Genomic DNA, 144,179 nt, shown 5'->3' with positions numbered 1-144,179 from the left:
TGTTTTCAAATTCAATATAAAAAAAAATATTGCCAAAAATGCCTTCATGAAGCCATTTTTGATTAAATAATAATAATAATTATAATAATAATAATAAAAATAATAATAATAATAATAAATTATTATTATTAATATTATTATTATTATTATTATTATTATTATTATTATTGTAGCACTTTTCTCCGTTAGGTCTCAAGGTGCTTTTAACCATATAGGTAATGCTGCTTCTACTGCTGAAGAACTTTTTAGACAAAGCTACAGTAGTAAAATGTATGCATATACAGTATAAGAATCGAACTTTTTTTTTTTTACATTGCTACCAATACAATGGGGTTGGGTTCGTGTTACCATCGGTCACCATGCCGACGCCGGGATCCTGGTTGTTAGATGGCCAGCAGGGTGGACGAGAGCAATGAAGCCCCTTGCGGGCACAGTGGCTCGCTGCGCTCACCACAGGTTCTATGCCCACTCTATGAGTGTTGTGGATTTGAGTGGGAATGGTCCCTGTTGGTCGGCATATCAACCAGCGGGCTATTCAGGGTTCACCTATCAGTGGAGATCATTTATGAAAATCGCAGTAATATAGGCCTAGAGATTACGTTTTACCCATTTGTTCACCTATTTTTTAGCTTGTTTCTCTGGGAAACTCACAACAAATGAAATGCTAAAAAAGGAGGCATCTGCTATACGTTTGTATTCCAGAAAGATTTTTTTGAATGAGCGTGAAGGGGTGGAGAAAGCCAGAAATATATCTAAATAAATAAACATATGAACCTCAAGATTTGTTTAGCAATTACGAAAAATATAAACGAATGATGCTGTTGGTGCTAACTAAATTGTAGGCTGGATTTACCCTTCTATTATTTCCATTTAGGCCTTCAGTTCCCCTCAAGTAGCCATAGACTTGTCTTCCAGGGGCTGTTGCAATAAAGTGAATGTGGGTCGAAGACCAAGGTCTAAACAAAGTGACAGATAGTTTCTTTTGTACGTATAGATTGTATATAAAGTGATCAAGCATATAGAGCAGAGTTTCCTAAACTCCACCATTACAGTCTGTTTTTAGAATATCCATGGTGAGCACAAGTGGTTTATACCCTTTTTTCACCAAAAACCCGGGTCCAACCTGAGTAATTGAACATGGTTTTAATCTGTTTTACAGCACTGTTTTACAGTAAAGGGTAGTGGATAAGTGGAATAGCCTCTCTTCAGAGGTGGTAGAGGCTAAGACAGTGGAGCAATTTAAACATGCATGGGATAGACATAAGGATAGCCTTACAAAAAAAAAAAGGATCAAACAAGGTTAGAGAAAAAAAATAATGTAAAAAAAATGGGCGGCGACTATCTGATCGCAGCAGTGCAAAAATCGCTGGCTAGCTAAGAGATCTGAATGACCCCCCATGTGCACTGCAGGGGAGGCAGATATAACATGTGGAGAGAGAGTTAGATTTGGGTGGGGTAAGTTCAAACTGAAATCTAAATTGCAGTGTAAAAATAAAGCAGCCAGTATTTACCCTGTACAGAAACAATATAACCCACCCAAATCTAACTCTCTCTGCACATGTTATATCTGCCCCCCGCTGCAGTGCACATGGTTTTGCTTATTAGCTAACATATTTGCTGCTGCGATCAGATCTGAATTATCCCCCTTGTTCACACTGCAGGCTGGACCTGGGTTAGTGGTGAATCTTCCCTCTGCTAGCGCTTGGAGATGACACCAAGTGCCGGTGAGCTGGCTCTCCACATGCTTACCCCACACCGTTACCTGGGTCCTACCAAGGTCAGATTCCCTGCTAACTGGACCCAGGTTACTTTTCAGAGACCCTTTTACACCAAACGTTGACACTGGTGGCCCCCCAGCAATAACCCAGGCTATTTGTTTAGTGGAAGAGGGATATTAATCAATACCTCAGTAAATTTGATTTAACCATCTGGATTCAAGCATGGATATTCTTAAAGCCTGGACTGTAATTTTGGAGTTTGGGAAACTGTGGAATAGCGTATTTTCATTATTATGTATTATTTTCTTTTTCAGCATACCCAGCACGATTACCCCCATTCTAAGAGCGATTATTATCTATGGGGCTCAATACAACTGTATCATTTTCTGTTTTCAGTCTTCACTGGGATTATAGCTACATTTGCCCTTAGCGTTTATACCGCATCAATTACTTATTCATCATTAAAGATTCATCCATCTTTTCGATTTGCTAGGTCAATGACCTAAAACAATTAATCAATGCTTCTTTAACGCAGTCATATTTTTCTGCTGATCTTTAACACAATGCCTGTACAATCAATGTATACTCAGTAACACAATTAATCTATACCCATTTCGGCACACAGAAAGTCAAGAGGTTTGTCACCTTTTTCTCTTATGCATGTATATAACAACTGTACATAGTCCATTTTTAATACTGCCCTGAGTGTTAAAATTGTATTTATCATCCTAATCTGTTGAAAACTTTTTTGACAAGCAATTAAGCTGCATTCACAGCACCACAGACAGATATTACTCAGATCATCCATATTACTGCATGCTGTCCAGTGCCCTTTCCTACAGCCAGCAGTTATCTGTCAGCTGACTTCATTTCTACGCCCTCAGGATTGGAAACTGCTACAATAATCTCTTTTCAGTTGGGAAGTCAGATGCTGTTTATTTTTATAATGAGAAAAACCAAAGGAAAGAGAGGGCCCTGCTTGTGATAGCTTACAACATAAGAAGAGGGCAACACTGAGACAGTCACGGGGGGAGCTGGGCAGTCTATAGTGAAGGTGTGGATTTTGAGAGAGAGCTAAAAAGGTTGAAGGTTGGGGGCTAGATGCATCATCGCTTTGAAAGTGATAAAATGGAGAGTGAAAAAGTGCCAGCCAATCAGCTCCTAACTGCCATATCACAGGCTGTGTTTGAAAAATGGTAGTTAGGAGCTGATTGGCTGTCACTTTTTCACTCTCCATTTTATCACTTTCCAAGCGATGATGCATCTAGCCCTGGGAGACAACTGGCCAGTCAAAGGATTTCTATAAGTGTGGCGCATCTGATAAGTCTTTAAGGTGGGAGTGAGATGTAGTTACTAGGAGAGGCATGGGTCAGAGACGAGGGATGGTAGTTTATCTCATGAAACTTGGGTCATGGGTGATGCCCACAGCAACCAGTTCAATTGTAAGTGTCATTTCTCAAGTTAAATGTAGGGAATTGAAGCAAATGTATTTCTGGTTGCTATGGACAACACCTCTCAGTTATTCATCACATATCAGCATATCACAGATACAATACTGATAAAGTTCCTTGAAAAATCATCCAAAGCCTTTTAGTGTTAACTACGTATTGGATATTTGCAGGTATTAACAATAAATTCACAGCTAAAGTTAGGGTCTCAGCTCATGTGAATGCCAGCCAAGTGTGAAATTACACATATTTATAGACTCTAGAGCCTGTAGGTTTAATCTCCATTGCATACTACAATAAAATGCATTAACATCTGTTATCAAAACCTAATATTTGCTATTAGACCAGAACATACTTTAGATGCAGAGCAGAAGAAAGGCCAAGCGGATATCTCTGCATGTTCTTTGCAAGCTAACTGATTTATTTAACAAGAAAAATAACAAAATGGTATACACAAGGGGGAGATAACCTTGGCAAGTATTTAGACAACTTGCAGGGAATAGAGCCAAGAGCTTAAAAAGAGAACGGGTCAACGTTGCCTTCTGTTCACATTTTCCTTTTATCTTCCGATTTTTGTTCAGGTGAAGGACAATGCTGATTATGTTTCAATTGTATACAGAACTAGATTTACACAAGTTCAGCACAGTAAGAATGTAATGTATGAGAGCAGTACTTACAGTGTCATTTAATATGTAGGAGAACATAAATGTCTGCTAAAAGGAGAAAAACCTACATGGAAAGGGTAGGAGGTGGGGCCCGAAAAACTACAGATGTGTCTTCATACACTGTAGTCTAGTCATGACAAATAGCACCTTTACGCGTGACTAGTCCCAGGTGACTTGGCCGCGCCTGGAATATTTTTTTTTAAAATGTGCTTCTTAATCACATAAATACAGGAGCGCCTACAGCTCTGTCAGACCCCGGTACTGGGAGAGGGCGTGTCTAATGCAGGGATGTGTGACCAGACCCCCTAAAACAGACAGATAATTGTATTAACCTGGAGAAGGCTTAAGGAAGTGATAAACCAGTGATACATGCTAGGTGATAGCGCACCAGCCAATCAGCTCCAATATGTAAATTGACAGGAGCTGAATGTTGGTGCGTTTATCACCTTGCACTTATCACTAGTTTATTACTCCCTTATGCAGTCTCCAGGCTTAATACATCTACCCCTATGTGTGGCCACGCAGGTGGGTTCTGGTGTCAGATCTGGTGTTCAGCAGCAGAGAACAGCAATGGCAGGTGCGATCATTCCCCGTAGCCTCCCCCCACCCATCACGTTGGGAGAGAGATCTCACTGCTTCTGCAGCTGCCTCTTTCCCCAGTCCAGCACACAGCAGCGTGTGCCCAGAGGTTGGTCCATTCTCTCCCTATCCGAAACAGGGAAGGGGGGCATTGAGACCCAGGCCCCTGCCAGGCCCCTTCAACAGGCAGGGGCCAGGGGAAAGAGTATATGCCCCCCCCCCCCCCCCTCAGTGCCGCTGCATAAATAAAACAACTGGGAGCAATAAAACTACATTGCTAGATTGCACTGATCAATGTGATGTGCAACATTTTTACATCTGTTTGTGCCCGGGTCTGAATCTGTATACAAATTGCTATGATGTAGGCCATTGCTTTTTCTCACGCCAATTCTGTGCTTCACCTGAAACTTTGTACATGATGAAAACTAAGGGGTCTATTTACTAAGCCTTGGATGGAGATAAAGTCGATGGAGATAATGTACCAGCCAATCAGGTCCTAACTGCCATGTCACAGGCTGTGTTTGAAAGAGGACAGTTAGGAGCTGATTGGCTGGTACTTTAACTCCAGCAACTTTATCTCCATCCAAGGCTTAGTAAATAGACCCCTAAATTCTGTGCTGTTAAAGTCACAGTCCAGTATCTATTATATACTGAGTGGTGTTTTGCTATGTCTGTGTTGCAATAAGATGTAAAATTTAAAAAACAAGATACAGTAGGATGCTGCACCTCCCGAGCGTCTTGTGCCATAGCGCATATGAATGCTAAGTGTATGAGGACATATCTGTAAAATGTGCCTAAAACTTGCCAGATATTTTGTATCTGTATACTCATTGATTACACTTTTATGCACATGCACACGGCATCATAGGCATGCGCAGAACATTTTATTAGGGGGTGCACCGTCGGAGGGGTGTGTTTAGCACCATCTACTGGGCGTGTCTAGCATCGCCTATTGTGTGTGTTTAGCACTGCCTATTGGAACTCAAAGCAATATAAAACACATACCGCAAGGGGCGTGGCCACTGCAAATGTGAGCGTGTCAACATGGCACACCACCTGTTTCTCATCACTCTGGGAGCATTCATTTCCATTCCATATGCACCTTACTTACAGTATATGGTGGTTTCTTACAACGGGAACCTCTGAAGAAATGTCCTCCCTGGACAGACAGCATCTTCTATCAGTAATCACTATTCATGCAGGAAATTACATGGTCCAGAAGATGCTGTTTTGTGTAGGAATATAACCAAGGTCATCATAATGTCACAGAGGTTCAACCAGACTCATGTCACCTCTCAACCACACCATCATCTCCTCCCTGTGTCTCTCAGCCACACCATATCCTTCCCTCCCTGCGTTGTCTTTCACCCTCACCATCATACCCTCCCAGCATTGTCTCTCATCCACATTCATCTCCCACCTGCGTCTCCCTGTCACGCATCTCTTCCAATCTGCCTTACTTTGTGTCACTCAGTCTCCCCCCTTCACTCTGTGCCTCTCAGCATCCCACCCTGCACTCTGCCTCTCAGCCTGCCCACTGTGTCTATTAGCCTTCACCTCCCTTCATTTTGTGTCTAGTGCCCTTACACATATGCCTCCAGTAATGCTAGATATACAAATGCCCCCAGCAGTGCCAGATACACATATGCCCACAGCTGTGCCAGATACACATATGCCCCCAGCGTTACCAGATACACATATGCCCCCAGTGGTGCCAGATACACATATGCCCCCAGTGGTGCCAGATATACAAATGCCCCCAGCGGTGCCAGATACACATATGCCCCTAGCGGTGCCAGATACACATATGCCCCCAGCATTGCCAGATACATTAATGCCGCCAGAGGTGCCAGATACACAAAAGCCCCCAGAGATGCCAGATACACAAATGCCCCCAGAGGTGGCAGATACATAAATGCCCCCAGAGGTGCCAGATACACAAATGCCTCCAGCAGTGCCAGATACATAAATGCCCCCTGCAGTGCCAGATACATATGCTCCCAGTGGTGCCAGATACATATATGCCTCCAGTGCTGCCAGATACACAAATACACCCAGTGCTGCAAGATACACAAATGCCCCCAACAGTGCTCACCCTCCTCTGCTGCTGCCAATTCCCGTCTCTGATGTTGAGCGGAGGAGAGCGCAATGCGCGTCTCTCCTGTGCCTCACCTCACTCACTGTGTCCGTGGCTGTCAGCAAATCAAAGCTCACGGGCTGGTAACCAATCAAGAGCCGGTCTGCGAGCTCTAAATGGCTGACAGCCGAGAGACATTTTTAATGACTGCCAGAGACGGGGACACAGTGAGGGGTAGGAGAGACGCGCGCTGCGCTCTCCTTCCTTCAGCGTCAGAGAAGGGAATTGGCGGTGGCAGCAGCAGTAGAAGGTGTGTGTGCGGGCGTGCCAGACATTAGGGGGTGCCTGTGTGCACCAGGCACCCCCCTGTGCGCACGCCTATGCATGGCATCTAACAGTGCAGGGAAGTGAGCCAGGGGCTGCCCAGCTGCTCAGATAGTGCTGGCAGTGGGCATGCCCCTAAAATGACAAAAACGGGGGTTGTGTTTGGAGACCCCGCCCCCTCCTCCCAAGGCCCCATGCCTCTGTCGCACCAAGTTCCACTTTTTAAGTCTTAAGAAGTTGAGAGGTATGCATAAACATGTACATTTACAAAAACATACTGTAGAGTACGTACGTACATATATACAGAAGAAGGAAGAGAGGCATGCCTGGACAGGCAGTCAGGGAACTGTCAGCGCTAGTGGGCAGGGAGAAGCCGCACGCACTGCAGTACATAAGGGCACACTGGGCAGCAGATTAACTGCTTTTTACCAAAGGTATCCGAAGAGAAAGGGGCGGGTTTAGGCTAGCTGGCACTGCTGTCCCCGGTGATTGAAGTATTAATCCATTGAAGTAATGAGAACTCATCCAAGAAGCCACTGACTGGAGCTCGGGTGGTGCTGTGAGAAGAAGCAAGCCAGCTTCACAGGCAGGGCTTCAGTCATGGGCCATGAGAGTTGCTGGGAAAGCGGGTGACTTAAAAAAAAGAGTTAGAAAGCAGAAGTAGAGGGTTATGCTTAGGCTGCGGGAGGGGGAGGTTAGGGCTAGGCTATGCGAGAGGGAGGTAGGGTTAGGCACCGTGAGGGGACGGTTAGGGTTAGGCTGCAGGGAGGGGACGATTAGGGTTAGGCTGCAGGGAGGGGACGATTAGGGTTAGGTTGCGGGGGAGGGGCATTAGTTTGCGAGGAGGGGACTGTTAGGGTTAGGCTGTAGGAGGAAGGGTAAAGTGAGGGAAAAGGTCCTTTAGCCCACTTGAATTTAGACTCCATAATTTTATTCATAGTGAAAGTATTAATACTTTATTAATAATGTTGTTCCGTCAACAGATTAGAAACTGCCACATATCAATGTGCACAAAACCATATCACTCACCAACTCCTTCTGTAGCCTCTCTGCTCACTGGCAGCAGTCTGCTCATTATTAGAGGGTTCATGTGCAACCATCCCTCATACCGTTCATATGTGCTGCACAGCTCCCCCCTTGCACACTTTGGTCGGCGCTACCGCAGCCACCGCTGAAGCTATGTAAATCATATGTGTCCTGGTTAAAGGGATATTATTGTAAGCCTACTCAAGGCAAGCAATCTTTTAGTTTGTCATGTGAATGCATTTGCCTCTCCAATACATGCTGATGTTTAACCATATGTTCAATGCTGCCCCATATGGGAATTTCCAGTGTAGTACTGTTTGCCACCATGCCTGTTTCTGTTATGTGATTTGTTTGAATCCCCCCCAAAAAAAGTTTGCATTAAAAGTAAATTACTCACAAATAGCTGACACATGCTGTATAACTGCAGTACAATTAGTTTAGTAGCATGCCACATGCCCTTAGCGATTAATATGTATGTTTCACAAGCTAAATAATCAATCACCTTAAATTATAGGTTAGTTTTAAATTTAGTTAAAAATGCTTTAAGGTTACAACAATGCAGTCTTATATAAGGAATACCTGCTCAACCTGCTTTTAATCTTTGCAGCCAAAATATGAGTTTAAGATTATGATGCATAAGGAGAAGCCAAAGCAATTTTAAAATGAAAGAAATATCTTAAAACTAAGTTTTAATAAGAATCATATGTTTCATATGACCTCATTCCTATACCTAGAACCACTTTCTTTGTAATGCAGTGCTGCCTTCTATTTCCCACACAAAGCTCTGCGGTGCTGCACAGACATCAGCTGATAAATTGAAGCTTGTGTTAGGCTGGGCTACAATAGTCTCTTTTCCTTTATATGAATCATTCATGAGCAGTGGCCATTTCATGTATTTTGATTAACAGGCCCACAAGAAGAAGAGCACAAACCCAGGACAGAGAACAAAACTTGTTATACTGTATCTTCTATAAAAAAAAAAAAAAATACTTTTCACACTCTTTAAAAAGAAGAAACATATGAAGTGCTAGGTAACCCTTTTCTGTTCTACAACCATTAAAATACTACTTTAAAGAACAGTGAAAAAAAGAAATAAAAGAAAAATGAATATTTAAAAACTTCACTGCAAGAAAATAGTGAAATATATTCCTTCTGAAATTTTCAAAAAATATATTAGTGCTTATTTTGTACTAAATATGTAAATCTGCGCTGTCTGGCCTCTAGATATGGTTATTGGCAACATACTGCTGAACAGTGATATTGTAATAAATAGTCAAAATGGGCAGCAGTACACTTGGGCATTCCTCAAATTTAAAAGGGCATTGCTTTTAATAGCAAAACAAGCTGGGAAATAAATAAACCCCTCAATGTTATTTATTGTCATGAGTATCCAATGTACTATAGCGTAATAAATTATTAGTCATTTACAGGGTTCTAATACCGCATCAGTAGGAACCTTTCTGCTCTGCACTGTTTCCATCTGAACCTTTGAGCAGAGTACACACCGACCTACATGGACCTTGTGATACCAGCTGTAGCATTGTAAGTATTTTTTATTAAATTGATTATGTCAAAATGGACTCTTTGATTTGTAGCTACTGTTCAAAAACCTTTTATGAATTGCGCATACTGCGAATGGTGTTTCACACATTCATATCTCCCGAGTCCCAACATATGTGAGTTTGCAGTCAGGATTGCCCAGAAAATAGGTACGGCTTCACGGGAAAGGGGGGTGGGCTGTTTCCATCACTCTGGGGATGTGCTCAGTGCTCCCAAAGCTTCTGGGCTGCCCCTTGGCTTACCCCATTGCACTGTTCAGATGACCCCTACCCAACCCGTGGGATGCTGAGATTTGGGGCCCGTAGGTGAGACAGCAGGACAGTGCCTTAAAAGCAAGAGTGTTCTGCCAAAAGCTGGATGGTTGGGGGGTATGCACATTAACTACAGGTTCTGAATTATTGGCATACAGATTTATCACATGGTCATCTCAGCGCATTCCACTAAGGTAGTAGAAACCTCCTGGGCAGTGCAACACAGGGCTTTGGCGAAACAGTGCTGTCACGAAGCTACCTGGTCCAAAATTTGCCAGTTTTCATGTTCTTGCCTTCGGCAACGCTCACTTTTGGTATACCGTTCTCCAATCAAGCAACTTGAGTGTTCCCTCCCCATGTGGGCGGCTGTTAAACGTCCCATGGTCCAGTGTCCCTCAGCCTTGTTACCAGAGAAAAGAGGATTTTTGGTAACTTAGTTGAATCCTTTTCTCTTAAGTAAGCAGGGTCTGGGGGACACTATGTTCCCTCCCTCATGCTCAGTCATGCTGGGTTTTGGTTCTTGACTGTCATAACATCTGAATTTGTGTTTTGTTATTCTGCAGTAGCCAGGCCTCATCTCCCGAACACAGTTTGGCAGTTTATTTGCCATAATTTCAGGCCCTGACTGCTCCCCCAATTATTGTAACTTGGGGTGTTAAGATACTCGTATACTATGTCCAAATATTAACTGCCAAAGTGTACATTTTACCTTGTTTTTCCTGATTGCCAGGCTGGTGTAATTGGGAAAATAAAGTACATTAAAACTTATTTCTAGGTGCCATATCTTATGTCTGCCTTAGGTAGTGGAGTAAGTTGTCCATAAACAGAACTTACTAAAATTATAATAATGGTGCACATACCTTTTTTTTTTAAGATTGAGATTATGCTGTACCATCTTTTAATTATTTCATAAATATTTGGAATTAAGGAAGTTTAGGTGATAAAATAATAAAGTGTTTATATAATATATACATTTTAGGCACATTTTTCCCTTCCGTGATGTATTTTTGAGATCAGTATTGAAGAAGGGATGATTGGAATCAACTTTTCAAGGTATTACTGTTCATAGCACTAGGCCATCCAGTCGCCAAATAGAATAATATGGGCCAATCTATTATCTAATGGTAATAAGGTGAGAGATGCTGGAGGGCATAGTGCTGTAATTGCGTTATCTTGGCCCTAACCCAGCATTGCAGAATGGGGGCTGCCCCACAATGCCGCAATTCTGCGTAAGTTGCATCACCATGCCGTCTGCAAGTAAGCAGCACTGGATGACCATGGGTCTCCCAGATCTATCAGAAGAGTAGACAAGTACGAGCTGAGCAGTATAATTTCACAATGCAAAGAGGGAAAGTAGGAAGCCACAGCAGAGTCTTTTCAGCATCACAGCGTAGTGATGTGAGGCCCCTATTATGATGACATACGAAGATTGTGGTGTCAAATGTATGTCTATATGAAATGCACTGGGTAGGAAATGCCAGCGCCAGCGGTTGGTTTGGCAGCGGTCAGAATCTTATAATCTTGACATGGGCAAGGTAAGTATACTTAACTTACTTACCTTACTCCAATGCCACCCTAACCCTTCTCCCTTGCATCTTAAACCTAACCATTACCCACCTCCCCCCCACACAGCCTAACTCTAACTCTCCCCTTTGGTGCCTAAACCTAACCCCCTGTCCTCTTCCGGCAGCCTAAACCTAACCCTCCTCGGGGGGTGGCTAAACCTAACCCTCCCTTTCCTAAAGCCTAACCCTCTCTCCGCAGCTTAAACCTAAATCTCCCCCACCCCCACTCCCTTGCGGCTTACCTGCCTGACGGCACGGTCCACGCTCACTCAGGATTACGGCAACAGGATTGTAATCCTTATCGGGATGGCGGTGCTGGAAATCCAATCAGTGTCGGGATTCTGCCATCGCCATTTCAATTGGCGGGATACCAACCACTTGGATTCTCACCGAGGGGCAGATGTATTAACCTGGAGAAGGCATAAGGAAGTGATAAACCAGTGATATGTGCAAGGTGATAAAGGAAACAGCCAATCAGCTCCAATATGTAAATTGACAGTTAGGATCTGATTGGCTGGTGCCTTTATCACCTTGCACATATCACTGGTTTATCACTTCCTTATGCCTTCTCCAGGTTAATACATCTGCCCCCGAATCCCATATGAAACAACACTCATACATCCTATAGGAATTTAGAGATTACAGCACTATTTCAGACTAAATGTGGTTCTAGGGCTGGAATTTTATGGTTAGGATTTAGGCCCTATGTATGAAACAAGGTTCATACAGTACTGTTCATCCAACTTTCTTTTGTGCGTCAATAGTTTCTTCAATTTTTTTTAATGTTTTTATTTTTTTAAGAAAGCTGGTAGACTGGAGGGGAAATATATTATTGAAATGAAATGTTAAGTAGATGCTTATTTGTGTATGAGCCTTTCAAAACAATTTCCTGTGGTATTTATAGTGTGCCTTGTGTAAAGCAATTGCAGATTGCTAAATAAATCCCAGTTGTACTGAGTTCATGTTTAATATAATGCCCTTATATCTCATTTGTAATAATTTGATTACCAGATTATTCTACAAATGTATCCTATGTATTCTGGCCACAAGTGGGTTAAAATGGTTATAATATCTGCACCCAAGTCTACCATAATAATTTTAGATTCTCATACTGACACCAAAATCGATTGTAATCCTATTATACATGCGGACAGGAACCCTATAGCAATATGTGCTGCAGAGTTGGTCAGGAAATGAAAGGATTCTTGCTGTGCTTTGCTCATAATGAAAAGTGATTCTGCAGCTGCCTTTTTCTGTGTAAAGAACATTACTGTTTAATATCAGTGTTGGACCCTAGGATTTGTGATGTACAACATTTTTTACTTACAGAGAGAAAGCACAATGTGCCGATAATGAACTCTTACTCTTAACAATCTCTGCGCTATTTTCAATAATGGAATCTACTTATATTTGTAATTTGCAGTGCCGTTATTGTAAGCTGTCTACACATCACAGCAGTTACCACTGCATGCGTCATTATTCACATACTGGCCATTTGGACATGCTGTAATTTGCAGGTATTTTGGTCAAAGTAGGAATATTCCATCAATAATACCTCCCAGCAACGTGGCTCTCAGCTCTGAATGCTTTTAGCTGCCTATGTAGGCTGAAATGTTCTCACCCTTTCACTGTCTTTTTGGGAGTGCACAATAGTTTGAATAAAAGCATATACGCTCTCCAGATTCAGGCAGCCATACTGTATTATGTGCATTTTCACAGCAGTGTGAGTGCTGAAAAATGTTTACACAATATGAGTACATTTATGTTTTACTTATTGCTCCCCAACTAATTGTCCTTTTCAGCAAATGGTATGCTAACTTTTGCAAACATATCTTATGTGCCATTGGATATCACACCCTGTCCAGCACTTCTATCCTATTACTCAGGAAGATGCAGGAAGGGTAGGGCCGGGTGGGATGTCATGTTGTGAATTGTGTCATCGCAGTGCAGTCTTCACTTTAAAAGGCCACAATTCGAGCACCAGGACCTTCCAATTCTGTGGAGACTTGTCTACTCTCTCAGGAGTCAGGGAGAGCTCCCCATAAATCGGGAGACTTCCAGGCATTCCGGGACACTAGGCAAATATATTCCTATAAAATACCCCAGTGTCATCTATGTATTAAATGAGATACTATGGGGAAGATGTACTAAGCAGTGATAAAAATGGAGAAGTGAGCCAGTGGAGAAGTTGCACATGGCAACCAATCAGCTGCTCTGTATACTTTTATAGTATGCAAATTAAAAATGTTACGTCAGTGCTGATTGGGTGCCATGGGAAACTTCTTAACTATTTCACTTCTAGACTTTTATCACTGCAGATTAAATTTAACATACTGTAGGTATTCTGCAGGTAGGAAATAGGAAAACTACATAATTAGAATTTTAATAAGCCTTCCCTAAGGGGATGAAAAGAGGCTTGACATAATGACATCATTACCAATACGTGGCTTGCGTTGCGTGAACGATAATGCCCAAATGGATAATTGGATCTATTGCACCTCCAGTGTGTAGAATTTAATAAACTACAAAAATGGTTCAGTCATGTTTTACTGTATCTGCTACAGGTGCTCCTTGGGTAACGCCAAGAACCATGGATTCATATTTACTTACATTAAGATGTCTCAAATTTGCAGCTCTATAGATTTACCAAATTTTTAACACTCATTTATATTTACAACTGTGAGAATCAGAAATTCTTGTGTGAAGAACGGGTAGAACAGCTAGTAAATAAACAAAGCAGTCAGCTGTCTGTAAGCAGAGCAAACCTGTGTCCCAATTCCATCAGCCCTATAGTGACCCTAACTCTTCAACAAAAGCTACTACAAAACTTTACTACCATAACTCTGTACTTAGCCATCTTTTCCAAAGTGTCGTGTTACAGTATAGTATATCACTTTTACAACAGCCACATACATTAAATTGGCAGTTAGTAGTTTTTCAAGTGACCATATACAGTATATTAGTCAGCCCTCTGTTTTTACATGCTAAACTTTGTCATTAAATAGTGTGCATTATTAGCATTTAACTCACTGCCTGATCTTACAGATCATCCTGCAGGCAGCTGCCCCAGGGGTTTTGGCAAAGTGCCTGGCAGCCTCATGAATAGGGATGGCCATCGCCCATCGATGATTCAAAATCATTAATGGTCTATGGCCGATGTAGAATAGTTTTTCCATTGATGGGGGAGAATCAGTTGGTTCTCCGCCATCGATAATACACAGCCACTGATTTTTTTTCTCTCAAGGTGCCGGGACACAGACATTAGCTCTGCCCCCTTACACTCCTGTGAAGGTCTACGCACGGGCTCTTTTGCCCACAGCCTAAGGCAGTTTAGGGCATGGGAGACCATCGACGGATGAAACCATAGAAGGTTCCACACCATCAATTTTACCCATCAATGGTACCATCGATGGTGACCATTGAAGGGTAACCCACCGATGGCCATCCCTACTCATGAGCAGCTTAGCACTTAATATGGCACTTATGTTTCTGTGAGGAGGTCTGGAAAGCATGATCTGTTTGTACCTGAATGCTAGGTTTAAAAAGAGTGCAATATGTACAGCACGGTGACTGTGACTACAAACACACCTACCAATATAGCTGCTGTATTTTCACTGACTGCTCTAGGAAACCTAGAGGGAGGAGGACATAATTTGCATAACATGGGATGGGGAAAAGTATGAAAAACTGGGAGAAAGGTTTCTTTAGAGCAAAAGAATACAAAGTGAAAATAATAATATTATTGGTTTAAATAAACAAGATCACTGTTTTAATTAGGGGTGTGCACCGGCCACTTTTCGTGTTTTGTGTTTTAGTTTTGGATCAGTATTTTTTTGGAAAAAAAAAAGCATAAAAACAGCTAAAATCACAGAATTTTTTTTCCGTTCCTATACTATTGTTAACCTCAATAACATTAACTTCCACTCATTTTCAGTCTATTCTGAACACCTCACACCTTACAATATTGTTTTTTGGCCAAAAGGTTGCACCGAGGTAGCTGGATGACTATGCTAAGCGACACAAGTTGGCGGCACAAACACGTGGCCCATCTAGGAGTTGCATTGCAGTGGCAGACAGGATGGCAGTTTGAAAAACTAGGCCACAAAGAGTACATAATGCAAAGAAAAAAAAAAGGTGCAAGCTGGAATTGTCCTTGGGTCCTCTCACCCACCCTGATGTTTTATAAGCAGGACACTCACACTTTAACAAACTAATCATTTCAGCGCCAGGGTCTGCCACATGACTGTTGCTGAAATGATTGGTTCATTTGGCCCCCTACAAAACAAGCTGGCAATTAATCTGTCCCTGCACAAACTGGATCTACAGAGGCAAGATGTCATCCTCATCGACCGATTCCTCACCCCCTTCAGTGTGGTGTACATCCTCACAGAGTATTAATTTGTCCTCCCTGGAATCCACCACCACAGGTCCCTCTGTACTTTCTGGAGGCTGGTATTCCCGGAAGAATTGATAATTAATTTTGATGAACATCATCTTCTCCACATCGTGTGGAAGTAACCTCCTATGCTTATCGCTGACAAGGTTACCGGCTGCACTAAAAACTCTTTCGGAGTACACACTGGAGGTAAAATACTTAGGTAAAATAGAGCCAGTTTGTACAAGGGACTCCAAATTGCCTCTTTTTCCTGCCAGTACAGGTACGGACTGTCTAACATGTCTACTTCGATGCTGTCACCGATGTAATCCTCAACCATTCTTTCAATGGTGACAGCATCATTATGCAGTGACAGTAGACAAGTCAGAAATTGTTGGCAGGTCCTTCAGTCCGGACCAGATGTCCAAAGTTGGTCCTGCCTGCCCTGCATCATCGCCAGTGGGTTGGTTAGGAATAGGATATCTAAATTGTTTCCTGGCAGCCCACGTTCCGCTTCAGCTGACAGTGTTTTCACCAGCAGGTCTTTGCAACTCTGCAGGCTTGTATCAGCTGGAAAGAGAGACACCACGTAGGCTTTAAACCTAGGATCGAGCATGGCAGCAAAAATGTAGTGCTCTGATTTCAACAGATTGACCACCCTCAGATCCTGGCAAAGCAAATGAACGGCTTCATCCACAAGTTCCACATACCAAGCGGAAATGATCCATCTTAGCTCCTCCTTCACTTTCCCCAGCTATTTCTGTAAAAGCCTGATGAGGGGAATAACCTGACTCAAGCTGGCAGTGTCTGAACTGACTTCACATGTGGAAAGTTCGAAGGGTTGGAAATCAATCTCCACTGCACTTGTGTCAGGTGCATACCCTCTCCTTTGCCTATGTCATAGGTGGATGTATAGGCTTGAATGGCCTTTTGCTGCTCCTCTATCCTCTGAAGCATATAGAGTGTTGAGTTCCACCATGTTACCACCTCTCGCTTCAAGTGATGGCAGGGCAGGTTCAAGAGTGTTTGCTGGCGCTCCAGTCTTTGGCACGCAGTTGCTGAATGGCGTAAGTGTCCCAAAATTTTTAGGGCCACAGAAAGCGTCTCCTGCACAGCCCTGTCATTTCTCAAAAAATGCTGTACCACCAAATTTATTGTGTGAGCAAAACATGGGACATGCTGGAATTTGCCCTAATTTAATGCCCGCGCAATATTGGTAGCATTGTCTGATTTCACAAATTCCCAGGAGAGTCTAAGTGGGGTAAGCCATCGGGCGGTGATTTCCCTCAGTTTCTCTAAGAGGTGGTCGGCGGTGTGCCTCTTACTGAAACCGGTGATACACAGCATAGCCTGCCTTGGAACAAGCTGGCGTTTCTGAGATGCTGCTACTGGTGGTGCTGCTGCTGTTGTTGCTGCGCAAGGCGATACATCTACCCAGTGGGCTGTCACAGTCATATAGTACTTAGTCTGCCCTGTTCCACTTGTCCACATGTCCGTGGTTAAGTGAACATTGGGTACAACCGCATTTTTAGGACACTGAGGACACTTTTTCAGATGTCTCTATACATTCTCGGTATCACCTGCATAGTGAAGTGGAATCTAGATGGGATTTGGTACCGGGGACACACTACCTCCATCAATTGTCTAAATCCCACTGCACTAATGACGGATACCGGATGCACATCTAACACCAACATAGCTGTCAAGGCCTCAGTTATCTGCTTTGCAACAGGATGACTGCTGTCGTACTTCATCCTCCTCGCAAAGGACTGTTGGACGGTCAGTTGCTTAATGAAAGAAGTAGTGGTGTTCCAACTTCCTCTCCGGGATGATGAACGATTCCCAGCAACAACGGCAGCAGTAGGCATAGCAATGCAGGATCCTCCGGAGGAATCCCGGATAGGAGAGGAGTCAGTCATGCCAGTGACATGGCCTGCAGGACTACTGACATTCCTGATTGAGGAAATTGTGCTTGGATGCAACAGAAAAGACAATAAATAGACGATTACTTGTGGATGCTTGTTACTTATAGCACATCAAATAAATATAAATATATATATGGTCCTCAGAAATTAATACGTATTAAGAATTAATATTAGGAAGGCCTGTATTTATATATCACATGTATTGTGCAATCACAATTAGAAATATGCATTAAAAAACATACACCAATAAACAATAAAATTATAAAATTCCAATTAGAGTGATAATATAAATTATTTGTTATCTCCTTCATATGCATACTGTACATTAAAACAAGTAATTTGATTCCTATGATAGTATAAAATACTTTGGAAATAGTAACTATTGGCAAGCTCGAGACTTTATTTGTATCCAGCTTGGATACAACAGGACAAAGGGATTTAGGTGTCCCTGGACAGCTTATGGTCTTAGCCACAGTTTCTGAACTTGACAGTGACATTTTATGCACTGCAGGTGACGTATAAGGGAGTATGTTCCTAAGTGGTTAACGTCCTTACCGCTACTGATTACACCTTTACATAAGGTACATATGGCAAGACTGTAGTTGTTCGGATTTGGATAGAAATAATTTCAGACCGAAGAGGTGGATTTTTTTGATATTCTGCTCAGGCATGATGATGGGCTTATTCATCCCACGGACAACAACTGTCTCCTCCTCGTCAACTTCCTCCTCAGTGCCAGCTACACCCATATCCTCATCCTGGTGCACTTTAACAATGGCATCTTCATTTTGAATATTAGAAACTGGACTGTGGGTGCTCCTTCCAGCACCTGCAGGTGGAAGGAGCCACCTCTTCCCGTCCAGTGTTGGGAAGGTCAGGTATCGTAACCGCCGACACTTGGACTCTCCTTGGTGATTTGTGATACAATCTTAGAACGCACAGTCCTTTGCTGTGCTTTTGCCAGCTTAACTCTTTTCATTTTTCTAGTGGGAGGATGAGGGCTTCCATCGTCATGTGAAGCTGAACCACTAGTCATGAACACAGGCCACGGCCTTAACCGTTCCTTGTCACTCCGTGTCATAAATGGCATATTGGCAAGTTTACGTTTCTCCTCAGACAATTTAAATTTATTCTTTTGGGTCATTTTACTGAACTTTGGCTTTTTTGATTTTACATGCTCTCTATTATGACATTGGGCATCGGCCTTGGCAGACGACATTGATGGCATTTCAACATCTATGTCATGAATAGTGGCAGCAGCTTCAGCACTAGGAGGAAGTGTTTCTTGATCTTTCACTATTTTATCCTCAAAATTTTTGTTCTCTAATATTTTTCTGGAGTTATATAACAATATGCGGCACAGGAGAGCATACATCTAAACCACACACACATGGCAAAGCCTGTAAAGATTATTTGGATAATAACCCTTTTGTTTGGAGTTATTATAATAATATGCAGCACAGGAGAGCATGCCCCTACACCACACAGGGCAAACCCTGTAAAAAGTAGTGATGACCGGGTTCGGTTCCTCGGAATCCGAACCCGCCCGAACTTCACCCTTTTTTGCACGGGTCCGAGCAGACTCGGATCCTCCCGCCTTGCTCGGTTAACCCGAGCGCGCCCGAACGTCATCATCCCGCTGTCGGATTCTCGCGAGACTCGGATTCTATATAAGGAGCCGCGCGTCGCCGCCATTTTCACACGTGCATTGAGATTGATAGGGAGAGGACGTGGCTGGTGTCCTCTCCGTTATAGTAGAACTTAGTTAGTTATAAATTGTGGGGAGAATTGGGGACGGAGAGCAGCTGTTAGGGAGTACAGTGCAGGGTTTTGAGTTTAATCCGTTGTTTCTCTGCCTGAAAAAAAACGCTCCACCAATCCATATCTGTGCTCACTCAGTGTGCTGCACTGCTGCATGATATATCTGTGCTGAGTGCACTGCTCACACTGCCTAATTGTGGGGACTGGGGAGCAGTTATAGCAGGAGTACAGTCAGTGCACACTGCACAGTTTTGCTGACAGTGATCACCAGTCCAGTATACGTTTGTCTGCCTGAAAAACACTGTGGTGTTTTTTTTTTCTTTCTTCATACTAGTTTACCAGTCTGCTGACACTGTCCACCAGGTCCGTTATACAGTATATTATATTTATATATAAGCACTAAGCAGCAGTACGGTAGGCCACGGCTGTACCTACCTCTGTGTCGACTCGTCACTCGTCGTCCATAAGTATAAGTAATACTATCCATCCATCTACATTGTATACTAGTGGTGTTTTTTTTTCTTTCTTCATACTAGTTTAGCAGTCTGCTGCTGACACTGTCCACCAGGTCCGTTATACAGTATATTATATTTATATATAAGCCCTTAAGCAGCAGTACGGTAGGCCACGGCTGTACCTACCTCTGTGTCGACTCGTCACTCGTCGTCAATAAGTATAAGTAATACTATCCATCCATCTACATTGTATACCTGTGGTGTTTTTTTTTTCTTTCTTCATACTAGTTTAGCAGTCTGCTGCTGACACTGTCCACCAGGTCCGTTATACAGTATATTATATTTATATATAAGCACTAAGCAGCAGTACGGTAGGCCACGGCTGTACCTACCTCTGTGTCGACTCGTCACTCGTCGTCCATAAGTATAAGTAATACTATCCATCCATCTACATTGTATACCTGTTGTGTTTTTTTTTCTTTCTTCATACTAGTTTAGCAGTCTGCTGCTGACACTGTCCACCAGGTCCGTTATACAGTATATTATATTTATATATAAGCACTAAGCAGCAGTACGGTAGGCCACGGCTGTACCTACCTCTGTGTCGACTCGTCACTCGTCGTCCATAAGTATAAGTAATACTATCCATCCATCTACATTGTATACCTGTGGTGTTTTTTTTTTCTTTCTTCATACTAGTTTAGCAGTCTGCTGCTGACACTGTCCACCAGGTCCGTTATACAGTATATTATATTTATATATAAGCACTAAGCAGCAGTACGGTAGGCCACGGCTGTACCTACCTCTGTGTCGACTCGTCACTCGTCGTCCATAAGTATAAGTAATACTATCCATCCATCTACATTGTATACCTGTGGTGTTTTTTTTTTCTTTCTTCATACTAGTTTAGCAGTCTGCTGCTGACACTGTCCACCAGGTCCGTTATACAGTATATTATATTTATATATAAGCACTAAGCAGCAGTACGGTAGGCCACGGCTGTACCTACCTCTGTTCAGTGCACTCGTCGTCCATAAGTATAAGTAATACTATACTATCCATCCATCTACATTGTATACCTGTGGTGGCTTTTAGTTGTGCGCAAAATATGGAGAACAAAAATGTGGAGGTTAAAAAAAATAGGGAAAGATCAAGATCCACTTCCACCTCGTGCTGAAGCTGCTGCCACTAGTCATGGCCGAGACGATGAAATGCTATCAACGTCGTCTGCCAAGGCCGATGCCCAATGTCATAGTACAGAGCATGTAAAATCCAAAACACAAAAGATCAGTAAAAAAATGACCCAAAAATCAAAATTAAAAGCGTCTGAGGAGAAGCGTAAACTTGCCAATATGCCATTTACGACACGGAGTGGCAAGGAACGGCTGAGGCCCTGGCCTATGTTCATGGCTAGTGGTTCAGCTTCACATGAGGATGGAAGCACTCATCCTCTCGCTAGAAAAAAGAAAAGACTTGCGGCAAAAGCACAGCAAAGAACTGTGCGTTCTTCGAAATCCCAAATCCCAAAGGAGAGTCCAATTGTGTCGGTTGCGATGCCTGACCTTCCCAACACTGGACGGGAAGATCTTGCGCCTTCCACCATTTGCACGCCCCCTGCAAGTGTTGAAAGGAGCACCCGCAGTCCAGTTCCTGATAGAGAAATTGAAGATGTCAGTGTTGAAGTACACCAGGATGAGGATATGGGTGTTGCTTGGGCTGGGGAGGAAATTGACAAGGAGGATTCTGATGGTGAGGTGGTTTGTTTAAGTCAGGCACCCGGGGAGACACCTGTTGTCCGTGGGAGGAATATGGCCATTGACATGCCTGGTGAAAATACCAAAAAAATCAGCTCTTCAGTGTGGAAGTATTTCAACAGAAATGCGGACAACAGGTGTCAAGCCGTGTGTTGCCTTTGTCAAGCTGTAATAAGTAGGGGTAAGGACGTTAACCACCTCGGAACATCCTCCCTTATACGTCACCTGCAGCGCATTCATAATAAGTCAGTGACAAGTTCAAAAACTTTGGGCGACAGCGGAAGCAGTCCACTGACCAGTAAATCCCTTCCTCTTGTAACCAAGCTCGCGCAAACCACACCACCAACTCCCTCAGTGTCAATTTCCTCCTTACCCAGGAAAGCCAATAGTCCTGCAGGACATGTCACTGGCAAGTCTGACGAGTCCTCTCCTGCCTGGGATTCCTCCGATGCATCCTTGAGTGTAACGCCTACTGCTGCTGGCGCTGCTGTTGTTGCTGCTGGGAGTCGATCATCATCCCAGAGGGGAAGTCGGAAGACCACTTGTACTACTTCCAGTAAGCAATTGACTGTCCAACAGTCCTTTGCGAGGAAGATGAAATATCACAGCAGTCATCCTGCTGCAAAACGGATAACTGAGGCCTTGACAACTATGTTGGTGTTAGACGTGCGTCCGGTATCCGCCGTTAGTTCACAGGGAACTAGACAATTTATTGAGGCAGTGTGCCCCCGTTACCAAATACCATCTAGGTTCCACTTCTCTAGGCAGGCGATACCGAGAATGTACACGGACGTCAGAAAAAGACTCACCAGTGTCCTAAAAAATGCAGTTGTACCCAATGTCCACTTAACCACGGACATGTGGACAAGTGGAGCCGGGCAGACTCAGGACTACATGACTGTGACAGCCCACTGGGTAGATGTATTGCCTCCCGCTGCAAGAACAGCAGCGGTGGCACCAGTAGCAGGATCTCGCAAACGCCAACTCGTTCCTAGGCAGGCTACGCTTTGTATCACCGCTTTCCAGAATACGCACACAGCTGAAAACCTCTTACGGCAACTGAGGAAGATCATCGCAGAATGGCTTACCCCAATTGGACTCTCCAGGGGATTTGTGGCATCGGACAACGCCAGCAATATTGTGCGCGCATTAAATCTGGGCAAATTCCAGCACGTCCCATGTTTTGCACATACCTTGAATTTGGTGGTGCAGAATTATTTAAAAAACGAAAGGGTCGTGCAAGAGATGCTGTCGGTGGCCAGAAGAATTGCGGGCCACTTTCGGCGTGCAGGCACCGCGTACAGAAGACTGGAGCACCACCAAAAAAACCTGAATCTGCCCTGCCATCATCTGAAGCAAGAGGTGGTAACGAGGTGGAATTCAACCCTCTATATGCTTCAGAGGATGGAGGAGCAGCAAAAGGCCATTCAAGCCTATACATCTGCCCACGATATAGGCAAAGGAGGGGGAATGCACCTGACTCAAGCGCAGTGGAGAATGATTTCAACGTTGTGCAAGGTTCTGCTGCCCTTTGAACTTGCCACACGTGAAGTCAGTTCAGACACTGCCAGCCTGAGTCAGGTCATTCCCCTCATCAGGCTTTTGCAGAAGAAGCTGGAGGCATTGAAGGAGGAGCTAAAACAGAGCGATTACGCTAGGCATGTGGGACTTGTGGATGGAGCCCTTCATTCGCTTAACCAGGATTCACGTGTGGTCAATCTGTTGAAATCAGAGCACTACATTTTGGCCACCGTGCTCGATCCTAGATTTAAAACCTACGTTGGATCTCTCTTTCCGGCAGACACAAGTCTGCAGGGGTTCAAAGAACTGCTGGTGAGAAAATTGTCAAGTCAAGCGGAACGCGACCTGTCAACATCTCCTCCTTCACATTCTCCCGCAACTGGGGGTGCGAGGAAAAGGCTACGAATTCCGAGCCCACCCGCTGGCGGTGATGCAGGGCAGTCTGGAGCGACTGCTGATGCTGACATCTGGTCCGGACTGAAGGACCTGCCAATGATTACTGACATGTCGTCTACTGTCACTGCATATGATTCTCTCACCATTGAAAGAATGGTGGAGGATTATATGAGTGACCGCATCCAAGTAGGCATGTCAGACAGTCCGTACGTATACTGGCAGGGAAAAGAGGCAATTTGGAGGCCCTTGCACAAACTGGCTTTATTCTACCTAAGTTGCCCTCCCTCCAGTGTGTACTCCGAAAGAGTGTTTAGTGCCGCCGCTCACCTTGTCAGCAATCGGCGTACGAGGTTACTTCCAGAAAATGTGGAGAAGATGATGTTCATTAAAATGAATTATAATCAATTACTCCATGGAGACATTCACCAGCAGCAATTGCCTCCAGAAAGTACACGGGGATCTGAGATGGTGGATTCCAGTGGGGACGAATTAATAATCTGTGAGGAGGGGGATGTACACAGTGAAAGGGGTGATGAATCGGACGATGATGATGAGGTGGACATCTTGCCTCTGTAGAGCCAGTTTGTGCAAGGAGAGATTGCTTCTTTTTTGGTGGGGGCCCAAAACAACCAGTCATTTCAGTCACAGTCGTGTGGCAGACCCTGTCGCTGAAATGATGGGTTGGTTAAAGTGTGCATGTCCTGTTTATACAACATAAGGGTGGGTGGGAGGGCCCAAGGACAATTCCATCTTGCACCTCTTTTTTCTTTTTTTCTTCTTTGCGTCATGTGCTGTTTGGGAAGTATTTTTTGGAAGGGCCATCCTGCCTGACACTGCAGTGCCACTCCTAGATGGGCCAGGTGTTTGTGTCGGCCACTAGGGTCGCTTAGCTTACTCACACAGCTACCTCATTGCGCCTCTTTTTTTCTTTGCGTCATGTGCTGTTTGGGGAGTATTTTTTGGAAGGGCCATCCTGCCTGACACTGCAGTGCCACTCCTAGATGGGCCAGGTGTTTGTGTCGGCCACTAGGGTCGCTTAGCTTACTCACACAGCTACCTCATTGCACCTCTTTTTTTCTTTGCGTCATGTGCTGTTTGGGGAGTATTTTTTGGAAGGGCCATCCTGCCTGACACTGCAGTGCCACTCCTAGATGGGCCAGGTGTTTGTGTCGGCCACTTGGGTCGCTTAGCTTAGCCATACAGCGACCTCGGTGCAAATTTTAGGACTAAAAATAATATTGTGAGGTGTTCAGAATAGACTGAAAATGAATGGAAATTATGGTTATTGAGGTTAATAATACTATGGGATCAAAATGACCCCCAAATTCTATGATTTAAGCTGTTTTTTAGGGTTTTTTGAAAAAAACACCCGAATCCAAAACACACCCGAATCAGACAAAAAAAATTCGGTGAGGTTTTGCCAAAATGCGTTCGAACCCAAAACACGGCCACGGAACTGAACCCAAAACCCGAAAAATTTCAAGTGCACATCCCTAGTAAAAAGTATTTGGATTACATATTAATAACCCCTTTATTTGGAGTAAATAATATACAGCACAGGAGACCACCACTGGACTTATACAGCAGTACCACTGGACTTATACGACTGAACCGCTGGATTACATGGCTGTACCACTGGATTTATACGGTTGTACCGCTGGATTTATACGGCAGTACCACTGGACTTATACGGCAGTACCACAGGACTTATACGGCAGTACCACAGGACTTATACGGCAGTACCACAGGACTGGACTTATACGGCAGCACCACTTGCCTGGACTTATACGGCAGCGCCACTGGACTGGACGTATACAGCAGCACCAATGGACATATGGCAGCACAGGACACCACCAATGGACTGACGCAGCACAAGACACCACCACTGGACTGATGCAGCACAAGACACCACCACTGGACTGGACTTACACAGCAGCACCACTGGACTTATGGCAGCACAGAACACCACCACTGAGACTGTGCTGATGCAGAACAAGACACCACCACTGGACTGAGGCAGCACAAGACAGCACCACTGGAATGATACAAAAGAGCAGGTCCCACCCCACGCGCCATGCCACTTTCCTGCACAGACACTGAGGAGACAAGTCCTCTCGCTACACTCTCCTGGACTAAAGTGAAGATAGTCTGGATCTCACGAGAATCCGACACCAGGATGATGATGTTTTGCCTCGTGCTGGGAACAGAGTCTGCCGGAAAAACCCAAGCCGGACTAGTTTCCTGACTCAGATTAGGGGTGTTCGGTGGGGTTCGGATTTCCAAAATCCGAACCCGCTCATTCCTAGGTTTAATTAATAGTATGTTCTTTAAAGGGTTAGCGACACAGCTCACTGAGAGCTAACAGAGTAGGACCCTCTCTCTCAGGGGCCTATTTATTAAAAAATATTTGAAGGCTATTACCTGAAAATAGCCATATTTGCGGTATACCCACAAATATTAAGTATCACTAAGATGTTCTATGGAGGTACAACAGCAGATATCGCCATATCTGCCATAGTCTCTCCATTTCTGACAGCAGCCACAGCCTCCTTAGGTTTCTATGATGGCTGTGAAGCTGTCAGAATGGCCAAACTCCAGAATGTCAAGCATACTGTACCTGAGTTTGGCCCTGGCAGTTGGTCCGTTGTAGCATTTGTGCTACATTTTGCAAAGATTACAGGGAGAAGGTTCATCTGAAACCCTCCCCAGTGCTTTTATGGGAGAAAAGTAAAAAAAAAACTTCCACTGCCCATGCTATGGGCTCACAAACACAATATAGCTCCTAGCACCTAACAATGGGTAAGAGAGATGAGATAGGGTCCCAGTGGAGAGTCTCCCAATTTATTTAAATGGGTGCAAAAGTAGAGTACAGTACAGGCGATTGCAATAAGCTTAAGCTAGACTGTGGCAGATATATATCTGTCACAACTGAGGGCTAGTGACTGTGACTGGAAGCCTCAGTTGCAGGGGCTGATGGGTACCGGAATGTAGGAGGTGCGAGAGGACTTCTGGACATACGTAGAAGCTGTTTACCAAATGCCCGAAGGCGTGACCATGACAACAGGAATATCTTTAAGTGCTTTTATTAAATGAAAAGTCAGATAATGTGCAACCAAACAAAACAGTAACAAGTGAGTCTCTGAAATATTACTGGTTGTGACCAGTAATCTGAAGTATAAGTGGTATGCACTATTGTACTTAAAAGCACAGGTGAAGCATAAAGTGATGCTGGGGATCGTTGGCAAGCTTTGAGTGAAGCTGGGGTTCACAGATAGAAATGTACTATTGTACTTAGAAGCACAGGTGAAGCATGAAGTGATGCTGGGGATCGCTGGAGAGCTGTAGAAGAAGCTGGAGAATGGCTGGTGGAAAGCCAGAGTTCAGACACAGGTGAATCAGGGTAGACTGTAGAGGGTTAATCACTGGAGAGTCGGGTTACACTGCAGAGTGTAATCACCAGGGAGTCAGGCTGTACTGCAGAGACAGTCCATGGGAGAACTGCACACTGGAATCACTGAAGACAATTGAAGCACTGACAACTTTCCAGCCCAGGAACAGGATATTTATACCAGCTGGGAAACACGGATTGGCTGGCTGATTAAGCAGAGTCTAGAGTGCAGCTGCTGGACAATTAGGCAGAAACCAGAGTGCAGCTGATAGGCTGAAAAGTAACATGTGATGAAAACAAACATGGCTGCGCCCATGTTTGAACTTGGAGAGAAAGACTGTTTGTAACTTGCATGTGAGTTTTAACCATGAAGCTGCCAGAATCACAGTAAAGAGATTTGAGACAATGAGATGCAGCGTGCAGCACACAGACAGTGCAGATGGAAGGTAAATACTGATAAGGAATTACCTGGAACGTGACAATATCTAAGTAAAATGCAGGAATACAGAAATCTAGCGCAACCAGGCAGGCTGTCTATGGTACATATACATGGGTAACCTTAAACCTAAAGAGAGAGGCTAAAAGAGATAGTGTACGGGGGGGCGTGGCTTGGCTGCTGAAGGAGCAAGACACGCAGTTTGGGAGCTCCTGCACATAGCCCCAACAAAATCATATTTTCCTCACTTGTGACCACCCATTTAATCTGGGACATCTCTCCCACTGCTCTCCAGCCGATTGGGACTGCCCTGGGGAGACGCCGCGGAATCGGGGAGTGCTTCTAAGCGCTCCCGCGGGCTGCGGCCTTCTCCCCGGACTGAAGCCGGGGCCTGGAGTAGCTGCGGGTCCCGACCTGTGCCCCTGGAGCCGAGCCGACGGCTGGTGGATCCCCCTCGGCGATCGAGGAACCCTGTGTGGAGCCTGCTGGTTCCCCCCTCCATATACCTACCCCCGTGGATGCTCGGTGACGTCGCCCTCTGGAGATCCGGGCGCCGAGACGGGTGCGGCCGCCATCTTGCTGGGACTCTGCCGGGGGCCTGCAACGGGAGACGCGGCTTGCAGTGACTGACCCGGCACACGCTCTATCGGCGCCGCAGCTTCTGGCGACTGAGGTGCCCGAGGCGGATCCGTTGCTGAGGCCAGTAGCCAGAGGGTAAGAGGTGCTCTCCCTGCTCTCCCTGATTTGCTAGGGGTCCGGCCGGTGCCGCCGTGATTAACCCTCCCTCGCCCTTCCCAGGGCCCCCCCTTGTATGCACGCTCTGCCTCCTCTATCCCAACGCTTGGGCATTGCCGCAGCCTCCAGAAACGGGGCATTTGAGACCCCCGGACGGGGTTACTCCACACAGAAGAGCCCTGCCGTGGATGGTTCCCCCTCAGCATACTGCCGCCCTGTTTGGACCCTCCGGACGGAGAACCGTGCCCCGCTAGGGAGCCTGGGGGTGAGTCTGCTCCGTGATCGGAGCTTCCCTGCGGGCCGCGGCGCCCGCTGTCCCCCGGAGCTGCGGAGGCCGCCGTGCCGTCAGACGCGACCTCCCTCCCCCACCTCTTCCACCCGCCTGGTAGCCTGGGACGCTGTGAGCGGCACGGCCGGCCGCCGGAGCCCGCTATCCTCCCGCTCCCCTCTGCAGCGGGGACGAGAAGCCTACTGACGGCTTTACTCCCGGGCCGACGCACAGTTCCGGAGCGGCGGGGAGAAAGCACACATCTCCCCCCTGCCCCCTGGGGCTCTCCATCGGTCCGTTATTCACGAGACCACACCTGGTCCTGAAGCACTGTATTTCTGCCAGTGTGTGCCCGGTTGTGCGACCCCGAGCGACGACGACCAGCAGCAAGCTGCTGCGGCGGTGAGGCCTACGCAGTTCACTGAAGCGGGGGCCTAGAGTCTCAGGACGACCCGGCGGGAGGCTCCGGACCGGTGCACGACAGTGGCGGGACCGGACGGCGCCCTGCGGACACCCCTAGAGCCCTCCTGTCAACCTGAAGTCCTCCCTGGTCAGGTACTCTAATATAACGGGGAAACCCCTCTAAAGCCCGCAGGCTCCACACATATACCCACATACCTCAGCCCAGCACAGCAGCGGCGGCCATCTTGAATGCCAAAGTCACATTACACAAGCTGCACAGATACAGGAGCTCAGCCTGAGACCCCCCTGACATTAAACGGCGGGTCAGCTCACTGCTGGGTGGCTGAGGGAATACCTCACTCTGCCCTCACCTCTACCCCCTGAACACCCACCCGTGTTCCATAGGAGCTCTTACGAGCTAGTACTACTAGACCAGACAGCACCTTGGAACACCATTACCACTACACCGGTACTATCTAAACACTCTGCGGAGCTGTCGGCCCCCCCCTGGCAACCACACACACTACGCCGGCAGGGCCTTGGACATCTCTAAAAGAAACCCCGGTCCCCGGTGGACCCCAAACCAGCTGGAACCTGAGAGCGTACATTCACTGCACTGAGGCTCGACCACTACCCACAGGACATGGCACGCCCAACTGGGCCCGTCTGACCATTCTCTCCAAAGCGCCTAGCATGTGATCTCGATATGTGCTACACTTGGTCTCGTGTGTGATCCTAATGATATAGGAGCTTCCCTCATCCTTCCCAGGTGTTGACAAATAACCTACCTCACCTCCGCCACTATGCCTAAAGGGGGGAAAAAGACGAACGCCCATAACCTGGTGGGCTACTTCAAAAATCCTGCTCCATCCTCCACCCGGAGAGCAACCTCACCCCCACCTACTCCAGCAATATCTGACAAAGACTCAGACGATGACTCTTCCTCCACTCCCGCCACAAAGGCTGATGTCGCCCTCCTCCTATCCGAGATGCGCAATATTAAAAAATCAATACGTGCAGAAGTACAAGAGGCTATCTCGGGTCTAAAATCGGACGTGGATAGCCTGGGCACCAGAGTAGATGCCATCGAAAGAAAACAGGAAGAGCTTATCGCCTTTCAACAAGAATCAGAACAGGAGATATCTCAAATACGCACGGATGTTATGCTCCTAGCGGACAAACAAGAAGATTTGGACAACAGGGGGCGCCGGAACAATCTTAGAATTCGTAACGTCCCCGAGACGATAGAACAAAACCACCTCACGGACTATCTGCTCCGCCTCTTCCGTTCTCTTGCTCCCTCCGTTCCAGACGATATGCTTCTTCTGGACAGGGCTCACAGGGCTCTACGTCCTAGATCCCAAGAGGCTAAAACTCCAAGAGACGTAATACTCCGCTTTCATTATTTCACGGTCAAAGACCAAGTCTACGCCAAAACTAGGAGGATGACGACGATCCCGTTCGAAGGCTCCGATCTCTTGATCTTCCAAGACCTGTCACCGGTCACGCTGAACAGACGGAGGGAATTAAAAGACATAACCAAAGCCCTAAGAGATCATAATATCCGATACAGATGGGGCTTCCCCTTTGCACTACAAGTCAGAGCAGATGGCAAATTCCTCTCCGCTAGATCTCCAGATGAGGCCCTTCAGCTACTACACCAACTGAACATCTCCGGCCCTCCGGCCACCCCTCATCACTCTCACCCAGTCAACACCTCCCCGTCTCTCACAGCTCCAGCCTCAGAATGGACCACCGTAGGATCTGCATCACACACCTCCCCAGATACATGAACTACCATGTATAGATGCCCAGGATAGGACTTGTGACCACACGAGCCCACAACGGACTACAGGGGGTCTTTCCGCAATATGCCAAGATCCCCATACGGTGTAGAGCCTTGGGTTAAGATGATGTTTACCATTTAAGGCCTTGTTGATCCTGTTGTGAGGGGACCTGTCCGGGCCCTCGGGGCCGGGGTTCTTCGTGGCTGGCCGCGTGGGCTTCGGTCCCGGGAGGCCCGTATGGGGTGAGTTTTGTTTCTTTTCTTGTTCTCCTTTTCTACCTCACACAGGTCTTAATATTATTGCTCTTAGTATGCGTTCAGCAGGCCATGTTTACCCCCAATTCTACTAATGCTGTTACCCTCCCCCCCCCACTTCCCCCCTCCCCTTTAAGCTCCCCTAGCTTATAGTTCGCATTGCGTACATTTAAATATAACATGATCACTCACGGGACCCGGTCTCCTCTCGGAGCAGCTGGGTTCACCCACCCCCCACTCGACCTTTAGGGTCGACGTCGGACGACCTAGACCTGCGGGTCTGTCTCTCCCTTGGGTCCGACTGACGAGAACGGACTCCCTCCGCTCTTTAACCACTGATGCTAATATATGCTTGTTCTTCATCTGTTCTCCTACCCTCTTTCTTCCCTTCTTCCTGATCCTCTTTCCTTTTCCTCCCCCCCTGTCTTTCGGAACTCCGCTGGCGCGCTCCCACATGAAAAGTGCTCTGTTCTCAAACCATGGTCCTTAGGATACTCACATTGAACACGAAAGGTCTAAATAGCCCACGCAAACGCTCCCTTTTATTTCAATCCCTTAAGCAACTTAAAGGCGATATTGTTTTCCTACAGGAGACCCACTTCTCAGGTAAATCACACCCAGCACTTAAGTCCAAACACTTCCCGCACACTTTCCATGCTTGCGATCCCATACACAAGAAGAAAGGGGTCTCTATACTCTTTGCTAATCACTTAGATTTCATCCCCTCTGAAATACTGAGCGACCCTGAAGGCAGATACTTGTTATTAGTAGGGTTGTTAAACGGGACCCCCTATACATTCCTAAATGTTTATGCTCCAAATCAGACCCAGGCTCCCTTTTTCCACTCCTTAAATAGCCTCTTAGCCCTACACAGACGCGGCAATGTGGTACTAGGGGGGGATTTTAATGTGACTCTAGACAGCGCTCTGGACAGATCTAAACCTCTGCCCAGATCCATGCGCCCCTCACACACGCGCAATGCAACTGCTTTGAACCTCCTGCTGTCACGGCACCTTCTTTTCGATGCATGGAGAGTAAAAGAGCCGACTGCCAAAGACTACACTTACTATTCCCCCATATACGATGTTTACACGAGATTAGACATGATTTTCCTGAGTTCGGAGCCTGCACAAAATATCATTGACACCTCCATTCACCCCAACACGTGGTCAGATCACGGTCCGGTCACCATAGATGTCGCAGGCCCACACCCACCCGCTCGCCACCCTGTATGGAGATTGAACGATAGACTCCTTCTTAATCCCCAAACGAAAGCTCACATAGCCGCCGAAATCTCCCACTACTTTGAGACAAACACATCCCCGTCTGTCCCCCCTATGTTACTCTGGGACGCTCACAAAGCAGTCATACGCGGATGCATGATCAGTGCCTCCTCGTATAACAAGAAGGCCAGATCCAAACGCATCCGGGAACTCACGGACATGCTTGGCTCCCTCTCACTGAAGCACAAAAAAACAGGGTCCGAAACGGACCTCTCCGCTTTATCTGCGGTCAGAGGCGAGTTAAACATGCTCCTGACGACGAAGGTGGAGACCAGCTTGAAGTGGCTCAACCAATCCTTTTACGAAAAAGGGGATAAAGCTGATCGGTTGCTAGCCTCCAGGCTCCGGGCTAAACTCACAAGGAATAACGTTATGTCTATCCAGCATCCCTCTGGTGTGAAGACTAGGGACCCCAAACGCATCACTGAAACTTTCTCTCACTTCTACGAGAAACTATACAACGCCCATAAGACCACTCAGACGAAACCAGACTTTATTGGGGCTATTCGTACCTTCCTATCCCAATGCCATCTCCCTCGATTAAGCCCTTCGGTCTCAGCCGAATTGAATTCGGAGATATCCGAAGAGGAAATTGCCACTGTTGTCAAATCCCTAAAGCTTAGCAAAGCTCCTGGCCCAGACGGCTTTACGGCCGCATATTACAAGACCTTTCTCCCCCAACTTACACCTCACCTCTCAGCCCTTTTCAATGCTGTCTTGCAGGGAGCTTCTTTCTCCAAAACGGCACTGGAGGCCAAGATAATAGTCATCCCTAAGGAGGGTAAGGACACATCTAGTTGCGCTAACTATAGGCCAATATCATTACTTAACTCAGATATCAAGATTTATGCCAAAATATTGGCTCTCCGTCTAAATAGAGTCTTACCCCACCTTATCCATAACGACCAGGTAGGATTTATCCCCGGCCGTCAAGCTCGAGACAACACGAGACGAACTATTAGCCTGACTCACTATATCAACCTTACACGCACCCCTGCTCTCTTGCTTTCTCTGGACGCGGAGAAAGCATTTGACAGAATAGGGTGGCCCTTTATGTTTGAAACCTTGGCACATCTGGGCTTTCAGGGGGAATTTCTTACAGGGATACAAGCCTTATATTCGACCCCTTCCGCTAGGGTATCTATAAACGGAGTACAATCTGACCCTTTGGACATCTCCAACGGTACCAGACAGGGCTGCCCACTCTCACCCCTGATTTTTGCCTTAGTGATAGAACCATTAGCAGCCCGAATCCGAGCCTCGCCCGACATCGGAGGGCTAGGAGTAGGGGACTCCGTTTACAAGATTTCCTTGTTCGCAGACGACGTCCTCCTGTCACTTTCCTCACCTCACACCTCTCTGCCGAACCTTTTTACTCTCCTGTCTGAATACGGACAGTTATCGGGCTACAAAGTTAACTGGTCCAAGACGGAAGCCCTCCCCTTCCACATCTCCCCTCCCCAAATAGCCAACATGCAAAACAACTTTAAATTCACCTGGTGCACTTCTAAAATCCGATACCTGGGGGTCTATATTACGAGCCGCTATGGAGACTTGTTTAAGGAAAATTTCTCGCCTTTGCTTAAAAATCTTAAGGCCGATCTCCATAAATGGCAATCATTAATCATATCTTGGTTAGGCCGTATCATAGCTCTGAAAATGAATATTATCCCCCGCCTCCTCTATCTATTCCAAACGCTACCAGTGAAAGTGCCGGACTCGGTACTGGCACAAATTCATACGTGGTTGCTACGCTTTGTGTGGAGAAGTAAAACTCCTAGGATAGGGTTCTCTACCCTCCGCAGATCAGTACAAGAAGGGGGGAGAGGATTCCCAGATATACGCCTTTACTATCTGGCCACCCATCTCAGCCAAGCGGTTGCATGGTTCGCCCCTACGCAGTCCATACGTTGGCTCCAGTTAGAGAGGACACTTAGCCGCACACCTCTATCATCTCTACTCCTATCCCCTCCTAAATCTAGATCTCCCCATTTGCAACTACACCCGGTTCTGGAATTCACCTGTCAGATCTGGGACTATTGTACACGCCATTTCCACATGCTATCAGCCCCTTCGGCGCTTACTCCATTGTGGGACAACCCTTCGTTCGTCCCAGGCCATTCCGTGACCCGCTCGCACTCATGGTCGACACATAACATCCGCTTCGTACTAGATGTATTGTCCGAAGGGGCCTGTACACCCTTACCGGAAATTGCGTCAAAATATGACTTCCCGGATGCGAACCCTTTTACCTATCTACAGGTGAGACATTTTGTCTCGTCCTTAACAAGCACATCCCCATTCCAACCTCTCTCCACCCTGGAGTCCTATTGCTATTACAAACCGCTCGCTCGTGGAATCATCTCACAAATGTATTACCTTCTCCAGGTAGAGGATAGGAAAACGACCCCGGCCTTTATACTCAAGTGGGAACAGGACCTTGGCCCGATACCAGATGACTATGATTGGTCAGACGTCTTTGCGGCTGCCGCAAAATCCTCGATTTCAACCCTAGTTAAGGAAAACGCATATAAAATCTTATATAGGTGGTATCTAGTCCCCTCTAGACTTCACAAAATGTTCCCCTCCTCCCAGCCACTGTGCTGGAGAGGATGTGGCGGACACGGCTCTTTCCTCCATATATGGTGGACATGCCCTAAAATCGAGCTATTCTGGGATTCAGTCGCCCACTTGTTGAGTACAGTGCTCCAGACCCGGATATACAAAGATACTTGGTCCTTTCTACTAGGCCTCCCCACTGCCAATGCACCTCCGAACTCCAGTAAATTACTGACACAGATCTTGAACGCGGCTAGATGCGCAATTGCCCTAAACTGGAAAAAGAGGGAGTCCCCCCCTATACAACAGGTCATCAACAAAATATGGTACTTCGCAAGCATGGAAAAAATCACTGCATACCTCCATAACAGATCTTTTCAGTTCCTTCAAGTATGGGAACTCTGGTTTAACTCACAGGCCCCCGCACACGGAGCCCGACCCCCCGGGAGCTCGACGGCCATACTATTATGACCCCTGTACTCTACTAGCCCGACAACTAGCTCAGAGGATATCCCCAACTTATCCTTTTCGTGTTCCCCGAGTAGCACTTTCCATTTAGTACTAGCGCCATGCGCGTACCAACGCAAAACGGGGGCGTACCAGCGGCGTATCCCTAACCCTGCCACCTCTCCTCCTACTCTATTCCCTCCCCATCCCCCCTGTCTCTTTTTCTCGCCTCTCAGGTTCTATCTCTTTAGTCTCTACCCTCCTACAGTTATAATTACGAACCTGTATGTCAGTTCCCACCCATCTGAATAGTCTCTGTTTACCCTGAGACATAACTCTTTGCTGTTTCTCTGCATTGTGGGAACCACATGTTCCTTATTTTAAGGTTATGTATCTGTTATCGGTAATGTTATGTTAGACAGAACAGCCCATCCCATGTAAGGGGGAAGGCTGCAGTAATGTTTGTAACCTGTAAAGTTTATACCCTGAAAATTAAAATAAACAATTTAAAAAAAAAAAAAAAAGAGATAGTGTACAATAACGGATGGCACCAAACCGTGAAATTAATAAATAGAATAAAAACAAATTAGTAAACAGAATATAGTGCGATACTGTCACAGATAATAACATTTATTAAATACATTTGATTTAATTTAATACAATGTATTATATGTGACAATATCACCCTATAATCTGTTTTATCACTTCCCCCATATGCACAAATAACTAATTTATTGCAACCCAGTGCTACAAGAGAGAAGTTATTGCACAATATCTTTCTTTAGATATATTTCTAAGATTACTTTGTTCAGCATCCTGCAAACATGGTTGCAATAAATACATCTCAAGATTTTAGTTATTTTGCACTAAAGAACAATGATGATGGTTACGAACATTTCCAAATTATGCCTCCAAAGCATAATACACAAATTAATAAACTCTAAATCTTGCTGTTTTAAGGATTCATAATTGTCAGTTGTTTACACCAGTGTTACAAAGAAGATAAGTATCAGCCCAGTGAATGCTGCATTATCTTAACTATAAACAACCGTTTAAACTATATTCGTCACCATGATCAGGGCCGCAACTAGGGAGCGGGAGGGGCTAAAATCACAGAATTTGGGGGTAATTTTTAATCCTACGGTATTATTAACCTCAATAACATTCATTTCCACTCATTTCCAGTCTATTCTGAACACCTCACACCTCACAATATTGTTTTTAGGCCAAAAGGTTGCACCAAGGTGGCTGTATGACTAAGCTAAGCGACACAAGTGTGCGGCACAAACACCTGGCCCATCTAGGAGTGGCACTGCAGTGGCAGACAGGATGGCAGATTTAAAAACTAGGCACCAAACAGCACATCATGCAAAGAAGTAAAAGAGGTGCAATGAGGTAGATGTATTACTAAGCAAAGCGACACAAGTGTGCGCCACAAACACCTGGCCCATCTAGGAGTGGCACGTAGTTACAGATAGGATATGCGGGATACAGTCAATTTACCTACAATCAAAATCCCGACGGTCAAAATACCGACAACCATTGACCAACGGTCAAAATCCCGACATGGCCAAAATACCGACATTTAAAATACCGACAAGGTCATAATAGCGACATTTAAAATGTTGACAGGTGAAAAAGTCAACATGAGTTTTTCATGATTTTTTCATTGAAACCGAGGAGGAGGAATATATTAGTGTGCCGAATGCTGCGAGGCACCATGCCCGAAGCATGGTGAGCCATGCAAGGGGACGCGGTACACTTATACTTTTTCCATGTCAACCTACGTCAACATACACACAAAAAAACAATGAACAACTCTTTCGTCTTTTTGAATAAGAAAGTGTAAACTGGCGCTTATGTGTTTCTCCAATATTAATAATGACTGTGGATCAATTTCAATAAAAATAACATAAAATTTATTACCTATACATCACAAACTAAAAAACTAAAAACATCCTGAACATATATATCCGATATAAAATTGAGGCATATATGGAGCTGAGAAATGTTTAAAGGTGGCTGCTTTCAGTGTCCACAAAAGGATCCCGGACTAAGTGCCTTGTGCAAAGTTCTCTGGTGAGAGGAAATATGTACAGCTGGTATTACCCGTGTTGATGGAGGCTTCCAGAGGTGTGGAGATTTTTCAGCAAGCAAGCTGTGGCAATGGAACAACCTGGGTCTCTCCCATCAATGCTGTACAGATGAAATTCCTCAGAGTTCAAAAAAGGCAGGTTTGAAAGTCCATATCTGGATCCGTCTTTAAAGTGGAACACTTGTGATGGTCGTCGCAGCTTCAACACTTAACGCGTTTCCCTAGGTTAGGTCACCTAGCTTCATCAGAAGTATGGCTCCATCTGATTTTTGGGATCTATTTATACCCCATTTAATGACCTGATGCCCCACAGGTGTGATGTAAAAATAGTCAATCATCCACAGTCATGCTAAAAATACAGAAATTCTATAAATAGTATACTCATAATATACATAGAAAAGATTGGGAGGCAAACCCACATGAAAAAGAACTTTAAGAAACAGCAAATCAATGAAATAAATCTCTATGATCAAGAGGGTCAGAGGTCAATGTAGTCACATGACTCACCCCCTGTTTATTATGGACAACCGCTTTTAATCAGATGCATTAATTCCAGAAACTTCCCTCCCCCAATTACTGGGATGGTAGTGTCCCCATAATGAATATAAAACTTACATGAATATCCCCAAGCTGATATATGGAGATGGGGAGGTTTTTCTCCGGGGCTCCGTATAGCGCTGTGCATTCCTTCCGGGTCACGTGACAGGCGGCGTCACGTGCAAAAAGCTTTACTAGGGCGCCCTGGTTGCTGAGCAACTCATGCGTGTATCCGCGTGGTGTGCAAAGCGTGACGCCGCTGTCACGTGATCGAAACTCCGGAGAAAGCATATTTGTGAGGCTGGTTGCTAAGTAACCTGAACGTGCACCAGCGTGGTGTACGTAACTATCAACCCGCTGTCATGCAAGGGAGTACAGACACAACAGGTGGGAATCTCCACCAAAGAGACAGAGAGCAGACTTCAGAAACAAAAGAGTCAGAAATCCAAGTGCAGAGGCACGAGAGGAGGACGATTGAGACATAAACATCCACTTAAGAATAAACAAGCTTACACATCAGATCTAGAGAGGGACTCCAAGAAAGTAATTAATTTATCTTCTAAGCAACTCACCCAATCAGAATTAACACTGCTTGGGAAGGGACTCAAGTTTGCCCCCACAAGCGGTCCTAATCTGTTTGATTTATATGTTGATCTAAACAAATTTGTTCGCACACTTTGTCGTAAACGTTACTTTGCGAACAAACGATTAAAAACCTTACAGGACACTTCCATTCCTATAGTATTAGATAGTACAGATACCTTTCTACTAAATACCTTGGAGAGCCTGTGGCAGGAGGGTAATGTAGATTTAGAAGATTCCCCCAATACTGAAATCAAAATCTATGATATTAAAAATGCAAATAGATTTAAGAAGAGATCGGAGTTCTTCCCAATCAGTGCAAAAAGCAGTTCTATCGAAACCTTTTATCGCATCACCTTGGATGATTTCAAGGACATGTGCCAAAAATATTATGACAAAAAACAATCATCCAACTTAAATAGGAAAGAAAAGGAAGCGCTCAAATCATTGGTGGATGATTCAACTATTATAATAAAAGAAGCAGATAAGGGGGGGGGGGTTAGTAATTCTGAATCGTGCCGATTATATAACAGAATCACTTAGACAACTTAATAATTCAGAACACTATCACATTTTAAAGGGCGACCCTACATTAAAATTCCAGTCAGACCTAAAAACTTTATTAGAAGGAGCCTTAGACTCAGGCACCATCACTAGAGATATATATCATTTTCTTTTTTCTACCCACCCTCACATTCCAGTTTTTTATTATTTACCCAAAATTCACAAATCCCTCACTACACCTCCTGGGAGACCTATCATTTCAAGTATCGATTCTTTAACTTCAAATCTTTCTTTCTATGTAGATTCTTTTCTTCAATCTAGAGTGTCCTCACTGAGGTCTCACATTAAAGATACCACACATTTTCTAAATTTATTAAATACCATCTCGTGGAAAGAATCCTATTCTTTTCTCACCTTGGATGTATCTGCACTTTACACAAATATCCCTCATCAATTGGGGTGTGAAGTAATTAAAAGGAGATTAGATATGGATGATGACCTCAGTGAGGAACAGAAATCTTTTCTTATTTCTTCCATATCTTTTATTCTATCACATAATTATTTTTTATTTCTGGGTGATTTTTATCTTCAGGTAATGGGCACGGCCATGGGGACCAGGTTCGCACCCAGCTATGCCAACCTCTACATGGGGGAGGTTGAACAAACCCATGTGTGGGGGGGCGGCTGGGAGGCGAACCTGGTCCTCTATGGCCGTTACATAGATGATCTCTTTATCATTATGGATGGGGATTCACACTCTGCCTCACAGTTCATTCAGTCACTATCACGCAATAAGTATAACCTCACTTTCACTTCCATGTTTCACACCACCAAAATTAATTTTTTAGATATTGATTTAGAGATTATCAATAATAAAATAGTTACGTCCACATTTAATAAAAAGACCAATACCAACTCCTTTTTGCACTTTAGCAGTGCACATCATAAACCCTGGAAGCAAAATATTCCTAAGGGACAACTTATCCGCCTTAGAAGAAATTGCTCCAATTTTACCACTTTCACTGAACAAGCGGATACCCTACTAACTTCCTTTAGAGAGTGTGGGAATCCAGATAACATTTTACAAAAAGCCCTCACGGAGGTTACTGATTTGGATAGAAATAGCCTTTTACAACATCATTCTAAAAGAGAAGAAGACCCAACCAAAAAAGATAGGAGTTCTGCATTTATATGTAAATTCAACAGTTGTGCAGGACAGATACGCAGTATAATAAATAGAAACTATAAAATTTTGAAACAGGACCGTATCTTGGTGGAGACACTTCCTCAAGCTCCACTCATTATCTATCGAAAAAATAGGTCTCTAAAAACTCTTTTAGCTCCAAGCTTTTTGAAAAAAGTAGAGAATAAAGACTGTACTGGAAAACAAGAATCAGGCTCTGAATGGTTGACAAAAAAACCTTCGGGTTTTTTTCATTGTGGTAAAAATAAATGCCAAGTCTGTCTCCATACACTAAGGAAAACTGTGTCAATCGAACTACCAAATAAAATAGATACTCATTTCATTAAATCATTTATAAATTGTGACTCCTCCTATGTAGTCTACCTCCTTTGGTGCAGTTGCAACCTATACTATGTGGGCCGCACCACTAGGAAACTGCGTACCAGGTTCATGGAGCATAAAAGAAATATTGCAAAAGGTTTTTTCAAACATAGTGTGTCTCGACATTTTTATTCCACACATCAGAAAGATCCTAGCTGTCTCTCGATTTTAGCATTGGAACATATAGCCCCTACGGGGAGAGGGGGTGATAGATTTTCGTTATTATGCAAGAGAGAAATCTACTGGATGCTTCAGTTCAATTCAGTGCACCCTACAGGTCTAAATGAGACAATGGAACTAAATGTAGTGGTTTAGAATTTATTAATTATATTTGACCACCTTCTCATGTTGATCCCATGTCACCAACCTCTCTCGAGACCAATAGGTACAGGTGACAAATCTGTGTCACCTGTGTGTGGTCTGTATGGCCTTGGAGACTCCCACGTAACCCTGGACGGGACAGTGTTTATACCTGTCAGCACGTTTAGGATTAGCGGTCACTCAAAACTTCCTTTTGAGTGTTCAGGAACTCCTGTCAACTGGAGTCACTCCAGGGCTGTACAGCCACCCTATGTTTCTCGACAGGGTTGTGATGACTTGGGTCTAACATGTCCTATGAATACTCTCAGCATTAAATGTACCTATAATTGCCTCCTAGACTCAATGTGAGTCAGTTTTCTTTATTTACCATACATAAGTAGACACCTATGAATGGGATAAGCTTCCCTATAACCATAATGCATGTCATTATTATATTAACTATAATCATGTTACTTCTTTCAGTGTTCTTGAGGGCTAAAATATATATAAAAAATAAAAATAAAAAACATATATAAAAAACAAATAACAAAAAATAATACAATATAACTTAGTTGTTTCCCATTCTAAGTGATATGAGCGCTATAATATTTGTGACTATTTATTATGTAATGCTTGGTGTGTACAATGAGATTCCAATATATGATTACATCTGGTCATGTGGGCTGTATAATAGTATGTTGCTGAGGGACATAGTAATTATTAAAAACGAGTTAGTAACCTATGTGGGTACAATGACCTCATCATATTAAATGTATATATTCATTTATAATTGGTTTCTGATTAGCCCACCAGTGGGAATATATGTCTGTAGCTGCATAATTGGAAGCCTTTGGTTGCATGACAGCGGGTTGATAGTTACGTACACCACGCTTGTGCACGTTCAGGTTACTTAGCAACCAGCCTCACAAATATGCTTTCTCCGGAGTTTCGATCACGTGACAGCGGCGTCACGCTTTGCACACCACGCGGATACACGCATGAGTTGCTCAGCAACCAGGGCGCCCTAGTAAAGCTTTTTGCACGTGACGCCGCCTGTCACGTGACCCGGAAGGAATGCACAGCGCTATACGGAGCCCCGGAGAAAAACCTCCCCATCTCCATATATCAGCTTGGGGATATTCATGTAAGTTTTATATTCATTATGGGGACACTACCATCCCAGTAATTGGGGGAGGGAAGTTTCTGGAATTAATGCATCTGATTAAAAGCGGTTGTCCATAATAAACAGGGGGTGAGTCATGTGACTACATTGACCTCTGACCCTCTTGATCATAGAGATTTATTTCATTGATTTGCTGTTTCTTAAAGTTCTTTTTCATGTGGGTTTGCCTCCCAATCTTTTCTATGTATATTATGAGTATACTATTTATAGAATTTCTGTATTTTTAGCATGACTGTGGATGATTGACTATTTTTACATCACACCTGTGGGGCATCAGGTCATTAAATGGGGTATAAAATAGATCCCAAAAATCAGATGGAGCCATACTTCTGATGAAGCTAGGTGACCTAACCTAGGGAAACGCGTTAAGTGTTGAAGCTGCGACGACCATCACAAGTGTTCCACTTTAAAGACGGATCCAGATATGGACTTTCAAACCTGCCTTTTTTGAACTCTGAGGAATTTCATCTGTACAGCATTGATGGGAGAGACCCAGGTTGTTCCATTGCCACAGCTTGCTTGCTGAAAAATCTCCACACCTCTGGAAGCCTCCATCAACACGGGTAATACCAGCTGTACATATTTCCTCTCACCAGAGAACTTTGCACAAGGCACTTAGTCCGGGATCCTTTTGTGGACACTGAAAGCAGCCACCTTTAAACATTTCTCAGCTCCATATATGCCTCAATTTTATATCGGATATATATGTTCAGGATGTTTTTAGTTTTTTAGTTTGTGATGTATAGGTAATAAATTTTATGTTATTTTTATTGAAATTGATCCACAGTCATTATTAATATTGGAGAAACACATAAGCGCCAGTTTACACTTTCTTATTCTGAAATATTTTCAGGGACCGACAATCCCTTCTGGCAGCTGTGACAGCGCGTCTGGGCCATTTTCTTTTCTCTGGTTTTTTCCTAGTCTTTACCCAGACGCAGCAGCCATGAGTTGTTTCTCCAATTTTAAAGAGAGGAGTGATAGGAGGCAAACCTACATGACAGATTGGGGGGATTCATTGTTAGATAAACCAGGTTCTGAATTGCATGATATGAATAAGGATTTTTATGCTTTAGAAGATCTTCTCAAAAGTGAATCAAGAAACTGGTTAGACAGTACTAACTTACAGAATTATCTGGACAAGGGGATGGTACCAAGGGGACTCAGGTTATTCAAGAACTCAATCTTTTCTGACTACCCTGAGTTCCAAAAAGAATGGGACAATTTGTTAGATAATTGCTCGTTAGCCCTCATGAAAACCATTATAAAATTTAGATCATATAAGGTTCAACAAATAGAAAAAGAAATTGATGTTTTGAAAAAATCAATGGATAAATATATGTCATTAACAGAATTTAAGGAGAAAGACAGACGTATTAATGAGAGAGTTATAAACTTTGAAAAGAACTTGATGGATAATAAATATAGAAAGTTTAAGAGAGACTCATTTGATTATAAGAATGACCAAATCAGAAGTTACAGGAATAATTCTAAACAAATTCGAAGGCCAGGTACCCCTAGAAATAACTCTGGGAGGGAGAGGGAATATTCACGCCACCAACAGGATAGACGGGAAAATTTTGAACATACTAACAGATTTGAAGCCCTTAGCCATTCAGTTGATCCAAAGAGGTCACCAAAACAACTAGGAGCCAGGAAAAAGGAATTTAATAATAAAAATAATCCAGGCTATTATCAAGACAAACCGGAACCAACAAATACAGACTCCTACAGAGGTAGAATTCGAAATAGAGAGGATCATTTTTTAGACAGGGAGTACAGACACAACAGGTGGGAATCTCCACCAAAGAGACAGAGAGCAGACTTCAGAAACAAAAGAGTCAGAAATCCAAGTGCAGAGGCACGAGAGGAGGACGATTGAGACATAAACATCCACTTAAGAATAAACAAGCTTACACATCAGATCTAGAGAGGGACTCCAAGAAAGTAATTAATTTATCTTCTAAGCAACTCACCCAATCAGAATTAACACTGCTTGGGAAGGGACTCAAGTTTGCCCCCACAAGCGGTCCTAATCTGTTTGATTTATATGTTGATCTAAACAAATTTGTTCGCACACTTTGTCGTAAACGTTACTTTGCGAACAAACGATTAAAAACCTTACAGGACACTTCCATTCCTATAGTATTAGATAGTACAGATACCTTTCTACTAAATACCTTGGAGAGCCTGTGGCAGGAGGGTAATGTAGATTTAGAAGATTCCCCCAATACTGAAATCAAAATCTATGATATTAAAAATACAAATAGATTTAAGAAGAGATCGGAGTTCTTCCCAATCAGTGCAAAAAGCAGTTCTATCGAAACCTTTTATCGCATCACCTTGGATGATTTCAAGGACATGTGCCAAAAATATTATGACAAAAAACAATCATCCAACTTAAATAGGAAAGAAAAGGAAGCGCTCAAATCATTGGTGGATGATTCAACTATTATAATAAAAGAAGCAGATAAGGGGGGGGGGGTTAGTAATTCTGAATCGTGCCGATTATATAACAGAATCACTTAGACAACTTAATAATTCAGAACACTATCACATTTTAAAGGGCGACCCTACATTAAAATTCCAGTCAGACCTAAAAACTTTATTTGAAGGAGCCTTAGACTCAGGCACCATCACTAGAGATATATATCATTTTCTTTTTTCTACCCACCCTCACATTCCAGTTTTTTATTATTTACCCAAAATTCACAAATCCCTCACTACACCTCCTGGGAGACCTATCATTTCAAGTATCGATTCTTTAACTTCAAATCTTTCTTTCTATGTAGATTCTTTTCTTCAATCTAGAGTGTCCTCACTGAGGTCTCACATTAAAGATACCACACATTTTCTAAATTTATTAAATACCATCTCGTGGAAAGAATCCTATTCTTTTCTCACCTTGGATGTATCTGCACTTTACACAAATATCCCTCATCAATTGGGGTGTGAAGTAATTAAAAGGAGATTAGATATGGATGATGACCTCAGTGAGGAACAGAAATCTTTTCTTATTTCTTCCATATCTTTTATTCTATCACATAATTATTTTTTATTTCTGGGTGATTTTTATCTTCAGGTAATGGGCACGGCCATGGGGACCAGGTTCGCACCCAGCTATGCCAACCTCTACATGGGGGAGGTTGAACAAACCCATGTGTGGGGGGGCGGCTGGGAGGCGAACCTGGTCCTCTATGGCCGTTACATAGATGATCTCTTTATCATTTGGGATGGGGATTCACACTCTGCCTCACAGTTCATTCAGTCACTATCACGCAATAAGTATAACCTCACTTTCACTTCCATGTTTCACACCACCAAAATTAATTTTTTAGATATTGATTTAGAGATTATCAATAATAAAATAGTTACGTCCACATTTAATAAAAAGACCAATACCAACTCCTTTTTGCACTTTAGCAGTGCACATCATAAACCCTGGAAGCAAAATATTCCTAAGGGACAACTTATCCGCCTTAGAAGAAATTGCTCCAATTTTACCACTTTCACTGAACAAGCGGATACCCTACTAACTTCCTTTAGAGAGTGTGGGTATCCAGATAACATTTTACAAAAAGCCCTCACGGAGGTTTCTGATTTGGATAGAAATAGCCTTTTACAACATCATTCTAAAAGAGAAGAAGACCCAACCAAAAAAGATAGGAGTTCTGCATTTATATGTAAATTCAACAGTTGTGCAGGACAGATACGCAGTATAATAAATAGAAACTATAAAATTTTGAAACAGGACCGTATCTTGGTGGAGACACTTCCTCAAGCTCCACTCATTATCTATCGAAAAAATAGGTCTCTAAAAACTCTTTTAGCTCCAAGCTTTTTGAAAAAAGTAGAGAATAAAGACTGTACTGGAAAACAAGAATCAGGCTCTGAATGGTTGACAAAAAAACCTTCGGGTTTTTTTCATTGTGGTAAAAATAAATGCCAAGTCTGTCTCCATACACTAAGGAAAACTGTGTCAATCGAACTACCAAATAAAATAGATACTCATTTCATTAAATCATTTATAAATTGTGACTCCTCCTATGTAGTCTACCTCCTTTGGTGCAGTTGCAACCTATACTATGTGGGCCGCACCACTAGGAAACTGCGTACCAGGTTCATGGAGCATAAAAGAAATATTGCAAAAGGTTTTTTCAAACATAGTGTGTCTCGACATTTTTATTCCACACATCAGAAAGATCCTAGCTGTCTCTCGATTTTAGCATTGGAACATATAGCCCCTACGGGGAGAGGGGGTGATAGATTTTCGTTATTATGCAAGAGAGAAATCTACTGGATGCTTCAGTTCAATTCAGTGCACCCTACAGGTCTAAATGAGACAATGGAACTAAATGTAGTGGTTTAGAATTTATTAATTATATTTGACCACCTTCTCATGTTGATCCCATGTCACCAACCTCTCTCGAGACCAATAGGTACAGGTGACAAATCTGTGTCACCTGTGTGTGGTCTGTATGGCCTTGGAGACTCCCACGTAACCCTGGACGGGACAGTGTTTATACCTGTCAGCACGTTTAGGATTAGCGGTCACTCAAAACTTCCTTTTGAGTGTTCAGGAACTCCTGTCAACTGGAGTCACTCCAGGGCTGTACAGCCACCCTATGTTTCTCGACAGGGTTGTGATGACTTGGGTCTAACATGTCCTATGAATACTCTCAGCATTAAATGTACCTATAATTGCCTCCTAGACTCAATGTGAGTCAGTTTTCTTTATTTACCATACATAAGTAGACACCTATGAATGGGATAAGCTTCCCTATAACCATAATGCATGTCATTATTATATTAACTATAATCATGTTACTTCTTTCAGTGTTCTTGAGGGCTAAAATATATATAAAAAATAAAAATAAAAAACATATATAAAAAACAAATAACAAAAAATAATACAATATAACTTAGTTGTTTCCCATTCTAAGTGATATGAGCGCTATAATATTTGTGACTATTTATTATGTAATGCTTGGTGTGTACAAATACAATGAGATTCCAATATATGATTACATCTGGTCATGTGGGCTGTATAATAGTATGTTGCTGAGGGACATAGTAATTATTAAAAACGAGTTACTAACCTATGTGGGTACAATGACCTCATCATATTAAATGTATATATTCATTTATAATTGGTTTCTGATTAGCCCACCAGTGGGAATATATGTCTGTAGCTGCATAATTGGAAGCCTTTGGTTGCATGACAGCGGGTTGATAGTTACGTACACCACGCTTGTGCACGTTCAGGTTACTTAGCAACCAGCCTCACAAATATGCTTTCTCCGGAGTTTCGATCACGTGACAGCGGCGTCACGCTTTGCACACCACGCGGATACACGCATGAGTTGCTCAGCAACCAGGGCGCCCTAGTAAAGCTTTTTGCACGTGACGCCGCCTGTCACGTGACCCGGAAGGAATGCACAGCGCTATACGGAGCCCCGGAGAAAAACCTCCCCATCTCCATATATCAGCTTGGGGATATTCATGTAAGTTTTATATTCATTATGGGGACACTACCATCCCAGTAATTGGGGGAGGGAAGTTTCTGGAATTAATGCATCTGATTAAAAGCGGTTGTCCATAATAAACAGGGGGTGAGTCATGTGACTACATTGACCTCTGACCCTCTTGATCATAGAGATTTATTTCATTGATTTGCTGTTTCTTAAAGTTCTTTTTCATGTGGGTTTGCCTCCCAATCTTTTCTATGTATATTATGAGTATACTATTTATAGAATTTCTGTATTTTTAGCATGACTGTGGATGATTGACTATTTTTACATCACACCTGTGGGGCATCAGGTCATTAAATGGGGTATAAAATAGATCCCAAAAATCAGATGGAGCCATACTTCTGATGAAGCTAGGTGACCTAACCTAGGGAAACGCGTTAAGTGTTGAAGCTGCGACGACCATCACAAGTGTTCCACTTTAAAGACGGATCCAGATATGGACTTTCAAACCTGCCTTTTTTGAACTCTGAGGAATTTCATCTGTACAGCATTGATGGGAGAGACCCAGGCTGTTCCATTGCCACAGCTTGCTTGCTGAAAAATCTCCACACCTCTGGAAGCCTCCATCAACACGGGTAATACCAGCTGTACATATTTCCTCTCACCAGAGAACTTTGCACAAGGCACTAAGGGGTACATTTACTAAGCAGTGATAAGAGTAGAGAAGTGAGCCAGTGGAGAAGTTGCCCATGGCAACCAATCAGCACTGAAGTAACATCTATAATTTGCATACTATAAAATGATACAGAGCTGCTGATTGGTTGATGGGGAAATATCTCCACTGGCTCACTTCTCCGCTCTTATCACTGCTTAGTAAATGTACCCTTTAGTCCGGGATCCTTTTGTGGACACTGAAAGCAGCCACCTTTAAACATTTCTCAGCTCCATATATGCCTCAATTTTATATCGGATATATATGTTCAGGATGTTTTTAGTTTTTTAGTTTGTGATGTATAGGTAATAAATTTTATGTTATTTTTATTGAAATTGATCCACAGTCATTATTAATATTGGAGAAACACATAAGCGCCAGTTTACACTTTCTTATTCTGAAATATTTTCAGGGACCGACAATCCCTTCTGGCAGCTGTGACAGCGCGTCTGGGCCATTTTCCTTTCGTCTTTTTGACCTGTTGACATTTTAAATGCCAGTATTTTGACCTTGCGGGGTTTTGACCTTGTTAGGATTTTGACCGTCGGGATTTTGATTGTAGGTATTTCATACTGATCTCGGATATGCTGTAGGCACAGTAAAGACTGCAGGGGGAGCATCTCTCTTTCTACATCAAGTTCTAATTTATCAGAAAGAATGAGATATAGTAAAAGCTACTTGTAAGTACAGCTGCACAAATTGACATACAAGCCAAACGTCAGCCTGTCATTGATATATCTGCCCACAGGACCCCTTAGACTGATGTCTATAGAAATACAACTCATCCACTATTGCTAAAACCCAGGACAACAGAAATCATGGTGCCCAGTACACCCATTTTTAGCTCCCCAACCCTAAGTCCCCACAGCGTTCCTCCAGACATCCCCCACAGCATCTTTCCAGGTTCCTTCTGCCTCTTCAGCCCTAAAACCCGCAGTGTCCCTTTAGCCAGCTGCACAGTGTCCCTCTAGCCCTGAAACATACCTTCTTCTATGTATCTGCTGCCCAACACTGCTCCTCTGCTGTCCACCTCAGTGCGGCGCTGAGTGCACCGGACCACCCATTAGAATCATAGCTGCAGATTAAAAGAAAAATCAAATCTATTAAAAGATGCAACATTGCCGAGGCTCCATGAAGCCCCACCCCCTGCAGTGCACTCTGGCTGCTTGGTATGCCCAGCTTTTTGCTTGTTCCCAGCTGGCTGTGTACCATGGTTGAGGGGAAGAGGGTGCAGATGGCATGCAGTGGGGGGAGAGGTGTGTTTGCCAGCCTGTTGCTTTATACACCCGGAGTGGGGAAAGGAAGGGTGGGTACTGGGGGGGTTGGGGAGGGGAGAGGAGGATATATGTGTCTGCCAGCTGTACGTAGTGGCCAGAGCAAGCTACAGCAAGCTTCCTGTACCTGCCTACCTGCACTCTGCTGAACTTTCAGCAGCGCAGGCAGCAATGAGAGACTTGGTGAAAAAACAATGGGACCTGGTAGAGCTGTGCCCTTAGACCCCCCTGTCACCAGGGCCTGCTAAAACCACATTAAATGCATCAAAGACGTTAGTAAAAACTCTATTAGTTGGTATGTGAAATGTATTACAACTAATGTACAAGGGAGAAAGATTCCTTATAAAACCAGGATGCCACTACTTATTGTTTGATGAGGATAATCCTATGGTGTGTGCACCGACAAGCATGGCCATGCGCATAGATTACTAAAGGGACAGTGAAGGGGTTAAATACCTTATGAAAACACTTTAAAGCTTTAAAGTTGGGCTAATAGTTGAGGAATTGTTAGCATGGAGTGCACTGCTTTTTATAAGGACATATTTTACAGGATATAGTTGCATACCTCCCAACTTCTTTGGTATCCAAGGAGGGGCAATAACGCGCACCAAAGGGGGTGTGGCCTTGTGGTACAGGTGTGGCCTTGCAGCAAGGGGGCGTGGTGTCACAGGAAGCACCGTGATTGCAAACCACACCCCCGTTTTTGTCACTATGGGGGCATGGACAGCGCTCAATGAGCTGCTGACTGTCCAGCCAAAATCGAGACAGTTGGGAGGTACTGTATGTTGTAGTTCCGTATGTTACATATATACATTGTTTATAAAACTAAGGGGTAACATAACACAGGCTGCTGCTGCAGAGATATAGGGGCTGAGAGTCCGAGACACAGGCTTCTGCAATGGGGTGGGAGGATGGGGTGTCTGCAGCAGAATGCCCCGGTTGACAAAAATCCTTATTTCAGCCCTGCCATGATGCACTATTGTATGTGGAGTAACTTGATATAATGGGTGTGGATATCTGGAGGGTTGAGACACAACATGATACTGCAAGAGCCGGACCTTCTTTCCTCATGTGCCTTTCCTTTTCTTACTTACACTATCTTATACTCCATACTCTCTTTGATGGCACCTAACCCCTGGTTTTCCATACCTGTCCTATATTGTCTTGAACTGCAAGTGCTGTTTCTTGTTTGCTCATTTGATTATGTACTGTGTAATGGGTGCTGCAGATCCCTTATGGCGCCATATAAATAAAGGATAATAATAGTAGTAATAATAATAATAATAATAATAATAGGGTCTGTAGAGTGGTATTGAGCATTGGAAAAAGGAATTCATCCTGAAACGTGTGAAGAAAGATGGCATTAATGAAATTAGAAATAAAAAAATTAAAACATAGTAAAAGAGGATGAGTAGAGGAGAAAAAGGAAAGAGGATTTGGGGGTTTGGGTTTGTAAAATAAAGAGATGTGAAGGTAAGATAATAATCTATATATATATATATATATATATATATATATATAAAAGGCAAAAAAGGAGATTGACTCACTGATTGACTCAACACGAAATATTTTAAACCACAAGGCCTACAATCTTGAAACTTGGCAGGTAGCTTCTCCTTAGGTCCCAGGTTTTTGCTAAGAACCGGTTTTACAAATGTCACTGTCCAGCCACAGAAATCACCAAAAATGGATGCGTGATGGTATGTATGTATTGGCTAAGTGAAGGGTGGGAGCAGGGCTACCGTTGCCAACAACAGCAATTCTAACCCTTTTCCCTCAATTGAATTCCCCCCTTAAAATCTGGAGGTTCCTTGAAGAACTAGTTTGGGAACCTCTGTGTTAGATCATTTATGTTAATTTAAAATGTAAAGCTTTTATGCAAAATACCCAAACATTCACTTTAAAACAAGAACAGATTTGTGGGTAATGCCTTATTTAGGTACATGTCGAGTTCTAAATCGCAGTGATGGGGCATTGCCATGCTATCTTATATTTTTGGAGTTACATATTTGTATATAGAGGTGCACCTTAGACATGTCCCTAACTCTTTCCAGTTTTCTATGTTTCTATTGGTACAAATTAGCAGAATACGTTACAGCTACATCAATAGCCTTGATAAAGATCCCAGAAGGGATTGAAATGTGTTGGCGGGACAAGGGACATAGAGGCTGTAGAGGGGTTATTCCCGGAAGGAGCTACAGACCAGGAGGCTGACCCCGGACACCACCTGGTGATTTTGATCTCTCATGCTCTTATGGAACTGCCTAAACACCTGTTCCTGTATCTCCAGCAATTAGCCCATCTATAGGGGTCATTCCGAGTTGATTGTAGCTGTGCTAAGTTTAGCACAGCTACGATCGTAAACTCAGACATGCGGGGTGACGCCCAGCACAGGGCTAGTCCGCCCCGCATGTCAGTGCCGGCCCATCCCCCCCACCCCGCACAAATACAAAAGCGCCTTTGTATTTGAGGAGTAACTCCCGGCCAGTGCAGCTCCCGGCCGTTAAGCCCCCTCCCGCCCAGCGACCGCTTCTGTCTCAGAGGCGATCGCTTGGCACCGACGACTGCCATGCGCCGGCGCACTGCGGCGCTGGCGCATGCGCAGTTCCAACCCGATCGCTGCGCTGCGACAAACTGCAGCGAGCGATCGGGTCGGAATGACCCCCTATATCCCCTGCTACTCTGACCACAAATTGAGTGTTGTTTGCACTACACATGTGTTTTTTTTAAAAGTGTGATTTTGTTCTATGTTATTAATAAACGTATCGTGCTATGGTCCTTTCTCTTGCTTTTATTGCTTGTGCTGGAGGAAACCTCATGAGTGGACAGACGTTAACCTTAACACACGCACAGTTGTAAAGAGAATGGACTTTGGAACTTTTTTTTTTTGGTGTGGATTTTATATGATACAAGAAAACGTTTTCTCAATAAGGAAAGTGACATTTATATATTGTGAGCATCAGTGAAAGGACTACATACTGTATTCTCTTGTTTAATGTTACATCTGCCGCCTGGCTCCTTTGAGTATACACCATGGGCGTACATGAAACCTTCTAACTTACTAACTTTACTCACACTTCAGTTGTTTGAGATGTATTAAACTGTAAAGAGTTGCGGGCAGATGGAAACTAATATTAGCTATTAGAGATGAAAAATAATGAGAGTTGTAGTTTAACAACAGCTGAAGAGACACTATTTGATCCACACTCTGATTAAAAAGCACCTGTACTTGTCTTCAAACTGTCTCTTTATATTCATATGGTTTTCAGTGACTTAATGAAGCTTTATATTTTGGGAACCTATTCAACTCACTGTGAAAAGCTGAGCTTTTCGTTGTTGTAAAAAGTAAAGCCCAGTATACATAAGAGAGATGTGTGCTGAGCAATCTGTCACAGACTGCTCAGCACACATCCATCCATCCCTCCCTCCCCCCGCTCAGCCCAGCGCTGCACGATGTATGCTGACCGAGGAGGGGGGTGCGCTCATTTCACCCAGCGGGCGATAGCGATGTGCAGGGACACGCATCGCTATCGCTGGGAGGCATACACACAAGAGATCAAGGTCGGACTGGCCCACCGGGGTACCAGGGAAACCACCGGTAGGCCCCACTGCCTGAGGGCCCACTCCTTCCTCTAGGGATCAGGTTCCAGACTGTGCACTTCTATTATACATGGTAGATATGTTGCATTACAATGCACTAAATTATTGTGTATTTCAAGACTCTGTGGAGGCTGACCACACCCCCTTTGTAGGCTGGCCACACCCCTAAGTATGGGCCCCTATCACTGCATTCCCCCGGTGGGCCCTTCATGGCCCAGTCAGACACTGCAAGAGATCCATGCTTAAAATGGCCTACATCACAAAACTTACCCGGAAAGGCTAAAAGATCTTAACATGTATAGTATGGAGGAGAGAAGGGAAAGGGGAGACATGATAGAAACTTTCAAATATACCAAAGGTTTTAGCAAAGTTCAGGAGGGAAATATTTTTCAAAGGAAGAGAAGTATTAGAACTAGGGATGTGCACTTGAAATTTTTCGGGTTTTGTGTTTTGGTTTTGGGTTCGGTTCCGCGGCCGTGTTTTGGGTTCGACCGCGTTTTGGCAAAACCTCACCGAATTTTTTTTGTCGGATTCGGGTGTGTTTTGGATTCGGGTGTTTTTTTCAAAAAACCCTAAAAAACAGCTTAAATCATAGAATTTGGGGGTCATTTTGATCCCAAAGTATTATTAACCTCAAAAACCATAATTTCCACTCATTTTCAGTCTATTCTGAATACCTCACACCTCACAATATTATTTTTAGTCCTAAAATTTGCACCGAGGTCGCTGGATGACTAAGCTAAGCGACCCTAGTGGCCGACACAAACACCTGGCCCATCTAGGAGTGGCACTGCAGTGTCACGCAGGATGGCCCTTCCAAAAAACACTCCCCAAACAGCACATGACGCAAAGAAGAAAAAAAGAGGCGCAATGAGGTAGCTGTGTGAGTAAGCTAAGCGACCCTAGTGGCCGACACAAACACCTGGCCCATCTAGGAGTGGCACTGCAGTGTCACGCAGGATGGCCCTTCCAAAAAACACTCCCCAAACAGCACATGACGCAAAGAAGAAAAAAAGAGGCGCAATGAGGTAGCTGTGTGAGTAAGCTAAGCGACCCTAGTGGCCGACACAAACACCTGGCCCATCTAGGAGTGGCACTGCAGTGTCACGCAGGATGGCCCTTCCAAAAAACACTCCCCAAACAGCACATGACGCAAAGAAGAAAAAAAGAGGCGCAATGAGGTAGCTGTGTGAGTAAGCTAAGCGACCCTAGTGGCCGACACAAACACCTGGCCCATCTAGGAGTGGCACTGCAGTGTCACGCAGGATGGCCCTTCCAAAAAACATTCCCCAAACAGCACATAACGCAAAGAAGAAAAAAAGAGGCGCAATGAGGTAGCTGTGTGAGTAAGCTAAGCGACCCTAGTGGCCGACACAAACACCTGGCCCATCTAGGAGTGGCACTGCAGTGTCACGCAGGATGGCCCTTCCAAAAAACACTCCCCAAACAGCACATGACGCAAAGAAGAAAAAAAGAGGCGCAATGAGGTAGCTGTGTGAGTAAGCTAAGCGACCCTAGTGGCCGACACAAAACACCTGGCCCATCTAGGAGTGGCACTGCAGTGTCACGCAGGATGGCCCTTCCAAAAAACACTCCCCAAACAGCACATGACGCAAAGAAGAAAAAAAGAGGCGCAATGAGGTAGCTGTGTGAGTAAGCTAAGCGACCCTAGTGGCCGACACAAACACCTGGCCCATCTAGGAGTGGCACTGCAGTGTCACGCAGGATGGCCCTTCCAAAAAACACTCCCCAAACAGCACATGACGCAAATAAAAATGAAAGAAAAAAGAGGTGCAAGATGGAATTGTCCTTGGGCCCTCCCACCCACCCTTATGTTGTATAAACAGGACATGCACACTTTAACCAACCCATCATTTCAGTGACAGGGTCTGCCACACGACTGTGACTGAAATGACGGGTTGGTTTGGACCCCCACCGAAAAAGAAGCAATTAATCTCTCCTTGCACAAACTGGCTCTACAGAGGCAAGATGTCCACCTCATCATCATCCTCCGATATATCACCGTGTACATCCCGCTCCTCACAGATTATCAATTTGTCCCCACTGGAATCCACCATCTCAGCTCCCTGTGTACTTTGTGGAGGCAATTGCTGCTGGTCAATGTCTCCACGGAGGAATTGATTATAATTCATTTTAATGAACATCATCTTCTCCACATTTTCTGGAAGTAACCTCGTACGCAGATTGCTGACAAGGTGAGCGGCGGCACTAAACACTCTTTCGGAGTACACACTTGTGGGAGGGCAACTTAGGTAGAATAAAGCCAGTTTGTGCAAGGGCCTCCAAATTGCCTCTTTTTCCTGCCAGTATAAGTACGGACTGTCTGACGTGCCTACTTGGATGCGGTCACTCATATAATCCTCCACCATTCTTTCAATGGTGAGAGAATCATATGCAGTGACAGTAGACGACATGTCCGTAATCGTTGTCAGGTCCTTCAGTCCGGACCAGATGTCAGCATCAGCAGTCGCTCCAGACTGCCCTGCATCACTGCCAGCGGGTGGGCTCGGAATTCTGAGCCTTTTCCTCGCACCCCCAGTTGCGGGAGAATGTGAAGGAGGAGATGTTGACAGGTCGCGTTCCGCTTGACTTGACAATTTTGTCACCAGCAGGTCTTTGAACCCCAGCAGACTTGTGTCTGCCGGAAAGAGAGATCCAAGGTAGGTTTTAAATCTAGGATCGAGCACGGTGGCCAAAATGTAGTGCTCTGATTTCAACAGATTGACCACCCGTGAATCCTTGTTAAGCGAATTAAGGGCTCCATCCACAAGTCCCACATGCCTAGCGGAATCGCTCCCTTTTAGCTCCTCCTTCAATGCCTCCAGCTTCTTATGCAAAAGCCTGATGAGGGGAATGACCTGACTCAGGCTGGCAGTGTCTGAACTGACTTCACGTGTGGCAAGTTCAAAAGGTTGCAGAACCTTGCACAACGTTGAAATCATTCTCCACTGCGCTTGAGACAGGTACATTCCACCTCCTATATCGTGCTCAATTGTATAGGCTTGAATGGCCTTTTGCTGCTCCTCCAACCTCTGAAGCATATAGAGGGTTGAATTCCACCTCGTTACCACTTCTTGCTTCAGATGATGGCAGGGCAGGTTCAGGCGTTTTTGGTGGTGCTCCAGTCTTCTGTACGTGGTGCCTGTACGCCGATAGTGTCCCGCAATTCTTCTGGCCACCGACAGCATCTCTTGGGGTAAGCCATTCCGCGATGATCTTCCTCAGTTGCCGTAAGAGGTTTTCAGCTGTGTGCGTATTCTGGAAAGCGGTGATACAAAGCGTAGCCTGCCTAGGAAAGAGTTGGCGTTTGCGAGATGCTGCTACTGGTGCCGCCGCTGCTGTTCTTGCGGCGGGGGTCCATACATCTACCCAGTGGGCTGTCACAGTCATATAGTCCTGACCCTGCCCTGCTCCACTTGTCCACATGTCCGTGGTTAAGTGGACATTGGGTACAACTGCATTTTTTAGGACACTGGTGAGTCTTTTTCTGACGTCCGTGTACATTCTCGGTATCGCCTGCCTAGAGAAGTGGAACCTAGATGGTATTTGGTAACGGGGGCACACTGCCTCAAGAAATTCCCTGTGAACTAACGGCGGATACCGGACGCACGTCTAACACCAACATAGTTGTCAAGGCCTCAGTTATCCGCTTTGCAACAGGATGACTGCTGTGATATTTCATCTTCCTCGCAAAGGACTGTTGGACAGTCAATTGCTTGGTGGAAGTAGTAAAAGTGGGCTTACGACTTCCCCTCTGGGATGACCATCGACTCCCAGCAGCAACAACAGCAGCGCCAGCAGCAGTAGGCGTTACACACAAGGATGCATCGGAGGAATCCCAGGCAGGAGAGGACTCGTCAGAATTGCCAGTGACATGGCATGCAGGACTATTGGCATTCCTGGGGAAGGAGGAAATTGACACTGAGGGAGTTGGTGTGGTGGTTTGCGTGAGCTTGGTTACAAGAGGAAGGGATTTACTGGTCAGTGGACTGCTTCCGCTGTCGCCCAAAGTTTTTGAACTTGTCACTGACTTATTATGAATGCGCTGCAGGTGACGTATAAGGGAGGATGTTCCGAGGTGGTTAACGTCCTTACCCCTACTTATTACAGCTTGACAAAGGCAACACACGGCTTGACAAATGTTGTCCGCATTTCTGGTGAAATACTTCCACACCGAAGAGCTGATTTTTTTGGTATTTTCACCAGGCATGTCAACGGCCCTATTCCTCCCACGGACAACAGGTGTCTCCCCGGGTGCCTGACTTAAACAAACCACCTCACCATCAGAATCCTCCTTGTCAATTTCCTCCCCAGCGCCAGCAACACCCATATCCTCCTCATCCTGGTGTACTTCAACACTGACATCTTCAATCTGACTATCAGGAACTGGACTGCGGGTGCTCCTTCCAGCACTTGCAGGGGGCGTGCAAATGGTGGAAGGCGCATGCTCTTCACGTCCAGTGTTGGGAAGGTCAGGCATCGCAACCGACACAATTGGACTCTCCTTGTGGATTTGGGATTTCGAAGAACGCACAGTTCTTTGCGGTGCTTTTGCCAGCTTGAGTCTTTTCAGTTTTCTAGCAAGAGGCTGAGTGCTTCCATCCTCATGTGAAGCTGAACCACTAGCCATGAACATAGGCCAGGGCCTCAGCCGTTCCTTGCCACTCCGTGTGGTAAATGGCATATTGGCAAGTTTACGCTTCTCCTCCGACAATTTTATTTTAGATTTTGGAGTCCTTTTTTTACTGATATTTGGTGTTTTGGATTTTACATGCTCTGTACTATGACATTGGGCATCGGCCTTGGCAGACGACGTTGCTGGCATTTCATCGTCTCGGCCATGACTAGTGGCAGCAGCTTCAGCACGAGGTGGAAGTGGATCTTGATCTTTCCCTAATTTTGGAACCTCAACATTTTTGTTCTCCATATTTTAATAGGCACAACTAAAAGGCACCTCAGGTAAACAATGGAGATGGATGGATACTAGTATACTTATAGATGGACGAGCGACTGCCGACACAGAGGTAGCTACAGCCGTGGACTACCATACTGTGTCTGCTGCTAATATAGACTGGATGATAAGGAGATGAAATTAATATATATATATATATATATATAATATCACTAGTACTGCAGCCGGACAGGTATATATATTTATTATGTAATGACTGATGACGGACCTGCTGGACACTGTCAGCTCAGCAGCACCGCAGACTGCTACAGTAAGCTACTATAGTAGTATGTATAAAGAAGAAAGAAAAAAAAAACCACGGGTAGGTGGTATACAATTATGGATGGACGAGCGACTGCCGACACAGAGGTAGCTACAGCCGTGGACTACCGTACTGTGTCTGCTGCTAATATAGACTAGATGATAAGGAGATGAAATTAATATATATATATATATATATATATATAATATCACTAGTACTGCAGCCGGACAGGTATATATATTTATTATGTAATGACTGATGACGGACCTGCTGGACACTGTCAGCTCAGCAGCACCGCAGACTGCTACAGTAAGCTACTATAGTAGTATGTATAAAGAAGAAAGAAAAAAAAAAACACGGGTAGGTGGTATACAATTATGGATGGACGAGCGACTGCCGACACAGAGGTAGCTACAGCCGTGGACTACCGTACTGTGTCTGCTGCTAATATAGACTGGATGATAATGAGATGAAATCAATATATATATATATAATATCACTAGTACTGCAGCCGGACAGGTATATATATTTATTATGTAATGACTGATGACGGACCTGCTGGACACAGTCAGCTCAGCAGCACCGCAGACTGCTACAGTAAGCTACTATAGTAGTATGTATAAAGAAGAAAGAAAAAAAAAAACACGGGTAGGTGGTATACAATTATGGATGGACGAGCGACTGCCGACACAGAGGTAGCTACAGCCGTGGACTACCGTACTGTGTCTGCTGCTAATATAGACTGGATGATAATGAGATGAAATCAATATATATATATATAATATCACTAGTACTGCAGCCGGACAGGTATATATATTTATTATGTAATGACTGATGACGGACCTGCTGGACACTGTCAGCTCAGCAGCACCGCAGACTGCTACAGTAAGCTACTATAGTAGTATGTATAAAGAAGAAAGAGAAAGAAAAAAAACCACGGGTAGGTGGCTGGCTTGGTGAGCTATTTTTTTACATACTACTATAGAAAAAAAAACCACGGATGGACGAGCGACTGCCGACACAGAGGTAGCTACAGCCGTGGACTACCGTACTGTGTCTGCTGCTAATATAGACTGGATGATAATGAGATGAAATCAATATATATATATATAATATCACTAGTACTGCAGCCGGACAGGTATATATATATATTTATTATGTAATGACTGATGACGGACCTGCTGGACACAGTCAGCTCAGCAGCACCGCAGACTGCTACAGTAAGCTACTATAGTAGTATGTATAAAGAAGAAAGAAAAAAAAAAACCACGGGTAGGTGGTATACAATTATGGATGGACGAGCGACTGCCGACACAGAGGTAGCTACAGCCGTGGACTACCGTACTGTGTCTGCTGCTAATATAGACTGGATGATAATGAGATGAAATCAATATATATATATATATATATATATATATATATATATATATAACTCTGGATACGACCGGCACTCCTGCAGCAAAGGATAGTTACCAGGGTGCCTTCCCGTGGTACCACAAGGCCTAGTGATATTATATATATATATATATTGATTTCATCTCATTATCATCCAGTCTATATTAGCAGCAGACACAGTACGGTAGTCCACGGCTGTAGCTACCTCTGTGTCGGCAGTCGCTCGTCCATCCATAATTGTATACCACCTACCCGTGGTTTTTTTTCTTTTCTTTCTTATATATATATATATATATATATATATATATATATATATATATATATATAAAAGAGTAAAGTAGAGGGCGGCACTCCAATGGTTTTTGAAAAAAATAGCTCACCAAGCCAGCTTCAATTCAATCACCGTTTCAGGTGTCTTTATTAGCACCTTTCGTCAGGTGACGAAAGGTGCTAATAAAGACACCTGAAACGGTGATTGAATTGAAGCTGGCTTGGCGAGCTATTTTTTTCAAAAACCATTGGAGTGCCGCCCTCTACTTTACTCATATATATATATATATATATATATATATATATATATATATATAATATCACTAGTACTGCAGCCGGACAGGTATATATATTTATTATGTAATGACTGATGACGGACCTGCTGGACACAGTCAGCTCAGCAGCACCGCAGACTGCTACAGTAAGCTACTATAGTAGTATGTATAAAGAAGAAAGAAAAAAAAAAACCACGGGTAGGTGGTATACAATATTATATATATATTATATACAATTATATATATATATATATATATATATATATATTAAACTGGTGGTGACTGGTGGTCAGGTCACTGGTCACACTATCAGCAACTTGCAAGTAGTACTCCTAAGCAGACAATCACAATATATATTATACTGGTGGTCAGTGTGGTCACAATGGCAGTGTGGCACTCTGGCAGCAAAAGTGTGCACTGTACGTTATATGTACTCCTGAGTCCTGCTCTCAGACTCTAACTGTCAGTGTCTCCCCCACAAGTCAGATAATATACAGTCACACTATCTATCACTTCAGCAAGTAACTAGTACTCGTCCTAATGCTCCCCAAAATTACTACTGTGTCTCTCTCTACTGTCTCACTCTCTTCTCTATAAACGGAGAGGACGCCAGCCACGTCCTCTCCCTATGAATCTCAATGCACGTGTGAAAATGGCGGCGACGCGCGGCTCCTTATATAGAATCCGAGCCTCGCGAGAATCCGACAGCGGGATGATGACGTTCGGGCGCGCTCGGGTTAACCGAGCAAGGCGGGAAGATCCGAGTCGCTCGGCCCCGTGTAAAAAAACATGAAGTTCGGGCGGGTTCGGATTCCGAGGAACCGAACCCGCTCATCCCTAATTAGAACTCGAGGACATACACTGAAACTGGAGGGAGGCAGGTTCAGGGGAAATTTAAGGAAAAATTATTTCACTGAAAAGGTAGTGGATAAGTGGAATAGCCTCCCATCAGAGGTGGTAGAGGCTAAGACTGTAGAGCAGTTTAAACATGCTTGGGATAGGCATGTGAATATCCTTACAAGGAATTAAGGTTCAAAGAGGGTTGCTATTACCTAAAGGATAAAAAAAAAATTGGCAGACTAGATGGGCCAAGTGGTTTTTATCTGCTGTCAAATTCTAGGTTTCTATGTTTCTAAAATCTAAGCAATCCAGTCAGATTGCTTAGATTTTAAGAACGAATCTCTCCGTGTGTCCCCCTTTAACACACTGACTTTTCTTGCCTCAATGTGATTGCTGAACCACATGAGATATGTGCAACTTTCAGCAGGAGCATACACTAAGTTATTGACTAGAAAGACATGCTGGTGCTTATTGGGCCATAAGAATGGCCCCCCAGTCATTGGCTGACAGTGAATGGTGGATCTTGCAGTCCTACCTTAGCTGTAGTTTCATTATAATGGACAGGGCTCTCTAAGACAATTCTAAAAAAAAAAAAAAAACACATGCAAATGTTATTTTAAATATTTTAATAAATCATTCAGTAACATCCTGCATCCCCTACTATAATTTAAATTAACAATCTTTGAAATTGATCTTTCTTTATAATCCAGTTGAAAAAAAGAAATAAGAAAAAAAAAAAAACTGAGAAGAACAAAGGATTTTAAATGAGTTTTTCTGCTTAGTTACAATATCTTGGTATAATGGACACCATAATGTAATATTAGGAGCATGACATGACAAAATTGCCACGTAATGGGTCACGATCAGTATCCCTCCCCTCAGCCACCATAGGGCCTTATTCGGAGGTGCAAACAGCTGTAGGCGCAGATGCGGTTTTACTTGCAGGCTAATTGCGAAAAATATACTTATGACTCAGCAGCCATCTTGTGCACAGAGATGGTCATTGTCAATGTGTCATATCCACCGCTCATGTACATAAGTGGGAACATCGGACGCACAGCAGCTGCACCATCAGTCCTTTGAGCAGCCCTATGCTGTGCTAGACTGAGCAGCTCTCCTAATTACAACTTACTAACAATATTTGTTTACAGTAATACAATTCTTAATTTGATAGCACAGAACATGAAAAGACCTACGCACTTAATTAATGAATTATACAACTAATTAAATAAAACCTTGCACTTGTAATTGAATTGCAAAATCAATGCTACTTTTGCCTAGAGCCATCTGTGTCCTGTGATGTGCTGCAAGATAATCAATAGAAGAAGTTTCTTCTTATGCAAACAGGCCTCCGGGGCATGGCTTTGATACACATTGAGCAAACGTGGCAAGTAAAGGGTGTGGTTCTGGAATTAAATGCACAAAATCTTCAGAAACTTCTGAAGCTATTCTTCTGAACAGATGTAAATTTATTTTTCAGTTTCCTGGAATACTATGTATGAATAAATGTCACCTAATTGATGCTCCCTAAAAATAAAAAATAAATCACTTATTCCTTGGTTTCCAGCTGATAACTTCAGGGAAATGGTTTTAATAAAATTGCGCATTAAATAGGGCCCCAATATATCTTTTCCAAAGTGATTGTATAAGGACAAAATAGGACAAGTATAACCCTTTTACAATTCACAGTTCCGACCCAGGTCTATCAACCTGGCTTCAACCTCAACTGCAAACCCCCTTTTACACATGGCGGTTGGACCCAGGTTATTCCCAGGTTGTCACTGTTCACACCAGGTCTGCCAGTGATCCGGGTCTTTAGTCAGGCAGTGGATGCTTGGAGGCACCTTTTAGGTATGACCTGGGACATCGTGACTCGGGCTATGCCGTTCACACAACAGCTACCTGGGCTGGACCCCAGAATAACCTTGTTACCAAGCAGGGTCAGAGACCATACCTCCCAACATGACCCTCTCCACGAGGGACACAGTGCTCTGCTCCTGGTCTTTTCTCTTAATGTACGATTGCCGGCACCTGATTTGAACAGGTTAATGGATAAGAAAGGTGTTTCAGCACAGGTGATGGCAATCATACATTAAGAGAAAAGTCCAGAAGCAGAGCATTGTGTCCCTCCTGGAGAGGGTCATGCTGGGAGGTATGTCAGAGACCCAGGACTCTGATCCGGGTATTTTCTGTTCACACATAGCCAGTCCCAGGTCGATGTGCGTGGACTAATGATATCACACCGCCATGTCTTCAAGGCATATGTCATGGCCAGAGCACGACTGATCCTCTAAGAAGAGCCTGGGACAACAGTTCACTCTGAAGCTGCAGGAAGCTGTTCTGGCTCCACGGCACACCGGTTGAAAAAGCCTGATGTACATGGTGAGAGAGGCCTGAGAGAGAGAGACTGTAGTGGAATGGAATGAACAGTCTCTCACAAGAACCACACTATGCACTCACATAAATACATAAAACAGGCACATAAACGATGGACTGATTGCAGGGACAAACAAAGAAGGATTATACCGTACTATAGCTAAGAAGCAGTGTTCCAACAAGACTGGGACTTGATACTGAGGTCCAAAGTCTCACACAACAACCCAATTCTATGACCAGCATGAACTAATGTGCAGACTGGGAATATAAAGGGAGCACTAACCAATAACAAGGATCAGTACAGACAAGCCCCCTTTAATTACTAACTCAGTGCAACTGTGCTGCTGCACATCCACCAGGCTCCTGACTTTAACAAGAAACAACATGCTGGAGTAAGGTAAAAAGGCATTTCCCAACAGGTGTGCTGCTACAGCAATTAAGCAGACAGAATAGAGCTGCAATTAAACTGACTGAACAGAGCTGCAGACAGCACACATAACACAGTTGAGCAGAATAATGAATGTATGGATGCAATTATTATTACATATTGCATAACATACAGAAAGATGGGTGTGGTATTTTGTTGACATTCATGTTCTGGCGGATCCTGCGGTGTTTATGGTGCCTATCCCTCTACCTAATCCTAACCTCACCGCCCATAGCCTAACCCTGTCCCTCTGGTCCCTGCAGAATGTTGACATTTCACATGTCAACATTTTCAATGTTGACATTGTGAACATGTCGGCATTCTGCAGGTGCTGACATGTTCACGTTGAATTTTCAAAAATGTCTACATCATAACTGCCAACATTTAAGTGTCAACATTATGAATGTCGACATTGTAAACCTTAGCATGACAGTGACAAACAATGACAACAGATATAGGATAGTGGTCTCTGCCCGTTAGAAAGCGTATTTTAGAGGGAGGGTGAATTAAATGACAATGGAACTCATCCTGAGTCAGATGCATATGCAGTGGCTTTTCTATACAACTATAGCAGCCTGCTCTCTACTTGATGCTACTGCGAGGATCAGGGCCGGTTCTTGCCCTTGTGGCGCCCCGGGCAAAACATTAGGGGCTTGGCTTAATACGGGGGCATGGTCAGTTACGCCCCCATTTGTAGCGCCGCTGAAAGAAAAGAAAAAAAAAAGTATACTTACATCCCCGCTCCTGATTACAGACCACTGCAGACCTCCGCCGGCGCCGCTTCTCTCCTCGGATGCATAGACACTAGAGGTCAATTATGACCCCTAGCATCTGTGCCACAATGCTGTGCGGTGCGCGATGATGTCATCGCGCACCGCACAGCAAAGGTCCTCTCCACGAAGGGAAACTAGATGCGTAGCGGGGGAGCACAGTGGGGGCACTGTGGGGGGCACAGTGGCGGATCTTGCCATGGTGCGGTGCCCTCTGGATTGCGGCGCCCCGGGCAAAAGTCCTGCTTGCCCATGGCAAGATCCGCTACTGGCGAGGATCCACCTTTGTATACTAAAATCCATGTGAGTGCATGTGTAAGTCTATACCACCCACTGATCTTACATCAGCAGCTACAATTATTTAGTATTGGGACTTACACCAGCCCCATGCTGGGTGAAAAGATGTAGCTGAAACAGATACCCATCTATGTCCACATGCTACGATTGAGGAAGTAGATCAGTTAATCGTAGCATGTGGAGGAAACTAGATCAGTCAATCGTAGCATGTATGCCCTCATGTTCTCCATCCATGTTCTGAAACCAGATCTGGCATACATGTGCAGAAGATGCTTTGTTTTCTTTGCACATACGCAGTATGGTGGGATCTGCATGCAACTCCGAATTAGTCCCAGAAGGAGAATAGTGGACTTTAAGGCAGGTAGTGTAAGAGGTGGAGGCTAAACAGTTGAAGTTGCAGGATGAGAGGATTTGTGGGCTAAATCTTATCATGGCCAGTCCAGGAAAACTCCTAACATAACATAACAGGGAGACTTAACAGAAAGAAGATATAAGAGAGTCCACAAATATATACACAAAGACATTGCGTATTGATAACTTATGATACAGCAACATCTACTGTCCTCTGGTATACAGTAGTTTCTCATGTTATTCTTAGGCGCTTATTATGGAATAACATTTGCAGGATATCTCCCACAAGACATCTGCTTTTGTGGGTTCCTGCAAATAATAAGGATCCCCCGAACACGGAGGGACCGCAGCAGATATCCATTAACAACATTCTAAGTAGCCCCAATAAGTCTCTATGGGGGCTGCTTGGCTCTCGGATTTATCAAGCTGCGGAATATGAAGCTTTCCATACTTTGGCCCCAGAAGCAAATTTAATTTTCAGATCTCATTACCTGCTGTAGCCTTTAGGCTACAATCATTCAGAAATTACCAGGACCCTCCACGGCAATGGCCACCATACATGCATGGTCAGCAGACTTCAGCTAAGCAAAGTAAAAGGGCAATTTATCCAAGTTGCAAAAAGGGATGATTATTGGCTTTCAGACCAAGGGTGGTAGTATTTCTGAAACAGCGCAGTTTGTGAACTGTTTGCGTGCTGCTGTGGTGTAGGTGTATCGTGACTGGAAAAATGGCACCATTGCGAATAACCAACGTGGAAACTGTGGAGCACCATGAGGTGAACGTCAGCTACCAAGGTGCGTGAGCAGCACACCGTGAAAATGAACTTGAGGGCTACCAGATGTGTGTCTAAAATGACAGTTCAGCCCATCTAGCTGCTGTCCGTGTTGCATTCGGTGGTTACTGTGGCTGTTAGCTGGTGGACATAATAATGTGACTCGACCGTGTATGTGCGGGGTGTTCATTCTGGGGCCTCTCTGCACCGCACATCCTGCACTCATTATAGATATGCCACTGGTGTCTGTATTATGTGGAAATTAAGTATTATTTTATTATTTTATTCTATGCACGTTAGTTGAACAAAAGTTGGGCATAATTGCTGCGCATGGTACTAAGAGCATATATCCATCCATATGCAGAGTTGTACACATCTCTGCCACAGACTCTATTGGTAAGCTTGGATGGGGATTGTAGATGTGTGACAACAAAATCAGGACAACACTTGCAGCATCAGTGTAATACAGGTCTTTACTCAGCATGAGCCAGACACCAAGTGGAAGTAACAGGAGACAAAAAGGAAGTGAGTCACCTCGGCATGACATTATCTCCCATGATGCACACCATGCATTTCCATCCCCCCTTTCAAACTGGAAGGATGCAGAACATAGATGAAACAAATGCAACAATGTGACAATGTTAGGCGTGAACAAAAGAAAAGACATTATACAATAAAGTCTTGAAACTTTGGGTTGGGTTTGGACACATGGCCCGATCTGGTAATGGTACACTGGGAACCTATAGGCATGTCCGCTGTGACCCCAGAGGGCTCTATTACTTCAGAAGTGGTCTCTGAAGAAGGACTGTCCATGCAATGCAAATCATTACTGACATAGGTTGCAGCTGTGGTAGAAACTGATGAGTCAGGCTGTGTGGAGCTTTCTTTAAGTACACTTAACAGATGGCGGCGGTTGCATTCATAGTAGAGATGAGCGGGTTCGGTTCCTCGGAATCCGAACCCGCCCGAACTTCAGCTTTTTTTACACGGATCCGAGCGACTCGGATCTTCCCGCCTTGCTCGGTTAACCCGAGCGCGCCCGAACGTCATCATGACGCTGTCGGATTCTCGCGAGGCTCGGATTCTATCGCGAGACTCGGATTCTATATAAGGAGCCGCGCGTCGCCGCCATTTTACACGTGCATTGAGATTGATAGTGAGAGGACGTGGCTGGCGTCCTCTCCGTTTAGAGAAGAAATAGATAGGAGAGTGAGAGTGAGACAGTGACACTTCATTTACTGGAGCTTAGGAGGAGTACTCAGACAGAGAGTGCAGAATTTTGCTGATAGTATTAGTTAGTTATACTAGTGACAGAGTGAGACAGTGACACTTCATTTACTGGAGCTTAGGAGGAGTACTCAGACAGAGAGTGCAGAATTTTGCTGATAGTATTAGTTAGTTATACTAGTGACTGACCAGTGACCACCAGTGCAGTTTTATATTATTTAATATAATCCGTTCTCTGCCTGAAAAAACGATACACAGTGACTCAGTCACATACCATATCTGTGCTCAGCCCAGTGTGCTGCTGCATCATCTATGTATAATATCTGACTGTGCTCACACAGCTTAATTGTGGGGGAGACTGGGGAGCAGTTAGGTTATAGCAGGAGCCAGGAGTACATATTAAAAAATTAAACAGTGCACACTTTTTTTCTGCAGGAGTGCCACTGCCAGTGTGACTGACCAGTGACCTGACCACCAGTATATAGTATACTATATTGTATTGTGAATGTCTGCCTGTAAAAGTTAAACACACGTCGTGTGACTTGTGTGGTGTTTTTTTATTCTATAAAATAAAAAACTCATTCTGCTGACAGACAGTGTCCAGCAGGTCCGTCATTATATAATATATACCTGTCCGGCTGCAGTAGTGATATATATATATTTTTTATATCATTATTTATCATCCAGTCGCAGCAGACACAGTACGGTAGTTCACGGCTGTAGCTACCTCTGTGTCGGCACTCGGCAGTCCGCCCATAATTGTATACCACCTACCCGTGTTTTTTTTTTCTTTCTTCTTTATACATACTACATCTCATTATCATCCAGTCTATATTAGCAGCAGACACAGTACAGTACGGTAGTCCACGGCTGTAGCTACCTCTGTGTCGGCACTCGGCAGTCCGTCCATAATTGTATACCACCTACCCGTGGTTTTTTTTTCTTTCTTCTTTATACATACTACATCTCATTATCAACCAGTCTATATTAGCAGCAGACACAGTACGGTAGTCCACGGCTGTAGCTACCTCTGTGTCGGCACTCGGCAGTCCGTCCATAATTGTATACCACCTACCCGTGGTTTTTTTTCTTTCTTCTTTATACATACTACATCTCATTATCATCCAGTCTATATTAGCAGCAGACACAGTACAGTACGGTAGTCCACGGCTGTAGCTACCTCTGTGTCGGCACTCGGCAGTCCATCCATAATTGTATACCACCTACCCGTGGTTTTTTTTTCTTTCTTCTTTATACATACTACATCTCATTATCATCCAGTCTATATTAGCAGCAGACACAGTACAGTACAATAGTCCACGGCTGTAGCTACCTCTGTGTCGGCACTCGGCAGTCCATCCATAATTGTATACCACCTACCCGTGGTTTTTTTTTCTTTCTTCTTTATACATACTACATCTCATTATCATCCAGTCTATATTAGCAGCAGACACAGTACAGTACGGTAGTCCACGGCAGTAGCTACCTCTGTGTCGGCACTCGGCAGTCCGTCCATAATTGTATACCACCTACCCGTGGTTTTTTTTTTCTTTCTTCTTTATACATACTACATCTCATTATCAACCAGTCTATTTTAGCAGCAGACACAGTACGGTAGTCCACGGCTGTAGCTACCTCTGTGTCAGCACTCAGCAGTCCATCCATAATTGTATACCACCTACCCGTGGTTTTTTTTTCTTTCTTCTTTATACATACATACTACATCTCATTATCATCCAGTCTATATTAGCAGCAGACACAGTACAGTACAATAGTCCACGGCTGTAGCTACCTCTGTGTCGGCACTCGGCAGTCCATCCATAATTGTATACTAGTATCCATCCATCTCCATTGTTTACCTGAGGTGCCTTTTAGTTGTGCCTATTAAAATATGGAGAACAAAAATGTTGAGGTTCCGAAATTAGGGAAAGATCAAGATCCACTTCCACCTCGTGCTGAAGCTGCTGCCACTAGTCATGGCCGAGACGATGAAATGCCAGCAACGTCGTCTGCCAAGGCCGATGCCCAATGTCATAGTACAGAGCATGTCAAATCCAAAACACCAAATATCAGTAAAAAAAGGACTCCAAAACCTAAAATAAAATTGTCGGAGGAGAAGCGTAAACTTGCCAATATGCCATTTACCACACGGAGTGGCAAGGAACGGCTGAGGCCCTGGCCTATGTTCATGGCTAGTGGTTCAGCTTCACATGAGGATGGAAGCACTCAGCCTCTCGCTAGAAAACTGAAAAGACTCAAGCTGGCAAAAGCACCGCAAAGAACTGTGCGTTCTTCGAAATCCCAAATCCACAAGGAGAGTCCAATTGTGTCGGTTGCGATGCCTGACCTTCCCAACACTGGACGTGAAGAGCATGCGCCTTCCACCATTTGCACGCCCCCTGCAAGTGCTGGAAGGAGCACCCGCAGTCCAGTTCCTGATAGTCAGATTGAAGATGAAGATGTTGAAGTACACCAGGATGAGGAGGATATGGGTGTTGCTGGCGCTGGGGAGGAAATTGACCAGGAGGATTCTGATGGTGAGGTGGTTTGTTTAAGTCAGGCACCCGGGGAGACACCTGTTGTCCGTGGGAGGAATATGGCCGTTGACATGCCTGGTGAAAATACCAAAAAAATCAGCTCTTCAGTGTGGAGGTATTTCAACAGAAAAGCGGACAACAGGTGTCAAGCCGTGTGTTGCCTTTGTCAAGCTGTAATAAGTAGGGGTAAGGACGTTAACCACCTCGGAACATCCTCCCTTATACGTCACCTGCAGCGCATTCATAATAAGTCAGTGACAAGTTCAAAAACTTTGGGCGACAGCGGAAGCAGTCCACTGACCAGTAAATCCCTTCCTCTTGTAACCAAGCTCACGCAAACCACCACACCAACTCCCTCAGTGTCAATTTCCTCCTTCCCCATGAATGCCAATAGTCCTGCAGGCCATGTCACTGGCAATTCTGACGAGTCCTCTCCTGCCTGGGATTCCTCCGATGCATCCTTGCGTGTAACGCCTACTGCTGCTGGCGCTGCTGTTGTTGCTGCTGGGAGTCGATGGTCATCCCAGAGGGGAAGTCGTAAGCCCACTTGTACTACTTCCAGTAAGCAATTGACTGTCCAACAGTCCTTTGCGAGGAAGATGAAATATCACAGCAGTCATCCTGCTGCAAAGCGGATAACTGAGGCCTTGACAACTATGTTGGTGTTAGACGTGCGTCCGGTATCCGCCGTTAGTTCACAGGGAACTAGACAATTTATTGAGGCAGTGTGCCCCCGTTACCAAATACCATCTAGGTTCCACTTCTCTAGGCAGGCGATACCGAGAATGTACACGGATGTCAGAAAAAGACTCACCAGTGTCCTAAAAAATGCAGTTGTACCCAATGTCCACTTAACCACGGACATGTGGACAAGTGGAGCAGGGCAGACTCAGGACTACATGACTGTGACAGCCCACTGGGTAGATGTATTGCCTCCCGCTGCAAGAACAGCAGCGGCGGCACCAGTAGCAGCATCTCGCAAACGCCAACTCTTTCCTAGGCAGGCTACGCTTTGTATCACCGCTTTCCAGAATACGCACACAGCTGAAAACCTCTTACGGCAACTGAGGAAGATCATCGCGGAATGGCTTACCCCAATTGGACTCTCCTGTGGATTTGTGGCATCGGACAACGCCAGCAATATTGTGTGTGCATTAAATATGGGCAAATTCCAGCACGTCCGATGTTTTGCACATACCTTGAATTTGGTGGTGCAGAATTTTTAAAAAAACGACAGGGGCGTGCAAGAGATGCTGTCGGTGGCCAGAAGAATTGCGGGACACTTTCGGCGTACAGGCACCACGTACAGAAGACTGGAGCACCACCAAAAACTACTGAACCTGCCCTGCCATCATCTGAAGCAAGAAGTGGTAACGAGGTGGAATTCAACCTATGCTTCAGAGGTTGGAGGAGCAGCAAAAGGCCATTCAAGCCTATACAATTGAGCACGATATAGGAGGTGGAATGCACCTGTCTCAAGCGCAGTGGAGAATGATTTCAACGTTGTGCAAGGTTCTGATGCCCTTTGAACTTGCCACACGTGAAGTCAGTTCAGACACTGCCAGCCTGAGTCAGGTCATTCCCCTCATCAGGCTTTTGCAGAAGAAGCTGGAGACATTGAAGGAGGAGCTAACACGGAGCGATTCCGCTAGGCATGTGGGACTTGTGGATGGAGCCCTTAATTCGCTTAACAAGGATTCACGGGTGGTCAATCTGTTGAAATCAGAGCACTACATTTTGGCCACCGTGCTCGATCCTAGATTTAAAGCCTACCTTGGATCTCTCTTTCCGGCAGACACAAGTCTGCTGGGGTTGAAAGACCTGCTGGTGAGAAAATTGTCAAGTCAAGCGGAACGCGACCTGTCAACATCGCCTCCTTCACATTCTCCCGCAACTGGGGGTGCGAGGAAAAGACTCAGAATTCCGAGCCCACCCGCTGGCGGTGATGCAGGGCAGTCTGGAGCGACTGCTGATGCTGACATCTGGTCCGGACTGAAGGACCTGACAACGATTACGGACATGTCGTCTACTGTCACTGCATATGATTCTCTCACCATTGAAAGAATGGTGGAGGATTATATGAGTGACCGCATCCAAGTAGGCACGTCACACAGTCCGTACTTATACTGGCAGGAAAAAGAGGCAATTTGGAGGCCCTTGCACAAACTGGCTTTATTCTACCTAAGTTGCCCTCCCACAAGTGTGTACTCCGAAAGAGTGTTTAGTGCCGCCGCTCACCTTGTCAGCAATCGGCGTACGAGGTTACATCCAGAAAATGTGGAGAAGATGATGTTCATTAAAATGAATTATAATCAATTCCTCCGTGGAGACATTGACCAGCAGCAATTGCCTCCACAAAGTACACAGGGAGCTGAGATGGTGGATTCCAGTGGGGACGAATTGATAATATGTGAGGAGGGGGATGTACACGGTGATATATCGGAGGATGATGATGAGGTGGACATCTTGCCTCTGTAGAGCCAGTTTGTGCAAGGAGAGATAAATTGCTTCTTTTTTGGTGGGGGTCCAAACCAACCCGTCATTTCAGTCACAGTCGTGTGGCATACCCTGTCACTGAAATGATGGGTTGGTTAAAGTGTGCATGTCCTGTTTATACAACATAAGGGTGGGTGGGAGGGCCCAAGGACAATTCCATCTTGCACCTCTTTTTTCTTTAATTTTTCTTTGCATCATGTGCTGTTTGGGGAGGGTTTTTTGGAAGGGACATCCTGCGTGACACTGCAGTGCCACTCCTAGATGGGCCCGGTGTTTGTGTCGGCCACTAGGGTCGCTTTTCTTACTCACACAGCTACCTCATTGCGCCTCTTTTTTTCTTTGCGTCATGTGCTGTTTGGGGAGGGTTTTTTGGAAGGGACATCCTGCGTGACACTGCAGTGCCACTCCTAGATGGGCCCGGTGTTTGTGTCGGCCACTAGGGTCGCTTATCTTACTCACACAGTCAGCTACCTCATTGCGCCTCTTTTTTTCTTTGCGTCATGTGCTGTTTGGGGAGGGTTTTTTGGAAGGGCCATCCTGCGTGACACTGCAGTGCCACTCCTAGATGGGCCCGGTGTTTGTGTCGGCCACTAGGGTCGCTTATCTTACTCACACAGTCAGCTACCTCATTGCGCCTCTTTTTTTCTTTGCGTCATGTGCTGTTTGGGGAGGGTTTTTTGGAAGGGCCATCCTGCGTGACACTGCAGTGCCACTCCTAGATGGGCCCTGTGTTTGTGTCGGCCACTAGGGTCGCTTATCTTACTCACACAGTCAGCTACCTCATTGCGCCTCTTTTTTTCTTTGCGTCATGTGCTTTTTGGGTAGGGTTTTTTGGAAGGGCCATCCTGCGTGACACTGCAGTGCCACTCCTAGATGGGCCCGGTGTTTGTGTCGGCCACTAGGGTCGCTTATCTTACTCACACAGTCAGCTACCTCATTGCGCCTCTTTTTTTCTTTGCGTCATGTGCTGTTTGGGGAGGGTTTTTTGGAAGGGCCATCCTGCGTGACACTGCAGTGCCACTCCTAGATGGGCCCGGTGTTTGTGTCGGCCACTAGGGTCGCTTATCTTACTCACACAGTCAGCTACCTCATTGCGCCTCTTTTTTTCTTTGCGTCATGTGCTGTTTGGGGAGGGTTTTTTGGAAGGGCCATCCTGCGTGACACTGCAGTGCCACTCCTAGATGGGCCCGGTGTTTGTGTCGGCCACTAGGGTCGCTTATCTTACTCACACAGTCAGCTACCTCATTGCGCCTCTTTTTTTCTTTGCGTCATGTGCTGTTTGGGGAGGGTTTTTTGGAAGGGCCATCCTGCGTGACACTGCAGTGCCACTCCTAGATGGGCCCGGTGTTTGTGTCGGCCACTAGGGTCGCTTATCTTACTCACACAGCGACCTCGGTGCAAATTTTAGGACTAAAAATAATATTGTGAGGTGTGAGGTATTCAGAAAAGACTGAAAATGAGTGTAAATTATGGTTTTTGAGGTTAATAATACTTTGGGATCAAAATGACCCCCAAATTCTATGATTTAAGCTGTTTTTTAGGGTTTTTTGAAAAAAACACCCGAATCCAAAACACACCCGAATCCGACAAAAAAAATTCGGTGAGGTTTTGCCAAAACGCGGTCGAACCCAAAACACGGCCGCGGAACCGAACCCAAAACCAAAACACAAAACCCGAAAAATTTCCGGCGCTCATCTCTAATTCATAGAGGGCGTTATCAGACTATACCACGTAGCTATTTGGACGACCTGCAGGATGCTGAACTACTGCCATTCTGTCAAATCCTTGCTCGGTTTGTATGCGGACAGGCTGGCCTGGAGACAGTTGTGGAAGGCGGTATGCTGATCTGTCATAAGAAGCTTTGGCAGCCATTCTATGCTTGTTGATGTTCTCCCGTACCTGTGGCTCTACTCTGGGTTGCAGGAGCTGCTTTGCCATTGGGATGCCTGTGCGGGTGCGCCATGCTAATAGGCACTGTGCAGGGGATGGAAGTCCATCTAGGGGCGTGTTTCTCAAGTTTAACAGTGCCAAGTATATGTCCAATCCATCTCGTGCACACTTCTCCATTAGGTGCTTTGCAGAGCGGACTGCATGCTCTGCCAATCCATTTGACTGTGGGTAGTGTGGACTACTAGTGATGTGCTGGAAGTCCCATGTATTCACAAAGTCCTTGAACTCTCTACTCTTGAATTGCATGGCATTATCAGTGATCACCTGCTGTGGGGTGCCATGTGCTGCAAATTGTCTTTTCAGCTTTGCAATGACCATGTGACTTGTGGTGCTGGGCAAGCAGGGGTTAAAGTGAGCCGGAAGGGGGCGGGATTGCGTTCTGTCAGTTTCACTTGGAGACGGAACCCAGTTCCGCCTCCTCTGGCTCACCTCACCCCATGTGTCCCCGGCACCGCAGCAGGGAGATGACGGGCACCCACTGAGTTTGTGTTACCAGCGGGCGCCCATCTCCCTGCACAGCGGCAGCCGGAGGCAGGAGCTCAGTACTGAGCTTCAGCTTTTGGCTCTGTCAGTGCACGCTATGGGAGAGACGTCATGACGTCTCTCCCATAGTACGGAGGAGCGGACGCACAGAAAACTGCAGCGGCCGGACACAGAGCGGGGCTTGATAAGTATGGTGTGTTGTGTTTTTGTTTTTTTAAATTTGTGTAGCGGCACATCTACTGGGGGGCAAACTACTGAGGGGCATCTACTGGGGGCAAACAACTGGGGGGCATCTACTGGGGGCATTACTACTGGGGGGCAAACTACTGAGGGGCATCTACTGGGGGCAAACTACTGGGGGCATTACTACTGGGGGGCAAACTACTGGGGGACGTTACTACTGGGGGCAAACTACAAGGGGGCAAGCTACTGGGGGCAAACAACAGGAGGGCATTACTACTGGGGGGCAAACTACTGAGGGGCATCTACTGGGGGCAAACAACTAGGGGGGCATTACTACTGGGGGCAAACTACTGGGGGGCATTACTACTGGGGGGCAAACTACTGAGGGGCATCTACTGGGGGCAAACTACTGGGAGCATTACTACTGGGGGGCAAACTACTGGGGGACGTTACTACTAGGGGCAAACTACTGGGGGCAAACTACAAGGGGGCAAGCTACTGGGGGCAAACAACAGGAGGAAATTACTACTGGGGGGCAAACTACAAGGGGGCATCTACTGGGGGCAAACTACTGGGGGGGCATTACTACTGGGTGCAAACTACTGGGGGGCATCTGCTGGGGGCAAACTACAAGTGGGCAAGCTACTGGGGGCAAACTACAGGAGTGCATTACTACTGGGGGGCAAACCACTGGGGGACATTACTACTGGGGGCAAACTACTGAGGGGCAAGCTACTGGGGGCAAACTACAGGAGGGCATTACTACTGGGGGGGCAAACTACTGAGGGGCATCTACTGGGGGGGAAAACTACTGGGGGGATTACTACTGGGGCAAACTACAGAGGGGCATCTACTGTGGGCAAACTTCTGGGTGCAAACTACTGGGGGGCATCTGCTGGGGCAAACTACAGGGGGCAAACTACTGGGGGCAAACTACAAGGGGGCTAACTACTGGGGGCAAACTACTGGAGGGCATTACTACTGGGGCGTAACTACAGGGGCATTACTACTGGGGGCGTAACTACAGGGGCTAAACTACTGGGGGCATTACTACTTGGAGGCATTACTACTGGGGGCATTACTACAGGCAACATTACTACTGGGGGCAATGTTACAAAGGGGCATTACCATTAAGGGCATTACTACTGGGGGCACTACTAATGAGGGCATTGTAAAGGGGGCACTTCATAAGGGGCATCGCTCCTGGGGACATAAGGGGCACTGCTATTGTAGGCATTGCATAAGGGGCACCACTACTATGGGCTCTATATAAGGGGCACTACTACTGTGGGCATTGTGTAAGAGGCGCTACTGCTGTGGGCATTATGTGTATTATGGGGTGCTACTACTGTGGGCATTATTACTATTGTGTAACACGCCCCTTTTTTGAGACCATGCCCCTTTGTTTTTGTGGCGCGCACCGCTATACCTTTGTTGCATTGGTGCCATGGGGAGGGGGGTGAGTTCCACTACCTCTCTAGGACCACTTTAAGCACTGTGGGCAAGTAGTTTATCTTGAACCATCCTGAATAGGAGTCAACTAGTACCAGGTACTCCTTCCCCCTCCATTCGAATAGATCAGCCGAAAGAATGGACCACAGAAGATCAGGAATGTCATGGAGCAGCATGGGTTCCCATGGCAGGTGTGGACGCAAGGCATTCCAGGGTGCACAAAACGAGATAGCATGGTCAATGTCACCGTACATGGAGGGCCAGAACGTGGTTTCACGGGCCCTATGCTTGGTAGCCTCCAGGCCGGGATGGTCCTGGTGCATCTGCTGGGTGTAGAACTTCTGAAGGGCAGCTGGAATCACGAAGCGATGACCCCGCAGGATGACACCATCAGACACGGTGAGCTCATCTCTCATACAGTAGAAGGAGCGAAGGCAGTGTTGCAGTTCCTCGGAAAAGGATGGGCAGCCGTTGAGAATTACAGCAGAGAGACGCTGGCAAAGATCATCCGCAAGTGTAGCAGCATGCAGCTCTTCCAGCCACTTGGTAGTGAGAACCTCCACAGCTATGACCTCATAGTCATCCTCAGCATCGTTCATGTCAGTAGTCGAAACGAAGGCTCGAGACAGAGCATCAGCAACGTACATTTCTTTGCCTCGCTTATATATGACATCCAGGTTGTACCGCTGCAGCTTGAGCATCATGCCCTGAATACGGGAAGAAGCAGAGTGGATGGTCTTCTTCAGTATGGTGATGAGAGGTTGATGGTCGGATTCCACCGTGACAGGATGGCCATAGATGAAGTCATGGAAAGGGTTGCAGGCGAACACCAGTGCCAACAGTTCTTTCTCAATTTGTGCATACCTGGTTTCAGTGTCAGTGAGAGCCTTGGAAGCAAAAGCCACTGGTCTGCGGTGTTGGAGGCACATGGCCCCTAGACCACTCTGTGAAGCGTCGGCAGAGAGGACTACCGGATCATGCACGTTGAAGTATTACAGGACCGGTGGATTTGTAGGCATGGTCTTCAATCAATCAACAGCAGCCGTGTGTGCATCCAGCCAGCACTATTCTGAGTCCTGGTGAAGTAGCTGCTGCAAAGGTGCTGTGGTTTCACTGTATTGTAGAACAAATTTAGACAGGTAGTTGGTCATCCCCAGGAAGCGCTGCAGTGCCTGTTGGTCAGCCAGAAGCGGCATTTGCTGGATGGCTCTGATTTTATTCGGTCCGGTTTGACGCCTTGACTAGTGAGCACGTGTCCCATGTATGCCACTTCTGTAACTCTAAAATTGCATTTGTCTGGGTTGAGCTTGAGGTTCAAAGCACGGGCCGGTTCAAGTACCTGGTGCAGTCGCTGGTCGTGTTCTTCCTTGGTGCGGCCCCAAACAAGGATGTCATTGACGATGATTTCACAGGGATAGCCTGCAAACAGTCGCTCCATGCAATGCTGGAAGACCTCACTGCACATAGTGATTCCATAGGGCATGCGAAGGAAGACATATCGCCCTATCGGGGTCATGAAAGTGGTGATCAGGGACGAAGTTCTGTCCAAAGGGCTTTGCCAGAATCCGCACTTTGCATCCAGGGTACTGAAAACTGTGGCACCTGGCATGTCAGCAATCACTTGCTCAATGGTGTGGAGAGGGTGATATGGACGCAGCAGTGCTTTGTTCAAGTGTACTGGATCAATACAAAGACGTACAGTCCCATCCTTTTTTGATGTGGCCACCATGGCAGACACCCACTGTGTTACTTCCTCAATGGGGGCAATGACACCCAATTGAGTCATTCTGTGGATCTCTTTAATGATTTTGTCTTTCATTGCGATAGGAACCCTCCGGGGGCACAGATAGTAGGTACAATGGAGTCATCCAGCCTCATATGGTACACAACAGGAAGCTTGCCAAGTGTACTGCAATCAAATAAATCCTGAAAGTCTTTTATCTCTGGGACGGTCATCTGTATTGTGTGTACCTCAGGCCTCAATTTGAGAAGGCCTAGCTTCATACTGTCAGGGAGGCCTAGCAATGGTTTAACCTTTTGATCCACAATGTGGAATAGCATATCAGCACGGGTTGATATCAAGTTGATATTGTCTCGTGAGTTTATCTGTGCAGTTGGATCTATTTCACGTAGTTGTTTGTAGGATATGACATTGCACTTCGCTCCTGAGTCTATTTTGACTATGGCCACCTTGTTCGGATGCTTTGTTCTCAGTTTGATAAATATTTTGCCCTTTTTATCCAAGTGGAATACACTATCACAAACTGTCATGCGAACCGATTCACACACTGGCTCCGTTTCAACCCAGTTAATCTGCCAGAGTGAGCGGCTATAGCGCAACTTAGACTGACGCTTTATGGAAGTTTGATCTTTGGAGCAGCAGCACCTTGCAAAATTATTCCATTTGCCACATGCATTACATCGTTTATCATATGCGTGGCAGCTTTGTTTGTCAGGAGGGTGCTGTGCAGCACAGTTCCCACACATGGAGAATCGGCGCGGAACGGCCGCCATGACACACACCTCAGCGTCCTTTCTTAGTTCCCTTGTGCCCTTTTCAGACTGCTCATTTACATACAGATATTTATGGCAGTTTCTAATGTGAGGCCCTTCTCCCGCAACAGCTGTGCATGTACCTTGTCGCTGCGTATGCCGCATACGATTCTGTCATGGATGAGCTCCTCTGTGAGTATACCAAAATTGCACTTCTTTGCCAGCAGCTTTAGTGTAAAGAAGTAGGACTGTATAGTGTCATCACCCTTTTGGTTTGTGCTGTTGAAAACATGCCTGTCCATAATTACATTCTTTACTGGCATGCAGATCTCTTCAAACTTTGCAATTAGGATGTCAGGATCCTCTTGTCAGCATATATAAAAAGCATCTGATTTGACCACAGCATCGGTGCCTGCAAGATTTAGCAGCGTGTATACATGGACTTTTTCTGATTTGTCTGAAAGGCCTGCTATGGAGTATACGTGCCATTCCCTTTTAAACCTCAGCCAGTTATCAGCCACGTGTTCATCAGATATCAGCGGATCTATTCTCCTGAGACCTTGTGCCAAGGCATCCCAGTTCTGACACCATGTAGATGTGTGACAACAAAATCAGGATGACACTTGCAGCATCAGTGTAATACAGGTCTTTAATCAGCATGAGCCAGACACCAAGTGGAAGTAACAGGAGACAAACAGGAAGTGAGTCACCTCAGCATGACATCATGCAGTTAATTTGCCGACTGTCGGGATCCCGGCTGTAGAAATACTGATGCTGCAATCCCGACACCAGTCATAATGCTAGCGCCGGAATTCCAAAATGGCCAGGAGACCAACATCGGAATACCGACAGCTGGCTTCCCAACCTATGTAAGTATAGCGCCTGGGTTAGGTTTAGGGCTGGGGATTGGGGGGGGGTGGAATTAGTTTAGCTGACACATAGTGAGGTTAGGGTTAGGCTGTGGGGGGGATTAGTCACCCACGGGAAGGGTTAGGCTGACAGGGAGAGAGGGTTAGGTTTAGGCTGCAGGGAGAGAAGGGTTAGGTTTAGGAACCGCCACAGGGAGGTTAGGGTTCGGCACTATAGAGGGAGGTTAGGCTGCAGGAAGGGAGGGTTAAAGGGTAGGAGAGAGGGGAAACAGCCTCAACTCATGCCTGTTGGCATTGCAAGCTTCGGGAACTCAGCGTCGGGATTCTGACCACTGGGATCCCAAGTGCCGGCAAATCATACTCAATCCCTTGGATGCATAGCCTCCATACTGATCAGTGCCCACTTGCACCAGTCTTATCCCTGTGCAAAAGATTCTTCTAAAAACAGGCATAATTAAGCATAACTGTAAAGAGCCCACAAATAAACTTTACTTACAGTATGTGCAAATACCCTGTAACAACCCAATCACACCCCTACAGCAGCAAGTGGATATGCAACTCAATTACATTTGACACTGCATTGTCGAACTTGTGTATGTTTAGCTCCAGAGCATGTGCAGTACAAAAACACCCAACATAAGTACAGCAAATTGACTTGTGTTCAATGCTGCATCAGCCCTTATCTGTTCTTAGCAAATGTTCTATGAAAGCATTAATACAAACCTGAAAGTCATTTCTTAACAACTCATTTTTTGCAACCTCTTAAATTGCCTTGCTCTAAACCACATGCCTCATGACATTCACTGTACATTCTATTTTGCGGTTAAGTGATCAATGGCATAGTAAACTGAATGGCAAAAGATGTTATTTGTGTGGTTTTTCGTGTAATACTGAGTTAATAAATCTTACAGCATGCAGCTAGGCAAGGATTTTCCATAAGCTCTAAATTCTGCGACTAGCGTGATAAAGCATCACTGGCACAGGGGTGCTGTGTTTTTTATTTTCACATAATGACAGCTCTGAGGTTAAAAAGCAAAGTAGTTATGAAGACAGGAATTATGAGTTTATAAATCAACATTTCCACATGAATGACTGGGAGATGGCCATTTTAAAGGCTTGTTTTTCTTTTATTATGACTGTTCCTCTCTTTGCAGCTGTTTGGTTGATAACTGCGTCTGTTTGCAAGGGGTCCCGTGCTTTCTGGTTGCAGAAATTGAAAAGCCCACTATTATAAAGTCTACCAGTCTCTATCAGTGGATGCAGTAATTGGGATTGTTTCTATTAGCCTTGAGATGGACTTAAATTGCTTAATGTGGGATAAAAACCTGCAGCCATGTTTTTTTTTTCTTCCAGTTATTCACACACTTTATTGTAAGAGCAGAGCCGGATTAAGACCATGGGGGGACCGGGGTACTTAAGACAGTGGGGCCCCTAATTAAGAGAATATATAGCTTAATAAAACTTGCCTCCCCAAGCTGCACACGGCGGACCTCCTGCCCTGCACTGCCGTCCCCACTGCAGCAGCGGCCGCACAGACAAGACAGCTGAGCTGAACGACGGCTTAGCTGTCCAATAATGTATGAATCAAGCAGCCTGCCGCTCAGTCATTGGCTGGGCACACAGGCTGCTTCATTCATACATTATTGGACAGCTGAGCCGTCGCTCAGCTCAGCCATCCTGTCCGTGCGGCCGCTGCTGCAGTGAGGACGGGAGCCGGGGAGCACAGCACCGCAGATCGGATCGGAAGAGAGATCCAATCTGTGGTGTGGCAGGGGGCCCTTTTGGAAAGGGGGGCCCGGGGTATGTACCCCCTGCCCCCCGCCCCCCTTGATCTGGCTCTGTGTAATAGTTTCAATGAGAGTTATTGCAGATTTTATTTTTCATCAGCTTTCAGAAAACCGAACCCACCCGAATGTCTGTATCCGAGTGAATCTCGGGTTTTCAGCTCGGGTTTTCTGATCTTGCTCAGATTCCAAATTGAGGCAAAACGTCATCATCCCGGTGTCCGATTCTTGTGGGTTTTGAATCTTTATAAGTCCCTCCCACGGTGATTCAGGCACCATTTCTCTCTGACCACAGTCCACGCTGCTATTCTGTGTCCAGTGGCTGCTGTGCTATATCCATCCACTCCCTGTGTCCATTGGTTGCTGCTGGGTCCATCCACTCACTTTGTCCATCTCCATCCTCTTAAGTGGCTGTGCTGTGCCCAGTGGCTGCTGTGCTGTATCCATCCACTCCCTGTGTCCATTGGTTTCTGCTGTGTCCATCCACTCACTGTGTTCATCCTCCCAAGTGGCTGTGCTGTGTCCAGTGGCTGCTGTGCTGTGCCCATCCCCTCCATCTGTCCATTGGCTGCTGCTGTGTCCATCCACTTAAGTGGCTACTGTGCCCATCCTTTCCAGTGGCTGCTGTGCTGTGTCCATTTAGACCAGTGGCTGAGCTGAGCTGAATTGACCTGACCTATCTGTCCACTCCAGTCCCCTTAATGTTAATATTGGCCAAGCTAGATTTACACTATATGTAGATAGTGCAGGAATTATTACTAGTCTAATAAGTCTGTCCCATTGTGGTGTTGCACTGTGACTCTGCAGCCCATATTTCACAGTGCTCACATAAATATAAGCAGTATGACTCCACAGTGTAAGTTATCATTTGCAAAAAACGTAAAAAAAGTTTTTCAAAAATGTAAAAAAAGGTGTTTGTTTTTTTTTGTACCACTTGTGTGCGCTGTCCCCCAGTGCATTTACATAAATATAAGCGGTCTGACTCCCCAGTGTCAGTTATCATATTCTGCAAAAAAAGTACAAAAAATAAATAAAATAAAAAAGGTTAAAAGAAATTGCTTTAATTGTACAAATTGTTTTGTGTGCTGTACCCCAGTGCATTTGTTCACGTACATATAAAGCGCTGTGACTCCACGCAGTGTGAGCTGAGCTGTGAATTAAAAAAATCTGCATTTTTTTTAATAGTTCTATTGTTTGTACTACGTCTGTGTGCTGTACCCCAGCACATTTGTTCATGTACGTATAAAAAGTGCTGTGACTCCACGCAGTGTGAGCTGAGCTGTGAAAAAAGAAGAAATACAGTATATATTGGTCTATTGTTTGTACTACATGCTGTACCCCAGTGTGTTTGTTCATGTACACATAAAAGCCCTGTCTCCACGCAGTGTGAGCTGAGAATTAAAAAAAAGTAGAAAAATACGTATTTTCCTAATATTTGTATTGCTTCTGTGTGTTCCTCAATATGGATAATAATCAGTTAAGAAAAAAGCAGGAGCAGCAACCAAATATTAGCACTTAAGCACTTCACCTGCTGCCACCAGTCATGATGCTACTAGTTTATTAATGTCCTCTACTAAAGCTGATACCCAAGGGCATAGAGGGTTTAAGTCAGTGCATTTGAAATCAAACAACCAATATTGAAAAAAAAATACTAATAAAGGGAAAGTTTACTGCAGAAAAAAATAAAATTGCCAACATGATATTCAACACATGCAGTGGCAAGGACAGACTCAGGCCTTGGCCTATATTTATGAGTGGGGATTGTGATTCTGCATCTGTCAGTGAGTCTTCTTCTGCAGTAGAGCAAACTGTGTGTTCAGAAATATCACAAATCCCTGAGGGGAGTTTAAATGTGCCCATGAGTGCTTTGTGTGAGCACGACCTTTCTTATACTGTACTCATAGAGAAGCCTCTTTCAACATTCTGCACCCTCTGCAAATGTGGGGATGGGCAGCAGAAGTATAGCTGGTGACATAGAAATTGAAAATGCCACTGCAGATGTGCAACAAGATGAGGGGGATATTTGTGTAGCAGACACCAGCGCCAATGAGGATGTTGATGATGAGGGTATTGTTTGTGTAAGTCAGGCACCAGTGGAAGTAGTCCTTGCCTGTGATAAGAAGAAGGCCATTGTCATGCCTGGGCATAAGACCAAAAAAATCCACCTCTTTTGTGTGGAATTATTTTTCTGCAAATCCTGACAACACTTTCATCATCAATATCCTCACTAATGATCGAAGGTAGTCCTGCATCCAGGATAAGGCTCGGTAATGCCTCCCCTATCCAGGATTCTTCTAAAGAATCCTTCAACACTAGGGGTGTATCTTCATCCCAGAAGGAGACCAAGAAGACTACTAGTAGTTTCAAACAACAATTGATTGTTAAACAATCCTTTGCAAGAAGAAGCAAGTATGACAGCTGTCACCCAGTTGCACATCGGATACTGATGCTATGACAGTCATGCTAGTATTAGATCTTTTTCCTATATCTGCCATTAATGCAGCTGATTTAAGACCGTTAATTGAGGTCCTGTGTCCCAGCTACCAAATTCCTTCTCGGTTCCGTTTTACTAGACAAGCAATTCCTCAGCTATACTAGGACATTAATAAAAACCTTATTATTAGCCTACAAAATGCCATTGTACCCACTGTCCACTTAACCACAGATATGTGGACAAGCATAACTGGGCAAATTAAAGATTAGATGACTGTGACAGCCATCTGGGTGGGTGAGTCACCTTCAGCAGCAGGAACAGCAGCATCTAACAAACAACTCCAGCTCATTCAGAGGCAGACTACTCTCTGTATCAATGGCTTCACTAAAAGGCATGCTATTGACAACCTCTTAGAAAAACTATGGGATGTCATAGCAAACTGGCCTACCCCACATGGACTCTCCTCAGGATTTGTGATTTCTGATAACACCACAAACATTGTGAAAACATCACAGCTGTGTGAATTCCAACATGTCCTATGTTTTGCTCACACAATCAACTAGTGGTACAGAGGTTTTTTTTTAAATTACAGGGGCATGCAGGAGATGCTGTCTATGCCCTGACAAATTGTGGGACATTTTTGGCAATCAGCAGCTGTATGCATTAGACTGCAGTGCCAGCAAGAATAGTTCAATTTGCCCTACAACTAACTGAAGCAAGAGGTAGTAATAAGGTAGAATTCCACCCTTTATATGCTTTAGCAGATGGAGGAACAGCAAAAAGCTATCCAAATCTACACAACAAGCCATGACATTGGGAGAGGAGGGGGAATGAATGTACCTTACTGCAGCACAGCGGAGAATACTTTCCATGTTGTGCAAGGTGCTGAAATCATTCAAAGTAGTCACCTGAGAAGTAAGTTCAGACACTGTCATCTTGAGTCAGGTGATTCCCCTAATGAGACTTTTGGAAAAGCATCTTGTGAAATTGAAAGGGGAGATGAGAGAAAGCAGTTCTGCTAAGTATGTTGGATATATACTGTAGCTCAAGTCCTTTATTCGCTTCACCAAGATCCAAGGGTTGGCAATATCTTGAAATCGGATCGCTACAGTTTGGTGACAGTGCTTGATCCTAGGTTTAAGTCGTACATCATGTCTTTCTTTCCAACTGACACAGATCTTAAGAGATGCAAAGAGCTCCTGGTGAGCAAGTTGGCAGCTCAAGTGGTACATGACACGATAAAGTCTCCTGCTTCAGTTTCTCTGGCAACTGATGCTACCAGTAAAAAATTCAGCTTTCCCAAGAGATCAAGTGGTGATGCCAAGGAGTCAACACAACATTTTGACATTTGGTCGGGTCTAAATGAATTACCACAATCAATCAATCAATAATTTTTGTATTCTTCTTTTATTACCTCAATTTCCCTATACCTCTCATGTGCCTCTGATCTAGTTCTTGATTAATGAAAACATTCTTGGTTACTTTCTGTGGGGTCATATAATTTATTAATCTGCCATTCTATCTGTCACTGTACTACCACTCTGTTTTTCAGATGTGTATATTTGAAGTTGAACAGCCACGCGTTTGTGCGCCTACTGCTGTCACTTAGCTTACTCATTTTGGCCTAAACTGGATGAAAACAATATTGTGAGCTATGATGTGGTCAAAATTGACTGGAAATTAATGTTATTAAGTTTAATAATGCTGAAAGAACAAATAAAGGCCTAAATTATGTGATTTTTACTGTTTTTACCATTTAAAAAAAAAAATACAGAGGCAATATCCATGAGGGCGGTTTTACCAAAACCCAAAACACGAAGCTAATGCAGATCCAAAAAAAAAGACAAAAACAAAGCATTAAGTTTTGTGTCGCACACCCCAGGAGGTCCCCCCACATCATCCCCAATGATTAATAATGTAATCATTAGACATTTAAATAGTAAAATAGTGTATGACCAATATGTCATTTTCAGATGACTTTCTCTAAAATGCAGAAAAATGAGGTTAATGATGTGGTACAATTATGTTCAGGTGTATTGATGGGAAAGGGGTATTTTGAACTTCGAGAAGAGAGCTACTAGACGAGTGTTTATTTTTTTATCTTTTTGCAAACTTGTATACACAAAGATAATATCACTACAGAGACACTTTAATGCACCCCGAATTACTATAGACACTATTGTTTGCTGATATACACATGATGGCTATTATTTTTTGATCATTCTACTGCATCCAATACTTTTCCTATGGGCACTAACAGCTTTCTACACTATTCAGCTATCTTATTTGATACTTTTTAGAGGGTTCAGGATGATTTCCCCAGGGGTGCTGAGAGGAGGCGGAGGGGGGGCTGGGGGGGAAGGGGGGGGGTCAGGTACAGATTACCTGGGCCTGATCCTGTTTGGGGGATCCGGTGGGGTCAGCTTGAGTGGTGGAAAATAGCCCCCAGTTGGTGCTTCAGGGGGAATTGTATGTAGTGTGGGCAGTTGCCAGGACTACAGATTTGACCACGCCATCCCTCTCTAGTACCAGATCCTGCCTGATGTCTAAGCGGCCCTGGATTTCATGAAATGTACATAAAGTTCATCTGTGACCATAGAGCATGGAACCACTGGCTAATTGAACCGACCATATTGTTTGGAATAAAGTATTTTTTTCAATGAATCAATTCCCTAGGAACTAGTGATGTCACTGAGGCATGAGGCATATTGTGTGTCAGCAACTGGCCCGCTTTAACTAATTAGATTGCTGGATTCAATGATCCACTCATCTGATTGGAGATATTCTTAGATATTTGAATTTCTAAAGATGTTATAGTAGGCACAATTCAAACCTGAGTGATTGGGATTTACATTCACAAAGGAGACTGAGTTCTGCAAACTGATACATAATCCAAATGAGATTTAATTTGCTCATTAGTAATAACCATGATTACACTGATTACATATGCAAGTGATGTAACAGAGTGACATGAAATACATCTATAGCTACCGAAAACTATCGTTTTACATTTATGATATAAATATTGGTAAGCTTCTCAGTCTTCTACACATAATCATTTTTGCATAAAATTAGATTAATTGCAAAAAAATGATCATCTTCCTGAAAGATTTCTTCTCAGATTTTGTAACTGTAGACTAGAATTTTTTATTGGCATGCTTTTCCCTATTTTTTTTATTTTGAGATAATATCTCTCTTTCAAGGTACATTCTCACATTTGTGCTGCACTTTGGCCAACACCACCACACATCACAGTGAAATCAAATCCAGGAGAAATGAGACAGAGTGGTTTGCAAAAAGCGCATTGTGGGCCAATTCAGACCCGAATGCAGACGCGTTTCTGTACACAGCAGCTGCATTCGGGTGGTCTGCAAATGCGCACTGGCCGCAGTGTGTGTACGCGACCTTACACATTGCTGCCGGATCCAGGAAGGATGCAGTCGCAGTGTGATTGACAGTGGCGGCTGTCGCGGGGGCATCATCGCGTCGTTGGGGGGGGGGGGTCTGAACTGGGGTGGGCCAAGATCATTTTCGGGGCAGCTGCATGATGTCACATGCATACAAAGACAAGGCTGCAGGTGCACAATTCAAACACTACCAATTTATTAATAATAATCATTGCAATACAATTTTGCATTTTGAGCGAGGTTCTTCGCATAGTTATGGCCATATATAACGGCACCACGTCCAGGTGACCTCGTTAATAGGGTAAGTCCCTAACATGTTAGGTGGTACAAATCTAGGATGAGGGATGCCCCAAAACCAAGCAGCCGAGTGACCCCAGGACAATACTAAAGTGAAAAAAATATATAGTGAAAAAATTGAAGATGGGTTAGTGAGAGAGGCTGCTGAAAACAGCAGGGTTAAATTAGTGAGAGGTAATGAGGTGAGAAATAAAGTAGTGAGAGCAGGGGCGTCAGAACGTTTTTTGGTTGGGGGTGGCCAAGATAAAATCTCAGTTTGGCGCCCCTAGCTCCTGGCCACCTTACACAGGTCTATTGCACCGGTATGGAAATCTATGGAGCAGCGGGGAGTGGCCCCTTGTACACATTACACATGGTAGAGCGCCTTATACACATTATGCCAGGTAGAGCCCATTACACACATTATGCCAGGCATAGCCCGTTACACACATTACGCCTGTTAGAGCCGCTTGTACACATTACACCTGGTAGAACCGCATGTACACATTATGTCTGGTAAAGCCCCTATACATATTACACCAGGTAGAGACCATTATACATATTATGCCAGATATAGCCCATTATACACATTACGCCTGGTAGATCCCATTATATACATTATGCCAGGTAGAGCCCATTACACACATTACACCTGGTACAGCCCAGTATACACATTATGCCTGGTAGAGCCACTTGTCACATTACACCTGGTAGAGCCGCTTGTACACATTACGCCTGGTAGAGCCCCTATACACATTATGCATGGTAGAGACCATTATACACATTATGCCTGGTAAAGCTCATTACACATGTTAAACATTACACCTGGTAGAGACCATTATACACATTACACCTGGTAGAGCCCATTACACATGTTACACATTACGCCTGGAAGAAACCATTATACACATTACGGCTGGTAGAGCCCATTACACATGTTACACATTACACCAGGTAGAGCCCCTTACACATTCCACCTGGTAGAGCTCATTACACATTACGCCTGGTAGAGCCTGTTACAAATTACACATTACGCCTGGTAGAGCCCGTTACACATTCTGCCTGGTAAAGCCCATTACACATTACACATTATGCCTGGTAGAGCCTGTTACATATTACACCTGGGAGAGCCCATTACACATTACACATTATGCGTGGTATAGCCCGTTACACATTGCGCGTGGTAGAGCCCATTACACATTACGCCTGGTAGAGCCTGTTACACATTATGCCTGGTAGAGCCCATTACACATTACACCTGGTAGAGCCCATTACACGTTACACATTATGCGTTGTATAGCCTGTTACACATTATGCCTGGTAAAGCCCATTAAAGCCTGTTACACGCTATGTAAGCCTCTTAGCCTGGTAAAGCCCGTTACACATTACGCCTGGTAGAGCCTGTTATGCATTACACATTACGCCTGGTAAATTCCATTACACGTTACAGATTACGCCTGGTAGAGCCCGTTACACATTCTGCCTGTTAGAGCCCATTACGCATTACACATTACGCGTGGTAGAGACCGTTACACATTACGCGTGGTCGAGCCCATTACACGTTACACATTACACCTGGTAGAGCCCATTACACATTACACATTACCCCTGGTAGAGCCCGTTACACATTACGCCTGGTAAAGCCTGTTGCATATTATGCCTGGTAGAGCCCGTTACACATTACACCTGGTAGAGCCCGTTACACATTACACCTGGAAAAGCCTGTTACACATTACACCTGGTAAAGCCCATTACATATTACACCAGGTAAAGTCCGTTAGAGATTACCCCTAGTAGAGCCTGTTACATGTTACACATTACGCCTGGTGAAGCCCATTACACATTACGCCTGGTATAGCCCGTTACACATTATGCCTAGTAGATCCCATTACACACATTTGCCTAGTAGAGGGCCTGCTTCTACTCGTCATTGCTCCTCTCCCTACTGCTTCCCCACAGCCAGCAGCTATGCTGCTGCTTACCTCCGCTGTCACGGGCATGCTGCAGAGCGCCGAGCTGCAGAGCGGAGATACTGCAGGAAACAAGGTGTGGTGGCGGAGCACACGGGGAAGGCAGCTTCAGCCCTGAAGCTGGCGGCTGCACATGCGTGTAGGTCTGGGTAGATAGCACGCCTCTCTCATGTTTTGGGGGGAGCAAGCTGCCCCCCCCCCCCTTCCAACGCCCCTGAGTGAGAGGTAAAGTAGTGAAAAGTGAAGGTGGGAAATGAGTTACACACAATAGGGATGAAAGGAAATATGAAAATAAGTGTTAACCTGTGTTGCTCCTGAGGCCAAACAGCCACAGCAGTCCAGGGGAACCCATGCTTCAGAAATCCACCCCCTATCTGACAATGTAATTTACATTTGTGCAGGACTCACCTTGCTCTGCATGCAGTCTAAGAAATGCCAGGAATCTAATTAAAACCAATATATAGGACAGGTGGGTGTGGGTGCTACCACCAGGCAGAAGGGATCTCCGGCCTTCTATTGTGTATGTAAATACACAGCATTAGGTATACAGGGGAGGGGTCCTGAGGTGCACACAGGTTAACACTTATTTTCATATTTCCTTTCATCCCTATTGTGTGTGTTGTTTCAATGTAATTCATTTCCCACCTTCACCTCTCACTACTTTATTTCTCACCTCGTTACCTCTCACTAGTTTACCCTTGCTTGTTTTCAGCAGCCTCTCTCACTAACCCATCTTCACTTTTTTCACTATATATTTTTTTTCACTTTAGTATATCCCTGGGGTCACACGACTGCTTGGTTTTGGGGTGTCCCAAGCCCTAGATTTGTATCCCCCAATATGTTAGGGACTTGCCTGATTAATGAGGTCACCTGGACATGGTGGACAAGCCGTTATTTATGGCCATAACTATGCGAAGAACCTCACTCAAAATGCAGAATTTTATTGCAATGATTATTATTAATAAATTTGTAGTGTTTGAATTGTCCACCTGCAACCTTGTCTTTGTATGCAGTACTGGAAGGCCTCTCATTACTGGTGTGCACCCCAGGATCTCTCCTCTGATGTCACATGCAACCACTCTGCTTAAAAAAAATGTCCGTGCGCCACCTGACAGTGCAGCCAGACTGTGCTGCCAAGGAGCAACCTTAGGGGATAATTCCAAGTTGATCGCAGCAGGATTTTTGTTAGCAATTGGGCAAAACCATGGAGGTCATTCCGAGTTGTTCACTCGCAAGGCGATTTTAGCAGAGTTGCTCACGCTAAGCCGCCGCCTACTGGGAGTGAATCTTAGCATCTTAAAATTGCGAACGAAGTAATCGCAATATTGCGATTACACACCTCGTAGCAGTTTCTGAGTAGCTTCAGACTTACTCGGCATCTGCGATCAGTTCAGTGCTTGTCGTTCCTGGTTTGACGTCACAAACACTCCCAGCGTTCGCCCAGACACTCCTCCGTTTCTCCGGCCACTCCTGCGTTTTTTCCCACACGCCCATAAAACGGCCTGTTTCCGCCCAGTAACACCCATTTCCTGTCAATCACATTACGATCGCCAGAACGATGAAAAAGCCGTGAGTAAAATTACTAAGTGCATAGCAAATTTACTTGGCGCAGTCGCAGTGCGGACATTGCGCATGCGCATTAAGCGGAAAATCGCTGCGATGCGAAGATTTTTACCGAGCGAACAACTCGGAATGAGGGCCCATGTGCACTGCAGGGGAGGCAGATATAACATGTGCAGAGAGAGTTAGATTTGGGTGGGGTGTGTTCAATCTGCAATCTAATTTGCAGTGTAGAAATAAAGCAGCCAGTATTTACCCTGCACAGAAACAAAATAACCCACCCAAATCTAACTCTTTCTGCACATGTTATATCTGCCTCCCCTGCAGTGCACATGGTTTTGCCCAATTGCTAAAAAAAATCCTGCTGCGATCAACTTGGAATTACCCCCTTAGTTCCAATGCGCCTGCAATCTAATTGCGGATCTGCTGATTATTCAGAGTAGCACAGGAGTCATCCTGAGCTCCATTTTTGGCCACATGGGTGTAACTAGGAAGCAATGGGATATTCCCACTTTGCTTAAATTTGTGGTCTTTTAGAGGGAATCCTACTCAGAGGTAAGTGTATCCAAAGTCCAGTGAAATCCTTGCTGATAGTGATGATAGCTGCTCTTACAAGCTGGACTATGTGGGTGATTCCGACTTGATCGTAGCTGTGCTAAATTTAGCACAGCTTCGATCAGGAACACAGACATGCGGAGGATGCCCAGCACAGGGCTAGCCCGCCCCGCATGTCAGTCCCTGCCCCATCGCAGAATTGCGAAAGCATTGCACAGTGGCGATGCTTTCACATTTCAGGAGTAGCTCCCGGCCAGCGCAACTTTTGCGTGCTGGCCGGGAGCTACTCGTCACTGCCCGTCTTGCAGCGGTTGCGTGTGATGTCACGGAGCCACTGCCACCCGCCCCCCACGCGGTCCGGCCACGTCTGCATTGGCCGTACCGCGCCCACAAAACGGCAGCCAAACACGGCCGTGCCTCCCCTTCCCGCCCAGCGACCGCCTCTGCCTGTCAGTCAAGCAGAGGCGATCGCTAGGCAACGACAGCCGTCGGCTGTCAGCCATGCGCCGGCGCACTGTGGCGCCGGCGCATGCGCAGTTCTGACCTGATCGCTGCGCTGCGAAGAACTGCAGCGAGCGATCAGGTCAGAATGACCCCCTATAGGCGAGGTGCAAACACATACTGTAGATCTGCCTGACTCTGAATACAGGCAGTTTTCGCCAAACAGATCTGCCTGGGCATCTCTGAATCAGGTCCCAGTTAGTGATACGTGATAATAAAATAATTGCAGTCAAAAGTGTTTTTTAATCTGATTTAAGTAGAGAACGGCTATATCTGTCCAGGGCTGGGGAAAAACCATAATCTTGTAATGTCACTTTGCAGAAACATATGCGTTTTAGCTAGTACAATCATTATATTTAATTACTCATTTACCTCCTCGGAAAGTCATACACCAAGCTCTGAAGTTTAGAATGATAGAGCTACAGAAGAACGAGTTACATATGTTGTCCGTATAACATATAAAGAACGTTTTTACATTTAAACATACAGTATAATTTATATTCTTTATTATATTGTCAAAAAAGATGATGCAATATTTTCCGGACACAGTTATTGAATACAAATTCAGGGACCAATGAAAAGAGTGTCTTTAGCCACGTCCATGCAGTACTTGTAGCAGAGAAAAGTCTTGCAGCATTGCACCCTACACTATTCATCTGGACCTCCCACTTATGCCCCGTTCACATTGCCATTGCCGGGTCACACCCGGGAATTGGATACGGGTCCTTCCCGGGTGTGACCCGGCATTGGACCTGTGCAGTGTGAACGGGGTGGCTTCCCGACCCGGCAATATGCCGTGTCGTGTTGAGTTGAGTTTGAGTTTATTATCATTAGATATTCACATGTGAACAAACAATGAGATTTCCGAATGGACAAGCAGATATCACAAGAATACAAATGCCAATAAAACACCATAAAATATTATAAAACCCATAAGAACACAAGTGGACACGTAAGCAGGTACAACTCCTATCTACCCTCTAAGCCGTTTAGCATACTAATTGCTTTAGGAAAAAAAATATATTTCAGTCTACTAGTCTTACACAACAAAGACCTATAACATAATTTAGAAGGAAGTAGGGTAAATACCCTGTGATTGGGATGAGTTTCATCACTCAATATACTCCTGGCCTTCTTAAGGAGCCTCTTTTCATAAATGGTCTGGATATTTGGCAATGATAAACCGACTATTCTTCCGGCAGGTTTAACAATTCTATCAAGCGATTTACGCTCTGCTATATTACAATTTCCATACCAAACGGAAATACCATAAGTAAGCACACTCTCAATAGTACAAGAGTAAAAATTGACTAAAATTGGCTCAGATATTCCTGCAGAATGCAGTTTCCTTAAAAAATATAACCGTTGTTGAGCTTTCTTTATGGCATTGTCAATATGGCAATACCATGACAAATCATTAGATATGATCATACCCAAAAATTTAAAGGATGTCACTGTCTCGACCTCTTGCTTGTCCAGAACCAAAGGACTGTAAGTGTACCGATGGGTTGTCCTAAAGTCAAAGATCATCTCTTTTGTCTTTGTAACGTTAAGAATTAGATGATTATCCTGGCTCCATTTCTCTAACCTACTTACTTTGAATATGAATTCTGAGTCGTCATTCCCACTAATAAGCCCTATGATGGCAATGTCATCCGCAAATTTAAGTATGTGCACCTTGTCTGATTTGGAAACACAATCATAGGTGAACAAGGAGTAAAGTAACGGACTCGGCACACATCCCTGTGGCACAACTGTGCTAATCGTTACCTCGTTTGTAATTTTATTGTTGATCTAGACTACCTGAGGCCTATTGGTTAAAAAGTCAAAGATCCATCTGCAGACAAAACTGTCCACACCTAACTGGGTCAATTTGTTAATTAAAGAAGTGGGAACAATGGTGTTAAAAGCCGAACTACAGTCAACGAATAAAATTCTCACTGAAGAATCCCTATTTTCCATATGAGTAAGCACCTGGTGAAATAGGGTAAGGGCTGCATCGTCGGTAGATCTGTTTGCCCTATATGCAAATTGGAACTGATCAAGGGTGGCCGGTATAAATCCCTTTAAATGTCTAATAATCAGTTTTCAAATGACTTCATAATTAATGAAGTAAGGGCAATTGGTCGGAAGTCATTTGGCTCATTGGTATTAATTTTACCGTTTTTTGGGATAGGAGTGATTACTGTTGATTTAAAAATTTTAGGAACAATACACTGTGCTAAGGAAAGATTAAAAATTATGGTAATAATACCTGCTAGCTGTTCCGAGCAGTTCTTAATAACACTCCCTGGAATTCCATCAGGGCCTGAGGCTTTACTGGGGTTGATAGCAGCGAAACACTTCCTAACGGACAGCTCATCTAGCACCAATGGTTCACCATTTCCTTCATTAACCACACACGTATGAGGAAAATCAACATCCTTGTCAAAACTCGAATAAAAAGTATTCAACGTTTCGCCAGACCCCACGTCTACGGGTTGTTTTGAATAACTCTTATTTGCCTTGCGGTCGGTAATATCCTGAAGGCCCCTGCACATGCTTCTCGCGTCCCTGTCATTTTTGAATTTAGTTTCAAGCATGACAGAGTACAGTATGTCTTTTTTGCTTCACGAATTCCCTTTTTTAAGTTTGATCTAGCAACCCTAAAAGCAACTGGATCTTTAGATTTAAATGCTCTATCCCCCCGCTGTTAATAACGATCTCACTGTGCTGTTAACCCAAGGTTTATTGTTAGCAAAGAGTTTCACACGTTTTTTGACGGTCACACTCTCAATGCAACAATTAATATACCCTAGTACCATAGAAGTAAGATGGTCTTCATTCACTAAATTATCGTTCTCCTCCTCCTGGGATTCTACGACAAACAAACCCCAGTCCGTAAAAATATCTTGGAGTTTGGTCATAGCCCCTTGTGGCCATGTTGTAACCAGTTTACTTTCAGGTTTAAAACGTTGGACTAAGGATTTATATATTGGCACCAAATACAGGGAAATATGATCCGAGTTATCAATATTAGCATGTCTAAAGGATGAATAGGCCTCCTTGATGTTACAGTACACATGATCTAATACATTTTCCCCTCTAGTAGGAGTCTTTACATACTGGTAGTATTTAGGAAAGACAGTCTTCAATCTAGCCTGATTAAAGTCACCTGCCACTAAAAATACACCATCCACATATTTAGATTCTAATTTAGTTATGGCAGTATACAGACATCCCAGAGCGGATACCACATGAGCAACTGGGGGGATATAAACAGCAACCACAATTACTACTGAGAATTCTCTCGGCAGATTAAAAGGACGACATTTAACAATAGCATATTCTATGTTGGCTGAACAAAAGGTTTCAATAAGAAGTGCGTCGGAACAGCAACTATCGTTCACGTACACAGAAACACCTCCCCCTTTGGATTTACCAGAATCCAAGGTCCTATCTGATCTAAATAATGTTCTGTCCTCAAGCTGTACAGCAGTGTCCAACATAAAGTCATTCAGCCAAGTCTCTGTAAATATCATAAGAGAACAAGAATTAATAAAAAACTGACTAGCCATTATCGCCCGAATCTCATCTAATTTGTTAGAAAGAGACCTCACATTTGCAAGAAAAACCCTGGGGAAAGCAGGTCTATAGGGGCATAGAAGCAGTCTCAGTCTAATGCCAGCTCTTTTCCCCCGTTTTTGCTTCCTTTCCCTTCGAGGTTTGCGTTTCCATGTGGACCTAACAAACCTACTTGGCCTCCAGAATCTATGGCCTCAATGTACCTGCTCACTATCCCCTGTGTCCCCCGCAGGCATTATCCTCCTCCGAGTGTTCACCCCCTCTGATCGGCACATACCTCCACTAGGCGCCGAAGCAGAGTCAGCTGCTCGAGTCCTCTTACTGGACCACAATCCACGATCTCCTCCATCATCCCCACCAGCAGCATCAGTCCCCGGGTCAGCCGGCATCCGCTCACCGCAGTGACATCGGTTCTGGGCTCTCCTAGCTGCTCCAGCAGCAGCATCAAGCATCCGGGTCACGTGGTAGTCGCGCACTGCGGTGACGCAGCAAGTACAAGCCCCCCTCCATCGCTCCACGATCGGACTCACTGGGACTCCCGTCAGCCGCCACAGGACCAGCGCCGACCCCGCCGGAGCCAACGCCACCCGCCGCACACATGACAGAGCCCTCCAGCGAGCCGCTCACCAGCCTCCCCGCGGGCGCCGCCAAGCCAGCACGAACTCAGAGCACCAGCAGCTGATCACGGGTAAGCAAATCCTATCCGCCTCCGAGCCTCGCACGGCTCCCAGGGCCAGGCACAGCACAACCAGCACGGGGATAGGAACGCTGCGGGGATCAGTAATATTTCCATGGTTCTCATTTCGGCATATGCATCTGTGCCTCTGTCCTCTTCTCTCAGCCGCTGCGTCAAAATGTGCCGCCATGATTTTCCATGATTTGCCATTCGAGGGTGGAGCCAGAGGCGGCATCAGGGGCGGAGGTGGCGCTGGAGATGATATCTCCATCGCTGCCTCTCCCTACGCTGTGACCCGGTATTTACCTGGGAATAACCCTTATTTATTCCCGAGATGAATTACCAGGTCAGGCGACCCGGGAATTCAGCAGCGACCCATTCACACTGCATTGCGACTCGCGTCGACCCGGCAAAATACCGGGTCGATACCAGGTTTTTGGTGGAGTGTGAACAGGGTATTTGGGATCTGCCTGGGTGTACTAGTAAAAAGCTGGTTAGTATGACACACAGACATGCATATGTGCATACAGAGTCACACATAAGCACAAACTTTTAAAGGTAATATTAATAATCCTTAAAAATGAAATATACAAGCTAAATGGAAGCAGCCAGATCTCAGAATGTATAAATGCTATAAATGCTGCTTTAAAAAAATGGGCAGACTCGTGCAATGTTCTGCACCTCCGCAACTCACAGGTTATTACATTTAGCCCCAATCTCCGCCCCCTCACAGTTATAGGCTGATCAATCTGATTTTATACACAACCTATAGGCTGTCATGCTTACTTCTGCACTTTGTTCTTTCTTTCTCTTTCTTTTTCTTTCTTTCTTTCTTTCTTTCTTTCTTTCTTTCTTTCTTTCTTTCTTTCTTTCTTTCTTTCTCTTTTCATCTTAATTGCATTTTGAAAGTTCCTACATAGGGGGGTATCCAATTACCCGCGATGAAACATCGTGAGTGAAAAAGGGGCCTCCTCCTCATCGGGTTTCCTCGGCCAGACAGCGGTCATGTGATGGGGGTGGGGGCGGACCCGGAAATGCCGGATCACAGGAGCAGCTGTGGGAGCTGGCTGCTATGCACCGCTGCAAATATGCAGGTATCGGAAGCCGCGATAAGTCGCAGCTTATCGGGGCTCAAAGGATAACCCAACACAATATCATTACCTGCAGTAATATACTACAGATAATTGGATATCCCCCTTAATGTTAGTGGCTGCAATATAAAAACGAGAAGCATAAGATAAATTCAATACGATAGTGTAGTTTTATGGGGGGGAAATGGCTCCTCTATTTTGGTAACAGTGCGATAAAAATAATTACAAAATCCCTTTTTATTTTTAACATATACCAGTCAATTTATTATTTGATATTGTAAAGCTGGCAGGGTGGTTTTACTATTTTAATTACAAGACATTTAGCTTGAAATAAAATCAATTTCTGTTGCAGTGAATCTGGATATGCACAGACAGAATGGCTCTATGTGCCCAATAGCTAATTAAGATTTCAAATATTTTCAGACAGGACATATTCCATTGTACAGATCCGCACATGAGAGGTAATTACCACTGTGATCTGGGTGGCATGAATGAATCACATGAAGCAATGAGCAGCAAATGAACTCATCACTGGTAAACTGTTCACACAGATTTACTAAATCATGTTAAGTTGCAGCTGTAAATTGTATAACATTTGTGCTGTCTTCTGTAAAATTCCCTATCATCTCCATACATACGAGAGTGATAATCCATAAAATATTGCCCTCTGCCTATTATAGTCTGATATCTTTCATTATAGTACTTATCCTGCCTAAAATACATTAACATTTTAGTTTACATTGCAATTTCGTTCTTTCAGCCATACTCGTTACAGTTTGCACTCATCAGTTTAGACATCTATTTATTTGAAGTACATTGTTTTTGCTCTCATTCATCATTCTATAAAAAACAATAAAGGTAGCTTTAATGCACACTTGGTTACATGAAATAAGCTCCTTGCCCTGCATTAATAACACTGTATGGAAAAACAAGTTTTGATTGTGATGCTGTTTATATGGACGGTTGATTTAATGGGCCACTAGACCTCATGAAAGTTGCCATTTAGAAGATATCATCTAATATAGATGTAAAAGATTTAGGAGCATATTAGAACTGAAAGTATATGAGCCAAAACTGTGATGATGGAATATCATTTTTCACAGCAGACTTCCAGTCTTTACAACCACATACTGTATGTGGAAACCAGTGAAGTCCTATTCATTCACACCAATTCATGGATGGATTGGTATTGACATTGACGATACACATTAACCCAGGTATGTCGATTTCAATCTAGGACTTACTGGCAGACTCAGCTAGCTATGGGGATTACCTTGCGACTGAAGCTCTGCCCTGAGCTATTCAATTAGTGCCGCTGGCCCGGGTGGTAAGCCCCAGAGATTGCACTTTAAACATAGTTTTTCTAACAATCTCTGCAGCTGCAAGGGAAATTCCACATTGAATGCACCCTCTGGAGCTTACCGAGTGGGGTAACATATAGATTCTGGCCACTTAACTTGGAATCTTTGGGTAAACACATGTTAGCCATGGGTTTACTACACTGAAAAATTGCCTAATAATTGAATAGTTCTGGCCATTAAACTTGGAGCTTTATCCAAGCGGTAAACACAATGGCTAGATGAATAAGCCCCTTCGAGGGTTGATGATCACACAGAGAATTAATGTGGTCATGGATAGGTAGGGTTTATTATATTGGCAGATTTCTATCAATTTAATAGGATGGGATTTTGATAAACTAGAACAATCACTTTTGGTCTAAAGGCGGAAATTACATGAGTTGGTAACATTAGTTTATTCAAGGACACAGACTGTGACCTTCACTTGTTAGCATTTCAAATGGAAATACCTGTATCATAACAGACATACAGTATCACATTCTGTTTAAGATATATACGGCAAAAAACCCCAAAAAGATTAGAGCTTAGTGCCAATTTGCATTCATGTAGTGCTGTAAAACAATATAGTGAGGCTACCACCTCACTATATATACACACAGATATGTACAGTTATTTAATTTTGTGTACTTTAGTAGTCTTTTAAGGTATTTGCAATTATTCTTGGCTGTATGTAAAAGGTAGCTCGCCCATATTATTTAGTATTTATCTAATGTAAATTTTAATTAACTTTTGTATAGAACTACACTTGTGTTTGGGCCGGTATCCGGACTCCAGGTCGACAACACAAGGGTCGACACACTTTAGGTCGCCGCCAATTGGTCGACACACCTTAGGTCGACATGGACAAAAGGTCGACATGGACAAAAGGTCGACAGGAACAAGGTCGACATGGAAAAAGGTCGACATGAGTTTTTCACAAATTTTTTCTTTTTTGGAACTTTTTCATACTTAACGATCCATGTGGACTATGATTGGAACGGTAATCTGTGCCGAGCGAAGCGGAACGGAGCGAAGACACCATGCCCGAAGCATGGCGAGCGAAGCGAGCCATGCGAGGGGACGCGGTGCACTAATTGGGGTTCCCGGTCACTCTACGAAGAAAACGACACCAAAAAAACATAAAAAAACTCATGTCGACCTTTTTCCATGTCGACCTTGTTCCTGTCGACCTTTTGGCCATGTCGACCTAAGGTGTGTCGACTTTTTTTGTTGTCGACCTGGAGTCCCAGACCCGTTTGGACCTTATATCACGACCTGGTTATTCTACTTGTAAAGCTTGCAATCAATACAGGGTCCATTTTTTTGCCATGTTTTCCCCATAATGCCTATCTAGTCAATATCTTTGGATGTGGCAATATTGTCAAGATACAAAACTTTGAAGGATGTGGTATTTTTGTCAGGCATTGCTTCATAATTCAGTTCTGTCTCCAACCATGAGTGTCGCCATCTTGCCATAGAGCTTCTAGTTCAATTTTGTCCTGGTCTTATCCATGAGAACTGCCACATTGCTGTAGTTCACACACATGCAGCTCTTCTGAATCTCTACAACCTGATCTCAGTTGCCAGTCACATGTGCTGGAGCCCTATTTAAACTCCCCAGTCTACTTACTCATTTTAAAATCCTTTTCTCACCTAGAGTGAAGGCCTTCTGACTCCATTAGTTTCCTTAGAGCTTACAGTCTACTGCAGTTACCTCTGTATCTATTCAGGACTGACCTTGACTTTGATGCTATAATTTGCCTTGCTACTCTGTCTTGTCCATCACTTTTTGGCCTGTGTGACATTTCAAAACATCATCTGTGAACTCGACCTTCAGCCCAGTCCCTGTTAGACTCCACACCCTCAGTTGCGTCTGATCAAACCAAAGGTAACTAAAAAAACCAAAAACTACTGTAATATTCCATTTCTCCTGTCGGGCTTTCAGGTCTTTGGGCCTAATTCAAGGATTGCAATTGCAAACCTGAGCATCTGAAAAATGTCTATGGACTGGATGGCACAGTCCTTAGCTGGTTCAAATAATTTATCAGTGGCAGGTCTGGAGTATACTCATCATTACCAGTGCCACTGCCATGTGGTGTTCCACAAGGTTCTATACTATCCTCCATGCTTTGTGCAGTATACATGCTACCACTGGGTGAAATAAGCAGGTGCCATGGCCTGGTCTACCACTGCTATGCAGATGATAAACAACTGTACCTGTCTTTTGCTTCTGGTACTGAGAGCACAATAACAATCCTAAATGGCTATCTAGTTGAGCTTCAAGAGTGGACGAGTGCCAGTTGGTTGGGAATGAATCCTGATAAAACAGAGGTCAATATGTTAGGATTTCAACATCAAAGTACAAGACTGCAGTATAGCCAACCAACTGGACTTACACTTGGGGGTTCAGAATTACAAAACACTGATCATGTACGGAATCTTGGCATTGTCCTGGATGGTGGCTTGACACTTAAACATGAGATATCAGTCACAATCAAATCCTCATTCTTTCATCTGGGGAACATAGCCAGAATCAAGCACTTAATTCCCTTCGAAGATCTGTCAAAAGTTATACATGCATTTGTATCATCTTAATTAGACTACTGCAATGACATCTACCTTGGTTTCCCAGCAAAAGAATTGCACCGCCTACAGCTGGTAAAAAATTCAGCTGCCAGGCGTTTAACCAACCAGCCCCATTACAACCATATAACACCGATTCTCTACTCCCTCCACTGACTGCCTGTAAGACAGCAAGTCGTCTTCAAGATTGGCATACTGACTTAAAAAAAGCCCCACATGACCAGGGCCCAAGGTACCTGAAGAAGCTTCTAATTCCATACCTCCACGGTTAATTACTGTGATATGCAGATGAAGTAGTTTTAGCAGTACCTAGAATCTCCCATAATTCATCTGGGTTCGAGCTTTTAGCCATGCGTCTCCAACTCTATAGAACTCACTTCCCCGCACAGTTTAAGTGGCCTCCACTCTAGACTCCTTCAAAAACAGATTCAAGACTTTCTTGTTTATTCAAGCATTTCCTTAATTGTCCCATTAGTATCGCCATGCTCTCTGTATTTTATGAAAAGCTTTTCTGTATTTCATTGCTTATGTACTGTATTATGTTCATTCTATCTGTTAAGCGCCTTAAGTCCTATTGGAGAAAGAGCACTATAAACATAAAATTATTATTATTACTGTGATCCGGACTGGAACCGGAATGGCTTGGTACAGGAATCCAGGCTGGAACAGGAATAGCTTAGCACAGGAATCCAGGCTGGAACTGGAATGGCTTGGCACAGGAATCTGGGCTGGAACCGGAATAGCTTAGCATATGAATCCGGACTGGAACCGGAATAGTTTAGCACATGCATCCGAGCTGGAACCAGAATAACTTAGCACATGAATCCGGGTTGGTACCAGAATAGCTTAGCACATGAATCCGGACTGGAGCAGAATAGTTTAGCACAGGATTCTGGGCTGAAACCGGAATCACTTGTTGCACAGATAATATGCTAGGTAAGCAGCAAGGAAGGTACATAGAGAGAACTGGTAGCTGGAACCACAGGATGCCTTGTGACAATCATTGCTCTTGCACCTTCTGGGCTTCAGAAGGTGCCTTTTATTCGCCTTGCTCATTGGTAGACGTGGTAAGCTGGTCCGGTAGCACCATCCGATTGGTATGTTTACTGTCAGCTGACCGGGACCAAGATGGTGGTGCCCAAAGACCGAGGCCAGCGGGATCCCCAAGTGTGGAAGCGGGAGCAGAAGACAGACAGAGGAGCACTTGGGAGAAACATGACAGGCATTTTTGAGAGGTGACAGAGAGACATGATGCTGGAACCCAAATACCAGCACCCATGGCCAGTAGGCTGGTAAGTATTTACTACGCTGAATCCTAACATCTCCAGAAGCTTAACACCTTGTTTCAAAGTCAGTTATATGTGTAAAAAATTGAGAAAAGGATATAATGATGTTGGGAGTATGACCAAGTCTACTAATGTTCCACAATATAACATAAAAAAAGATCAGATAACCTGAGATTGCTCATAGACTAAGAGAGGAATACCATAAACTGTTTGTAGTCTATGAGCAGAATTCAATTACCGTTGAAAACGCATTTTCACAGTAAAAAGATGCAAAATTACCGCAAATGGTGGTAAATTCGCCAAAAGCCTATTCAATTGTCTGCGAAAACGTTTTCGCTGTAATTTTAGCGCAAATTTCAATTCACAACCTCTGAGCAGGTGATAAACATAGGGAAAATCCTTATTTTAAGTTAAAAATGTTGGTGATTTGGTTTTGAACCCCTTGGAAAACACTCTGAATTACTAATTAGATACTTAAATGTTTTTAATTATTTTTAATTGGCCAATAATGACATGTCATTTTTGGGGTGAAAAAGTGCAAAATGATGGAAATTGGGGTACAAGGTATGGGACAGGTATATTGGGATGCTTTATGAGTGGAACAAGTGTTTTTAGACTTGCAGATGGGAGTAATTGGTCTGTTTCCACTTTTTTTGTAAAAGTCCCCTAAAATGACCCAAATATATACTTATACCCATTTTTATGTACCCCAAGCACTTACTGTGCTGAAAAAATAGTTTCTAGAATTTTTTTTTTTTAAATGCATATAACAGCCATTTGACCCAATTTAAGTACCAGCAATACTTGTATTATAACCAATAATAAACTTTTATACTGTTATCCAATGTTAGTTTATCTTTTTGGGGGATACAGACAGATTTACCCAGTTTTCACTTTTCACTTACATAACCAAATTTTGCAGCAATCCTGTTTTCGCTAATTTGCATATGAATATACGTTCTTCCCATCCAAACATAATTGAGCAAATATATATTCTGAGGAGTCTATATATATATATATATATATATATATATATATACATTAAAACTTGTCAGACATTTTCAGAAAAATAAAAATCCTAGTAAATTACAAAATTACAAAGCTGTATAAGATTTTTTTTTAAATACTTACTTGGAGCACTCTCAAGTGAGTTATACTTCTCACAGTAAAGATAAATTTGGACAAAAAGGTATTTCAGAGGATGCATAATCCATTTATTGAAAAAATATTATGGGTTACAAATTTTGTTGATGTGGCAATTGCAAAAACAACACTTTATCGATGAACAAGTTATCAGCCACTACTTTCAACATCCTCGCCAGCCTTAAGACTGGACCTCATCTGATGAGGTTTTTTTGGAAGAACTGAAAGACAGCATTACACATAGTATGCTGGCAATTCCGGCTAATATGTTACTGTTATTTATTTATTAAAAGTTTCTTACTGTATATAGCGCAGCATATTCTGTTGCACTTTACAATTGGAAACAATGGTAAAACAAAACTGGGTAATCATAAACAGTCATAGAGGTAGGAAGGCCCTGCTCGCAAGCTTACAATCTACTGTTCTTCAGATGTGAACTGTTGTTGAGCACAGTGGAGGACACATTTAACAATTGTAGCACTCTTCAAATAATTTGTGTCACTTGAAGAGTGACAACATTTGTAAGTGATATTTTTTTTTAAATAAATTTGTAGCACATCCTCTGAAGTATCTGTTGACCAAATATCTCTTCATTACAAGCCTTATAACTCTTTTCAGTGTCCTCTAAGTAGGCCTACGTTCATTTTAATAGGACTGTGGAAATCACACATTATGATACATATTAGAACAAACATAAAAATACTGCATTATTTAAATTGCATTAAGAAAGTACATTTAACCATATTCTATGAATAGGTAAAAACTTTCTTAGAATAAATATTTGATTCTTTTAGAAATTATTCTATTCATCCTGGTTTGTTTATTGTCAGTCTGCATTTCCCAATGGACCATTTTGAGGTCTTTTTCAGTCCAGAAAACATTTAAGTGATGGGACCACTCAATGGTGACACATAATCAGAGAGTGATGACACCACTCTAATCTCAGGCCTCTCTATACCAAGACATTCTGCTCCCCTTAACAATCTCTCTCAAGAATGTTACCAGGTGGATGACCCTGAGGCGAACAAATTCTTTAACTTAATATTAAGACTATTTATGTTAATCTTTACCATCCGACATATATTAAAATATTTTAAATTAGAGACAATCCTGGTGATTAAATAGTTAAACCAGCCTTCACAGTTTCTCCTAGGTTGTATAATGCAGCTGGATAAATTGTAGGTCAGTCTGATTTCTATGCAGTTTACATGCATTTTCCGGCTTCTTACATAATGGTAATGATTTAAAGTCAGACAGTTTGACCTCAGGATCCTGAGATCCTTGTTGCTGAGACTTCCTCCTCTTATAAATAGCTGCCCATCTGCACCCCTCACCCTATTCATTATGAGCTAATGTCTGTACTTCCTACTATACAATAGGCCTATAAATAAAGCTGTGTTTGACTCATGCTTGTGTTTTTATTAAGTTAACTGTTACGTTATGATAATATCTTATTGCATTAGGATTTGCCTCCAGAACATGTCAGAATTTGAACTTCATTCTTTAAGAAATGTTTGTCGTGAAATAGCTTGCTGTTAGTTGTGTTGAGTGACATAAAAATGCCATTTTGATTCAAATGTTCCACGGACAAAATACATAGCAGTAAAAAGACGACTTAACTATAGTTGTACAGACTGCAATTATTTTAAGACCTCAGTTTCACTCCAAAATACTGATTGGTTAAGCCTCATTTTCAGTGTATCTCAAATAAATTATGAATGAAAGGTCAAAATGACCTGTAGAAGTGTACCTATCCTGAATTTAGTTATGAATTCCCCAAATCTATGCAGCTCAACCCATCACTTCATGGAGAACATTTTCACCTCTAACATTTTTGACATTTAAGCTTCATTGGCTTTGCATAAAATCAGAGGCTTTCATACAAAAAGCCCTGCAAATCTTGCAGACGCCAAACTTTTGTCCTTTCATAAATGAACCACATTATGTCACTCAGGATTGGTTCTCAAGAACTGTTCGCTAAAACACATACAGTATAGTACAGAATGCCAGTTTGCATATAATAATGATGATGATGATAACAACAACAACAACACCACACATTTCGGGATTGATGATGCACACAAAACCCTAACTAGGGATTTGCAGCATGTGGACAACATCGTCAGGGCACCTGTTTGTAGCTTGCAGGCTGCATGGAGTGGCATACTGAAACCTGTAGAGCCTTCAGAGAACCATCATGTACAGTACGTCCTTAAGACATGCCAGAAGTTTAACTTATGGTCACTATAGTGGTCTGGCCCACTCTTCATGATGTCATGGTGTCACATGTGGTGGGATGGGCCAGCCTGGGGCTCAATTTCACTTTGCTTCATCTCTATCTGCAACAGTAACATATGTGCCCGGTATGGGATAGGCATACATCACATAAACTTACATCCATATTTTTAACCATTTGTTTTGATTACCTAATACAAAGTCACTGCTAGGCTTCAGGAAAATTTAAAAAAAACCTCTCTAAGTTACAACTCTCTTGAATATGGTAATAAAAAATATATTTCATAAAACACGCACACTAAAATGAAATATATACACCACCAACAAAAGAAGCATCAATCAGTGTCAGCGATGCATTTCACAAATGGTTTGTTATTGCTGGCAACTATCATCATTATGTATATGTACCTGCCCTTGGGCATCCGCAAATGGCAAATGATATGGCTGGGGTGAAATGTATGTGTCAGACTGCAGACACACCCTTACAGTATATAGCCTCTGTATCCTAACCACATCCCGCTTCTCCAGGTACAAGTGAGTGTGAGAGTCAGATATATCCACTATATCCACTGTATCCATCCACTGGACTATCAATTGTATACACACGGCCTGCACAAGCTCCAGAAATAAAAAGACCTGCTTAACATGGACATCATTGGTCTTCCAACTGCCTGGGGGAATGGTGACGAGGATTGTGACGCCATCTATTTGAGTACGACAGCACAAGCACTGCTATTCCAGTTTAGGAGAACATCCCTCTAGCGGAGAACATAAAGGACACGCTGTACTCAGCACATTGATTGGGAAATGCAGAACACCTCCCTTTGCAGTGAGCGTTAAGGACAGAACATACAATCTGAGAAACTCAGGAAAAGTCATATTTCCACTGGAAGCACTATAGGAACAGGCCCACTTGTAATGTACTTTTTTCCATATATGAAAATCATATGGGTGAGATATCTGCTCTATGTCAGTATTTTAATGGTTTTAATTATTTTGTGTGTGAGAAAATAATGTATTATTCAAATAATCTTAATTGATTTTACAACATGAAATATTTACATATACTAATTTCAGAATTATATATCATTCATATATACAGCGCTGCTCCAGGTATTTTGTTTTTGTGTGTGCAGGAGATTGACTATCTCCATTAAGCGGCTGCTGGGCAGAAACATACCATATCAGCACCTGTATTTACCACTCTTGGTAATTCTTCTTTGCAAGAGCACAAGTTACGAAATTCATGTAAATCTACATAAGCACCAAAGTGTATTTTATCCATAGGACCCTAAGTTAATTACAATTTAGAAGCAATTACACAAAAGTAAAACAGTTGCATCAAAGAGCAGACCAGAGAGAGGTGTGAAAGCAATAGAGAGCAGAAGAGTGTGAAAGTTATCAGCAGACAAAAGAAAATAAACTACTGTAGTTGATCCATTGCAATCCAAAATTTTAGAAGCATTTCCATTTCAGTATAATGTTTCATATTGTAAGTGAAGTAACTGAGCTGAAAAGTAGGACAGTTGTTGGTGAAGACGGAAGTGAGATCACCAAAACCCTGTACAGGGCAGTAAATGGTAAAATGGTGTAAGGCCGGTACATGCCTCCCAACATCTGAGGTCTCCAAACTTGGACATGTCTATGGAACACTTATAGCATGGCCATGTCCCACTAGGAATGGCCCTTGTGGATGGCTTTTTAGAAAGAAACCAATTCAGGTCCACAGTGTGAAGCAGTGTAACACTTCTTGACTTCCCATAAATGAGGACAAATGTCCAGATTGAAGAACGGATGGACAGTAGAGATGAGCGGGTTCGGTTTCTCTGAATCCGAACCCGCCAGAACTTCATGTTTTTTTTCACGGGTCCGAGCGACTCGGATCTTCCCGCCTTGCTCGGTTAACCCGAGCGCGCCCGAACGTCATCATGACGCTGTCGGATTCTCGCGAGGCTCGGATTCTATCGCGAGACTCGGATTCTATATAAGGAGCCGCGCGTCGCCGCCATTTTCACACGTGCATTGAGATTGATAGTGAGAGGACGTGGCTGGCGTCCTCTCCGTTTAGAATAGATTAGAGAGACACTTGATTTACTAATTTTGGGGAGCATTAGGAGTACTCAGTACAGTGCAGAGTTTTGCTGATAGTGACCACACCAGTTTTATTTATAATCCGTTCTCTGCCTGAAAAAAGCGATACACAGCACACAGTGACTCAGTCACATACCATATCTGTGTGCACTGCTCAGGCTCAGGCCAGTGTGCTGCATCATCTATTATCTATATATAATATTATATATATCTGTCTGACTGCTCAGCTCACACAGCTTATAATTGTGGGGGAGACTGGGGAGCACTACTGCAGTGCCAGTTATAGGTTATAGCAGGAGCCAGGAGTACATAATATATTATATAGTGAGTGACCACCAGACACACAGTGCAGTTTATTTAATATATCCGTTCTCTGCCTGAAAAAAGCGATACACACAGTGACTCAGTCAGTCACATACCATATCTGTGTGCACTGCTCAGGCTCAGGCCAGTGTGCTGCATCATCTAAGTATATATATTATATATCTGTCTGACTGCTCAGCTCACACAGCTTATAATTGTGGGGGAGACTGGGGAGCACTACTGCAGTGCCAGTTATAGGTTATAGCAGGAGCCAGGAGTACATAATATTATATTAAAATTAAACAGTGCACACTTTTGCTGCAGGAGTGCCACTGCCAGTGTGACTAGTGACCAGTGACCTGACCACCAGTATATATAATATTAGTAGTATACTATCTCTTTATCAACCAGTCTATATTAGCAGCAGACACAGTACAGTGCGGTAGTTCACGGCTGTGGCTACCTCTGTGTCGGCACTCGGCAGCCCGTCCATAATTGTATATACCACCTAACCGTGGTTTTTTTTTCTTTCTTTATACATACATACTAGTTACGAGTATACTATCTCTTTATCAACCAGTCTATATATTAGCAGCAGACACAGTACAGTGCGGTAGTTCACGGCTGTGGCTACCTCTGTGTCGGCACTCGGCAGCCCGTCCATAATTGTATATACCACCTAACCGTGGTTTTTTTTTCTTTCTTTATACATACATACTAGTTACGAGTATACTATCTCTTTATCAACCAGTCTATATATTAGCAGCAGACACAGTACAGTGCGGTAGTTCACGGCTGTGGCTACCTCTGTGTCGGCACTCGGCAGCCCGTCCATAATTGTATATACCACCTAACCGTGGTTTTTTTTTCTTTCTTTATACATACATACTAGTTACGAGTATACTATCTCTTTATCAACCAGTCTATATATTAGCAGCAGACACAGTACAGTGCGGTAGTTCACGGCTGTGGCTACCTCTGTGTCGGCACTCGGCAGCCCGTCCATAATTGTACATACCACCTAACCGTGGTTTTTTTTTCTTTCTTTATACATACATACTAGTTACGAGTATACTATCTCTTTATCAACCAGTCTATATATTAGCAGCAGACACAGTACAGTGCGGTAGTTCACGGCTGTGGCTACCTCTGTGTCGGCACTCGGCAGCCCGTCCATAATTGTATATACCACCTAACCGTGGTTTTTTTTTCTTTCTTTATACATACATACTAGTTACGAGTATACTATCTCTTTATCAACCAGTCTATATATTAGCAGCAGACACAGTACAGTGCGGTAGTTCACGGCTGTGGCTACCTCTGTGTCGGCACTCGGCAGCCCGTCCATAATTGTATATACCACCTAACCGTGGTTTTTTTTTCTTTCTTTATACATACATACTAGTTACGAGTATACTATCTCTTTATCAACCAGTCTATATATTAGCAGCAGACACAGTACAGTGCGGTAGTTCACGGCTGTGGCTACCTCTGTGTCGGCACTCGGCAGCCCGTCCATAATTGTATATACCACCTAACCGTGGTTTTTTTTTCTTTCTTTATACATACATACTAGTTACGAGTATACTATCTCTTTATCAACCAGTCTATATATTAGCAGCAGACACAGTACAGTGCGGTAGTTCACGGCTGTGGCTACCTCTGTGTCGGCACTCGGCAGCCCGTCCATAATTGTATATACCACCTAACCGTGGTTTTTTTTTCTTTCTTTATACATACATACTAGTTACGAGTATACTATCTCTTTATCAACCAGTCTATATATTAGCAGCAGACACAGTACAGTGCGGTAGTTCACGGCTGTGGCTACCTCTGTGTCGGCACTCGGCAGCCCGTCCATAATTGTATATACCACCTAACCGTGGTTTTTTTTTCTTTCTTTATACATACATACTAGTTACGAGTATACTATCTCTTTATCAACCAGTCTATATATTAGCAGCAGACACAGTACAGTGCGGTAGTTCACGGCTGTGGCTACCTCTGTGTCGGCACTCGGCAGCCCGTCCATAATTGTATATACCACCTAACCGTGGTTTTTTTTTCTTTCTTTATACATACATACTAGTTACGAGTATACTATCTCTTTATCAACCAGTCTATATATTAGCAGCAGACACAGTACAGTGCGGTAGTTCACGGCTGTGGCTACCTCTGTGTCGGCACTCGGCAGCCCGTCCATAATTGTATACTAGTATCCAATCCATCCATCTCCATTGTTTACCTGAGGTGCCTTTTAGTTGTGCCTATTAAAATATGGAGAACAAAAATGTTAAGGTTCCAAAATTAGGGAAAGATCAAGATCCACTTCCACCTCGTGCTGAAGCTGCTGCCACTAGTCATGGCCGAGACGATGAAATGCCAGCAACGTCGTCTGCCAAGGCCGATGCCCAATGTCATAGTACAGAGCATGTCAAATCCAAAACACCAAATATCAGTAAAAAAAGGACTCCAAAACCTAAAATAAAATTGTCGGAGGAGAAGCGTAAACTTGCCAATATGCCATTTACCACACGGAGTGGCAAGGAACGGCTGAGGCCCTGGCCTATGTTCATGGCTAGTGGTTCAGCTTCACATGAGGATGGAAGCACTCAGCCTCTCGCTAGAAAAATGAAAAGACTCAAGCTGGCAAAAGCAGCACAGCAAAGAACTGTGCATTCTTCGAAATCCCAAATCCACGAAGGAGAGTCCAATTGTGTCGGTTGCGATGCCTGACCTTCCCAACACTGGACGTGAAGAGCATGCGCCTTCCACCATTTGCACGCCCCCTGCAAGTGCTGGAAGGAGCACCCGCAGTCCAGTTCCTGATAGTCAGATTGAAGATGTCAGTGTTGAAGTACACCAGGATGAGGAGGATATGGGTGTTGCTGGCGCTGGGGAGGAAATTGACCAGGAGGATTCTGATGGTGAGGTGGTTTGTTTAAGTCAGGCACCCGGGGAGACACCTGTTGTCCGTGGGAGGAATATGGCCGTTGACATGCCAGGTGAAAATACCAAAAAAATCAGCTCTTCGGTGTGGAGGTATTTCACCAGAAATGCGGTCAACAGGTGTCAAGCCGTGTGTTCCCTTTGTCAAGCTGTAATAAGTAGGGGTAAGGACGTTAACCACCTCGGAACATCCTCCCTTATACGTCACCTGCAGCGCATTCATAATAAGTCAGTGACAAGTTCAAAAACTTTGGGTGACAGCGGAAGCAGTCCACTGACCAGTAAATCCCTTCCTCTTGTAACCAAGCTCACGCAAACCACCCCACCAACTCCCTCAGTGTCAATTTCCTCCTTCCCCAGGAATGCCAATAGTCCTGCAGGCCATGTCACTGGCAATTCTGACGAGTCCTCTCCTGCCTGGGATTCCTCCGATGCATCCTTGCGTGTAACGCCTACTGCTGCTGGCGCTGCTGTTGTTGCCGCTGGGAGTCGATGGTCATCCCAGAGGGGAAGTCGTAAGCCCACTTGTACTACTTCCAGTAAGCAATTGACTGTTCAACAGTCCTTTGCGAGGAAGATGAAATATCACAGCAGTCATCCTACTGCAAAGCGGATAACTGAGTCCTTGACAACTATGTTGGTGTTAGACGTGCGTCCGGTATCCGCCGTTAGTTCACAGGGAACTAGACAATTTATTGAGGCAGTGTGCCCCCGTTACCAAATACCATCTAGGTTCCACTTCTCTAGGCAGGCGATACCGAGAATGTACACGGACGTCAGAAAAAGACTCACCAGTGTCCTAAAAAATGCAGTTGTACCCAATGTCCACTTAACCACGGACATGTGGACAAGTGGAGCAGGGCAGGGTCAGGACAATATGACTGTGACAGCCCACTGGGTAGATGTATGGACTCCCGCCGCAAGAACAGCAGCGGCGGCACCAGTAGCAGCATCTCGCAAACGCCAACTCTTTCCTAGGCAGGCTACGCTTTGTATCACCGCTTTCCAGAATACGCACACAGCTGAAAACCTCTTACGGCAACTGAGGAAGATCATCGCGGAATGGCTTACCCCAATTGGACTCTCCTGTGGATTTGTGGCATCGGACAACGCCAGCAATATTGTGTGTGCATTAAATATGGGCAAATTCCAGCACGTCCCATGTTTTGCACATACCTTGAATTTGGTGGTGCAGAATTTTTTAAAAAACGACAGGGGCGTGCAAGAGATGCTGTCGGTGGCCAGAAAAATTGCGGGACACTTTCGGCGTACAGGCACCACGTACAGAAGACTGGAGCACCACCAAAAACTACTGAACCTGCCCTGCCATCATCTGAAGCAAGAAGTGGTAACGAGGTGGAATTCAACCCTCTATATGCTTCAGAGGTTGGAGGAGCAGCAAAAGGCCATTCAAGCCTATACAATTGAGCACGATATAGTAGGTGGAATGCACCTGTCTCAAGTGCAGTGGAGAATGATTTCAACGTTGTGCAAGGTTCTGATGCCCTTTGAACTTGCCACACGTGAAGTCAGTTCAGACACTGCCAGCCTGAGTCAGGTCATTCCCCTCATCAGGCTTTTGCAGAAGAAGCTGGAGGCATTGAAGAAGGAGCTAAAAGGGAGCGATTCCGCTAGGCATGTGGGACTTGTGGATGCAGCCCTTAATTCGCTTAACAAGGATTCACGGGTGGTCAATCTGTTGAAATCAGAGCACTACATTTTGGCCACCGTGCTCGATCCTAGATTTAAAGCCTACCTTGGATCTCTCTTTCCGGCAGACACAGGTCTGCTGGGGTTGAAAGACCTGCTGGTGACAAAATTGTCAAGTCAAGCGGAACGCGACCTGTCAACATCTCCTCCTTCACATTCTCCCGCAACTGGGGGTGCGAGGAAAAGGCTCAGAATTCCGAGCCCACCCGCTGGCGGTGATGCAGGGCAGTCTGGAGCGACTGCTGATGCTGACATCTGGTCCGGACTGAAGGACCTGACAACGATTACGGACATGTCGTCTACTGTCACTGCATATGATTCTCTCAACATTGATAGAATGGTGGAGGATTATATGAGTGACCGCATCCAAGTAGGCACGTCACACAGTCCGTACTTATACTGGCAGGAAAAAGAGGCAATTTGGAGGCCCTTGCACAAACTGGCTTTATTCTACCTAAGTTGCCCTCCCACAAGTGTGTACTCCGAAAGAGTGTTTAGTGCCGCCGCTCACCTTGTCAGCAATCGGCGTACGAGGTTACATCCAGAAAATGTGGAGAAGATGATGTTCATTAAAATGAATTATAATCAATTCCTCCGCGGAGACATTGACCAGCAGCAATTGCCTCCACAAAGTACACAGGGAGCTGAGATGGTGGATTCCAGTGGGGACGAATTGATAATCTGTGAGGAGGGGGATGTACACGGTGATATATCGGAGGGTGAAGATGAGGTGGACATCTTGCCTCTGTAGAGCCAGTTTGTGCAAGGAGAGATTAATTGCTTCTTTTTTGGGGGGGGTCCAAACCAACCCGTCATATCAGTCACAGTCGTGTGGCAGACCCTGTCACTGAAATGATGGGTTGGTTAAAGTGTGCATGTCCTGTTTTGTTTATACAACATAAGGGTGGGTGGGAGGGCCCAAGGACAATTCCATCTTGCACCTCTTTTTTCTTTTCTTTTTCTTTGCATCATGTGCTGATTGGGGAGGGTTTTTTGGAAGGGACATCCTGCGTGACACTGCAGTGCCACTCCTAGATGGGCCCGGTGTTTGTGTCGGCCACTAGGGTCGCTAATCTTACTCACACAGTCAGCTACCTCATTGCGCCTCTTTTTTTCTTTGCGTCATGTGCTGTTTGGGGAGGGTTTTTTGGAAGGGACATCCTGCGTGACACTGCAGTGCCACTCCTAGATGGGCCCGGTGTTTGTGTCGGCCACTAGGGTCGCTAATCTTACTCACACAGCTACCTCATTGCGCCTCTTTTTTTCTTTGCGTCATGTGCTGTTTGGGGAGGGTTTTTTGGAAGGGACATCCTGCGTGACACTGCAGTGCCACTCCTAGATGGGCCCGGTGTTTGTGTCGGCCACTAGGGTCGCTTATCTTACTCACACAGCGACCTCGGTGCAAATTTTAGGACTAAAAATAATATTGTGAGGCGTGAGGTATTCAGAATAGACTGAAAATGAGTGTAAATTATGGTTTTTGAGGTTAATAATACTTTGGGATCAAAATGACCCCCAAATTCTATGATTTAAGCTGTTTTTTAGTGTTTTTTGAAAAAAACACCCGAATCCAAAACACACCCGAATCCGACAAAAAAAATTCGGTGAGGTTTTGCCAAAACGCGTTCGAACCCAAAACACGGCCGCGGAACCGAACCCAAAACCAAAACACAAAACCCGAAAAATTTCAGGCGCTCATCTCTAATGGACAGACCTCCAAAGTTAGGACTGTCCAACCAAGAGCAGGACAGTTGGGAGGTACTATAAGCTGCTACTGTATATCAACAACCTTTGCTCAGTAATAAGGTGACATCAGAACATACACCTTTTAATTCCTTAGTAAAATGAAACATCATCATGCTGATGACATCTTAGTGTTGGGCAGTCCTGCCTGGCGAACAGACAAAGGGGGTAATTCAGACCTGATCGCTCACTAGCGTTTTTTGCAGCACTGCAATCAGGTCAGAACTGCACATGCATATGCACCACAATGCGCAGGCACATCATACGGGTACAAAGCGGATCGTTACTGTGCAATGGATTTAACAAAGAATCCATTCGCAGAGCCGATCGCGAGGAGATTGATAGGAAGAAGGCGTTTATGGGTGGCAACTGACCGTTTTCTGGGAGTGGTTGGAAAAACGCAAGCATGTCCATGTGTTTGCAAGGCGGGTGTCTGACGTCAATTCTGGCCCCGAACAGGCTGAAGTGATCGCAGCGGCTGAGTAAGTTCTGGGCAACTCACAAACTGCACAAAATTTAGTTGTACCGCTCGGCTGCACATGCGTTCGCACACTTGCACAGCTAAAATACACTCCCCTGTAGGCGGCGACTATCTGATCGCAGCGCTGCAAAAAACTGCTAGCAAGCGATCAGGTCTGAATTACCCCCAATGATCATACATTCTCTATGTGCTAAAGTAAGGAGTTTGATGGGTTTAATTTAGCAAAGTGAGTATATTATGTTCTGAAATCAGTGGGGAGAATGCTCCTTGTGGTGCACAATGGTGTCTGTTGATTTAATGTCTATAAATATATGTGCAATTTGACCTATTCTGTGAGAACCATTCTGCACGTCCATGTAGCAAACATCTTGCTATCCCTTCACTCTCATGAATAAATAGAAAAGTAGTGTTTTTAGAGAAAAAACATGAAAGTTTACTATAATGAAAGGGACAGTTCTAAAGAGATACGTGGGTGCACCCGATTGTACTCAAGTTTGTGGAGACATCTCCTGGGCGTGGAGAGTACGTGTGCTCCTTGACATTAGCTCGGTTGACCATCCATATGAGGAGGCTCAAGCTGAGTTTAACATATCCATATTTTATGTACTATATATGTGCACAAAAACGGCTTACTCTTACGTATTCAGATTTGGTTGCATGTTACTTTATACGACTCCCAACAGTTAGAGGAATTGGAAAGTGCCAAGCATGCACGGGCCGAGCTCAGTAAAAGGTCACAAATCTCCAGAGGTAGACTGGACATATACTCATGTATGCCTGTCAGATGATGTATCTCTTGCAGTGCTAATCCCCGGGTACAAAATATGCACTGATAATAACAATTGGCAGCATCTTCTTGTTTGATGATTATTTCTGCACCCCTCCCATATAGAAGTCATTGCCAGCTTTTTGCATTACTTAATTGAAAGTTTCATTGGGATCCTGGTAGTTAAGAATACCAGAATTTGCTTTTTAATTGTGATTACAATAGATGTTTGAATAAGCAGTTCCAAAGTGACAGGACCTGCTTCTTCTGCTCTGGCTGTGGGTGAAACAAATAGCCAGAATGGAATACCCTGATCATCATCATCAGCAACACCTACGCAAGTAGCTTTAGGTAAAACCGTGGGATCTGAGGCCAAAAGTGCCAGTGATGATTTTCCAACTAATCCTGTGAACGAATCTTGTTTCTTTTGTCACTGTGGTAAAGAGCATTACAGCCATCCAAGACGAGGGACCGTACTCATCCCTTGTCTATCCTTCCAGACAATGGGGGTCATTCTGACCCGACCGCACGCTGCGCTTCTTCACAGCTGTGCGATCGGGTCAGAACTGTGCATGCACGGCGGCCACATTGCGCAGGCGCATTGTGGCCACATTGCGTAGGCGACGCCTCCAACGAAGAAAGCTGTCGCAGCGGTGACCACAAGAAGATTGACAGGAGGAAGGCGGATCCGGGCGTCAACTCACCGATTTCATGGGTGTGGAGATCCGAATGCAGGCGTATCGAGGCGTTTGGAGGGCGGATATCTGACGTCAATTCTGGGACCTGCAACACTGGAGTGATCGCAGAGGGTGAGTAACTCTTACCCTAGTCTAGTTCTGCACAAAACTTTTTTTGCTTAGCAGGGCTGCACAAGTGTTCGCAGCCTTGCGATGCAAAAATCCACTCCCCCCTAGGTGGCGTCTAGTTGATTGCACGGGCTGCAAAAAGTTGCAGCGTGCGATCAACTCAGAATGACCCCCAATGTCTTTGTGGAAATCTGCATACTTACTTATCGTGGAGTTGATCATAAATGGGAAAGGGGGAAATGGGATGATGCTCTGCACCAGTATATTAACTACACTTATATAACAAAACCCCATTCTGTAATAATCAAAAAATAAGATTTTACTCACCGGTAAATCTATTTCTCGTCGTCCGTAGTGGATGCTGGGGACTCCGTAAGGACCATGGGGAATAGACGGGCTCCGCAGGAGACTGGGCACTCTAAGAAAGATTTAGTACTACTGGTGTGCACTGGCTCCTCCCTCTATGCCCCTCCTCCAGACCTCAGTTAAGGAAACTGTGCCCGGAAGAGCTGACATTACAAGGAAAGGATTTTGGAATCCAGGGTAAGACTCATACCAGCCACACCAATCACACCGTATAACTTGTGATAACATACCCAGTTAACAGTATGAACAACAACAAAGCATCAACCACAGATGCCAACATAACATAACCCTTTATTAAGCAATAACTATATACACGTATTGCAGAAAGTCCGCACTTGGGACGGGCGCCCAGCATCCACTACGGACTACGAGAAATTGATTTACCGGTGAGTAAAATCTTATTTTCTCTAACGTCCTAGTGGATGCTGGGGACTCCGTAAGGACCATGGGGATTATACCAAAGCTCCCAAACGGGCGAGAGAGTGCGGATGACTCTGCAGCACCGAATGGGCAAACACAAGGTCCTCCTCAGCCAGGGTATCAAACTTGTAGAATTTTGCAAAGGTGTTTGAACCCGACCAAGTAGCTGCTCGGCAAAGCTGTAATGCCAAGACCCCTCGGGCAGCCGCCCAAGAAGAGCCCACTTTCCTTGTGGAATGGGCTTTTATTGATTTTGAATGCGGCAATCCCGCCGCAGAATGAGCCTGCTGAATTGTGTTACAGATCCAGCGAGCAATAGTTTGCTTTGAAGCAGGAGCACCCAGCTTGTTGGATGCATACAGGATAAACAGCGAGTCAGTTTTCCTGACTCCAGCCGTTCTGGCAACATAAATCTTCAAAGCCCTGACTACATCAAGCAACTTGGAATCCTCCAAGTCACGAGTAGCCGTAGGCACCACAATAGGTTGGTTCAAATGAAAAGATGACACACCTTCGGCAGAAATTGTGGACGAGTCCGTAATTCTGCCCTGTCCACATGGAAAACCAGATAGGGGCTTTCACATGACAAAGCCGCCAATTCTGACACACGCCTAGCCGAAGCTAAGGCCAATAGCATGACCACCTTCCACGTGAGATACTTTAGCTCCACGGTCTTAAGTGGCTCAAACCAGTGGGATTTCAGGAAACCCAACACCACGTTGAGATCCCAAGGTGCCACTGGTGGCACAAAAGGGGGCTGAATATGCAGCACTCCCTTAACAAACGTCTGAACCTCAGGAAGAGAAGCCAGTTCTTTTTGAAAGAAAATGGATAGGGCTGAAATCTGGACCTTTATGGACCACAACTTCAAGCCCATAGTCACTCCAGACTGTAGGAAGTGCAGGAACCGGCCCAGCTGGAATTCCTCTGTAGGGGCCTTCCTGGCCTCACACCAAGCAACATATTTTCTCCATATACGGTGATAGTGTTTTGCTGTCACGTCCTTCCTAGCCTTTATTAGCGTAGGAATAACTTCATCCGGAATGCCTTTTTCTGCTAGGATCCGGCGTTCAACCGCCATGCCGTCAAACGCAGCCGCGGTAAGTCTTGGAACAGACAGGGCCCCTGTTGCAACAGGTCCTGTCTGAGAGGCAGAGGCCATGGGTCCTCTGTGAGCATTTCTTGCAGTTCCAGGTACCAAGTCCTTCTTGGCCAATCCAGAACAATGAGTATTGTTCTCACTCCTCTTTTTCTTACGATTCTCAGCACCTTGGGTATGAGAGGAAGAGGAGGAAATACATAGACCGACTGGAACACCCACGGTGTCACTAGTGTGTAGACAGCTATCGCCTGAGGGTCCCTTGACCTGGCGCAATACCTTTTTAGCTTTTTGTTGAGGCGGGATGCCATCATGTCCACCTGTGGCAGTTCCCATCGATTTGTAATCAGCGTGAAGACTTCTGGATGAAGTCCCCACTATCCCGGGTGGAGGTCGTGCCTGCTGAGGAAGTCTGCTTCCCAGTTGTCCACTCCCGGAATGAACACTGCTGACAGAGCTTGCACGTGATTCTTCGCTCAACGAAGAATCCTGGTGGCTTCCGCCATCGCCACCCTGCTTCTTGTGCCGCCCTGGCGGTTTACATGAGCCACTGCGGTGATGTTGTCTGACTGAATCAGCACCGGTTGGTTGCGAAGCAGAGGCTCCGCTTGACTCAGGGCGTTGCATATGACCCTTAGTTCCAGGATATTTATGTGCAGACAAGCCTCCTGGCTTGACCACAACCCTTGGAAGTTTCTTCCCTGAGTGACTGCCCCCCATCTTCGGAGGCTCGCATCCGTGGTCACCAGGACCCAGTCCTGTATGCCGAACCTGCAGCCCTCGAGAAGGTGAGCACTCTGCAGCCACCACAGAAGGGACACCCTGGCCCTGGGGGATAGGGTGATCAGCCGATGCATCTGAAGATGCGATCCGGACCACTTGTCCAACAGATCCCACTGAAAGATCCTCGCATGGAACCTGCCGAAGGGAATGGCTTCGTATGATGCCACCATCTTTCCCAGGACTCGCGTGCAGTGATGCACCGACACCTGTTTCGGTTTTAAGAGGTCTCTGACTAGAGTCACGAGCTCCTGAGCCTTCTCCGCCGTGAGAAACACCTTCTTCTGGTCTGTGTCCAGAATCATGCCCAGAAAGGGCAGACGCGTCGTAGGAATCAGCTGCGACTTTGGGATATTCAGAATCCAGCCGTGCTGTTGCAACACTTCCTGAGAGTGTGCTACGCTGATCAGCAACTGCTCTCTGGACCTCGCCTTGAGGAGATCAACCAAGTATGGGATAATTGTGACTCCTTGCTTTCGAAGGAGCACCATCATTTCCGCCATTACCTTGGTAAATATTCTCGGTGCCGTGGAGAGCCCAAACGGCAACGTCTGGAATTGGTAATGACAGTCCTGTACCACAAATCTGAGGTACTCCTGATGAGGTGGATAAATGGGAACATGCAAGTAAGCATCCTTGATGTCCAGAGACACCATAAAATCCCCCTCTTCCAGGCTTGCAATGACCGCTCTGAGCGATTCCATTTTGAACTTGAATCTTTTCAGATAAATGTTCAGGGACTTTAAATTAAATATGGGTCTGACCGAACCGTCCGGTTTCGGTACCACAAACATTGTGGAATAGTATCCCCTTCCCTGTTGAAGGAGGGGAACCTTTACCACCACCTGCTGGAGATATAACTTGTGAATTGCCACTAACACTACCTCCCTTTCCATGGGGGAAGCTGGCAGGGCCGATTTGAGGTAACGGTGAGGGGGCATCACTTCGAATTCCAGCTTATATCCCTGAGACACAATCTGTATAGCCCAGTGATCCACCTGTGAGCGAACCCACTGGTGGCTGAAATTTCGGAGACGCGCCCCCACCGCTCCTGGCTCCACCTGTGGAGCCCCAGCGTCATGCGGTGGATTTAGCGGAAGCCGGGGAGGACTTCTGTTCCTGGGAACTAGCTGTATGGTGCAGCTTCTTTCCTCTACCCCTGCCTCTGGCAAGAAAGGATGCACCTCTGACGTTCTTGCTTTTTTTGTGATCGAAAGGACTGCATTTGGTAATACGGTGCTTTCTTACGCTGTGAGGGAATATATGGCAAAAAATTTGACTTCCCAGCCGTAGCTGTGGAAACTAGGTCCGAGAGACCTTCCCCAAACAATTCCTTACCCTTGTAAGGTAAAACCTCCATGTGCTTTTTGGAGTCGGCATCACCTGTCCATTGCCGAGTCCACAGGACCCTTCTGGCAGAAATTGGCATTGCATTTATTCTAGAGCCCAGTAGGCAAATGTCCCTCTGGGCATCCCTCATATATAGGACAGCGTCTTTTATATGCCCCAGGGTCAGTAAAATAGTATCCTTGTCCAAGGTATCCAGTTCCTCGGACAGATTATCTGTCCATGCTGCTACAGCACTACACATCCAGGCCGACGCAATTGCCGGCCTCAGTAGAGTACCTGAATGTGTATAAACAGACTTCAGGATACTTTCCTGCTTCCTATCCGCAGGATCCTTTAGGGAGGTCGTATCCTGTGATGGCAGGGCCACCTTCTTAGATAAGCGTGTCAGAGCTTTGTCTACCCTAGGGGAGGATTCCCAGCGCATCCTGTCCGTTGGCGGGAAAGGGTACGCCATAAGTAACCTTTTGGAAATCAGCACTTTCCTATCAGGGGAATCCCACGCTTTTTCACATAACTCATTTAACTCATGTGAAGGGGGAAAAGTCACCTCTTGCTTTTTCTCCCCAAACATATAAACCCTCTTGTCAGGGACAGGGTTTACCTCTGATATGTGCAATACATCCTTCATTGCTATAATCATGTAGCGGATGGCTTTAGCCATTTTAGGCTGCAATTTTGCATCATCGCCATTGACACTGGAGTCAGAATCCGTGTCGATATCTGTGTCAACAATTTGGGATAGTGGGCGCTTCTGAGACCCAGACGGCCTCTGCGCTGTAGGATCAGGCATGGGCTGAGACCCCGACTGTCCCAAGGCATCAGCTTTATCCAACCTTTTATGCAAGGAGTTTACATTATCATTTAACACCTTCCACATATCCATCCAATCAGGTGTCAGTGCCGTCGGCGGAGACACGTCATTCATCTGCACCTGCTCTGCCTCCACATAGCCCTCCTCGTCAAACATGTCGACACAAGCGTACCGACACACCACACACACAGGGGATGCTCTATATGAGGACAGGACCCCCACAAGGCCTTTTGGAGAGACAGAGAGAGAGTATGCCAGCACACACCCCAGCGCTATATAACCCAGGAATTACACAGTAACTTAGTGTTTACCCAGTAGCTGCTGTATATATGATTAATGTGCTAAATTTATGTGCCCCCCTCTCTTTTTACCCTCTTTTTACCGTGAGTCTGCAGGGGAGAGCCTGGGCAGCTTCCTCTCAGCGGAGCTGTGGAGAGAAAATGGCGCTGGTGAGTGCTGTGGAAGAAGCCCCGCCCCCTCAGCGGCGGGCTTCTGTCCCGCGATTTTGTGTAAAAATAATGGCGGGGGCTCATGCATATTACAGTGCCCAGCTGTATATATGCTGCTTTTTGCCAGGAGGTACTCAATTGCTGCCCAGGGCGCCCCCCCCCTGCGCCCTGCACCCTACAGTGACCGGAGTGTGTGGGTTAGTGTGGGAGCAATGGCGCACAGCTGCAGTACTGTGCGCTACCTCATATGAAGACAGGAGTCTTCTGCCGCCGATTTTGACGTCTTCTTGCTTCAACCCGCCGGCTTCTGTCTTCTGGCTCTGCGAGGGGGACGGTGGTGCGGCTCCGGGAACGGACGACCAAGGTTAAGTTCCTGTGTTCGATCCCTCTGGAGCTAATGGTGTCCAGTAGCCTAAGAAGCGCAACCTAGCCGCAGTTAGTAGGTTTGCTTCTCTCCCCCCTCAGTCCCACGTAGCAGAGAGTCTGTTGCCAGCAGAAGCTCTCTGAAAATAAAAAACCTAACTAAAATACTTTCTTAATAGCAAGCTCAGGAGAGCTCACTAAAATGCACCCAGCTCCTTCCGGGCACAGATTCTAACTGGGGTCTGGAGGAGGGGCATAGAGGGAGGAGCCAGTGCACACCAGTAGTACTAAATCTTTCTTAGAGTGCCCAGTCTCCTGCGGAGCCCGTCTATTCCCCATGGTCCTTACGGAGTCCCCAGCATCCACTAGGACGTTAGAGAAATAGGCAATTCTCATATAAAGATTTTCGGGGGTGCTACCAGAGATAAGATTTATGAACACAAAAAGAACTGGAAAGAAAAGAATGTCTCTATGTTGGCGCACAGTGAAAGAGATTTTTTTATATATATTTAAAATATAACTTTTAATAAATTAATCAAATAAGTCTAATCACGAAGTAAGGACAATACAATACATACATAGAGTGAAAAAAGTGTACGTACACTTTTTCACTCTATGTATGTAAAGTATTGTCCTTACTTCGTGATTAGACTTATTTTATTAATTTAAAAAATATATATATTTTAAATATATATAAAAAAAATCTCTTTCTCTGTGCGCCAACAAAGAGACATTCTTTATGGTAGAGTTGAAAAAATAGGGATCTTCCCAGGATACTGCAGATTGGACAGTGAAGTGAGCACTGTCAAGGGAACCCTCTAGCACCACCCTTCACATGTGTCTTGGTACTTCTGGGGTGTTGGTAGTAAATGCAGGGGATGGGAGCAGTGTCTGTCTTGGCTGTCATGATTGTATTTGGTTAGCTGTATGAAACCTGATACACTCAAGCTCCACTCCATCACCAGTGTACATGTAACATGTTATCTATCATGAAATCAACATCGCTGGTCAAGTAACTGTGCTGTTTATAGTTTTAGCCATCTGCTGGTGCATGTCTACTGTATAAAACTCAATATCAAAACCTGCGCACATCATTTCCAACAATGTCCATCCTGGGGGCAGCAGTATAGTACATTGGTGGCTGGTGCCTGGAGAGGAAGCAGCCACCATGCAGAGAGGGAAAGGAAAGGTGATGCTACAGGCTGCACCATGACCAGACATGAAGACGTGTGAGGGGGCAGTGGCTGATGCTTATAAGATCACCCTTATTATTGTGCTAGGCAGCACACATGGTGACCACTGCCTTGTCCTACGGGACTGAATTGGCCACCACTGCAGTATATGATCCCCTGAATATGATTTGTGAGTTCCACAGTTTACAACTCTACATTTACATTTGTACATTTACATGATGACACCATACTTACAGCATTTGTAATACTTCCATGCTGTATAATCCTAATCAACTAATATGTAAGTAGTGTAGATGTTTCATAGAGCTGTACAATAAGGGAGGCAAAGGGAACACATAATAAAAGGAAAGGAATATCCTGTACAATACACTACAGGGAGAGGTCTTTCTAAATAGAGCAGACTATTTTCATGAAGATGCAGGACACATCATAGCACATCATCAGTGATTACACACATGTATTTCTCCCACATAACACAAACTCTGCACTGGGAAATCTTGTGCTGCTGCTGCTGCTAATATTTAATAAAATATTAACGCTGCAATATTAACCTCCAGATTTGTTGGAGTGTAGCCATATTACTTCTGGCAAGCAAATTTCCCTCTATACACAAAGTTTTATTACCACTTTATATGTATACTCCTAGTCTATACACATGTCTCTTATTTATACTCTGAGGCAGTCCATCCTCTAGATTTATTTAAGTGAGTGTTGCCAAAGGTGTATACATATTGTGTCTCTATGTTGAGTTCTACACCACACACAGGCTGATTCTGAGTTGCACGGTGCTGCGACCGCTTTAGTGCCTGTATATAGTCTGACCTGTGACCTAATGCTAGTAAAAGCCCTTCCTCTGCTGTACAAGTGTGCATCTGAATGAACAAGAGTTGGGGCACCCATTGTGTGTGTCTGCAGTCGGCACCATCAGAACTTACACCAGAACCACGCTAGGTGCAGAATCTCGCTAGGTGCAGAGTGTGGTCTCCATTATATGCAAATAAGTGTTTGAGTCTGCACCCACTCCTGCGAAATGCCTGTGACACTCACATTAAACAACCATAAGATGGAATATCTATGTGCACCTGTTTAGCCACCTCCCTCTCATCACCCAGTAATGCCCAATACATTCCAGTTAGTGCAATGCAATCAGTCCATGCAACATGTGTTGTGCAACTTTTTAGAGATTTAAACGCATATGCGTGGGGAAAAAAATCACAAATTTTCGTGTGCATTGGCATTGCATCCAACTCAGGATCAGGCCCACAATCTCCTCCCACTTGCATTATATCACTTTGCTAGCAGCTCACAATAGTCAGGCTATGAGGAAAATTTTACAGGTAATGTCTGCTTTAGTTATACAGAACTTCTGAAGAATAACTACTGTATAAAGTACTTTTATGACTGAGATGAGCCAGATGGGGTCTTGTGGAGCAGAAAGGGGTATGTCTGTTAGGGAATGCCTGTCAAGAGTCCAGGATATAGCTGTCAGGAGTCCAGGATATAGCTCCATTTCATCCCCTGTCCCCCAAGACATCTAACCGCCATAGTCCCTAGCAACTGAGGGGCCTTGCCAGCTAACAAGTGTCGTACCAACTCAGTATATACAGGAGTGTCTCACAAACCACTCCCAACATGAATTCCTGTGGAGACCTATAAGGAAAGGTTCTGAAGTCAGTGAATTAGGTAAGCAACAGCCAACCAAGCCAAGGATCAGGTGTTGGGTGACCAAATTGAAGATGAAAACCACAAAAACCATGTGAGTGCAAAAGCTGAAAAAACATAATTCCCCAAAAGCGTCAAGAGGCTCATGGCCTTAGGTTTTCAAAACAACTAGCAAGGAGCGCGGATTCCCCCCCCCCTCCCCCACATACTTGTAAGTTGCCGACTGTCACCAATCTGTTTAATGGAAGAGACCAAACATCGGCAAAGGGGGAGAAGGGGGGAGATGACTAGCGGAGGTAGTGGCACGAAAGTCTGTAACACCACATATGTCTGTCCCTTAACTTAAAAACTTACGATAAAAAGTTGCAGGGGAGTAAAGGGCACATGTTCAACAGAGTGCATAGTAGGGTTCTGAGACTGGCCCCAGCAACTGAAGACCAAACTAGAGGGAAAGCCGTGGATCACTCGGTGATCACTGCAACCCTGCTCACAACAGACAGAAGGGTGGCATCACGCACCACAAGAGACCACACCCAACACTGTATATAGCCACTGTAATCAGAGGCTAGGAAGCCTCAACAAAGTGGCTTGGGTGGGGTTTCCAGACCACCACTGAAAAGAGAAACTAAAGAAAGGAATAGGGAAAGACAAAATGACAAGGGGAACAGAAATGACAGGGGTGAAGAAATAACAAAAAGTGCAGGACCAATTAAAGTAAACAATAACATATAGGGGGGAAGGCAGATGGAAAGAATAGAAGAGAAAATAAAAGGATGGCAATAAAAGAATTAGAGAAATACAATTTAATAAACAATAACAGTGTGAGACACTGAAGGGATAATTCAGATCTGATCGCAGCAGCAAATTTGTTAGCTAATGGGCAAAACCATGTGCTTTGCAGGTGGGGCAGATGTATCATTTGCAGAGAGAGTTAGATTTGGGTGGGTTATATTGTTTCTGTGCACGGTAAATACCTTCTGCTTTATTTTTACACTGAAATTTAGATTTCAGTTTTAACATACCCCACACAAATCAAACTCTCTCTGCCCATATTATATCTGACCCCCCCCCCTGCAGTGCACATGGTTTTGCCCATTAGCTAACAAATTTTCTGCTGCGATCAGATCTGAATTAGGCCCTCTTACATGTCCTCACAATTGAGTATTGGGCTACTTATACCCCTTTCACACCAGAAATGCAGGGACAAAACCCGGGAATTCTGCCACGTGCTCATGCAGGGACATTCCCGGGTTGGCACCATTCACACCAGCATTTTTTGCCGAGACATCCCGGGTCTGCACCTTTCATACTGAACCCGGGATGGCCCTGCATTTTCTGAAAATGGGCATCTCAGAAAAACCACAAGACCAGGAAGTGCCCTGAATAGCCAATCAGCATCAGCAGAGGCAACCCGGGAAGGTGGAACATGTCCCTGCACCATTCACACTGTCCAGGGTCCAGGGACGATCCCGGGACCAACCCTGGTCGATTGCAGGGTTGAAATGCAGGGACAGAAATCCCGGGTTTTTGTCCCTGTACCCTTTCACACCAAGAAATTTCCCGGGTTGATGCGCGTTCATGTGTTTTAACCCGGGAAATTTATGGCTGTGTGAAAGGGGTATTATAAAGAGATTAATATGACATAAATACATCTATCTGCCATATAATGAAGCGTAATAGTTTGTTGATGCTGCTATATTTCCAGTTATATTTTAGATCGAACAGCACAAGGAAACACTCTATTTCCAAGGGGATACACACAGTGGGCCTAATTCAGACCTGATTGATGCTGTGCGTTTTCGCACAGCAGCCAATCAGGTCTGAACTGCACATGCGCCGGCGCCGCAGTGCACAGGCACATACCAGACAGCCGACGGCCGTCTCAGCACTGCAATCGCCTTTGGCTGATTGACAGGCAGAGGCGTTCGCTGATCAGGAGGGGGTGGGCCGGTGGCGTTTGGCCGCCATTTTAGGAGCACGGTCCGGGCAACGCAGGCGTGCCCGGACAGTGCGGGGGGCGGGCCGCGGCAACTGCGTGACATTACATGCAGCCGCTGTGACTCTCACTTTGACGAGTAGCTCCCTGAAAGCGCGCAGGAGCTGCGCTGGTAGGGAGCTACTCTTCAAGTACACTGTGTAGTGCTTTTGTACTTGTGCAGGGGGGGGCAGGCCTGACATTCGGGGTGGACTAGCCCTGTGCTGGGTAGAATGGCGGTAGGGGGGGCTCGCCACAGGTTCTGTTCTCCCTGTATGGGTGTCGTGGCCTGTATATCGGTGGTGGTATGGTGCCCCCGTTGGGATCCCAACATCGGTATTTTGACAGCCGGGATCCCAACGAGTGGTATGCTAACTGCATACCGTTTACACACACACTCACTGATTCAAGATCCGTTTCACATGCAACATGGTAGCACAGCGGTTAGTATCTGTTGCCTATGCAATATCTATATATATTTTTTTACAAAATAAATTGCAGTAAATAAAGATATATAAATATACAATTTAATTGTGGAAGTATTTAATTACAAGTGATGAAGAAAAACCCTGAGCGCTGCAGTGTGGCTTACTGCACACAGCAGTCTCTCTTTAATTCCCTTTGATTGTCATGTAACAGCATACCTTGTACACTGACCTTCACTGAGCACACAGTCTGCCACTTTCTTCCATGGCTGTTCTCATCGTGAGATTAGCCGTGTTCCATATATTTACACATATCTGGTTACCTGCTCTAGACATTAACTACTTCACTGCCTTTGAAAATAACTCTGCCGACATTTATTGGATCAGACATATATACAGCAACACAATGTGTTTGATGGTGAAACATATAATTTGTCAGTACTCTAATATTGATACAAAGTAAGTCAGGAATAGCGTCATACTAAAAGGTAGCAGAAAATACTGTGAATTCTTTGTTTTTTTTAGAATGTATTCTACTAGAACAACAGAGGTGGGCAATAAGCGGCTGCTAGAAGTGTGAACTGGATGATAGAATCTAATGGGCGGCCTGGTAAAATGTAGCCAGCAAGGAAGCACACACTTTGCCGCAGAGTAAAAGGATTGTGGACCACGGTCGAGCTCCACAAGGTAGCAGCTGACTATCATGACACATGAATGTGAGGTAAATATGCAAGGTCAGACATTTACTTTTAGCTGTTGTAACACTTATGGGAAGAGTGTGCATGTAATTTAAAGCTCTACGCATGTTAGCCATTTCTTTGTGGCCACCTGATGGGTGGTAAAAAGGTGGCATCAAAACAGAAGCTGTGTATGTAGTATCTCAAATGTGTGGAAGTGTGGGCACATATCAGTTATTTGTAGATGGTAGTGGTACCTTACAGCAGGAATGGCAGCTCCAGGGGGTCTTCCTAATGATAACTACTGCACAGTCTCTCCCTTCCCAGACTAGCAGAGAGACTAGGCCCGTACAGAGTAAAATAACGTAACGTGACAACCTTGATAAGCAGAATAATCTGTCAAATTTATTATTAGCAAAATGATGATGACGATCTAAGATAGAGCAGTAATGTAACACACAAGAAATAATTGTCAACATACAAATGAAGTGGAGTCTCACATGATAATGATTACAGATAAGCAGAGAATAATTATTACCATGCAAATCACATGGAATTCCTCACAAATAAGATAATGTTAAAATGCACTAAATTATTACTGGGGCTGCTACTTTGTCAGTGAGTGTGTGAGGGGCTGCATTTTTGTGAGTGTGTGAGAGACTGCATTTTGTGGGTGTGTGAATGTGTGAGGGGCTGCATTTTTCTGAGTGTGTGAGGGGTTGAGATTTTGTGAGCGTGTGAGGGGCTGCGATTTTGTGTGTGTGAGTGTGTACTAGGTGCGCTATCAAAGGAGCGTGACAGAGGGGACCGGAGACTGCTAGGGTTGCCACCTCATCCCTTTCATTCTGGACACATATTAAGGGGGTGCGCAAGGATAGATAAGTATAAGCTTAACTACATTACTGTATAAGTGACTGTTTTATTTCTTCTCTGTCCTCCTGTATCTCCTCTTGTCCATGATTGTAATGTATTATCAATTACAGTTATGTTGTTCTCTATTGTTTCTCATCACAGCTAGGCTATAGTATTGTATTGTATTGCATAGATTGAATTGCTTTTTCTGAAGGTAACAGGGATTTAGACTTTACAAACAAAATGGGTGGGACCGTGATTCAGAATCTCACTCAGTGCATGTCGTGCAAGATGTATGCACACCTGGAGTAACCGTCCAAGTGTGAATAGATTTGCGCGAGGTGTGTGCGAACGGCTGCCCTGGAAGCCTAGGTAACTGATCTAGAGCAAACCGTTACAAGACTGAGGGACAGTCACAATCTCGAACAAAGTTTAGATAGAATGGTGGAGGAGTTGCAGGGGGTATCACCAGTAGACGAGGACAACGAGGTAGCCAGGTGGGTTACAGATAGAGGGAAGAAAAAGCGGGGAGGCAAGACATCTCTGAACTACCAAACCCCAATAAATTCACCTGATTGGACAAAGATTCGGAGGATGGTAGTGAAGAAATGAGGGAGCTGGAGGAGACTGTTCCCCCTAGCAACCGGAGGAGCGCTCCCTCTAGCACAGATGGGAAAAAGGATAGCGAGGTACCTTTGTCAGATTGTGTCGGTGTGGGATTCTATTATCAGGAAGACAGACAGGGCAATCTGCTACCGGGACCATGATCGCTGTACAGTCTGTTGTCTCCCTGGTGCTCGGGTACGACACATTACGGACCTGGTAGAAAACTTGTTAGGAGGGGCTGGGTATGACCCGGCGGTCTTGGTGCTAGTTGGCACCAACGACAAAGTTAGAGGTAGGTGGGATGTCCTTAAGAAAGATTATAGGGACCTAGGCCAGAAACTAAAGGCAAGGCCATCTCGGGTAATATTCTCCGAAATATTACATGTGCCACACGCTAGCCCAGGGTGGCAGAGGGAGATTAGGGAGGTAAATGTGTGGCTTAAAGACTTGTGTAGGAAAAGGAGATTTATGGTAGACTTACCATTGTTAAATCTCTTTCTGCGATGTACATTAGTTCCACAGGGAAACATCGGGGTGTAGAGATGGATCTTGATCCAGGCACCAACAGGCTAAAGCTTTAGACTGTCCCAGGATGCATTGGGGCCTCTTCTATAACCCCGCCTCCAGGCACTGGAGCTCAGTTTCGTTAACCAGTCCAATGCAGGAGCAAGAAAAAGAGAAGGCAGATGTTAGTCACATAGAACCACATTGTTACGACAGGAGAATGGACCAGCGGCTAATGCCATACAAACCCATAGAAGCTAGGTGCATAAGGGTGGGCGCCCTGTGGAACCAATGTACCTCGCAGAAAGAGATTTAACAATGGTAAGTCTACCATAAATCTCCTTTTCTGCAGCGGGCTACATTGGTTTACACAGGGAAACATCAAGGATGTCAAAAAGCAGTACCTCATGGTAGGGGACACGCCATAGCGGGTATGAGATCACGGAGTCCAAAGAAAGCATCCTGAGAGGCGGAAGTATCAAAGGCATAGAACATAATGAACGTGTTCACTGAGGACCATGTAGCAGCCTTGCACAATTTTTCAGCAGATGCGCCTCGGCAGGCTGCCCAAGAAGGTCCAACAGACTGAGTAGAATGGGCTTTTATAGCAGCAGGAGCTGGGAGCCCAGCCTGCACATGGACTTGTGCAATCACCATTCTAATCCATCTGGCCAAGGTTTGCTTATTCGCAGGCCAGCCACATTTGCAAAAACCAAAAAGTACAAAAAGGGTTTCTGACCTCCTGATAGAGGCAGTCCTCTCCACGTATATACGGAGAGCCCGTACCACATCCAAAGACTGCTCTTTGGAGGACAAACCAGAAGAGATGAAGGCCGGAATCACAATCTCTTGGTTAAGGTGAAAAGATGACATAACCTTAGGTAAATAACCAGGGCGAGTTCAAAGAACTGCCCGGTCACGGTGAAAGATCAGGAAGGGTAGACGACAGGACAAAGCGCCTATGTCTGACACCTTCCTAGCAGAGGCAATAGGCAGTAGGAACAGAACCTTGGCCATGAGCCATTTAAGGTCCACTGACTCAAGAGGTTCAAATGGAGACTCTTGCAGGGCATTCAGGACAACAGACAAATCCCATGGAGCCACAGGAGGGACATAGGGAGGCTGAATCCATAACACACCCTGAGTGAAAGTATGAACGTCAGGAATAGACACAATTTTTCTCTGAAACCACAATGACAAGGAAGAGATATGAACCTTGAGGGAGGCCAAACGAAGGCCTAAATCCAGGCCTTTTTGTAGAAAAGTTTGGAAGTACTGAATTTGCATGCATCGCAATTCTTAGCAGCACACCAGGTGAAGTAAGAATTCAAAACCTTGTAATAAATCCGTGCAGATGCCGGTTTGCGGGCCTTCAGCATAGTTTTGATAACAGCCTCGGAGAATCCTTTGGCCCTCAGGAGTGAAGCTTCAAAAGCCGCGCCGTCAAAGCCAGTCTGGCCAGGTCCTGGTAGACATAAGGGCCCTGAACGAGGAGGTCTGGGTGTTGAGGAAGTAGAAGAGGACACTCTATCAATAGACCCTGCAGGTCTGAGAACCAATGCCATCTGGGCCATGCTGGAGCGACTAGAAGTAGTTTGCCCCCTTCTTGTTTGAACTTCCATAGTACCCTGGGCAGGAATGACACTGGAGCGAACACGTAGGGCAGCCAAAAGTTCCATAGATTTGCCAGTGCATCCACAAATGCTGCTTGAGTATCCCTGGTTCTTGATCCGAAGACCAGAACTTTGTGATTGTGTCGAGATGCCATCAGTTCTACATCTGGTAGGCCCCACTTGTCCACTAGGGGTTGAAAGACTTAGTGATGAAGACTCCACTCTCTGGCGTGCACGTCCTAACGACTGAGGAAATCCACTTCCCAGTTGAGGACTCCCAGAATGAACACTGCCGATATTGCTGGCAGATGGCGTTCCACCCAACAAAGGATTTTTGACACTTCCATCATTGCCATGCGGCTTTGAGTGTCGCCTTGATGGTTTATGTACCCCACCGTGGTGGTGTTGTCTGACCGTACCTGAACAGGCCTCTTCTGTATCAGAGGCAGGGTGAGAGACAAAGCATTGAACACTGCCCGCAATTCCAGAATGTTTATCGGGAGGAGTGATTACTCCATGGTCCACCGACCCTGAAAAGAGTGTTGCTCCAATACCATGCCCCAACTCCTCAGACTAGCGACCGTAGTTAGAAGGATCCAGTTGGGGATCCAGAAGGGACGGTCCCTGCTCAATTGCTGGTCCTGTAGCCACCAGGTCAGCGACAGACAAACCTCCGGAGTCAAGGAAATCATGTGAGACCTGATCCGATGAGTTAGGCCATGCCACTTGGAAAGGATTAAACTCTGTAGAGGGCTAGAATGAAATTGAGCGTACTCTGCCATGTCAAAAGCTGACACCATGAGGCCTAGTACTTGCATCGCTGAGTGCATCGACACTCTTGGGCGAGAGAGGAAGCATCTGATCCTGTCCTGAAGTTTCAGGACCTTGTCTGGAAACAGAAACAGCCGTTCACTGTGTGTGTCCAGCAGTGCCCCCAGGTGCACCATGCTCTGAGCAGGGACCAGCGAGGACTTATTCCAGTTGATGAGCCACCCGTGGGCTTATAGGAAGTTTACCTTTAGTTGTAGATGACTAAGGAGGACATCGTGGAAGTTTGCCAGAATCAGCAAGTCGTCCAGAAATGGCAGGATCCTGACTCCCTGGCGATGGAGATGAGCCGTCATCACGGCCATAACCTTGGTGAAGATCCGAGGGACCGTGGCCAGTCCAAACGGCTGTTAGGGTCTCCTGCCCTGTGCTGCCACGTCGTCATGGCAACCGGGAGACAAGTGCTAGGGGAGTAACCTGAGCGCAGCTGATACTCCGGTTCGGGTCTTTTGCTGTGCAGTGGTTACAGGCTCTGTGCACGGCAGGGGATCCGGTGCTGGTTTTTGTGCTCACAGTCTGTGAGGTCTGAGTGGGGCATGGACAGCACCTGCTATATAAGGCCTCTTCTCAGGTTAAGCAGATGCTGCTGAATCTTTGTTGGTTAGTCAGTTCCTGAAAGTTAGCCAGTACTGTGTAGCTTTGTATTTGTTGTTGCTTACTGCAAATAGGCCTGGGGATTTGGTACTACACTCTGCCAATCCAGACCTAGCAGTAAGACTGGAGTCAGTCGTTTAACTTGCTCGGGTTCTTTTGCTACTCTGTGAACTTAGCAAATTTGCGGCTGTATTCTCAGACTTGCCTGCCTAAATCCTGTCTCACTGTGCAAGGTGTTCAGGTGTCAGTTTAGTGGCAGTAAGCTGAACCTGTGCACTGCAAGTGAGGATTAGGATTGTGGAGACTCTCCTTGTGTCTATCATTCCATCTCTGACCAAGGAGTTTACTGCCACACCCGTTGGTAACCCTTTAGGGTTTTGCTGTTGCCCTTAGCAACAGCATTTCGGGTTCTCTACGTATTAAAACACAACATCTTGCTTTTTCCATCTGAGCATTACTAATACTAGGGAGACACCCAGTTTCTTAGCCTCTGGGCTTCTCTGTTCACTTTGTGTTTATTTTGTTACCCTATCACCTTCTGTGTACGTAATGTCATATTCCCCAGTCTGTCTGTGAGTTCATTTGTTTTGCATCCCTATCCGTTCAGACACCAGTACATTCCTGCAGGCACTGGTGTGCATAACAGTTCAGACACCAGTACATTCCTGCAGGCACTGGTGTGCATAACAGTTCAGACACCAGTACATTCCTGCAGGCACTGGTGTGCATAACATATTCAGCAGCCTAATACTCCTGTTGAAATTTTGTGGGAATATGGAGCATACCCCTCAAAATACGTTGCAACAGGTGGTCGATCAGGTGCAGGTCCTGACTCGACAATTTAATGATTTGTCCATTAAAATGCACACCTCCCAGGCCGCTGGCGGAGCTCCCGCAGCAGCAGCACCTTCAGGGGTTTAGGAGCCGAAAGTAAATCTCCCGGATCGTTTTTCTGGAGATCGCTCGCAGTTCTTTTGTTTCAAGGAGAGCTGCAAGCTATACTTCCGGCTTAGGCCTCAGTCTTCTGGGTCGGAGATTCAGCGGGTGGGCATAGTAATTTCCTTGCTACAAGGAGACCCACAGGTCTGGGCATATGGGTTGCAGCCTGACTGTCCGTCGCTTAAAAGTGTTGATGCTTTTTTTACGGCACTGGGCATGTTGTATGATGACCCTGACAAGACGGCCTCAGCCGAGGCTCAGATTTCGATCCTTAAGCAAGGGCGAAGGCCAGTTGAGGTTTACTGTACGGAGTTTCGGAGGTTGGCCCATGATACCCAGTGGAATGACCCAGCCCTGAGACACCAGTACCGAAGAGGTCTTTCTAACCAGATAAAAGACCAACTGGTACAATATCCCTTGCCTGATAGCTTGGATCAGCTCATGCAGTTATCCATCCGGGTGGATAGACGGCTGAGAGAGCGTAGGCTTGAAAGGGAGACCGAGGTTTCCTTCTTTCCCAAGGGAACCTCAGACTCTGAGGAATTTTCCGAGGAGCCTATGCAGATTGGGGCTACCCGCCTCTCCTCGCGTAAGAAGACGCGGAGGAGACAGCAGGGGTTGTGTTTGTACTGTGGGAATAAAGGTCATGTGGTAGTATCATGCCCAGAAAAGCCGGAAAACTTCAGGGCCTGAGGGTGATGGGAAATATCCTGTCAGGCCAGAAGTCAGAATTTCCCAAGAAGACTTTTATCATTCCGGTGACCTTGAAGATCCTCGGTCAAACTGTCAAGACTGAGGCCTTTGTGGACAGTGGGGCCGACGGGGTTTTTATGGACCGCCAATTCGCCCTGAAACACTCTGTTCCCTTAGTACCCTTGCCATCGGAAATTGAGATTTGTGGGTTAAACGGGGAACCATTATCCCAAGGTAAAATTACCTCTTGCACTAGCCAGATTTCTTTGTTTATTGGAGCCACACACTCTGAAAAATTGTCCTTTTATGTGACTGTCTGTACTTTTGCCCCATTGGTGTTGGGGTTACCCTGGTTAAGGGCCCACAATCCTCAATTTGACTGGGTCTCTGGGGAGATTCTTAGTTGGGGTACTGATTGTTTCAGGAGTTGCTTGAGCCTTCCAGTCAGGCTCTCGCAGCTAAGTTTGCCAGGATTGCCAGGGTGTTATGCAGATTTTGCGGACGTGTTCTCCAAAAAAGTTGCAGAGGTACTACCTCCCCATCGCCCCTATGACTGTGCCATTGATTTGTTGCCAAATGCTAAGCTTCCCAAGAGCAGGTTGTACTCCCTGTCACGTCCTGAGACTCAGGCTATGGCAGAGTACATTCAGGAGAACTTGGCTAAGGGATTTATCAGACCTTCACAGTCTCCAGTTGGGTCGGGGTTCTTCTTCGTGGGTAAAAAGGACGGTTCGTTGCGACCCTGCATCGACTTCAGGGAATTGAACCGTATCACGATTAAAAACCCATACCCACTGCCTCTCATTTCGGTCTTGTTTGACCAGCTTCGTACTGCCACCATTTTTTCTAAGATTGACCTACGCGGTGCGTACAATCTAATCCGAATAAGAGAGGGGGATGAATGGAAGACTGCCTTTAATACCCACTCAGGGCATTATGAATATTTGGTGATGCCTTTTGGGCTCTGTAATGCCCCGGCAGTCTTCCAGGATTTCATGAATGATGTACTTAGGGAATATTTGGATAGATTCTTAGTTGTATACTTAGATGACATCCTAATCTTCTCCCATTCCCTGGAGGAACATCGGAAGCATGTACGCTTAGTCCTCCAGAAACTCAGAGACCACCGGCTTGGGGCGAAGCTGGAGAAGTGCGAATTTGAATTCCAGCAAATCGCATTTCTAGGATATATTATCTCCCCAGAAGGTTTCCAAATGGAGGGTTCCAAGGTACAGGCAGTCCTGGATTGGGTGCAGCCCACTAGTTTGAAGGCGCTTCAGCGTTTCCTGGGCTTTGCAAATTTTTATAGACGATTTATCGCTGGATTTTCGTCTATAGTAGCGCCCTTGGTGGCACTCACTAAGAAAGGGGCGGATGTTGCTCACTGGTCTTGTGAGGCTAAAGCGGCTTTTGCCTGTCTCAAAAGGGCATTTGTATCAGCCAAGGTGCTGCGACACTCAGATCCAGAGCGTCCTTTTGTGGTGGAGGTGGATGCCTCTGAGATGGGTATTGGGGCAGTGCTCTCTCAGATGGGAGTGTCTGATAATCGCCTTCATCCCTGTGCTTACTTTTCCCGTAAATTTTCGCCTGCCGAGATGAATTATGACGTGGGTAACCGGGAATTGTTGGCTATTAAGGATGCACTCGAGGAGTGGAGACACTGGCTTGAGGGGGCTAAGTTTGTGGTCTCAATTCTCACCGACCATAAGAATCTGGCATATTTAGAGTCAGCGAAGCGTCTCAATGCCAGGCAGGCACGATGGGCTTTGTTTTTTGCTCGCTTTAATTTTTTGATAACATATCGCCCTGGGTCAAAAAACATCAAGGCTGATGCGCTCTCGCGGAGTTTTGCTCCAGTCCAGGAGACCACGAGGAGCCGTTGCCCATTGTGTCCCCATCATGTATTAAAATGGGCATTACCCAGGACCTCTTATCATTAGTCCTTAGAGCACAGGAGCAGGCTCCTCCAGACCTTCCGGTAGGTCTTTTGTTTGTGCCTCCTAGGTTAAGACAGCGAGTGTTCCTGGAATTCCATGCCAAGAAGTCGGCAGGTCACCCGGGTATTGCCAGAACTCGGGAGTTGCTATCTAGGGCGGTGTGGTGGCCCTCGGTGGCTAAGGATGTGGATCAGTGGGTTCGGGCATGTGACATCTGTGCCCGAAATAAGACTCCTAGAGGGGTTCCTGTTGGCCCATTACATCCACTCTCTATCCCATCTAAGCCATGGACCCACATTTCAATGGATTTTGTGGTGGACTTGCCCAAATCCTCGGGGATGACAGCCATCTGGGTTGTCGTTGACAGGTTTTCGAAGATGGCGCACTTCGTTCCACTGGTTGGGCTGCCATCGGCCAGATGCCTGTCTGAATTATTTATGCTGCATGTTGTGCGTCTCCACGGGTTGCCACTTGATGTGGTCTCTGACCGCGGATCCAAGTTTGTGGCCAAATTCTGGAGGGCATTTTGTTCCGATCTCCAGATTTCTGTCAGCTTGTCGTCAGGCTACCATCCGCAGTCTAATGGGCAGACTGAAAGGGTGAACCAGTCCTTGGAGCAGTTCCTCAGGTGTTATGTCTCCAAGTGTCAGACTGACTGGGTTGCTCATCTGTCCATGGCGGAGTTTGCCTATAACAACGCGGCTCACTCTGCTACAGGGATCTCTCCCTTCCTTTGTGTGTATGGGCATCATCCTAAGGCCAATTCTTTTGACCCCCTGGACTCCACGCCTGGTGGTTCCTCTGTGGTTTCGGTCCTTAGAGGTATTTGGAGGAAAGTAAAGAAAGCCCTTGTGTCTGTGTCATTAGTGACCAAAAGGGTTTTTGATAAGCGGAAAAGACCCTGCAGCTTCAAATTAGGAGACTTCGTCTGGTTGTCTACCAAGAATTTGAAGTTGAGACAGCCATCTCATAAGTTAGGCCCCCGGTTCATCGGCCCTTATAAGATCACCAGGATTATCAATCCGGTGGCATTTCAGTTAGATCTGCCCCGTTCTTTGGGTATCAATAAAACATTTCATTGTTCCCTTTTAAAACGGGCGATTAGTTATCCTTCTTCCAGTGGAAGACCTTCCCCTCTTCTGATACGTGGCCAGAGGGAGTTTGTTGTTGAAAGGATTCTTGACTCCAAGATGGTTCGGGGTCGGCTGTCATTTTTGGTGCACTGGAAGGAATATGGCCCGGAGGAGCGGTCGTGGGTGCGCAGTTGTGATCTTCATGCCCCCAGACTGATACGCTCTTTCTTCTCGCAGTTCCCCGATAAACCCGGTGGTAGGGGTTCTTTGACCCCTCGTCAGAGGGGGGGTACTGTTAGGGTCTCCTGCCCTGTGCTGCCACGTCGTCATGGCAACCGGGAGACAAGTGCTATGGGAGTAACCTGAGCGCAGCTGATACTCCGGTTCGGGTCTTTTGCTGTGCAGTGGTTACAGGCTCTGTGCACGGCAGGGGATCCGGTGCTGGTTTTTGTGCTCACAGTCTGTGAGGTCTGAGTGGGGCGTGGACAGCACCTGCTATATAAGGCCTCTTCTCAGGTTAAGCAGATGCTGCTGAATCTTTGTTGGTTAGTCAGTTCCTGAAAGTTAGCCAGTACTGTGTAGCTTTGTATTTGTTGTTGCTTACTGCAAATAGGCCTGGGGATTTGGTACTACACTCTGCCAATCCAGACCTAGCAGTAAGACTGGAGTCAGTCGTTTAACTTGCTGGGGTTCTTTTGCTACTCTGTGAACTTAGCAAGTTTGCGGCTGTATTCTCAGACTTGCCTGCCTAAATCCTGTCTCACTGTGCAAGGTGTTCAGGTGTCAGTTTAGTAGCAGTAAGCTGAACCTGTGCACTGCAAGTGAGGATTAGGATTGTGGAGACTCTCCTTGTGTCTATCATTCCATCTCTGACCAAGGAGTTTACTGCAACACCCGTTGGTAACCCTTTAGGGTTTTGCTGTTGCCCTTAGCAACAGCATTTCGGGTTCTCTACGTATTAAAACACAACATCTTGCTTTTTCCATCTGAGCATTACTAATACTAGGGAGACACCCAGTTTCTTAGCCTCTGGGCTTCTCTGTTCACTTTGTGTTTATTTTGTTACCCTATCACCTTCTGTGTACGTAATGTCATATTCCCCAGTCTGTCTGTGAGTTCATTTGTTTTGCATCCCTATCCGTTCAGACACCAGTACATTCCTGCAGGCACTGGTGTGCATAACAGTTCAGACACCAGTACATTCCTGCAGGCACTGGTGTGCATAACAGTTCAGACACCAGTACATTCCTGCAGGCACTGGTGTGCATAACAACGGCAGAGCCTGGAACTGATAGTGAAGGTTGTCAATAGCAAACCGCAGATATTGCTGATGCGATATGGCAATAGGTATATGCAGATAAGCATCTTGTATATCAAGGGATACCATATAGTCTCTGGGTTCCAATGCCAGTACAATGGGGCGCAGTGTTTCCATACGGAACTTGGACACTCTCACAAACTTGTTCAGTGATTTGAGATTGAGTATAGGCCGGAAAGACCCATTGGGTTTCGGGACTAGAAACAGGGTCAAGTAGTATCCTCTGCCTCTCTGGGACAGAGGTACCGGCACTACCACTCCTGTATCCAGGGGGAAACACACAACCATTTGTAGAGCTTGTGCTTTTAACGGATCTGAAGGTATAACCATTGTGCAGAACTGGCGAGAGGGATGTCACTTGAAAAGACTACATACCTGTGAGAGACAACTTCTCGCACCCATGCATCTGAAGCGGTCATTAACCAGACCTTGGTGAACCGCAGAAGTCGGCCTTCCACCCTGGGGTACCCCAGGGGGTGGCCATTCCCGTCATGCAGCAGGCTTGTCGTGTTTAGAAGCAGGCTGACGGGCAGCCCTGGATTGTTTTACCTTGGGCTTAGTGGTTTTTGGGAGCACGAGATAATCTTGGGTATGCCTGACCTTCGCTTTCCCTTAAGGCCAAAAGCAGGGAAAAGTGGTGCCTTTTGCCTTCTGTGCAGAAGGAGTAGCATTTGGGAGAAAGGCAGTCATAGCAGCCGCTGATTCAGACCCAATTTTTAATTAAGTCTCCCCCAAAGAAGATGTCCCCAGTAAAGGGGAATACCTCCAAGGACTTTTGGAGTCCATTACCACCTTCCATGACTTCAACCACAGAATATGGCGAGCCAGGACAGACTTATATGACTCCTTGGCAGCTAACACACCCGCCTCAGGGGACGCTTCCTGGTGTAAAAAAAAAGGTGGCGGTGGTATTGTGAGACAGGGAATGTCTGGCATTGTCAGACATATCCTCGGGCAGCTCTTCCTCTAATGCCTGATCCAGTCATCCATCTATTTTGCAGCCCCAAGAGGACGCAATCATGGTCTATGTATAACACCTGTAAGGGAGTAATAGACTTCAGGCATCCCTCCACACGCTTACCTGTTGGTTCCTACACTGAGGGGATAGTGGTGACAGGAAGAGTGGATGACACCCGAGATGGGTGACATATGAATTCAGTAGCAGTGAATCACCTACTTATTATATAACTCTGCAGGGAGAGGATATCGAGCTAATGCCCATTGTTGACAGGGATAATGTCTTCCCTGGATTAGACCAGGGGTCTTGCCAGATGTACACGTAATGGTCAGATTGTGGTAACAGAGTTTACCCTCTGACATGTGTACATACCAGTTTGCTTATCCACAGTAGGGGAATCCTCTTATCATCAGTGATTTGTAGGATTGCTTAACAGTAACCACAAGGGCAGTGGTATCATTTAGCAATGGAAAATCCTTGTCAGAAACACCTAATATAAGGACTGACAGGACAGCATGTTCCCCCTCTCTTCAAATAAAATATCTGAGAGATTATTAGATAGGGAGGCGGAAGCAGCCTGCTTAGATGACCCAGATACACGAGAGTGACCAGGAATAGGGTTTTGCATGACCAAGGAATGAGTCATACACTACAACCGGTGAGGCAAAATTTTGTAACCATAGGGACATTAGTGACTGTAATATTACAGGTTGTCCCATAGGGGGGCATAAAGCGTTCAACTTGAGTACCCAATAGGTTTGAGAATGCAGCCCAGGTTGGCTCCTGATTGGTTACAGGTGCTGTGGACTGACTGGGAGATGTATGAGACATAATGCACAGACCAACACACAAAACGTCCCCCTCAGGCAAATCCATAGCGCATGAAGGAGCGTCCCCAGATTTACTGTCCTACATGTTAGACATTATACACAAATGGACCAGAGAGTGGATTAGTACAATGAATCCAGACAGAGTACAATACCTGTGAAAATCCGCATGTAACTGAGTACCCAGTACCCAGTGCACAACACCTGCGAATAAATCCGGTACTATGTGACTGAGTACCCAGTACACAACACCTGCAACTAAATCCGGTATTATGTGACTGAGTACACAGTAGAATACACGTATTAGGTAAATACTGTGACGCACTATATATTGACCCAGACGCAACAAGCCCCTTAGGGTACTGTATACCGTGATAGATATATCTGGGATACACTGCAGTGAAATTACATAGCAGATACAGGCACACATAGTCACGTTTACAATGCAGATAATTATTTTCATGACAACAAAATAGCACTGAATTATTGTATAAACATATATATATATATATATATATATATAATATAAAACAATGCGCGGTCTGAGACCGGATGTATATATCAGAATACTCGTACAAAATATTCTGGCACAGGTACGCTTGTTCTTAACTAACGCTGTCTTAATATCGACATGTAGAATACTTAAGTGTTTGTAAAACAATGGCGCTTATGTAAAGGCGTGTTTACAAAGGAGACCTAGCCCTGCAGTCCCGGAGACCAATCGCAGCTATTCTTATAAAATGGAGCCCAGCATCTCAATCATGGAGTGAAGGAGAGTGTGAGGCACCTCCAGGACGGGAACACCACTAGTAGATGGCACCCTGGGTCGGGGGATGGGCTACAGGTCAAGCGCCTTCTCCCCTGTGCTGTACTTCACCACCTGGTACTATGAAGACTTAATAAAGTGTACATTAATATATCCGACCTGTACTCCTCTGCCCTGGTGGATATAGTGGGGTCCCTGCCTAGTTACAGTGTCCACACCAGCGTCCATCTCCTAGACTGCAGTCCATCTCCTAGACCATCTCCTAGACTGCAATCGGAATGCAATTTAATGGCGGGTCCCGTCTGGGGAATCATCTTACCTCTTCCCTTCAGTAGCAGCCACACGAACCAGGAGAGCGTCTGCGACCGTGTGCGTAGAGCCGGAGTGTCTCCGCCGCCAGTACCCAGGAACAGAGCCAGCGGGAGTACGCGATGCTGCTGGGGAGGTGACGGAGCCGAAGCACAGAATGTCACCCTGACATGTAAGTGCTGCGGCCCTTGAAGTCTTCTTAAGAAGCTTTTAAGGGCTGCCCAGTGCAGCCCCCCGGTTAAGTGACCTGCTCTGCAGGGCACCAACTTGAAACTGAGCTCCAGTCCCTGGAGGCGGGGTTATAGAGGAGGCCCCAATGCATCCTGGGACAGTCTAAAGCTTTAGCCTATTGGGGCCTGGATCAAGATCCATCTGAACACCCCGATGTGTACCTGTGGAAACCAATGTACCCCGCTGCCGAAAAAGGGGTTTGTGTTCCTACTTGTCGCGATGGATTGCACCTGAATTAGGGGGCAGCAGTGTTGGGCGGAAGGATGGTTAGAAGGTTGGAGGAGATTTTAAGCTAGGAGCCTGAGGGGAAGGTTTAGCTAGAAATTATGGGTCATGTAGTGAGAATAGGGGGGATGGCGGTAGTAAACGAAATGCCGTACAGTCTGTTGTCTCCCGGGTGCGGCACATCGTGTACCGGGTAGATTGATTGTTGGGAGCGGCTGGGAAGGACCCAGCGGTCTTGGTGCATGTTGGCACCAATGACAAAGTTAATGGAAGGTGGGATGTCCTTAAGAAAGACTATAGGGACTTAGGCAAGAAACTTAAGGTAATATTCTCCGAAATATTACCCATGCCACGTTCTAGTCCAGGGAGGCAGAGGGAGATTGGGGAGGTAAATGTGTGGCTTAGGGATTGGTGCAGGAAAGAGGGGTTTGTGTTCCTGGAACACTGGGCGGACTTCTCAGTCAGGCGCCATCTTTTTTGTCGTGATGGATTGCACCTGAATGAGGAGGGGGCAGTGGTGCGGGGGGGGGGGGGATGGTTAGAACGTTGGAGGAGATTTTAAAATAGGAGCCTGGGGGGTGGGTTTAGCTAGAAACTACAGGTCATGTAGTGAGAATAGTGGGGATGGCGGTAGTAAACGAAATGGAGGAGGAGTATGGGGGAGGAAAAGAGCGGCCGGTAAGGGTACTAGCATGGGTACTAAAAGATGTTTTATCAAAACACTAACTAATAACGATCACAGGTCATCGTTGCTACATAAGGTGAATGATGTCCCTAACACAAGGGGAAATACTTATCTTAGTTGTATGTATGTAAACGCTAGAAGCGTTACAGGTAAAATGGGCGAACTAGAAATACTTGCAGCAAGCAAACAGTATGATATTATAGGCATTACTGAAACTTGGTGGGACGAATCTCATGATAGGACAGTCAATCTAGGGGGTTATACGCTGTTTAGAAGAAACAGACTAAATAAACGGAGTGGAGGGGTGTGTCTTTATGTAAAACTGTTTTTAAAACCTGATATACGGGAAGATATGCAGGAGGGGACTGTAGACACTGTTGAGACGTTATGGGTAGAAATTTCAAGCGGGGAAAATGGAATAAAAAAGTTAGTATTAGGTTTATGCTACAGGCCGCCTGGTATTAATTAGAGATGAGCGGGTTCGGTTTCTCTGAATCCGAACCCGCACGAACTTCATGTTTTTTTCACGGGTCCGAGCAGACTCGGATCCTCCCGCCTTGCTCGGTTAACCCAAGCGCGCCCGAACGTCATCATGACGCTGTCGGATTCTCGCGAGACTCGGATTCTATATAAGGAGCCGCGCGTCGCCGCCATTTTCACACGTGCATTGAGATTGATAGGGAGAGGACGTGGCTGGCGTCCTCTCCATTTAGATTAGGGTTGAGAGAGAGAGAGAGAGATTGACCTGAGGCTGTGATACTGTAGAAGAGAGTGCAGAGTTTAGTGACTGACGACCACAGTGACCACCAGACAGTGCAGTTGTTTGTTTTATTTAATATATCCGTTCTCTGCCTGAAAAAAACGATACACACAGTGACTCAGTCACATACCATATCTGTGTGCACTGCTCAGCCCAGTGTGC

The 144,179-nt window shown here is 45.1% G+C and overlaps 1 long non-coding RNA gene across 1 annotated transcript; it reads right to left on the bottom strand.

The window, feature by feature from the left end:
• Positions 1 to 48,252: 48,252 nt before the first annotated feature.
• Positions 48,253 to 128,618, bottom strand: LOC134935141 (uncharacterized). Its single transcript, XR_010179931.1, has 3 exons — positions 128,562 to 128,618; positions 48,892 to 48,982; positions 48,253 to 48,547 (listed from the first exon to the last, which is right to left on the bottom strand). It is a non-coding gene; the product is annotated as an uncharacterized LOC134935141 (long non-coding RNA).
• Between the last annotated feature and the right edge of the window lie 15,561 nt (positions 128,619 to 144,179).

This window comes from Pseudophryne corroboree, chromosome 6 (assembly GCF_028390025.1).
Source record: "Pseudophryne corroboree isolate aPseCor3 chromosome 6, aPseCor3.hap2, whole genome shotgun sequence".
Lineage (NCBI taxonomy): Eukaryota > Metazoa > Chordata > Amphibia > Anura > Myobatrachidae > Pseudophryne > Pseudophryne corroboree.
This window is presented reverse-complemented; position numbering and strand designations above follow the sequence as displayed.